This window comes from Mercenaria mercenaria, chromosome 15 (genome assembly GCF_021730395.1).
Source record: "Mercenaria mercenaria strain notata chromosome 15, MADL_Memer_1, whole genome shotgun sequence".
Classification (NCBI taxonomy): domain Eukaryota; kingdom Metazoa; phylum Mollusca; class Bivalvia; order Venerida; family Veneridae; genus Mercenaria; species Mercenaria mercenaria.
Window position 1 is genome coordinate 39,973,618 of NC_069375.1, and position 144,179 is coordinate 40,117,796.

Consider the following 144,179-nt stretch of genomic DNA (forward strand, 5'->3'; position numbering starts at 1 on the left):
ATGCCCCTTTTTAGCTCACCTGTCACAGAGTGACAAGGTGAGCTTTTGTGATCATGCGGTGTCCGTCGTCCGTCCGTCCGTGCGTGCGTCTTTAAACTTTTGCTTGTGACCACTCTAGAGGTCACATTTTTCATTGGATCTTTATGAAAGTTGGTCAGAATGTTCATCTTGATGATATCTAGGTCAAGTTCGAAACTGGGTCACGTGCCTTCAAAAACTAGGTCAGTAGGTCTAAAAATAGAAAAACCTTGTGACCTCTCTAGAGGATATATATTGCACAAGATCTTCATGAAAATTGGTCAGAATGTTCACCTTGATGATATTTAGGTCAAGTTCGAAACTGGGTCACTTGCCGTCAAAAACTAGGTCAGTAGGTCTAAAAATAGAAAAACCTTGTGACCTCTCTAGAGGCCATATATTTCACAAGATCTTGATGAAAATTGGTCAGAACGTTCATCTTGATGATATCTAGGTCAAGTTCGAAACTGGGTCACGTGCCGACAAAAACTAGGTCAGTAGGTCAAATAATAGAAAAACCTTGTGACCTCTCTGAAGGCCATATTTTTCATGGGATCTGTATGAAAGTTGGTCTGAATGTTCATCTTGATGTTATCTAGGTCAAGTTCGAAACTGGGTCACGTGCGGTCAAAAACTAGGTCAGTAGGTCTAAAAATAGAAAAACCTTGTGACCTCTCTAGAGGCCATATATTTCATGAGATCTTCATAAAAATTGGTCAGAATGTTCACCTTGATGATATCTAGGTCAAGTTTGAAAGTGGGTCACGTGCCTTCAAAAACTAGGTCAGTAGGTCAAATAATAGAAAAACCTTGTGACCTCTCTAAAGGCCATATTTTTCATGGGATCTGTATGAAAATTGGTCTGAATGTTCATCTTGTTGATATCTAGGTCAAGTTCGAAATAAGGTCATGTGCGGGCAAAAACTAGGTCAGCAGGTCTAAAAATAGAAAAACCTTGTGACCTCTCTAGAGGCCATACTTGTGAATGGATTTCCTTTAAAATTGGTCAGAATGTTCACCTTGATGGTATCTAGGTCGATTTTGAAACTGGGTCACATGCCTTAAAAAACTAGGTCAGTAGGTCAAATAATAAAAAAACCTTGTGACCTCTCTAGAGGCCATACTTTTCATGGGATCTGTATGAAAGTTGGTCTGAATGTTCATCTTGATGATATCTAGGTCAAGTTTGAAACTGGGTCAGCTGCGGTCAAAAACTAGGTCAGTAGGTCTAAAATTATTTAAATCTTTTGACCACTCTAGAGGCCATATTTTTCAATGGATCTTCATGAAAATTGATCTAAATGTTCACCTTGATGATATCTAGGTCAGTTTCGAAACTGGGTCACGTGCGGTCAAAAACTAGACCAGTAGGTATAAAAATAGAAAAACCTTGTGACCTCTCTAGAGGCCATATTTTTCATGAGATCTTCATGAAAATTAGTGAGAATGTTCACCTTGATGATATCTAGGTAAAGTTCAAAACAGGGTCACCTACCTTCGAAAACTAGGTCAATAGGTCAAATAATAGAAAAACCTTGTGACCTTTGTAGAGACCATATTTTTCAATGGATCTTCATGAAAATTGGTCAGAATTTTTATCTTGATAATATCTAGGTCAAGTTCAAAACTGGGTCACATGAGCTCAAAAACTAGGTCACTATGTCAAATAATGACGTCATACTCAAAACTGGGTCATGTGGGAATAGGTGAGCGATTCAGGACCATCATGGTCCTCTTGTTAGCTCGACTATTCGAAGAATAGTCTAGCTATTCTACTCACCCTGGCGTCGGCGTCGGCGTCACACCTTGGTTAAGTTTTTGCATGCAAGTACATACAGCCATCAATTAAAGGCATATAGCTTTGAAACTTATTTTTTCTTTTTCTAGGTCAATAACCAACCTCTCTGGGTCAAGTCCCATAACTCTGACATGTATTTTGAGCAAATTATGCCCCCTTTTGGACTTAGAAAATTTTGGTTAAAGTTTTACATGCAAGTTACTATCTCCAAAACTAATGCAGATATTGATTTGAAACTTCACATGTGTCTTCGGGGTTATAAAACTAGTTGATAGCAGCAAGTCCCATAACTCTGACTTTCATTTTGGCCAAATTATGCCCCCTTTTGGACTTAGAAAATTCTGGTTAAAGTTTTGCGTGCAAGTACATACAGCTATTTCTAAAAGGCATATAGATTTGAAACTTATTTTTTCTTTTTCTAGATCAATTACCAACCTCATTGGGTCAAGACCCATAACTCTGACATGTAATTTGAGCAAATTATGCCCCCTTTTAGACTTAGAAAATTTTGGTTAAAGTTTTACATGCAAGTTACTATCTCCAAAACTAATGCAGATATTGATTTGAAACTTCACATGTGTCTTCGGGGTTATAAATCTAGTTGATAGCAGCAAGTCCCATAACTGATATGCATTTTGGTCAAATTATTCCCCCTTTTGAACTTAAAACTCTTTTGATATTTAACCTTTTTGGGTAATATTTTCCTGCTTCTGGGACAATATTTCGAATAGTCGAGCTTGGCTGTCTTACGGACAGCTCTTGTTTTACTTTAATATTCATTCAGTTGACAAGGCTGTTGAATAGTTGAGTGTTGCTGTCCTCTGACAGCTCTTGTGTTTACATATTTTGAAATTCTGAACCAAGGGTGTACAAGAGTTATCTGATCCATGGATATAATAGTACTAATTAGAGCTGGTTTTTTTTTACCTCAGTATTGTATATTAAGCTTAACACTGTATAAGGCATTCACTTACAATATTTGTTTATTAACGTTAATATTGATAATTTCAGAGAAAGCCAAGTAGAACTACGCCAGCAGATTGACTGTCTAGCAGAAGGTAATTATGAGCAGACACTTTGGATCAAAGTTCCAAAATATTTCCACTTTTAAAAAAAAATCAGTACAATATGAACACAGCACTTTAATATGCAACACCTTTAGATGTTATAAAACAATTCCTGAATTTTTCCCATATTATTGACTTTCATTCTAACTTAAATGTATATAAAAAAAAAGAAATATTCCAATATTTGTTTGGCCTTGATACAAAAATATCTCAACTGACTAATGTAACCTGATTAGTAACATGATAACGGTTAGATGGAGAAGTATACATGTAACTAAAACAATATCAGCCAATTTGAACAATATCTCCTGAATAATGGCCATTGAATTGACCAGAATTGCCAAAATTGAGTGTCTGCATGATAACTGGAGTAGTCAGTCATACTTGTATAGAAAAATGAATTGCAGTGGAGTTAAGATCAAGTTCATTAACCAGCCAGTATGGATCAGTGTCTTTAGAGTTATGTCCCTTGAATCAGTCAACAAGTATCTGCTTGATATTATGATAAACTCTAAACTTTTGGCCCGTGAGTAAATTAAAACTTGGAAATAATTGATGTCTGCCCAATAACTGCAATGTATTGTGACTGTCTCAAAACTTAACTTATACAAATTGTGTATCTGTATAAAATCAAGGCAAGGTTTGGGAACAAGCTAGACCAGATTAGAAGCTTCAAAGTAATGTCCCTTGAATTGATCAGAATTTTAAAAATTGACTTCTTTATACTATGATTCTTTGATGTCAGCCATACTTACACAGATATATTACGAGTACCTAAAAATCTAGTGAAGGCTTGCAAATAGACAGTTTGGAATATTAATTCCAGAATTATGGCCCTTGAATTCATTAGAATTAAGAAAACTGATATTGTTCACTCAATAAGTAGAGTATTTTATAATTGAAATGGATTTACTGTAATGGACATACATTATGACAAGTTGGCACTCTTGTTCATTATTTGTGGTAGATCATGTTATATTTCTTAGCTGTGTGTTATGAATGGCCTACACAATTTTGAAAATTTTCAGGTTTGTGAGAAATGAAGAATTATGGATTATATGTACCAGAATGTTTAATTTCTATACTGGATTTATGTTGTTTTTTTTTTTGTTTTGTCTTTTCAAAACAAAGTTGTTAGTTTATTATGCCCACCTTCAAAGAAGGAGGTGTATATTGTTTTGCAGAATGATGTCGGTCTGTATATTGGTTGGTTTGTAGACCAATCCGTTCCCAGATGATAACTCAAGAACACTTGGGCCTAGGATCATGATAGTTGATAGAGAGGTTGGTCATAACAGTTAACTAGCAGATGACCCCTATTGATTTTGAGATCAGAAGGTCAAAGGTTAAGGTCACAGTGACCCAGAACAGTTAAACGATTTCAGGACAATAACTTGAGAACACTTGGGCCTAGGATCATGAGACTTGATAGGGAAGTTGTTCATGACCAGCAGATGACCCCTATTGACATTGAGGCCTGTAGGTCAAAGGTCAAGGTCACAGTGACCCGGAACAGTTAAATGGTTCCCAGATGATAACTGAGAGTATTTGGGCTTAGGCTCATGAAGGTTGATAGGGAGGTTAACCATGACCAGCAGATGACCCCTTATAATTTTGAGCTCAGTAGGTCAAAGTTCAAGGTCACAATGGCCTGGAACAGTTAAACCATTTCTGGACAATAACTTGAGCCAAACACTTGGGCCAAAGATCATGAGACTTGATAGGGAAGTTGGTCATTATCAGCAGATGACCCCTATTGATTTTGAGGTCAGTAGGTCAGAGGTCAAGATCACAGTGACCCGGAACAATTGAACAGTTTCCAGATGATAACTCAAAAACGCTTTGGCCTAGGATCATGTAGTATCATGAAAGTTGATAGAGAGGTTAAACATGACCAGCAGATGATCCCTATTGAATTTGAAGTCTGTAGGCCAAAGGTCAAGGTCACAATGACCCAGAACAGTTAAATGGTTTCCAGACGATAACTTGAGAGTGCTTTGGCCTCAGATCACAAAACTTAATAGGGAGGTTGATCATGACCAGCAGATGACCCCTATTGATTTTAAGTTCAGTAGGTCAAACGTCAAGGTCACATTGACGCAGAACAGTAAGACTTTCATGTACAGTGACCAACTAATTTCTGTTCTTTGTGCAATTACTGAATGCATCAAGGGGTGCATTTCGTGTTGTAAGAGCTCTTGTTCATAATGTGTGACAAGTAAGGAATATTGCTTAAATCTCAGATTTATGAAACGATAAGCATTTTAGCCATATTAAGATCAAATGGGGGAGATTTTGGTTGTGAGTACATTGAAGGGTTGCAAAAATATTTTGACCATAGGTCCAGCACTTCACAGAATATATGGTCATTTTAAGGTTGTGGTCAATGGCTGTGCCAAAACTGAAAATTTCAGATTTGTACTATAGAAAATTTGTTAAATACTGCAAGTTTTCAGTAATCATAATGTTAGGAGTGTCTTTTTTTTTTTTTGGTTGCTGTCAGTAATTGTACAAAATATATATTTCATTGAAGACATTTACTATTAATTTTACTATGAATGTCTATTATAAAATTTCAGATCTTCAGGTGATATCTGGTAGCCAGACTGTAGCCGTTGACTTGGAATCATATGTTAAAAAACTTAACAATTCCAGAAGACGTGTAATGCTAGTCAACAATATTTTACAAAATGTTCAGGTATGTTTGTAATGACAGTTTTCCAGGAAATTTCCTAATAAATTTAAAGGGATAGCCTCCAGATTTATATCTGTGTAAAGAATTCAAGACAGCGCTTGCAGGACAAAGCAGTTATAAACTTTTGAATGAAGTGATTACGTGCAGTCTGTACAATATATACGAGTAAGAACTGTCAAAGAAGATGAGGTATATTGTTAGCTCAACTTTACGAAGAATAAGTAGAGCTATTGCACTCACCCCGGCATCACCGTTGGTTAAAGGTTTTTATAAAGTCAAATATCTCTGTTACTATCAAAGCTATTGACTTGAAACTTAAATAGTTATCAAAGTCTATGCCAGGAGAAACAATCCCCATAACTCTGATAAAATTTTGGCAAGGTATGCCCCCTTTTTAACTTAGAATTTTTTGGTTAAAGTTTTTAGCTCACCTGAGCCAAATGCTCATGGTGAGCTTTTATTTTCCACTCGTCTTAAGTTTTACATAGACTCGATATATAAGAAAAAGACTTTAAAAATCTTCTCGCCTGAAACTGCAAGGCATAAGCTTTCGATATTAGGTATGTTTCCTTACCTAGTGTTCCTCTACCAAAATTGTTCAAATTATGCCCCTGGGGTGAAAAGAGGCCCTGCCCTTTGGGTCTGAGATTTAACAGACATATCTATAGGGGGAAAAAAATCTTCTTGTCTGAAAGTTCAAGGCCTAGGCCTTTGATATTTGGTATGTAGCATTGCCTAGTGGACCTCTAACAAGATTGCCCAAATTATGCCACTGGGGTGAAAAGAGGCCCTGCCCTAGGGGGTCACTTGTTATATGAGTTATATAGGAATAAATACCTAAAAAATTATCAGATCATATTTCCTAGACTGCTTGATAATAATTACCAGATGATCCCAAGTGATTAGGGGTCACTTGACTGTGACCTTGACCTACTGACCTACTTTCTTGTTGTTTCAAGGTGAGCTATTGTGACCGGTCATTGTCCGTCGACGTCCGTCGTGCGTCGTCCGTCAACTTTTGCCTTGTGAACACTCTAGAGACCACATTTTTGACCCAGTCTTTATGAAACTTGGTCAGAATGTTTGTCTTGATGATCTCTAGGTCAGATTCGAAACTGGGTCATGTGGGATCAGAAACTAGGTCAGTAGGCCAAATCATAGGAAAAGCTTGTGAACACACTAGAGACCACATTTTTGACCCAATCTTTATGAAACTTGGTCAGAAAGTTTGTCTTGATGATCTCTAGGTCAAGTTTGAAACTGGGTCATGTGGGTTCAAAAACTAGGTCACTAGGTCAAATCATAGGAAAAGTTTGTGAACACTCTAGAGACCACATTTCTGACCCAATCTTTATGAAACTTGGTCAGAAAATTTGTCTTGATGATCTCTAGGTCAAGTTTGAAACTGGGTAATGTGGGGTCATAAACTAGGTCACTAGGTCAGATCAAAGAAAAAGCTTGTGAACACTTTAGAGACCACATTTTTAACCCAATCTTTATGAAACATGGTCAGAACACTCTAGAGGCCAGAGTTGTAACCAAATCTTTACGAAATTTAGTCAGATTGTTTGTCTTGATGATCTTTAGGTCAAGTTTAACTCTTGGTCATGCGGGGTCAAAAACTAGGTCATTAGGCCAGATCAACTCTGGTGATCGATGTATAGGGCCATCATGGCCCTCTTGTTTTTAAAGATACAGCCTTGAAATTTGGATGACATGTACGGTTTTGCACACCAATCTTAAAACTGACTTTCAGTGACCATGAATGTGACCTACTGACGTACTTTCTAATATTTTAGCATCAGTTTGCCATTTTAAACATGTGGCTCATATTACTCAGGTGAGCGGTTCAGGGTCATCATGACCCTCTTGTTTATCTCTTATTTTGGACTTGAGAAATTTCACAATCACAAAATATTTCTGTTTTACAGGAGAGATTAACAAAATTGTACAACAATGTATCAAGGGAGACAGCCAGACGCAAGGCGTTATTGGACCCACCTGGGGCAGGGCGACCTAAATAGGACATGTATTGACAAGGTGTTGTTTAAAATTGTGATATCACTTAGTTACTGTATTCTATAACATGAATGATTTGCTGTATATGTGATTTATTGATGGTGTGTTTGAGATTACTGATCATTGTTTCCAGATATAAAGAGTATCTAAAAATATTCTACTCATTTGCGTGTTGTACCTCTACTTTATTAATTTTATTCTCATTTGTGGAAAAGGCAGATGGATTTAAACTGTGCACTGCTGTTTGGTATGATTGTTGAAAGAGATTGAAATTTATTTGAACACCTACAGGAGATTTACATGTACAGAATAATAATGATGAAATTAAAGTCTAGTGTATTTCATGCTTTGTGAATTGGTTAGAGTTTTAAATTATGTTAATTAATGGTTTTTATACTGAAAATGAAATTTTTAGCTTACCTGAGCACAAAGTGCTTAAGGTGAACTATGTGATTGCCCTGTGTCAGTTGTCCCTTGCCATCAAGTTGACTATTAACACACTAGAGGTCTATATTTTTCCCAAACTAAATGGAACTTGGTTAGAATATTAATCTCAATAAAATCTCAGAAGAGTTTATTACTGGGTCATCTAGGGTCAGAAAGTAGGTTACCAGGTCAATTAATGTAATAGGAAAGTTTTTCTTAACACTTGAGTTGCCACATTTTTCCACCTCATCTTCATAAAACTTTGTCAGAATGTTTGTCTCTACGACGTCTACATCATATTTGAAACTGGTGTAGTTGAGGTCTAAAACTAGGTCACTAGATCAAATCACAGAAAAACCTTGTAACACCAATATCTTACTTGATCTTCATAAAACTTTGTCAGAATGTTTGTCATAATGAAATGTGGGTCATTTTTTAAACTGGGTTTCCTGAGGTCTTAAGCATGGTCACTATGTCAGATCATAGATAAAACCTTGTAAATAGTCCAGAGGCCACATTTTCTACCCATCTTCACAAGGGTTGGTATGAATGTCTCTGTGAAATCTGTCAAATTCAGTTATTCAGCACTGCCTTATTTGAGGTTTTAAACTCGGTCATCAGCTCAGATTATAGAATGGTCTTGTAAACACCCTAGAGGCTGAATCTTCTGCTTCATAATTATAAATCTTTTTTACAAATCTTTGTGAGATTGTTTCTGTCTAAGAAATCTTGGCCAAGTCAATTCAAAAACTAGGTCACTAGGTTAAGTCATAGAAAATCCTTGTGTACACTCAAGGGGCTACATTTTTAGTTGGCTATACCAAGCATAAGGAGTCTCCGAGAGCTATCCTTCTCGCCCCGGCGTCAGCGTCTTTCCGCGTCCCCACCTTGGTTAAAACTTTGGTGCACTTTCTCTTTTTTCAACTTATCTCTGTAATTACTTGATGGATTTGATTCAAACTTGAAATACTTATTCCTCATCATCATCCACATCATCTGACATAAGGGCTATAACTCTGGCACCAATATTTCATGAATAATCCCCCCTTTTCACTTAGATTTTCAGGTTAAAGTTTTGATGCACTTTCACTCTGTCTCTGTTATTACTGAATGGATTTGATTCAAACTTAAAATAGTTCTTCAGCATCATCACCCACATCATATGACACAAGGTGCATAACTCTGGCACCATTTTTTCATGAATTATTCCCCCTTTTTACTTAAAATTTCAGGTTAAAGTTTTGGTGCACTTTCACTCTACCTCTGTTATTACTGAATGGATTTGATTCAAACTTAAAATAGTTGTTCAGCATCATCACCCACATCATATGACACAAGATGCATAACTCTGGCATAATTTTTCATGAATTATTCCCCTTTTTACTTAGAATTTCAGGTTAAGGTTTTATGCACTTTCACTCTATCTCTGTTATTACTGAATGGATCTGATTCAAACTTAAACAATTGTTCAACATCATTACCCTTATCATATGACACAAGGTGCATAACTCTGGGACCAATTTTTCATGAATTATTTCCCTTTTTTACTTAGAATTTTATGTTAAAGTTTTGATGCACTTTCACTCTGTCTCTGTTATTACTGAATGGATTTGATTCAAACTTAAAATAGTTGTTCAACATCATCACCCACACCATATGATGCAAGGTGCATAACTCTGGCACCAATTTTTCATTAATTATTCCCCCTTTTTACTTAGAATTTAGGTTAAAGTTTTGATGCACTTTCACTCTGTCTGTGTTTTTACTGAATGGATTTGATTCAGACTTAAAATAGTTGTTCAACATCATCACCCACACTATATGACACAAGCTGCATAACTCTGGCACCAATATTTAATGAATTATGCCTCTTTTTGCTTAGGATATACTTATATAGTGTTTTGATACATTTTATCTTTACCTCTCTTATTACGTTAAGTTGATATTTTTGACATAGACTCGGGCTATTGTGCAATATCTTCATCCACAATTGGAGTCATTAAACACTCCAGTGACAGCTCTAGTTTCCTCAGATGTGCCCAGTTGCACTATCCAGCATCGAAATAGTCGAGCGTGCTGTCTCCTGTGACAGCTCTTGTTCCACTTGATCTTGATAAAACTTTGTCAAAAACTAGGCCACTAGGTCAGATCAGAGAAATACCTTATTATCAATCAAAATGCTATATTTTCTGCCTGATCTTCAAGAGACTAGGTTAAAAATGTAGAATAAATTTGTAACTGGGTCACTAGGGTTAAAAAAAATAGGTCATTAAGTAAAGTCATAGAAAATCTTTGTTAATGATCTACCTGATTTACATAAAAAATGATCAGATTGCTTCTATGAAATGTAGTTTAAATACAGTTGAAACTTGGTACATGTATATCGGATTCCAAGGTATTGAGCGTTTTACTTAGTGATAACTGAAATACTACTTAAAATGATTTTTTTTTTCATGTGTTTTCGGGATAGGACTTGAAAATGTGAGATAAGTGAGTTCCATATATCGGGTTTCAACTGTCATTTTATAGAAGTTTTAAGGGGTGACCCTATGCAAAGGTTGTTCAAATTATTCCACTTAATTAAAAACTTGGCACCTGAGGGGTGTTCACATTTTCATATTAGTGTACACTATTTTCTATATGCATTTAGTGTAAACTTTAAAAACCTTCTTGTTAGAAAATGCTGGCCCAAAGTAATTTCACAGATATTACCATGAATGACCCATTATGAAACTTGTTTCGCAGATGTTTTCATGTCACCAAAATTTAGAAGGTAATCATTGAAACACAGATGTGCAGTCTTTGGCTATTTTGCCCTCTTGTTTATATATTTATTTGGCGAAAAATCCTTGTGCCTCCCATATTATTTTGAGGAGTAGGTTACTTCAATTTGCCTTTGTCTGTATACCGTCAGTATGTCCGTTTGAATTTGTGTTGTGAATATCTCGAGAAGTATTTAACCTAGAGTCATCAAACATGGTATTCAGCTTTTAAAATTATGTAACTGGGGTTTTCTTATGGAGTTCACTCAGAAAGACAAGAGTTATGGCCTTGAATTTAGTCAAAAATAAGCATAAAGGACCTAAAAGTTTGTGTAGCAGGTATCACAAAAGTATTTGTCCTACAGCCAAGAAGCATTATAGGATTGTTCTTCAGCATGTGAAGTTGTGCATCTGGCATTTGGATTTCACTTGGTAAAACAAGAGTTATGGCTCTTGGCATGGTCAAAATTATGCGTAAGGGGTGGCATTTATCCCAAAATTGTTTAAGCAATATTCATAAAACCATAGAAAAAATATTTCTCATGTGAATCTACGCACCTGTGGTCTTGTTTGGAATTTTTTCCTCAGAGTTATGGCCATTGATTTAGTCAAAAATATCTATTTTCAGCATGTGAAGTTTAGATTTGGGCTTTTATTTTAGGATTTACTCCCTCCTATCGCCCCCCACCCCCCCCCCCACCCCCACACCCCCAACACCCCCAAAAAACTTTTACTTTTGCTGTTGATGTGTCCAAAGCCATCCCACAACCCCACCTCGGAATGATATGAAAGTTCACTTAGTCCTGTATTGTTAAGAAGTAACATAAGACCATATATGGGGAGGTAAGTAGTGGCAGCAGTGTCCTATTGACAGATATAGGTGCCATACTTGCTTCAATATTAAATAAAAAATATTGATGCTTTTGATGTAATGTAAATGTATGCTGAATCAATTAAACAAAAATATATGTTAGGATGAGTGTTACTTTCTGATTTACTAGTCCATCACAGTGGCTGGGAATAAGCTTAACAGTTAGGTACGTTAAAATTTCACAATATTCAGTCCTTCAATTTTTCAGAAATTGCCAGTGTGATTAAATAAATTGTAAAAAAAGAGTATTTCAAGCAGTGAAAAGAAGATTTTTATGATGAATGTCAGGTCCAAGTCACACCACAATGTGTTAACCTACAACACAACCCTTTAACATCATGGAGTACAGTATAAAGATTCATGTTGATAAGCCTTTACGTCAATTTTTAAATGGTTCTATCCACATAGATGGTCTGTGCATTGAAAGGCTTTATACAGAGTAAATACTCTTGCATTGATATACTTTACATTGAATAACTGTCCTTGCATTTATAATGTAATGTAATGTACATGGGGTAATGGCTCTTGGATTGATGTACATTTCATGGAATAATGGCCCTTGAATTCATAAGCTTTACATGGATTAATTGCCTTTGCAATGATTGACTGTACACAATAAATGCTGTTGCATAGAAAGACTTTACCTTTTCATTGTAGGTATTGGTAGGTTTTACAGGGAGTAATAAAGACTGTATAGAGAGACTGCACGGAGTAATGATTATTGTATAAACAGAATGCATAGCGTATTTGCCCTTGCATTGATAGACTTTACAAGGTCAGTAATCTATTGTACTGTACTGAGACTTTACATAGAATACAAGCCCTTGCAGTCATAGACTTTGCATGGATATACGGACCTTGCATTGATAGACTTTACATCGAATATTAAGGCCCTTGCATTGATAGTCGTTACATGGAATAATGGCCCTTGCATTGATAGTTCTTACATGGAATAACTGCCCTTGCATTGATAGACTTAACATGGAGTAACGGCTCTTGCATTGATAGACTTAACATGGAGTAACAGCCCTTGCATTGATAGACTTAACATGGAGTAATGGCCCTTGCATTGATAGTCATTACATGGAATAACGGCCCTTGCATTGACTAGTCTTTACATGGATAAACGGCCCTTGCATTGATAGTCATTACATGGAATAACGGCCCTTGCATTGATAGACGTAACATGGAGTAACGGCCCTTGCATTGATAGACGTAACATGGAGTAACGGCCCTTGCATTAATAGTCATTACATGGAATAACGGCCCTTGCATAGATAGACTTAACATGGAGTAATGGCCCTTGCATTGAAAGTCATTACAACGAATAACGGCCCTTGCATTGATAGACGTAACATGGAGTAACGGCCCTTGCATTAATAGTCATTACATGGAATAACGGCCCTTGCATAGATAGCCTTAACATGGAGTAATGGCCCTTGCTTTGATAGACTTAACATGGAGTAACGGCCCTTGCATTGATAGTCATTACATGGAGTAATGGCCCTTGCATTGATAGTCATTACATGGAATAACGGCTCTTGAATTGATAGACTTTATATGGATTAACGGCCCTTGCATTGATATTTTTTACATGGATTAACGGCCCTTGCATTGATAATCATTACATGGAGTAACGGCCCTTGCATTGATTGACTTATCATGGATTCAGGACCCTTGCATTGATAGACTTACATGGAGTAAGGGACCTTTCATTGATAGTCTTTACATGAAGTAATAGCCCTTGCATTTGTAGACTTAATAAAGAGTAACGGCTCTTACATTGATAGTGTTTACATGGAGTAATGGACATTGTATACATTTTTAACAATCTTTGTATAGAGCAATAGTTATTGTACATTGTACTAACAGAATGCATGACATATTTACCCTTGTATTGACAGTCTTTACTTGAAGAGAGGTAGTATTTGCAAGGAAGAATTGCCATTGTATCGAGAAAAATTGTATCGATAGACTGCATGCAGTAATGACCCTTGAAATGAAGGACTTTTCTCAGAGTAAGGGCTCTTGCATTGAGTCAGTACCTGGTGTAAAGACACTTGCTTTGTCAGTATTTGCACTGAGTCATGGGCCTTACATAATGCCAGATGAGTACACTCTTTGTACCATGATAGACTTACGCTTTAGCTGGTGTAAGGGGGCGTGAGGGGTATCGGCATTTCATTATCTTTTATGAACATACTCCATCAAACCTAGTCTGCTATGCTTCCAAGATTTTATTTACGTGGATAAATTGGCCCTGCATTGACAGATTTTACATGGAGTATTGGTTCTTGCACTCAGTCTGAGTCTTTACGTGGAGTAATTGGTCTTTCATTGGCAGATTTTACATGGAGTGATAGTCTTTTAGTCATAAACTTTACTCAGAGAAGTTACTCTTCCATCAATAATATTCACATTTAGTAATTGGTTTCTCACCAATAGATTTTACAAAGTGATTGGCCTTTCATTGATACTCTACACGAGTAATGGCTCTTGCATTCATACTTAAGGTATTAGATCACTAATAGAAAACCTCCTTTTTGAAGAGTATTCAATTCCTACTATAAACCTACTTTTACTACAATTCTTAGGGGGGCGTAGGTTCAAGCCCTACTGGGACCAAATTTTTTTCCCCTTATTTTCCTTTTTTTCTAGTAAGTTTTTACTTCTTTCAAGACTTATTATTGATTTCTTGTACAAAAACGGAAAAAAGATGAATCTTATAAGCGATTTCTTGGTGTTCAAAGTGAATTTACTACTTAAACAGAAGGGGTAGGGTTACACATCTTTAAAAATATTAAGTTACTCGCGGTGAAAGTTCTCTATTTTGCTTTCACTCTTAGATTATATATTGTGGAAGAAATTCAGGTTTTACGTCTGCCCTAATGTTATTTTTAAATGGAGTAAGCAAAATTCAAAACAGAAACACAGCATTCTACCTAATTTTTTCAATGTTGAAGTATGAATTCTGTCTCATAAAATCCGTTTACTTGAGGCACCATAGAAAAAAAATGATATTGACATTTTTAGCCCACCATCATCAGATGGTGGGCTATTCAAATCACTCTGCGTCCGTGGTCCGTCGTCCTTCCGTCCGTCCGTCCGTCCGTCATTCCGTCCGTCCTTCCGTTAACAATTTCTCGTTATCGCATCTCCTCAGAAACTACCAGGGGGATTTTGACCAAACTTTGTCAGAATGATGTATTGGTACCCTAGTTGTGTCCCCCTGAAAATCAGACTGGTTCAACAAATTTTTAGTAAGTTATGGCCCTTTGTTTATTTCTATAATTTACATAGATTTATATAGGAAAAACTTTGAAAATCTTCTTGCCCCAAACCACAGAGCCTAGGGCTTTGATATTTGGTATGAAGCATCATCTAGTGGTCTTCTACCAATATGATTCAAATTATTTCCCTGGGTTGTAATATGGCCCCGCCCCGGGGGTCACATGGTTTATATAGACTTATATAGGGAAAAACCTCTTGTCAAAAACCACAGGGCCTAAGGCTTTGATATTTTGTATGTGACATCATCTAGTGGTCTTCAACTAAGATTGCTCAAATTATCCCCCTAGGGTCAAATATGGCCCCGCCCCGGGGGTCACATGGTTTACATAGACTTATATAGGGAAAAACTTTGAAAATCTTCTTGTCCAAACCACAAAGCCTAGGGCTTTGATATTTGTAATGTAGCATCGTCTAGTGGGTCTCTACCAAGTTTGTTAAAATTATCCCCCTAGGGTCAAATATGGCCCCGCCCTGGGGGTCACATGGTTCATATAGACTTATATAGGGAAAAGTTTATAAAAACTTCTTGTCAATAACCTACAACATTCACATTTGGACCACATGTATGGTTTTGAGTGGCAAGATGAACCTTGACATGAGTTGACCTTGATTTTGACCTAGTGACCTACTTTCACATTTCTGTAGCTACAACCTTCAAATTTGGACCACATGCATAGTTTTGTGCACTGAAATAAACTTTGACCTTGACATTGACCTAGTGACCTACTTTCACATTTTTGAAGGTACATGCTTCAAATTTTGGACCACATGCATAATGCCGTGTTCCGAAATGAAATTTGACCTTGATTTTGACCCAGTGACCTACTTTCACATTTCTCAAGCTACAGCCTTCAAATTTGGACCACCTGCATGGTAATTCTACCGAAACAAACTTTGACCTTTACATCGACCTTGTGACCTACTTTCACATTTTTGAAGGTACAGGCTTCAAATTTGGACCACATGCATAGTTCTGTATTCCGAAATAAAATTTGACCTTGATTTTGACCTAGTGACCTACTTTCACATTTCTCAAGCTACAGCCTTCAAATTTGGACCACATGCATGGTTTTGTGTACCGAAACAAACTTTGACCTTTACATTGACCTAGTGACCTACTTCACATTTTTGAAGGTACAGGCTTCAAATTTGGACCACATGCATAGTTTTGTATTCCGAAATAAAATTTGACCTTGATTTTGACCTAGTGACCTGCTTTCACATTTCTCAAGCTACAGCCTTCAAATTTGGACCACTTGCATAGTTTCGTGTACCGAAATGAACTTTGACCTTAAGATTGACCTAGTGACCTACTTTCAGATTTCTGTAGCTATAGGCTTTAGATTTAGACCACATGAATAGGATTGTGTACCGAAACAAACTTTGACCTTGATATTGACCAAGTGACCTACGTTCACATTTTTGAAGGAACAGGCTTCAAATTTGGACCACATGCATAGATTTGTGTTGTGAAGTGAAATTTGACCTTGATTTTGACCTAGTGACCTACTTTCTCATTTCTCAAGCTACAGCCTTCAAATTTGGACCACTTGCATAGTTTTGTGTACCGAAATAAACTTTGACCTTAAGATTGACCTAGTGACCTACTTTCAAATTTCTCAAACTACAGTCTTCAAAATTGATGCACATGCATAGTTTTGTGTACAAAGAACTTTGTCCTTGAAATTGATCTAGTGACCTACTTTCACATTTCTCAAGTTACAGCTTTCGAATTTAGACCACATGCACAGTGTTGTGTACGGAAATGAAATTTGACCTTGAGCTAGTCAGTAAGTCTTGAAATTTGGAACACACAAAAATGACACATTGGTGGGCGCCAAGATCACTCTGTGATCTCTTGTTATTTTTTGTTTTATAATTGTTTACCAATAGTTTGATGTTTCTTTTATTAAAATTAATGGTAAAATGAGTTCTCTGCAAACGTTTTGGATAGTGGCTATCACTTTGAAATTTGTCTCTACTTGAGCTTGAGGAGATACCATAAGTTATATAAAATTTATAAAAAACGGCACGGTAAAAGTTCTTTAAAAATTGCAAAATAGTGCAAAACACGGTTACTTTTCAGAATATACCAAGCAAAGGCCATTTTGTAAACATAACTATTAGTCCTCTAATACCTTAAACCTTATATTTGAACCATTTCTACTATGCAAGTTTTACTAAACTTTGTAAAACTGAATGTCTATACTGATAATTGTAAAATTTCCTTTTTTGTAAGAGCTTTTTAGCAAACAAATAATGCGCGGTGGTTCAATATATTTTCACTAATCTTCAGAAACGAAGCTCGTTATATAAAATATTATGAATAGCCTGCTTCCTACCAATCACCAAAGAATGCTAACTATGCCATTGACATAATTACATTACTGTCAAATATGCTTTAATAACAGAAAACTCATTATCATCAAGAATGTTGACCCCTGAGAATAAAATAACTCATTCTATATATTCAGTATAGATTTATGAACAAAATTGCTGGAAAGGATAATAATCAAAGCCTTGGGAAGACTGATGGAGCGGTTTTTTGACATACTTCTTTCTGGCATATGCCAACTACGCTCCTTCATTTTTCTCGCTTAACAGTTGGGATAAAGCAGAGACGACTGTATTAACAGTCTGTCTGTTTACAATACCACTTTTACAAACTACAATTTTATAAAACCTTTCAGAATACATATTATATCTCAAGAAAAGGCAGATTATAATTATAAAGACAGGTCTCAATAATTATTGTGCAATCAATAAGAAACAATATTCAAATATTACAAGGAACCATCAGCAAGACTACTAATATTTACTAATCATTTCAGGTAAACTGTCATTTGATAAGATCAATATAAACGCAATTATTTGGTCTTAGAGAAAGAACTCGCTGGTATGTTAACATCTATGTTTTATGTAAAATAGTAAATTCAATGTAGAACTATCCTGCCTGGTTAATCCATATTGAAAAAAACCCTGTTTGTATCGGTCAGCTTAACTGAAAAGATACCCTGAACGATTAATACTTCAGATTAAAGTTGAAGTTTATGCGAGCTCCATGAAGCAGGTTCAATATTCATCATCCTTTGAAGTCTGAAACCTAGACATAAAAATGCTAAATTCTTATATTCCCCTGTCACTGCATGGAAAATTTGCTGAAAGTTCCATTTTGCAGCTAATAATGGCTAAAAGCCCTCCCCCACCCCCACCCCACGCTGAATTCGCACTCTAGATTCGATCCTGGTGTGTGCTGAAACTGAACCCGTCACGGAATCAGATCAACAATCAGTTTTCCATATAACTGGGTCGAGCGCAGACTATTTCCTTGTTGTCATTAACACTATTCATATCATTAAATATTGTTACTGACACAATTATTTTTCTGTGGCAGACTGGTTGGAATGAGGAAACAATTATCGTGTAAGGGCCTGCACTTTTTGGTAATATTCGTAATTTCTTTTGCAAAGGTCGAATATATAAATGGTGAGGGTTTGGAGATGTACTGAAAATCTCCTTATTATGTAGAAAATTCCGTTTAGGAAAAGGATATTTAATATTAAACAAGCTTAAAATTATAGCGGTTACTGAGCAAAATGCTTAAAATACGTTTGCTTCAGTATCAAATAATATTTGGCAATAAACTTTAGACTTTAATGCTAAATAAAAAAAAAGAGACATTAAAGTAGAAACAAAATAGTGATGTTAAAAAACATGTATATTAAATTAATTTTTTGATGACGCAATGTCTGCAGAAAGAAATGTTGTATACAATTATAGACATACTTGAAGAACCAAGGGGACCTAACTGCGTCGTAAAATGAAAGCTTTATGATTAAGAGTGATTCAGGTGTTCCAGGAAATACACAGAATTAATAGTTTAATCAAGAAGTATAAAAAAGAAACAGAAGTTACCAGAGCTTGTTTAATGAAGAGTTGAAATAAAGTGCGTCAGAAAATGAACAGGATATTAACTAAAGTCATTTAGATTGTGTCAAAGAAAGAACATGCACTTTATCAAAAGCCAGCCTCAGTGAATATAAACAGCCAGTTAATATAATGTTGTTTAATCAAGAGTTAAAACATTAAGTTTCAGAAAATGAACAGACAAAGTATCAGAATCCGCTTATCAATACATTGTAGTTAAAATACAAAGTGTCAGAAAGTGAACAGACAAATTATAAAAAAAGTGTCAGAAAGTGAACAGACAAATCATAAGTAAAAGTGTCAGAAAGTGAACAGACAAATCATAAGAATTCGCTTGATCAATAGTTAAAATATGAAGTGTCAGAAAGTGAAAAGACAAATCATAAGAATTCGCTTGATCAATAGTTAAAATATGAAGTGTCAGAAAGTGAAAAGACAAATCATAAGAATTCGCTTGATCAATAGTTAAAATATGAAGTGTCAGAAAGTGAACAGACAAATCATAAGAATTCGCTTGATCAATAGTTAAAATATGAAGTGTCAGAAAGTGAAAAGACAAATCATAAGAATTCGCTTGATCAATAGTTAAAATACGAAGTTTCAGAAAGTGAACAGACAAATCTTAAGAATTCACTTGTTCTATAGTTAAAATACGAAGTGTAAGAAATTGAACAGACAAATCATAAGAATTTTCTTGATCAATAGTTAAAATACGAGGTGTCAGAAAGTGAACAGACAAATCATAAGAATTTGCTTAATTAATAGTTAAAATACGATGTTTCAGAAAGTGAACAGACAAATCGAATTCGCTTGATTAATAGTTAAAATACGAAGTGTCAGAAAGTGAATTGTAGCTGAATCAAAATCTTATCAAAGACTGTGTCAAAAATGAATAAGCAAATAAGTGGCTTGATCCGGAAAGAAATACGCAATTTAACATTGTGCTGAAAATGAACAGACAAATACAGAGGCTTAATTAAGAGTTTTAACAGACACGGACAAGAAACGAACAAGCAAATAAAGTGGCTTAATGAAAAGTTATGATGTATAGAAATCTATCAGAACTTTTTGAAATCCATCAGACTTTTGATACTTAATCTAGAGTTAAAATAGGACCAGTGAATAAATAGACATATACCAAGACATTAGATAAACATGTGACTACCAAGTTATCCGTAACTGAAAGACGTGAAATTAAATTGATTTAGTCACTGAAAAAAATCGTATATTGAACACCTTATTGAAGAGTGTGAATGCACTATACAATTAAATTGTTGGAACAAAGTTCGATTGAAAGGTGGCATATTAAGTCTTGCACTAAACTAAACATAAAATGTACAAAACGTGTACGCGGTGTGTGCAACAAGACTGAACTGAGATGTAAACTAATGAAGCATTGAACGTGTCTAAAATACGAAAACTTATAATTCAAAGTTTTTGCTAGTCATAAACATATATGCTACAATATTTCTTTTTGGAAATTCATTATCTACAAAAACAACATTTAATTTTCGGTTGCTTATGACGATTTCAAGAACTTCTGCTGATGTGAACTTCCATTTAATTCGATTTTTGTTGTTCTAAAAACTTAAACAGTGTTAATACTTAACATACAACGGTGTTCAAACTAAAAGCTGATTGGTTGACCCTTTGACATATTGTTTCACTTATTTTTAGACACTCTAGGCGTTTGATTTCTTGTGGGTTTTTTTATTATTATTATTATTGTGGTGCCTCGTACTGTTTCAGTAAGATTTTCTTATAACCATTAATTTACTGTCTGACTAAGTCCAGGATTTTCACGTTTTTTAAAAGAAATTTTTGATTGGTAAAAAATGTTATGATTCTTTTATGATGAATATGTTTTCTGTCTTGTATAATTCTTGAGACATTATCAAACAAAATATTTTGACGCTCTCCATTTTAATTGTAAACAGCAAAATCTCTTCCGAAATCAGGGTAGGTGAAGTAATTAGCAGCTGAAGTAATTAGCGTTAGAATCTGAAATAAGAGTTACTAGAAAAATGGATTTTACCTCCACAACAGAGTATTTCAATTTAACGTCCACGACAGAGAATTATGTAGACCCACGTGAACTGCATGAAACCCTTATAGAAAATTTAGGAGTAATTTCCTTTTACATAATAATCACTCAGTGCGTAGTTGGACTGACAGGAAATTCAGCGTCCCTGGTTGTATGGGTTGCGGGCACGAAAAGTAGTACATTGGCATGTTCCACGTATTTCAAATTTCTTTCAGCAAGCGATGTGTTTGCTTTAGTATATAGGCTGATGGATGCATTAGGGCGGCCTCCCGTAGAAGCAAGTTTCATGTATTCCGACGCAATGTGCCCAATAGATGCATTCCTTTTCTATTTTGCTCCCCAACTCTCTACGTGGATCGTTGTTTGCCTCTCTGTCGAACGGATGTTAAGTCTGTGTTTTCCGTTGAAATTTCACACCAAAGGTTCTGGCAAGAGAGCAAAGATTGCATTTTTGGCCATTGTTATTGTTCTCAGCGCAGTAAATATAATAAAACCTTTGCGGTGTGTAACGGATTCAGAAGTTATATTGGCACTCTATCCTGACGTTATGTCAGTGTCGGGGATATATTTCCTGTGTGTTATCCCTTTCGTAATCATAACAGCCTGTAACATCATTGCTGTAGTCAGATTGTGTCTGCAGAGGAAGATTGGCGCGAGCGATAACAGACGACAGCGTATAGTTACCAAACTGACGAAACTGAGCATTGGGGCTGGGGTGCTTCAATGTATTTCTATTTTCCCAGCAATGATATACAATATCGCAGCTTATCACAGCATCCCTTTTATACGTCTCGATTATGAAAGGCTGTTGACTTTTCAGTATATTTGTGACATGGTCTTATACTTAAACAACACTTTTGATTTCCTATTGTATTCGTTCTCATCACGAGATTTCAGGGCTGATTTCAAAGAGTTGTTTTGCTGCAGACGATAAAAATGATACAATATTATTAGGTTATTTAACATTGTTCTGTACAATACGGAGATATATTGGGACGAGTACCCAGCTAAAAAAAACCATACTGGACGAGCCACTAGGCGAGTCCAATATAGTTTTCCCAGCTGGGTACGAGTCCAAATACATCTTGCATTGTTCAGTTCAATGTTAAATAACCTTTTTATTCTATATCTATTTTATTTTAGTTTAAATTAAAAATGATTCACTGAATATTGTATTTCTGCCTTTCAAGACGCGCTTACTTCACCTGATTTACATTCGAAACATTTTCACGCGTTTCGAACTTTATCGTATGTTTAACATGGGACTTTTTGAACAGTCCGAATACGGAGAAAATACAGTTTCTTTTGTACGCACGTGCGTCCAGTAAGGTAATATAGTGTACGTTCACGTGTTGCAAATGAACGTTCATGATTGGATAGATAAAATAGATATAGAATAATCAGTTGTACCTCACAAGACTTACTTTATTCGCTGATCTTTTTTTTTTCATGGAAGACCGACGTTCTGATTTTGGTACTTTGTATTCTGGAAGGTTGTCGCCACCACAATGCCAACAGTAAACCAGTCGAGTGCCAAGTTCAGCAGACGATAACACTGCTCGTTTTATTTGACCAAAATAACAGTTAACATTCCGTAATGAAAAAAAGAGAATAAATTATTTTGAAGAATAGCATTCCGTAAGGACATAGTATTGACTAGACCAGCCTAGTTTGGTCAGGATCCATGCTGTTCATTAACAGTGTCTCTAATTGCAATAGACTTTGAAAGCGAACAATATGGATCCTGACCAGACTGCGCGGATGCGCAGGCTGGTCTGGATCCATGCTAGTCGCAAAGCCACTATGTTGGTTTTCCCATGGCGCGGCTCATTTCAATTACGTAATGGTAGTCGATTAACATAACCAGTCAATCAGCTTCCGTAGATGAAATCGAGGCCGCACTGACATATTGTCTTCAAGGCTTCGTGGAGAATCTTTACTTTCACCAAGGATTGAACTCACGGACCCTTAATCGGCAATTTTGTGTTTCACTTATTGAGCCAACTGCGTCAGTTTTTTTATCTTTATTATGTATTAAGCCAATTTTGGTCCATGTACATGTGTATATATGGATTCTTTGTATATAACTGCCTAAATGGCATTCTTTATTTACTTATGAATAAATTTCAGTACCTTATACAACAATGTTAATGTTGTTGTTGTTTTTCTTCGCACAAATGTTGTTTTTCTGGTTATCCACTTGACTTTCCATTCACTGGTGACTACAAAGATTCTTATTTCAATATTTATGCTGTATATAGATTTGAGCTACAGATATAAGTTAAAAAACTACACCATTAAAGGGAGCTAATAGAAGACGGAAGGGTGTCTTTGTTAAAACAGTTCTTTTTTCACATAATTTAGAGCTATTTTATAACTTTTCTGTTTGGTAAACAGAGGTGGGTGCCGTTTTAGGAGAGCGAGTGTTTACACTCGGAAACGTGGTAAAATTTCTGTATACTGACACTATAATATGGTAGTACTTGTATATTCAGGCAATATGAAAAATAAAAAGGGGGCAAATAGAAGGGATGTGCGCATTTATTAGGGCATGATGGAGCCTAAATATTCAGGTTTGCAATACACAGACAAATATAGTCTGGCAATATCATACCGGTGTATAAGTTAATACATGCATATCCAAAAAATGTATTTTGCAATTAGGAAGGGAGAGGTTCATTTATTTGGGGAATGGGGAACATTTATACTGTGGTAAACAGTAAAACATGTATAGCCCAGAAACATATACCATACCGGGTGATAAGGCACTAAGGCATATATTGACAATTAGAAAAAGGAAACACCATTTTGCAAAGGTGTGGGGGCATCTATCAGGGGTATATGTGATTGTAGATGTATATTTTTTTATACTATGGTAAGTGGCAGTACAGGTACGCAAGTACCATGAGAACAATAGCTGTTTGTAGATCACGTATGCTTCCCTGCTCCATGATGGCTTAATGAACTGAAACTGTTTTTAGAGCCAGGGTCATTGTGATCTTTACCTTTGAACTACTGACCATCAAAACAATACAGTTTGTCTACTGACCACAGGCAATCATCCTATGAAGTTAGAAGGCAGTAGGCCAAAGAGTTTTTACTTTACTAAAGCAGAAACCATTTTCATTCTCGGGATCTTTGCGACCCTGACCTCTGGCCCCAAAACAATATGGGTCATTTAAAGAGAATTCCTCTAGTTTTTTTCCTTTTACAGATTTTTTTTTAATTCACATATATGATAGGAAAATTTGTGCTGAAAACAATGAACAAATAAAAACAATGGGTCACCAGGCTTGTTTTTGTGCAAAATTATTTTGAACACGCCCACTTGCTGAAACTGCCAGCGATTTTTCAACGTGCTCATAATTTTCTGCTTTTTTATAAATACCAACCAAAATATACATCAAAACAGCACAATAAGTTTTTTTTTCTTTTTACAGATTTTATTATATATTTATTTGATTTCATAGTCATATTTGTAATACTCTATCCTTACAATAATGGGTACAAATGAATAAGAAATACTGTTTCACATTCACTTTTGTGAACTTTTTTCAATGAAAAATACCCATAGTGAAGAATATTTTTTAAAATTTTGAAAAAAAACTCTTTCATAGAAATTTTTCCTGTTTTTCTTGTGTATAGATAATTGTATTGTGAGCATAAAAATGGCTAAAAATGTATGGGTCACCAGGTTAAATTTTATGTTAAGACCGCTAGAATACAACACCTGTTCGGACGGAAAATGGCGCGAACCTGGCCAAATTGATTACATGTATGTCTGCTAGAAGTTAAAAAAAAAGTTTTAAACATTCTTAATTCTTTCTATAATTGAATACTAAATAATCTGAAAGGTGATATTGTTTTATCAGGACTAAGTCAATTATCTTACATTATATGAACAACACTGTCTTTGTACTAAAATGCGATGTGAAAACACAACCACAAAAATAGCAAGATACCTGTCAGGCATGATACTTGTCAATACAACATAAACCAGTATCAACATTTTATTATTGATAAAACTTACCAAAAATGTTATTTCATTCAAGATTCCTCATATTTAAGATTGTCTGTCACATGTTTCAACAAATATTGACTTCAGTTCAGTTTTCCATAGAGTGTCGGCTGCGCAGAAAGATGCGCATAAAAAACTATAGGAATTCCCTTTAAAGACCATGGTATTGAGCTGAAACCGTTTTCAGTCACTGTGACCTTGACCTTTGACTTATTGATCCCTAAAACAAACAGAAATGCATGTACAGCCCAAAGATGCATCACATTATACTCTTATGTGCTTGACATAGTTTATAATTATATACAAAGTCATATATACAACACAATCTAGTCAAATAAAACTTTGTAAAAAGATATTTTTCAATTTTTTCCTGGAAGTATTTTCATTAGCAATAATTTTAAGGACTTTTGTAAGAGCATTCCACTATATTTGTTCAACCAATAGTAATTGATCTGTAGGCAATTTTCATTCCAGCAACATTATCTGATCTGTCAGTAATTTTAGTTCTTTTATTTTAGGAACAATGAAATTTGTCTCACCAGATTATCTTAATTCAAATTTGCCCTAAACAGAACTGAAAAATATTTTCAAATCAGACAGGGACACAAGAACATATAACTTAGTTCTAGCCCTTACTGGTGACCATAGAAGAGGCTAAATTAACCTTAAGCCTTCTGGTGGTAAGTCATTTTTCCTTTGCGACCATTGCACACAAAGATCAGCCTGCATATTGTAAGCACTGTTAGCTATTCAGACAATAAATTTTCAGTGAACAACCCTTTTAATAAAAAGTGCTACTGCTCAAATTGAATGATGGACCAGTCCATTTTAGAAATTTAAAACCTTCCCGCGCAGTTTTAAACTTTTTTAAGTCTGTCAGTCTGGTATGTGTGGATATTACTGAAAAGCCAGTTTCAATAGTCTGTCCATGCACAAGAATCTTGGCTGACTTCTATGAAAGATGTTTGTGAGTTCTTTTCAGATTTCTAACATTCCTTGAGTTTCAAGTTTAAAATACTTTACATATAATCTAACAGTCTTTATGAGTTTCAAAGTTTAAAGTACTTTACATATAATCTAACATTCCTTTTAAGTATCAAAGTTTAAAGTACTTTACATATAATCTAACATTCCTTTTAAGTATCAAAGTTTAAAGTACTTTACATATAATCTAACATTCCTTTTAAGTATCAAAGTTTAAAGTACTTTACATATAATCTAACATTCTTTATGAGTTTCAAAGTTTAAAGTACTTTACATATAATCTAACATTCCTTTTAAGTATCAAAGTTTAAAGTACTTTACATATAATCTAACATTCCTTATGAGTATCTAAAGTTTAAAGTACTTTTCATAATAATATTTATATGTTCCTCTTGATCTCTCACATGATCAACATACTTAACTTCATATCCACCAACATTTACAGGAGATGTTTGTTTGGACTAACTGTTGTTTAGTTCCATACATGATAATTTCAGTTTTAGAGTGGAAAGTGATATTACCTGTGCAACCAGTGCAGACCGAGATCAGCATGTACATTTGTGCAGGGTGATCATAGTCTGCGCTGTTTGCTATTCAGTCAGTAAATTTTCAGTGAACATATTCAGATACAAGGGAATCCAGGTACCAGACCCAGCTCTTTTTTAATAGACCTCTTGGTTCTTTAACATGCTTTGTGTATAGCACCGATACATACAATTGCCTGACTTTCCGATATCAATAAAGTTCAGTTTGGTATTTGTGTACAATTCTGTTTAAGGTACCAGTATACAGCAGGCACCTGGGTAGAACCAACCTTCCATAAGCCAGAAAAAGCACTTTTCCTAAAATATATTAATTCCAGTTATGCAGAATTTACCCCTAGTGACATTTTTAGATTTATATGTGATAATGAAAAAGTATAAACAAGAGCTGTCAGAGGACAGCGACGTTAGACTATTGAATGAAAACAAAAGGGGCATAATTTTGCAAAAATGCGAAACAGGGTTATGGAATCTGCACAGTGCTTATCAGCTCATGACAGCGGGCAAGTGTGTGAAGTTTCAATCCATTCCCAATAGGGAGTACTGAGATATCAACTTACATATAAGAATTTAACCAAAAACTGCTAAGTTGAAAAAGGGGCATAATTTTGTAAAAATACACAGTGGAGCTATTGAACCTGTGCACTGCATGTCAGATCATGACACTGAACAAGTGTGTGAAGTTTCAATCCATTCCCATAAGTGGTTACTCAGATACCAGCTTACATACAAAAACTTAACCAACAACTGCCAAGTGGAAAATGGGGCATAATTTTGACAAAATGCAAAGTAGAGTTATGGGACCTGCCTAGTGCATGTCAAATCATAAAGTGAATAAGTGTGTGAAGTTTTAATCCATTCCCATTAGTGGGTACTGAGATAACAGCTTACATACAAAACCTTACCAAAACTTTTTAAGTCGAAAAAGGGGCATAATTTTGTAAAAAAGCAAAATAGAGTTATGAAACCTGTGCAATGTAAGTCAATTTATTACTGTGATTAAGTGTGTGAAGTTTCAATCCATTCCCACAAGCGGTTCCTGAGATACCAGCTTACATACAAAAACTTAACCAAACTGGGACACGGACGCCGACACACAGGTGAGTCCAATAGCTCTTCTATTCTTTGAATAGTTGAGCTAAAAAATGGAGTAAATCAAAATGAAAAACAGTCTAGAATCACTATCAAGAAGTTGTGTGTATTTCTTTTTGATTTACAATCAAAGTTTTCAAGTCCAGGAATCTGTCTTCTGCCAATGCCTCTCTTATGGTCTTGAAATATTGGAAGTAGTGATGGAAATTGTGTCTGAAATTTAGAAAAAAACACAACATATAATCAGTTTTCAATAAAAACAACAGTGATACAAGAGCCGTTTGTAAAACATATGTGAATGAATGACCCAGTGTTTTTCTCAATGGGTTGGACCTATACAAGCGGGAAAAATATGTCTAAAAACACATATTTTGGGAACTGTTACAATACAGTTTTTTTTTTATTAAAATTTTAAATCTAAGAAGAAACTGATTCAATACTGACTTAAGAAAGCACACTGCCATGTGTTTAAAATGTCAAAGTTTTCATACAGACAGTATGGGCTTAAAATATTTATAATGGAATTTTAGCTTTTTTACGGGAAAAAAAATTGCTTTGCAACCAAGACATATCTTTAGCCCGAAATCTGCAGGAAAAAAATTATGGCCTGACTGTGCAGTCTTCTGCACCTGTAAGGGTGTCATACGATCAAATCAGAGGTTGTGGGTTCAAGCCTTACTAACCTCAAATGACATCAGATTTTTTAATTAAGTTTATAGAATTTATCTCAAGCTAAAATAATCTAGAGCTATTACTAAAGGTGATTAATACCCCCAGAGGCTGCTTTGATACAGGAAAGCAAAATACCATTTATAACCTCCAAGTGTGACTTTGATCTTGAACCTTTGTTGGTTGTTGGGGTTGTGCACTCAGCAGTTTGTCTTGATGAGATTAATATTTGATGCTACTTTTATGAAGACCTCCCAAGTGGTGAAGACGATATTGGGTGGACACAATTTTTCAAGCTATTTGACCTTAGACCTCTAATTGTGACCCTGACCTTGGACATAGTGACATGGGTTGTATTTGTTACGTGTTTTATGAAAATCTTCCAAGCAGATAAGGTGATTTGGAGTGAAAATGAATTACAAATAGAAGAACCAATGACAGGCATGACTCCAATGTAGACCTCAAATTTTAATGCTGAGCATCAAGCAAGGGAGCTACTGGTACCATTTCTAACGTCTTTGGTATAACGTGGCCTTGGATCGAACCCACAACCGCCACACTTGAAGCGGACGCTCTACCACTAGGCTATCGAGGCAGTAAAATCACTATGATACTTACATCATTAATAATGTTGAAGCCAGCAATTCTGATGTGTTTAATAAATGATTGATGTAAGCTTTTGTGAAATTTTGACAGGCATAACATTTGCAGTCATCCAGCAAGGGAGAGAAGTCATCTGCATATCTGGAAAATAATCACTGTGTTTTAATTTCATCTCAATATGTAAAGTAATACAGCAATCACACCTAACTAAATTAAATGTGAAATAGTTCAATCTTGTTTGCGTAAAATTTTCTCTATTCAGCAGAAAAGGCTAAATCAAGCAGACAAACAGTAAATTCATGGCTAAATCCAGTGGACAAACAGTAAATTCATAACTAAATCCGGTGGACAAACAGTAAATTCATGGCAAAATCCAGGGGACAAATAGTAACTTCATGGCTAAATCCAGGGGACAAACAGTAACTTCATGGCTAAATCTTGGGGACAAACAATAAATTCATGGCTAAATCCAGGGGACAAACAGTAAATTTATGGCTATATCCTGGGGATTAACAGCAAGTGCTACTGAACAGTGATGTTTGGCTGATCACTGCTCCACTGAAAAATACCTTCAAATACAAGAACTAGTGCTAGAATAGAGACATATTTAGGCTCAAAAGTATCATAAACATGTAGTGAGCCTGGAGTAAAAAATTGAAGCTGAAATTGCTTCCAGATTTTGAGTTATTGCAGAAAATAGTTTGCAGACAATGAACTTTCCTTTGTTTGAACCTGAATAATGGACAATTTTGGATAACGTTGAGAAGTGCCCTTGATTGGACTCTGGTTGGATTTAGTGGTACACTGAAGGATTTAATGGGATATAATTGACTCAAAGTGCAGACACAATAGAACATCTGGACTATCCACCTATTCACCTAGAGATAATTGGCTTTATAGGATTATATCTAGAGTACATTTAAACAGTGACAATGAGTAACAGTAAAAATAGCAGTACCAGTAAAATTAAAGATCAACCTAAACTCTCATTTGCTGGAGGTCAGAAGCCATCAGTCAAACCAGCGTCCAAGCGGTTTCAACCAGACACCAGCAATAACAGCAATACCAGCAATACAAGTATGGATGAACTTGCCCTCAATAGTTTGCATACACAGCTTGAGGCAATGACTGATAGCCTGGACAGTTTGAGGGGTGATCTCAAGAACATGCTGAAGAAAGATGAGACAGAGGACTTAATAAAAACTACACTCACCAACATTATGGCCAGCTTGGAATTGAAGATGAAGGATTATGTAAATGTGGAAGTAGACAAAAAGACAAAAACACTGGAAGAGAAAATTGAAGGACTGGAGTTTGAAAACTCACAACTGAAAGATAAACTGACCAAATTTGAAACAAGTACAACACAGAAGATCAACAGCTTAGAGGAGGAAGTGCTTAAAAACCAGAATATGAGTAGAGAAGCCAATAGAAGATCCAACTACAATGAGCAATATTCAAGAAAGAATAATGTGAAGATCATGGACATCCCAGAAGTTAAGGATGAAAATGAACTGAAACTAACAGAAACTGTTAAAGACAAACTGAAAGTACACGGAGTAACCCTTGACACTCAAGACATTGTAGCCATACACAGAATCCCATCAAAGAGAGGAAGAATCCGGCCAGTGCTCATAAAACTGAAAAACAATAACATTAAAGCCTCAATTATGAGAAAACGCAGAGACATGAGAAATTCCGGACACAGATTAGTAGACGATGTGACCAGACTAAACCAGGAGTTAATCAACAGACTTACAATGCATCGCAATATCGAAAGTGCCTGGTATTTCAATGGGTCCATCTATGGACTCACTGACCATGACAAGCGCATCAGATTTGACTTGTATGACAATATTGATACAGTGATCCGTGACTTCCGTGAGAGGCGCCGTGAATAGCCAATGGGAGTCTGAGCAACCACAGACAGGACTGCAGCCAGGACTGGATACAAGTCTTCTCTACCATCTGTTTGTTAAAGCCCCTAAGTTGAGCTCCTACCCACAACTACCATATTCCAGTTTTACGGAGCGCTGTAGGGCCATTGTTTGGATTTATTTGAAATTGCTTCCTTTTTTTGACAAAATGATGACAAAGCCATTTAGGGATTCACCCATCTCCGGTTCCAATATTTTAGTTGTTTCGCATTTAGGGAGCACTATCCAAGTTTTTTTTTTGTCTCTTTTGCATGTCATGTTTTTGAAATTCTTTTACAGTGTCTTTTGTTGGCCAGATTATTACCTCTCTAATAGGTACATAAAAAGGCATATCTGAATAAACTAATCATGCATGTATATAATTGTTTGAACATGAAGTTTTGGCTTTGACAGCATTATATGTTGTTGGTTTTTTTTCCCTTTTATTTGCTGTAGTTCCTTATAAGTGCCTATATGCACCTTTTATCTCTTGTTCGGTTAGATACATAGTCTAGTTAAATTGATGATGTAAGTACTTTGCCATGGGTTCTTCATATGTTTAAGTAATTCAGTAAATATAGTCAGTGTTGTAGTAAGGATACATCATACATGTATTGCATGGTAAATCTTGAAAAAGTCTAGGCTTGTCTCCTAATAATGGCTAATATATTGAAAAATTAAATAAATAAGTCTATATTACTGAAAAAGCTGGTTGGCTTGAACAGTTGCAAGTGGCTGTCTGTTTACAAACACTGACTATATATAGCAATCAGTTGTCAGTATTGGTTTTTACCTGCCTCTATTTATAGTTGCATGTATAAATGGTTATTTTTAACTGTCTATTAATAGGTACAGTGTAGAGATAATTGACCATTATATAGGTGATGTGTGTACATACCATGCAGGTATTGGGTTTTTACTGATCCAATAATAGAATAAGTAGATTAATCCTTTAGGCTTTATGTATATACTCAGGTGTGCATTACATGTATTTGTTTAGCTTTATTTACGGGTTTAAGCCTTAGTGAAATTAGTCCTTGAGAATTCTATATAATGATGTAGTCTTTTAAAATATTGTATTTGAAGGTATTATTACTTGATAGTACATACTTAGAACTGTAAGTCACTGGCCTCGCCTCAGTTTCCAGTGCCTTATCATTGCTTTTCTTTTTGCTGTTGTTTTTCTTTTCTTTTTTAATTTATATTTTGTTGCAACATTCAAGGGAGTCATGTTAAGTTACTTGTACACATACTTACTGGTATGCAGTAAAGTTGATGTGTCACTCATTCATTCTGGTGTTTATAATTTGATACACAATGATCATTTTTGCAGATTTGATAAATGTATGACCATATTTGACAATGGCTGATATTAAATTCATCTCATATAATTGTCGAGGTTACATGACACTAAAAAAAGGGCGGATGTTTTTAGATTTTTGAAGGATCGGGATGCTAGTATTTATTGTTTACAAGATGTCCATCTAGTTTCTAGTATGCAAAAGCACTTGTACTCACAGTGGAATGCAGAATGTTATTTTAGTTTTTCCAGATCCAATGCTAGGGGAGTAGCTATACTTTTTAAAAGAAATATAGATATGAAGGTTCACCAGGAACACATTGATAAAGATGGAAACTATATTATTTTAGATATTACAGTTAATTCAAAGAGATTCACACTTGTTAATATTTATGGACCAAACCTTGATCAGCCAGTATTTTAAGAAAATATTTTCAGGATAATAGATACAGTTGGAAATGACTCATTAATCTGGTGTGGTGACTTCCATTTAGTATTAAATACAGATCTAGATTACTATAATTATAAGTCAATGGATAATAATAAAAATTCCAGGAATGTTCTTATTGATTTTATATCAAGTAAACATCTTTGTGATCCTTATAGAGAGCTTAATGGCGAAATTAGAAAATTTACATGGAGAAGAACAAACCCTGTTCAACAGGCTAGACTAGATTTCTTTTTAGTTTCACAGGATCTGTTGCCACATATTAGATGTTGTGATATTAGTTTAAGTTATAGGTCAGATCATTCTATTGTTTTGTTAAATGTTGATTTTAGCAATGTGACCCATGGCAAAGGTCTCTGGAAATTTAATAATTCTCTGTTGTTTGATAGTGAATATTTAAAATGTATCAATGAAAAAATTGAAGAAGTGAAATCACAATATTGTCTGCCAGTTTATAACCCAGAGAATTTAGAAAATCTTAATAACCAAGAGATCCAATTTGTTATTGATGACCAACTTTTTCTAGAAACATTGTTGATGGAAATAAGGGGAAAAACTGTATCATATTCCAGTTATAAAAATAAGTGTAGAAAGTCACAAGAAGATATTTTGATTTCACAGATTAGAGACTTAGAGAATAATTTAGTAGAAGAGAACAAAGATAAGTTGTTAAAACTACAGGAAGAATTAGAGAGTTTTAGAAAAGAAAAAATGAGAGGTCATATAATAAGGTCAAGAGCGGAATGGATAGACAATGGTGAAAAACCAACAAATTATTTTTGTAACCTTGAAAAATACCATTATACTAATAAAGTGATACCCTTTTTGGAAAGAGATGATGGTACAATGATATATGACCAAAAGGAAATTTTAAATGAAACACAATTATTTTATAAACGTTTATATACTAAAGTTGATATAGCTGATGACTATAACATTGATAACTTTTTAGATAATGATGCCAATATTCCAAAATTGAGCAAGGAGCAGTCTGATTCTCTTGAAGGCCTGATTTCTTATGAAGAGGTTGCTGATACATTAAAAAACATGAAAAACGATAAAAGCCCAGGATCTGATGGTTTTTCATCAAATTTTTTTAAAGTCTTTTGGAAACAAATTGGAAATTTTATTGTTCGAGCTATAAATTGTGCTTTCCATAAGGGCGAATTTTCAGTTACACAAAAACAAGGCATTATTACATGTATACCTAAAGACAATAAACCTAAGCAATATTTAAAGAACTGGCGCCCAATTACACTTTTGAATACGGTTTTTAAACTTGCATCTGGCTCCATCGCAAAAAGACTTAAGAAGGAACTTGATTTTTTAATAGATGGAGATCAAACAGGATTTGTACAAGGAAGATTTATAGGAGAAAATACACGTCTTTTATATGATATAATGCAATATACTGATAAACATAAAATACCTGGATTGTTAATGATGATAGATTTTGAAAAGACGTTCGACACCATTTCTTTTGATTTTATCAACAAAACATTAGCCTTTTTTAATTTTGGTCCCATGATAAAAAAATGGATTTCGCTGTTTTACAATGGTACGGAGACATCCGTCCAGTTGAATGGTTTCCTTTCAAAGTTCTTTAATACAAGTCGCGGTTGCCGTCAAGGCGATCCGATTAGCCCTTACATTTTTATCCTTTGTGCAGAGATTTTAGCTATAAAAATAAGAAATAACAAAAATATTAAAGGTATTGAGATTAATGGTACAGAATATAAGATAGCACAATTTGCAGATGACACTTCCTTATTGTTAGACGGATCAGATAATTCACTAAATTGCACTCCAGATGTTTTGCATGAATTTTCAATATACTCAGGTTTGAAAGTTAACTTTGAAAAAACTCATGTCATATGGATAGGTAATTTGAAGTATAGTACAAGAGCAATTAAAACAAAGTGGAAACTAAATTGGGGTTGTACATCATTTAAAGTTCTTGGACTTAAATTCCATGTTGACTTAGATAAAATGCTAAGTCTAAATTTTGATGAAAAGATAGAGAAATTGAAAAGATGTATTCAGTATTGGAAAAGAAGGGAATTAACCCCTATAGGACGTATAACCGTTGTTAAGTCCTTGTTATTGCCAATGTTAACTCACCTTTATACATCATTGCCAAATCCAGACAAAATTGTATTAGATGCCATAAACAAAATGTTTAATGAGTTTGTATGGAATGGTACTCCTAGAATTAAAAACACTGTTTTCATAAAAGATTATAAAGAAGGTGGTTTGAAAATGCCTGATATTGTTTCTTATGTGAAGAGCTTAAAATTGTCATGGTTTAAACGTGCTGTTAGTGGAAAAAACTTGAAATGTTATATACTACTGGATGATATTCTGAATATTGAAAAGTTGTTTAATTGTGGTAAAACATATATAGAAACTGTACATAGAATATTGACAAATGCATTTTGGAAAGATGTTTTGCAAGCTTATGTTGACTTTGTGCATGTATTACCAATTGACTGTATTGAAAGATTTCATGAAATGCCTTTGTTTTATAACCACAACTTTCTTATTGGCAATAAGCCGGTGTTTTTTAAAGCTTGGTATGACAAGGGGGTTAGATATGTAAAAGATTTGCTGGATACAAATGGAAGGCTTTTAAGTAGACAGCAATTTGAACAAAATACAGGATTGAAAATCAATTTCCTACAGTATGAAGGAATGCTTAAAGCTGTTAAAACATTTTATAAAAAAGTACCAAGGGACAATAATATGAAAACAGAGTCTACCCCCCTGTTCCCTATAATTCCTTGTTATGTAAAACCTTTGATAACTTGTAATAAGGGAACTTCAGTGATGTATGATATATTTATAGACAATACAGATACTCCAACTTGCCAAGACAGGTGGAACGATATTTTTAAAATTGAACCAATAGAATGGAAATACTTACATAGCTGGGTGTTTATTCTTACAAAAGATACATATCTACAGTGGTTCCAAACCAGATTGATACACAGAATATTAGCTACAAATATATTATTACACAAGATGAACATTACACCAGATTCTAATTGTTCTTTTTGTAAGACCGATACTGAAACTTTAATCCACCTATTTTGGGAATGTCCAATAATAGAAACGTTTATATTAGAAACCAAGAATTATGTTATAACTTTTGATCGAGACTTTCAGATTGATTGCAAAACCTTCATTTTAGGAAATTCTAAAAAGAACTTTGAACATTATAACATTTTTTGCCTGGAAGTAAAAAGATATATTTATATGTGCAAAAGAAAAGGTTGTATTCCATCCCTAAATGGATTGAAGGGAAGTCTAAAGTTAGCCTTGTCAATTGTTAAAGAAACAAAAATATCAGAAGATAAAAAGGAAAATTGGTCTTTGTTAAAAAGAATATGTGAATGAGTTTGTATTTATTTTGTATTTATTATAAGAAGTGTTAGTAAGCTGTACAGAACTTTACTTCTTCTATACCAGTGTACCAGTGTCTTAAGGTCTTAAGTTATACTTGTCTTGCTAGAATGTAATATGACTTTTCATTTGAATGTTTATCTCCTAACATATAAGGTACAATACATCAACATTATATTGCTTGTTTGATACAGATTAAAAAAAAAAAAAAAAAAAAAAAAAAAAAAAAAAAAAACAGCAAGTGCAAGGATTTCTGTTTTTCAAGATATCATAAATACAGTTAAACACTCACCACTCGCAAGAAGTGGATAGAAAAATGCTCAAGTTATACAAGGCTAGGAAAACAGCAGGGAGCACATAAACTGCTCATGGTAATAGTAGTTTTCAAACAAGCAGCATTTCACTGCAGGCATGTTACTTACTTCCTGTGAATGGAAACAACACGGAAATCCACAAATTTTGTGCCCCATGAAAAAAAGGTTGATTTCACAATGAACAGGTCTGCCTGTAAGTGAGGTCTTATTGGTGTGTGGTCTTCAGAAACAGATTTGATAGCGAGGTCTTCACAAACAGGTTTGACAGTACTTACATCTTATCCATCACATTGATGGTGAAACCAGCTGACTTCAGGGAGTCCTGCTCCTTGTCCTGTTCTGGGTTGTGTCTGTATTCATAGCTGAAAACCAAAGCATGCCCTCTTCCTGTCACTATATATGGATATCTTTAAAAGGTCAAGGCAAGTTTTATGTGAACAGTAAAGACTAGAGATGCTTTTGAGAAAAGCGCATGTCTCCCACAACTGCCCCTATGAAAAATGTCTAGTTTCTCTAGATGGTTTAGACGAGTTGATCCAATTAGATGGTCTGGATGAGTGGATCCAATCAGTAATTCAAGGGCCATAAATCAAAAGTGCCTGGGCGGATTTGGCTAGTTATCGAACTTGGCTTAGGTCTTATGGCCAAACACATTTTGTTCAAGTTTGGTGAAGATCGGATGAGAAATGTTCGATTTAGAGAGCGGACAATTGTATAAAGGCGGATTTTTCGGTAATTCAAGGGCCGTAACTCCAAAATGCCTAGACTGATTTGGTTAGTTATCATACCTGGCCGAGGTCTCATGGTCAAACACATTTTGTTCAAGTTTGGTGAAGATCGGATGAGAAATGTTTGAAATAGAGTGCGGACAAGAGTAAAAAGGCCGATTTTTGGTAATTCAAGGGCCATAACTCCAAGACGCCTGGACTGATTTGCTAGTTATTGAACTTGGCCGAGGTCTTATGGTCAAACACATTTTGTTTAAGTTTGGTGAAAATCGGATGAGAAATGTTTGACTTAGAGTGCGGACAAGCTTTGTGACAGACACACACACACACAGACTGGAGTAAATCAATATGTCTCCCACACCACTGTGTGGTGGGAGACATAACTAGAGCTATCACTGAAGATATTTAATAACCTCAGCTGCTGTTCTCACACAGAAAAGGTAAGTCCTCTACATGAGTTCTTAAGCAGGAAAACAACAGGTACTAGATAGCTTTTATCTTTAAAATTCTTCCAGCCATGGAGAAGATGGTGTCATCACAAAAACAAGCTGAACTTTGAACTCCTAAGAGCGAGCATGACCATGGAATTAAGATACAATACTATGGATAAATGCATTTATGAAATCCATGGAAATCAATCCTAACAAATACTAATGATGAGACAGTATTTTCAATAAAGGATATGATGAATCAAATATATCAATGCCAAGGTCTATAGCTGTAAGAAGAGTGTCTGGTCTCCATACACTCTGCATCAATCGGGGCTTCTCCTCTGGTAATAACTTCTGCAAAATAAATGTATAATACACAATTTTATGATGTTAATATGAATAATATATCCACTTTGATAAAAAAAAAGAGTCTGAAAATGGTGAAAACCAGGTTGAAAAAGAAATTAACAAACAAGAAACGCGGCAATGCCACGAAACCAGGTTTTCAACACTTTTCATAAGAATAAAAAAGTATACTGAATCACAGTGCACCACTTTAAAGCACAACCCTAACCCTAACCCTATTTTTAGTAAAAATGACCTTGAACACTTTTCATAAGAATAAAAAAGTATACTGAATCACAGTCCACCACTTTAAAGCACAACCCTAACCCTAACCCTAACCCTAGCCTAACCCTAACCCTAACCCTATTTTTAGTAACAATGACCTTGACCTCGATCCCAGAAACCCCAAAATCAATTCCAAGCTACAACTTTATATCTGTGTTGAAATTTTACTCTTTATTTCGAATTTTCGGACACTTGTCCTTTTTCAAGAATATGGAAATATTTTTCTGACTAAGTAATATCCATGTAACATTTATATCACAGGAAATGAATAATGTTGACGTCCTGTCACTAAGACAACGTCACGTCATATCCTGTGTAAGACGTGACGTCGTTTCCCGCAAAAAGGGCAAGGTGTCAACATCATACATAACCAGAGAGCAAAACACAATACTATATGCAGCAAGATATACAAAATAATAATAATAATAAATAAATAAATAATAATAATAAAAATATATATATATATATATATATATAATAAATAAAAACAGCAAGATAACTGTCCAATTCATTTTAAACCCCTAAAAGTTAAAATATACAGGATGTCTATACGCAGTCAGTTTGAAAACTCTAGAAATGCATGCATTGTCATTTAAGTGAAAGGACCCTCCATAGTTTTTAGAATTACACAAGTTAAGTTAAAGAATCCAAGGGTCACTACTGATGACTATTAACGACTTTACTGAATGCATTTTAAATATTAAGTTTTACGTTACATCCCTGGGGTGTCTTCGTGCCTAGCCTCTTTATCCATTCCTCTTCTACCATCTGTCTGTAAATGCGTCCTTCGTTAAACACCTTTTGAAGTACTGCAACCTTTACATCTTCTGCTGTATGACCCTCGAAATGCCTCATAATTGGTTTATCTGCTTGTTGACGGACATCTCTAAGATGTTCTTCTGTGCGTTCTTTCAGGGATCTTTCTGTCTCTCCTACATAAACTGTCATGTCACACCGTGAGCAGACCAGAGCATATATTAAGTTTCTGTCAGTACATTTTGGAACTGAGGCTGTATTGTAGCTGCTGTTTTTGTCAGTGGACCAGACTTCTCCCATGTGGAGAGACAAACATATTCTACATTTACATAGGTTAACTGACTGCTTTAAAGCCTTGTTTGTTTTCCCGTGCACTAGGATGTCACATATATTTTTGTCTCTTCTGTAGGCAATAATGGGTGGAGATTGGAACACTTCCATCATCTTCTCAGATCTATATAAAATGTTCATATGTTTCCTAACAATTGAGTGGATATTAGGGAGCTGCTTGGTATATGTTAATACTAGTGGTACACGTTTGTTTTTCCTTTTTTAGTCTGCTTTTGTAATAGGTCTTCTCTGTCTAAAGTATCTACTTTTGTCAGTTGCCGTTCTACTTCTTTACCACTATATCCTCTTCTGCGAAGTTGTTGTTTAAGTTCAGTTCTGTGTTTCTGGTAATCTTGCTCTTTTTCACAGATTCTCTTAAGCCTAAGACCTAAGCCATACGCCAACCCTGATTTTGTATTTGGTGGGTGATTGGAGCTTTTGTGCAAATATAATTGTTTATCAGTGGGCTTCTTATACAGGCTGGTGTAAACTTTTCCATTCTCAAGTATTACCCATGTATCTAGAAATTCTATTTTAACTGTATAAGAAGCCCACTGATAAACAATTATATTTGCACAAAAGCTCCAATCACCCACCAAATACAAAATCAGGGTTGGCGTATGGCTTAGGTCTTAGGCTTAAGAGAATCTGTGAAAAAGAGCAAGATTACCAGAAACACAGAACTGAACTTAAACAACAACTTCGCAGAAGAGGATATAGTGGTAAAGAAGTAGAACGGCAACTGACAAAAGTAGATACTTTAGACAGAGAAGACCTATTACAAAAGCAGACTAAAAAAGGAAAAGACAAACGTGTACCACTAGTATTAACATATACCAAGCAGCTCCCTAATATCCACTCAATTGTTAGGAAACATATGAACATTTTATATAGATCTGAGAAGATGATGGAAGTGTTCCAATCTCCACCCATTATTGCCTACAGAAGAGACAAAAATATATGTGACATCCTAGTGCACGGGAAAACAAACAAGGCTTTAAAGCAGTCAGTTAACCTATGTAAATGTAGAATATGTTTGTCTCTCCACATGGGAGAAGTCTGGTCCACTGACAAAAACAGCAGCTACAATACAGCCTCAGTTCCAAAATGTACTGACAGAAACTTAATATATGCTCTGGTCTGCTCACGGTGTGACAGGACAGTTTATGTAGGAGAGACAGAAAGATCCCTGAAAGAACGCACAGAAGAACATCTTAGAGATGTCCGTCAACAAGCAGATAAACCAATTATGAGGCATTTCGAGGGTCATACAGCAGAAGATGTAAAGGTTGCAGTACTTCAAAAGGTGTTTAACGAAGGACGCATTTACAGACAGATGGTAGAAGAGGAATGGATAAAGAGGCTAGGCACGAAGACACCCCAGGGATGTAACGTAAAACTTAATATTTAAAATGCATTCAGTAAAGTCGTTAATAGTCATCAGTAGTGACCCTTGGATTCTTTAACTTAACTTGTGTAATTCTAAAAACTATGGAGGGTCCTTTCACTTAAATGACAATGCATGCATTTCTAGAGTTTTCAAACTGACTGCGTATAGACATCCTGTATATTTTAACTTTTAGGGGTTTAAAATGAATTGGACAGTTATCTTGCTGTTTTTATTTATTATATATATATATATATATATATTTTTATTATTATTATTTATTTATTTATTATTATTATTATTTTGTATATCTTGCTGCATATAGTATTGTGTTTTGCTCTCTGGTTATGTATGATGTTGACACCTTGCCCTTTTTGCGGGAAACGACGTCACGTCTTACACAGGATATGACGTGACGTTGTCTTAGTGACAGGACGTCAACATTATTCATTTCCTGTGATATAAATGTTACATGGATATTACTTAGTCAGAAAAATATTTCCATATTCTTGAAAAAGGACAAGTGTCCGAAAATTCGAAATAAAGAGTAAAATTTCAACACAGATTTGTACTATACTTCCCTTCGGAAGATTTACAGACATATTGTACAACTTTATATAAGTTTTCTATACACCAAGTTTCATCATGATAGCTCATTCCTAAGTCAAGTTATTGACCGGAAACCCTTTTTCTATTTTAAGTAACAGTGACCTTGACCTTGACCCCAGAAACCCCAAAATCAATCCCAGCCTTTGTCTTGATATAAGCTACATACATACCAAGTTTTATTCAAATATCTTTACCGAAACAAAAGTTATTGACCGAGAACACCAGTTTGACGCCGCCATCCGCCCGCCCGACCAACGACATACCCCAATCTAATAACTCTTGTTGAAAACCTGGTTAAAAAAGTATATCAGAAACTCTTGCTGAATGGTTGAGGACAATAACTGAAAGGTTAATGTCCTTAAACTTTAACACATAATTTAAACTGGATGCAATGGAAAGCCTCAAAAACAGAACAGCCTCGTGACCAACAGACATTATCATTTTAAGGTGCTCATGCTAAAAGGGGTTATCTTAAACTTTGATAGAAGAAACTAACTTTAGAGCCAAGACACATGTTCATTTTTGAGGGGTTCACAGCATTTCACAGCGTTTCATTAAATGTACAATTTTAACTTGTGAAACATACTTCAACTAAACAAATTTGTATGACTCATTGCGACAAACTTACTATAACTGCAGATATGATGTCAGCTGCTCCTGCCAAGTCAAAATCCTCCGCACCTGGTCCCATAGCATGAAAACCTTCCAGAGCAAATCCTACACAAAAATTGCTACATTTGAAACAAATATTACAAAGTTATCAAAACTAAAATATCATTTAATCATAGGTCTGTCACTGATTGAAGATTATAGGGTTATTATAACAGTAGCTTGATCTTAGATGCTGTATTCGGCTCGAGTGGATTTTTCCCAGATCAGATCTCATGAGGTGCATAAGTGCTGTGTGTGATCCGACCTTGCAAAATCCATGAGACCCGTATACAAAATCCCAGATCTAGCTACTGTGATAATGACCCCTTTATTACATACCTCCACCTTTTTATTTGATGGGAAGTATTATGTGTGAAATTTCAATATAATACATGCAACTGTTACTGAGATATAAACTTGCACACAAAATATGAAGCTGATGACGATGCTCGGGTGAGAAGAATAGCCCTCATTTTTCTTCAAAAAGTCAAACTAAAATGGGACCCAGTCATGTCTCCTGTGATTCCTCTAGATATCTTGCTCTTTTCTTTTCTTTTTTTGTAAGCTGAACGTCATATTAACAAGATTAAAGGTCATATGGTGACTTTCCAGCTTTTGATGGTGGAATAAGACTATTTCCAGCATTATTTCTGGCATAGGTGGGCATCTTTGTAGAACTACTGATCTTCCATAAGCCAGCTAAATGGCTTCACAACATGAAAAGAATTCTTCATCCTTAAGCTTCATACCTACTCTAGTCAGGGATAAGTGTGAACTTGAAAGCAACAACCTTAGCTACAGTGAAATCATTTAAATTCACTGGCATGAAATTTCGCACACTAATAATTTAATCAGATTTTTAATCCATTTTAGTAAAAACAAATAACTTCCTATCAAAGACAACCTTTAATTAACTGCCGATAAATGTGATGTAGAACAAGAGCTGTCGTAAGACAGCGCGCTCTACTTTTCTTTTCTCAGTGCTTGACTCTGAATTAGAGCTTTGCCAGTAAAAAAAATTCTAAGTTTAAAAGGGACATAACTCTGTCAAAATTCAAATCAGAGTTATGGGAATTGTGTCTCCTGGTGTAGACTTTGATAGTAAACAAGGCAGTCTGAAAGACAGCTAAATCCCCCGCCACTGCTATGGATAGTGAAAGGGTAAACCTTTGACCTTTAGCTGTGACCTTGACCTTGAACTGACAAGGCTGACTCATGAATTCTGCACAACGTCTTGAGGAGGTGATCATTTGACCCAAGTTTGATGAAAATCCTTCAAGGGGTTTAGGAGATACAGAGCTCAAACCTTTGACCTTCAGTTGTGACCTTGACCTTGAGTTGACATGGCTGACTCATGAGTTCTTGATGAGGTGATCATTTGACCCAAGTTTGATGAAAATTCTTCAAGGGGTTTAGGAGATACAGAGTGGACACAAAATGGATGGCTCAAACCTTTGACCTTCAGTTGTGACCTTGACCTTGAGCTGGCATGGCTTACTCATAAGTTCTGCACATCGCTTTGATGAGGTGATCGTTTGACCCAAGTTTGATGAAAATCCTTCAAGGGGTTTAGGAGATATAGAGCGGACACAAAATGGAAGGCTCAAACCGCTGACCCTAAGTTGTGACCTTGACCTTGAGCCGGCATGGCTGACTCATGGGTTCTGCACATCGTCTTGATAAGGTGATCATTTGACCCAAGTTTCATGAAAATCCTTCAAGGGGTTTAGGAGATATAGAGCGGACACAAAATGGAAGGCTCAAACCTTTGACCTTGAGTAATGAGCTTGACCTTGAGCCGACAAGGCTGACTCATGGGTTCTGCACATCGTCTTGATGAGGTGACCCAAGTTTCATGAAAATCCTTCAAGGGGTTTAGGAGATATGGAGCGGACACGAAAGTGTTACGGACAGACGGATGGAAGGATGGACGGAAAGACAGATGGAGACCATTCCTTTAACCCCCCACCACTTTTGGCAAGGGATTAATAACTATTTTGAGTTTCAAGTCAAAAGCTTTAACAGTAACAGAGATATTTGACTTTTAACAAAAAATTCTAAGTTAAAAAGGGGCATAATTCTATCAAAATTCAAATCAAAGTTATGGGGATTGTTTCTTCTGGTGTAGACTTTGATGGTAAATAAGTATTTTAAGTTTCAAGTCAATAGCTTTGACAGTAACAGAGATATTTGACTTTATCAAAAACTTTAACCAAAAATTCTAAGTTAAAAAGGGGCATAATTCTGTCAAAATTCAAACCAGAGTTATGGGGATTGTTTCTCCTGGTGTAGACTTTGATAGTAAATAACTATTTTAAGTTTCAAGTCAATAGCTTTGACAGTAACAGAGATATTTGACTTTATCAAAAACTTTAACCAACGGCGACGCCGACGCCAGGGCAAGTGCAATAGCTCTCTATGTTATGGGACTCGTGTATTTCAATTTTTAGCTCGACTTTTCAAAGAAAAAGTAGAGCTAAAAATTGAAATACATGAGTCCCATAACATACATGTATTTCAGACAGGAAAAAAATTCGAATAACTATATACTAAATGGTTAAATAATAGCGCAGTCTTATATTGTTCGCAAAAATTCATCCTGCGCGATCAAAAATGATTTCACAGCACTTGGCCCTCTAGGCTCCACAGACATTTTGCTCAATATACTTACATTATAATGGACTGTTATTATAGATATCCTGCAGATATGGGTGTAAAATTTGGGTGCAGTAAGGGCCTGGGGTGGAGGGGGGCTGGGGCATGAAAAGTTTATAGGGAGTGAAATTTATAAATGGATACAGTGTACGAGGGCCATAGAGAAAAAAATATTATATATTGGTAAGGTGGGGAGGGAAGTTTTATTAGAAATGGAATATACAGTGCAACTTCCGAAAACCGGACCTTCTGAAAACCGGAAACCTTTGAAAACCGCACGAAACTCAAGGTCCCGTTTTTTTCTGTTCTTATTTCTATATATTTTTAACCTCTGAAAACCGGAACTTCCGAATTCTGAAAACCGGACAATTTTTGAACGACCGTTTATATTTTAACACTAAAATTGACTTCCGAAAACCGAACAGCAAAATATTTGCCAGATTAAAAGTGTCACCTGTTAATCCCAAAATGCCCGTGGCAAGTTGTCAACATGTTCTTTTGTTTATCTATTAGCAGCGGTCGTTTATTTTGACATGCTTTATAATCACAATGATCATTTGATGCAAAAGTAAGAAGGTAATCGGCGATTACTTTCATTTGTATTCAATTTATGAAAACGTGATGAATTAAATATCTTGTGTGTGAAAAACTTTCTTTATGTTTGAATGAAAGAAAGACCGGTATTTTAATTGATTTAGTTACATTGATTAAACAATTATATGCATTATCAACATTAATTAAATACTGACAAACTCGGGACTCCAAAGATGGTAAAATTAAGTGGAAAATGTTTGCGTAAATGTTATTATTATAGATATGTTGTTTTATATATATTTTTATTTATGTATTCATTATCCTTAATGTTTGTAATTAATTAATCAATCAATCAATTAATTACTTTATATAAACTTGTAAAATTATAAAGGATAATAATCTCCTTTATCCTACATATAAGAAAACATAACTGTTGTGCACGACGTCCACTTTGCCTACAAATTTTCAAACTTCTGAATTCCGGAAACTTCCAAATACTGAACATTTAGGCTGGTCCGGAGGTCGTTCGGTTTTTGGAAGTTACACTGTATATGTTGGTAGAATGAGAGGAAAGTCTTTATGGACTGAAATTTGTATGTGGGTTAAGGAGTAAGGAAATTTTATATGGAATGAAATTCTTATGTAGGCAGGGTGGGATATTATAAAGAATAACATTTATATGTGGGTAGGGTGAGTGATAAGTCTGAAATGGATTTAAATTTATATGTGAGCAGGGTAAGGGGATTTATATAGAATGGAATTTGTGGATAAGGTGAAAAGATGAGAGCATTTAACATGAAATGAAATCTATTTGTGTGTAGAATGAGGGGTGAGAGTCTATCTGGAATGAAATTTTTATGTGGATGGGCTGAAAGTGATGCTTTTGTAGGGAATGGAATCTATATGTGGGTACGATCAGGGTGAAGTTTTATAGGGAGTGAAATTTTCTTTAAATGCCTATTACCTTCTACATTTCTGGCTAATGTTTCTCTTGTACATCTCTGCCTCTCTCTCAAATCATACCCACCGACTAAACTTCCAAACATGACTGACTTCTGAAGTCTCTGTAAACATACAGAATTTACGTTAACTACATTAAAATATACCTCTTCATGTACTAAAAAATTACATCTTTAGTCAAAACAAGAGCTGCTGGAGGACAGTAGCACACTACTTTTCAAAAACTTAGTCACTAAAAAAGTTTAATGGACAATACTTCAAAGTTCATCAAGGGGAATAATTTTGTGAAACAAAAACAAGAGGGCCATGATGGCCCTATATCGCTCACCTGTTATCATTGCACTTGAGGACAAGAAGGTCCTCAGAAATAATATCTAAGTCCAAAGGACAGGAACAACAAAGAGAAGAAATTTAACCAAAAAGAAAAAAATAATTCTTACAAGGTATAGAAATGTCAAAAAACACCTAAAAATTGGAGGTACCATCCATGTTGTACCACAGAAGTGGTCTCGGATTTTCCCTACGGCCAATAATAAAAAAGTTACTAAAAATAAGCTATTTATAGTAACGTAAAAGGGAAGTAATTAAAACAAAAAGATATTGTAAGTGAACAAAAGAAGGATCTGCCAAATAAATCTGTTGACATAAATGAAATTTCAGAACAGTATCTTCATTAGTTACGGAGATATACCAATTTTAATCTGAAATAAAGGGAGGTATTTTGACAAAAAATCAGTCCATAGTTATCTACCCTGATTGTCTCAGTCCAACTAATAACAATAATGAAATTTCAAATAAATCCTATAAGTACTTACTGATATAAATCCATTTTGATTACAATCAGGGGAGGTAATCAGATATAAAATAACTCTGGAACCTACAATTGGATCTGATTTGTCATTGAATCCAAGACTTATTGTTGCTGAAGATATTTTGGAAGTTTGTATCAAATAAAACCATAAATGAAGTCTCGATATAGCTGCAAAAGCCAAAATAGCCAATTTTGGACCTTTAAGGGGCCATAACTCTGGAACCCATGAGGGAATCTGGCCTGTTGAAGAAAGGAAGCAAGATCTTGTGGTGATACAAGTTGTGTGCAAGTTTGGTTAAAATTAAATCATAAATGAAGCTGCTATTGTGCAGACAAGGTCAAAATAGCTAATTTTGGTCCTTTCAGGGGCCATAACTCTGGAACCCATACTGGATTCTGGCCAGTTCAAGAAAGGAACCAAGATCTTATGGTGATACAAGTTGTGTGCAAGTTTGTTTAAAATAAAATCATAAATGAAGCTGCTATTGTGCAGACAAGGTCAAAATAGTTAATTCTGGCCCTTTCAGGGGCCGTAACTCTGGAACCCATAATGGAATCTGGCCAGTTGAAGAAAGGAACCAAGATCTTATGGTGATACAAGTTGTGTGCCAGTTTGGTAAAAATCAAGTCGTAAATAAAGCTGCTATTGTGCAGACAAGGTCAAAATAGCTAATTTTGGCCCTTTCAGGGGCCATAACCTCTGGACTGACGACGGACGAAGGGTGATCACAAAAGCTCACCTTGTCACTATGTGACAGGTGAGCTAAAAAACAGAACAGAGTCATGGGACCTACACAATGCAAGTCAGATCATCAATGTAAGTTAGGTGTAAAGTTTCAGTCTTTTCCCACTAGTGGTTACTGAGATTCCAGCTTACATACAAAAACTTAGCCAAAAATTGTGAAGTCAAACAAGAAGCTGCATTCAATAAACGCTTGATGCCCCCGGTGGCATCCTTGTCGATACAAAGCAACCTAAGTCCAAAACAAGGTCAAGGTCAAACTGAGGTCAGGTGATGTTTGAAGATGAGGAATGGTCACAGGTTACATCTGTATTAGTATCAATTCATTCTTGTAAGCGGTATTAATGCTAGACGAAACGGTCCCATTTGGTTAACCAAGAGATGGCCCATATAAAGCAACCTAAGTCCAAAATGAGGTCAAGGTCAAACTGAGGTCAGGTGATAGATGAGGAATGGTCACAGGATACATCTGTATTAGTATCAATTCATTCTTGTAAGCGGTATTGATGATAGACGAAACGGTCCCATTTGGTTAACCAAGAGATGGCCCATATAAATCAACTTAAGTCCAAAATGATGTCAAGGTCAAAATGAGGTCAGGTGATGTTTGAAGATGACGAATGGTCACAGGTTACATCTGTATTAGTATCAATTCATTCTTGTAAGCGGTATTGATACTAGACGAAACGGTCCCATTTGGTTAACCAAGAGATGGCTAATATAAAGCAACCTGGTCAAGTGATGTCTGAAGATGAGGAATGGCCACAGGTTACATCTGCATTAGTATCAAGTCATTCTAGTAAGGGGTATTGATGCTAGACGAAACGGTCCCATTTGGTTAACCTTGTATGGACGGACGAACAGACGGACACACGAACGGACGGATAGAACGATCACTATATGCCTCCCGCATCAGTAGATGCCGGGGGCATAAAAAAGGAACATAATTTAAAGAATGTTCAAGAGATGTGAAAACTCCCAAAAGACCAGGCTTTTCAAACATTTTCTACTTTTAGTTACAGTAACCTTGACCTAACAGTGATGTTGACTCTAGTGGCCAGAAAAACAACCCCAACCTTTTTCTCTTACTAAGCTACCTACATAAGACGTTAAGCTAGTTCTTCATGTAAGCTTGCTACACACCAATCTTGGTGACAATAAGCCAATCCTAACTAAAGTTATAGAATGACAATGCTCTTTTTGATGATCCTAGAGGGAAATAATCTATTTCTAGTTACTTTGACCTTGACCTTATTGCATCTAAATGGCTTTTTTCTAAACCAGAAAAAGTTAAGCCAGGACCAGGATTAAAACCTCTACCCCTTCACTGCTCTCCAAAATTTCTGCATTCAAACATACAATAAACCATCACCTTAGACCGGTGTGCCAATTGGCAGATTAAGTTATGCTGACCTTGAATCTCAGCAAACTGATCCTACAATCCCAAACTTGGCTACCTACATGCCAAATTTAAATGCAATATATATCAATCAAAACTATGGAGTGGAAACTATTCTTCTATTTTTAGTAACAGTGACCTTGACCTTGAATCCACTGATCCCAAATGCAAACCTATCCTTAGTCTTATCAGAAGCTACCTATAGGTAGGGCTGTCATTGATTGGGTCTTAGGCATATCGGCAATACCGATATATCAGAAGACAAATATCGACGATACATCGATTATTAAGTTAGATTAACAATCTATGTTTGTATGCATACTGTATACCTTCCTGTAAATGCTATTTTTAGTTTTACTGCCTACTTTTCATATTACTGTTTGATTGTGTTGTATTTGTATTTATGAAATAAAAGAAATAAATAAAAATTAATAAAATCTTTTATTTTTATTTTGCCTTCACTTCTCTTTTGCATTTATCCAAATTTACAACTTTGTGAACTTAATAGTTTTTGAGGGTCTGAGTGTTTATCTGGATAGCTTTTTCTCTCTGTAAAATATCGATTTTTGAAAATGGGAATCGATAATCGATCGACAAAAAAATATCGTTGATATATCACTATCGTTTCTATCGATGACAGCCCTACCTATAGGCAAATTTTCATTTCAATATCTCAACCAAAACTATTAAATTTTATTTAATGGAAATGCAAGACTTGATGCTGCAAAATAGAGGTTTCTGAGATACCAGCTTACAAACAAAAACTACCCGAAATTGAAGTCAAGCAAAGGGGCATAACTTTGTACACAGTGTTCTTGAAACTGTGCAGTAAACAAGTGTGTGAAGTTTCAATCCATTCAAACTAATGGTTACTGACGTACCAGTTTATATATAACAAGAGCTGTCCATAAGTAAGCCAATGCATGACTGTCTGAATTGTTGTCCCAGAAGCAGGAATATTAACCTAAATGTTAAAATATCCAGAGTTTCAATCCAGTACCTGCATTAGTTTTGGAGACAGTAACTTGCATGAAAAACTTTAACTTCAAAAGGGGACATAATTTTGCAAAATACACACAAGAGTTATAGGACTTGATGCTATGACACAGTTTTATAAACCTTAAGAAATGTGTGAAGTTACAATTCAATATTTGAATTAGTTTCTGAGATTTTGGTTTCTTTGAAAACTACCTGTACTCTTTCCTAACTAAATTATTGATCAAAAACCATTTTTTATACTAAGCAACAATGATCTTGACAAAAGCTCGCTTTCTTAAATCCAAGTTCGATTGCAATACCCTATTCCTTATTGAAGTTATTGAGCAGAAATATTTTTGTTTTTAGTAACAGCGACCTTGCCCTTGACTCTGACCCCAGGTGGCCATTAAGGCTGGTTCAAATGTACTTTATTTTTTCTTAAATAGGTACACAACAAACCTGAGATTTTTTCACTTTTTCAAGGATATCATCGAGGAAGTTCAGTGTTCTATCTACAGACTTTCTAGCCCTTTTACTTGTGCATGTTTTATCAGTGTCGCCATCAGACATACACTGAAACAAATCTGGTAACACAGCCTCCTGAAGCTTGACAAATCCATCCCTATCAAGCTGAAAATTAAAACAGCAACAATATTAGGACATCTACTACGTTATCATTTAATTTCGCAGGCATGAAATTTCAAGGATTGGCCAAAATTGCTATTTTGTGGGAATATCAATGCATGTATTACGAATTAAAATGGAATATTAAATGAATGGAGATTTTACTTGTTTGTCAAACTTTATTTTTGTGGATTGACGAATTAACAAACTTTAGCTTCCCACAAATATGTATCTCAATTATTTTGCTGAAATCATTTAATAAATACATTACAATTTACTTCTATTTTCAAATGTAATCATTGCACTGCAGTAACTTTAGTGATATAATTACAAGTAAGAAGCAAAATATTTGCAGTCTGACTTAAGATATACCTTTATCTTTCCTCCTTTTCCCCACAGTCCTATCCCAGACTTATCATTGTAGCCAGTAGGAACCTCAACTGCTGGATCAGTGTTTGATGTGTAAACAATTTTATCACCAAGAGCAGAAAATTTCGCCATACCATCTTTATAACCTTCTATAGTTTCTTGATACTGTGCACTACAATTTTTTTTAAAAAAGGATGTGTTTTAATTTTTTTTAAATATTTACTAATAACTCATAATAGAATTAGCAAAATGCCTAAAAGATACCCAAGGTTTGAAGCAAACATAGAAAATACAAAACAACAAGGGACCACACAAATTGCTTGAGTCAGCCTTGGTGCTCGAGCTACCACTAAATAAACTCGTAAATAAATTCTGGCAAATAAGAACTTACAACTAATTCTGGCATAAGAATTCAATGATTGCAACTAAGAACTTACAACTGATTCTAGCAAGTAAGAACTTACAACTGATTCTAGCAACTAGGAACTTACAACTGATTCTAGCAAGTAAGAACTTACAACTGATTCTAGCAAGTAAGAACTTACAACTGATTCTAGCAACTAAGAACTTACAACTGATTCTAGCAAGTAAGAACTTACAACTGATTCTAGCAACTAAGAACTTACAACTGATTCTAGCAACTAAGAACTTACAACTGATTCTAGCAACTAAGAACTTACAACTGATTCTAGCAACTAAGAACTTACAACTGATTCTAGCAACTAAGAACTAACAACTGATTCTAGCAACTAAGAACTTGCAACTGATTCTAGCAACTAAGAACTTACAGCTGATTCTAGCAACTAAGAACTTACAGCTGATTCTAGCAACTAAGAACTTACAACTGATTTTAGCAACTAAGAACTTACAACTGATTCTAGCAACTAAGGACTTACAACTGATTAAGGGGCATATGAGCAACTGTGGGAACATCCTGAATTTTCTTTAACACATCCAGTGACAAGTGTGGGGCACTGCCTGAAATATGTAAAAATATCATTGTTGACAAATGGTTGATTTAAAATCAAACAACAACTGATTATTATAATACTTATTACTTAATGTTTATAAAAATATGAAATTATGTTACTTATTCTGATTTCTTTATGTCCATCACTGCTCTATTAGTTTCTTTAAAGAAGAAGCAATTCTCTCTGGTAAGCATAAAACATGTCAGTATTTTTAACTACATTTAAACCATAATTTCAAGATGAAACAGTACCTATTGTATATTTATCTAAGTTCCTAATTCATTTTTTTAAATATACATTGTAGACAGTCTAACATAAAGTCTTGCTTAATGACAATAAATACTTTAAATTTATAATGTCAGAATACTAAACAAAAGTGGAAAACTTTAAAACGCAGACTAGTTGTCAATTTTCTCAATTTCAAATGATTAACCTTTAGCCTGCTGGCGGCAAGTGATTCTGCCTCTGCGACCAGTGCTGACCAAGATCAACCTTCACCTCTGTGCAGGCTGAGCATGGTCTGCACTGTTCGCTATTCAGTCAGTAAATTTTCACTGAACACCCCTTCAAATGATAAATGGTACTGCCCAAATTGAATGATAGACCTGTCCATTTTAGAAATTTAGCGGTGTAAAGGTTAAAGGGTCATAACTCCAGAGCAACAAAGACTATCCATCTGGTTATAAAACTTGGCCAAGATACAATATGACCATATACATTTTGACTAAATTTGGTGAACACTGGATAAGAATTGCTTAAATTATTAAGCGGACACTGCTAATTTTTGCAATTTTTAGTAATTCAAAGACCATAACTCAAAAGCAACTAGGATTACCTGAATAGTTATCAAATTTGTCTGAAATATTATTCCCATAAAACATTCTGACTCAAGTTTGGTGAACATTGTATACAAACTGCTTAAGTTATAAGTGGACACAGTGAATTTTCACAATTTTAAATTTTAAGTAATTCAAAGACCATAACTCAACAGTGACTGGGATTATCTGGATGTTTATCAAACTAATGTCCGAGATATTACGCCCATAAACAATGTGATTAAGAATGGTGAAAATTGGATAACTACTTTGGAACTTTTCGGCTTGTTATCAAAGTGGACCAGAGATATTATACCCATAAACATTTTGACTAAGTCAGGTGAACATTTTATAAGAAATGCTCAAGTTAGAGAGCTGACAGCGTAGATTAATTCCGGGGCCATAACGTCAAAAAGACTTCGGGTCTGGTTATACAGAACTTGTTTATCGACACAGGTCGAGATATCACACCCATAAACATTATGACCATGTTTGGTGAACCATGGATAAGAACTGTTCAAGTTAGAGAGCAGAAACTGTCGATTTCCAGTTTTTAGAAACTCAAGGGCCATAACTCCAGAGACTGTACCAATCTAGAAGGTTATCAAACCTGGCTGAAACTTTATGCCCAAAAACCATTGTGATCAAGGTAAACACTGGATAAGAACTGTTCAAGTTTAGACAGCAGACAATTTTAGTGGACGTTGCATACCGTCCCACCCACCCTATGCAAGTCACGATTACAAAATATGTCTCATAAATTTCAACAGGATATAAAAATTGAACTTAAAACTATATTTCTCTGTCTGAATTTTAGCAATTGGTATGCTATGTCATAGTTCTAAGATTTGCAGTGTAGAAAATGTATATATTTTAATGTATGCATTTCTTATTGTAATAATTTTGAGAAAGATGTCCACCTGAATGTACAAATACTATAATTACCTCCTCTTGTGTACAACATGCACATGGGTGTGTCAAGCACAATATCTTTATTCTGACCAACCTCCGTCAATCTACCAAGCCTGGCTCCTTGACTCCGCACACACTGAATGGTGAACTTCATTGTCTGTAAAAGACGAAAAAGGTTTCTAAAATAAATAATCAATTTTTTAAGTGATTTCAGTACATGTACAGTCATAAAACTCATAATTCCGTTAAATAGTATACATTTATGCAAGAGGAAATAGGTAAATTACTATAAATCATTTAATTTTAGTGGGCATGAAATTTTGTGATGCTATTTTAGGGGGTTATGAATTTATGGATTTTAAATTGTGAAAATAAAATGAATGTGAATTTCGCTTGTTTGTTGGGATTAAATTTTGTGGACTACCTAAAACATGAAATCCACAAAAATTAGTTCCTCATGAAAACTAATGATCTTACAGTATGCTGAAAGTTAAAAAAAGTCTGATATGTGGGATAGTAAAAATAAAAACGATTATAAATCAAGCTTGTCTATGGTTACTGGTTGTTGACAATCACGCCAATAGAGGCTTTGAAGGCATCAATGGATGGCTTTGGAAGAGAGTTCCAAATGCATCTGATAGAATAATGCTTTGTTACAGGCTGACAGCAGTATACGGAACAAGGAAGCAGTTGGCATAGCCTTTTGTTGAACCTCTGACTTGGATGGGCATATCAACCAATTTGGTAGATGATCTTGTTGTATATAGCATTATGATTTAAATTTACACTGTTGCCTCAATGCATGGAGTTCCTCCCAGCTTAAGTCTTGGAACATTGTATAGAGTCAGTGCCAGTCAGGCTGAAAGCATTGCAATAGAACCTAGTAGTTCATCTCTGGACTGTGAGATTTTACTTGTACATGTTGGTTGTTTTTCCTACCTGGCTGGAAAAGTATATAAACTGTCTGATCACCTGCCAGTGACAGATATTCCTGTATTCCTTGTCTAAAACAGTGTGCACTTTAGTGACGTAACAGAGCACCACTATAATAGCATGATGTCACATGTAAAACCATAACACCAGAAAATACCAAAATCTATTTGTCATTAATTGTGACCTATTTTGAACACGATAGCAGCAGCAAGGCAATTAAGAGAATGGATCTTAGCCCTGCAATTGTCTGCCTGTGAATGACAGCTGTTTTCCCAACCCATGAGACAGCATGGACAAAAAAGCTTGCTATATAACGCGCACATTTTCATTCAACATTGTCCCTCAGGTTGGGAAAAGTCTGTCTTGCAGAACCATGCAAGCATGTAAGATGATTCTTTAATAATAATCTAGCACTGTTGTGTTTCTGTTTTGCTGTGAATGTAGCATTTAGTACTGCGTGGTGAGTGTGCGCTCTTGTTGGTGCATGATGGGGGATGTGCTCACATTTCAATGGCTGGAATGTTATCCGCCAGTTTCTCTTCCATTCCTGGAGGCTGTCTAGGTCCTGAATGTGTTGTTTTTCATTCTTAGTCTATAATACAGCAGTATCGAAGTGACACATAGGAGCAGGGCATTGGTGCAGACCAGGAATCGATGAACACCCAAAACTGCATGAGCCCTATGTGTTTTTCTGACATGACAGGGATTCTGATGGAGGTGTAGTCCAAGTAATATAAAGGATCAATGTTTCAGGAAAGTGTGATACTTACATTTAACTGTTGCATATTTTTGTTATTTTATGACTTCTACTTTTGAATATCTTTAATTTCCTAACAGTAAAATGCAGATACTGGTAGGACTAATATAGACTGGTAAGCCAACTTTAAAATAACAGATCATAAAATAAGACATCTCGAAAATAATCAAGGCTAATCGAGGAGGTGTAGCATTACTCAAAGAACAACTTAGTGACTATATACCTATAATTTACAGTAAACTCATCCTCTAGTCAATTCATCCCCTAGTCAACTCGTCCCCATCCCCTTTTATTATTTAAAAGGGGAAATACCTATATACCTATGTCACGGTACGGACTTGGTCATGTAAGGGTAGAATATGTGTCAGGCCTAAAAAAAAATAATATGTTTGTTTCCTGTAACATGCTGAAAAAAATGGGGGTCGGTAGGTAGGAATTTTTTTTTTTTTTTTTTTTTTTTTTTTTTAGTAGGTGTCAGAACATTTCAGTGTTTAGTAACCTTATTATCGCCAATTAACTGCCTAATCAGGTCTCGACCTTAACTTTTTTCAGCAGTTGCCAGCAGGTTCACCAACTGCTAAAATCTAGTAGACCTGCTCAGACTTTAGTGGACCTCCAATTCTATCTCATAAATTGTGATGCTGTAGACGTCATAACTTCATATGACTCGAAGAAACAGGACTTATTACTAAAATAATTAAAAATGGAAGACTGTAGCAATCTGTTATCCCGAAAAATAATTATTTTGAAAAGTGTCCCAAAATATGGACACAATCATCATCCTCCCGACCAGTGTTGAAAGTGAAAAAAAAAATCAACAATTATCGGTAATCATTCTGATGATAAACTAAGTAATTGGCCTCGTTTTCATCATCAATTAAATACAAATACAAATAAAAAAACATGGCATTTATATAGCGCAAAAATTATAAAATATTCTATTGCGCTTTACAATTACATAACACACATTTAACATATACATACAAAATATGAACAGGATTCTAGAACTTAGATTTAAAAATTTTGACATATATAAATACTATTTTACACCACTTCTGAATATTTTGTATTTTAACAAGACTACACTCATTGTTCATAAAACTGCCTAAATAAATGTGTTTTCAGTTTTGATCTAAAGCTGGCTTCAGATTTTTCAGATAGCTAGGCAGATCGTTCCACCATTTGGGACCAACGACTGCCATAGATCTGTCTGCTAATTTTGTTCGCAGTCTAGGGATGTTAAAGTTAGTGTCACTTTGTGAGCGAAGTCTGTATCGTTGTCGAGTAGGTACAAACATTTCCCTCAGATATACTGGAGCTGTACCATTGATGACACGGAAGACTATTACTAAAACTTTGAACATGACTCTACCCTTAACTGGAAGCCTGTGTAATTCTTTCAGAAGTTCGGTACTTGGTTTTTCATAGGAAGCATTCTTGACTACTCTAGCATCATGATTTTGGACTCGCTGTAGTTTATTGATTTGGTAGGCTGGAATTTCTGTAAATAAACTGTTGCAGAAGTCAATGTGAGAATGAACCAATCCATGCACTAATGATTTGACTTCTGTGTGAGATGTTTCCGTATAGCCCTAAGGTTTCGTAACTGTACATGAGGTATCTGACACTTTTTCTGAATGTGATGGTCAAAGTTGAGTGTATTGGTCATAGTTACACCTAGGTCTCTGACGTGATCGACGCATTTTACGTCACACCCACCAACGTTTACACTTGTGATGTCCAATTTCGCTAACTGTTGTCTTGTTCCATACATAATAATTTCAGTTTTAGACCGATTCATTTTCAGTTTGAAGGTTGTCATCCATTTTATGATTTCATTTAGACAACTGTCGAGTTGTTGAAGAACAGTTGTCTCATTTTGAGAATTTCCCGCTTGAATTTTTAACACAATCTTGTGGTCGTCCGTGTATCCATACAGATCAGCTGGATATTTCTGCACCACTCGATATATACAGGGTAAAGTTTACAGGTCCGGCACAAGAACCCTGCGGGACACCAAACCTTAGTTAATTAACACCCCCTCAAAGAGCTAAAAGAAGTGTGTCAGTTATTGTGGCATCTGCAGTGGAGATCAAAGCGGTATAGTTTCCCCGAGATTGTCATTGCATTACGTCATGTTTTCGCGCCATGTGACACATCACTTTCTCGATTCCTTTAATTGTTGAGAAGAAATCAGTTTTTTCTTTAATTTTTTAAAAGCGAATGTGCAATATCCAAAATAAACTGACATGTAAATGTGTCAGACCGTGAACGATGATGACCTATTTGCTCTCAAGAAATTTACATTACTGTTTGAAAAGAATATCTAACAAAGTGTTGTGTCAAAAAATATATGTACGAAGAATCATTTAAAACTTATTAAAAATCGCAACGACATCATACTGCTTCATTTTAAAACCACATTCTATTTACGTTCATGAGGTCACGTAACCTATTCTGCCGTGCTAATGCACCTGTCAATATTTTGCCCGCCCAGGGGGGCGGCGGGCCGACCCAGGGGAAATTGACATTTCAAAAATTTTGTTGTCTAAATCCCCACCCTAGGGACAACCTTTTTTGTCTAAATCCCACCCTAGAGCCTGGTTGGTACATCAAATGTTTGTCAAATTCCCGCCTGTCGGGAATGGTCTTCTGTCTAAAGTCCCGTGTATGCCCGCCGCTCCCCCGGGCGGGCAAAATATTGACAGGTGCATAACAGAAATCTGTTTGCCAAAAAATCGTTTTACTCCATGTATTTAAATTGCTTCCGCTTTTTCATTATTTCAGATTTTTTAATTGTGTTTTTTGTACTTTCTGGTCAAAAGTCTGAATTTTATTACCATAATATGTACCGTTTATTTACTTTAAAAAGGAAATAAATAATCAAGATCACGCTGTTTGAAATTTTACAAAACATTATATGAAAATTTGATCGTTTTTAAAGAATTTTGCCTACATTCCTGTCGATATCTTGTTAAAATTGTTATAGAATTCAAACTGTATTAGTTCTCAAGCGGTGTTGAAAATCTGAAGCGATTATATTAAAAAATGAATGCACTAAGCGCGTTTTTTGTGTCAAAAGTAACTGCGATGTAAATTAAGTATTACGATAGGGCGCACGTGCTTGTGGAATGGAAAATTACCAGCTTGACGCTTTGATATTTTTACGATTCGTGGGTAAATTCCAGTCAATCCAGGTAATTTTGCCTGATGTAATTACTTAATTTGGTAAAAACCACACGCCCGATCGGTGGAGTAGTCCATTCGTGCTATCCTGACTTTAACTCGCCAATGCTTATAACTGTAGAATGCTACTAAGGCAAAATCAACTTTCGTTTTGTGAATTCGCCGATATGGGTACGATTCCCCCCACCCCGCTATTTTTCACTTTTAAGGGTTTTATTTTATTTGCAGACTGTGACTGAAAATTGGTTGACCGTCGGTCTACCCAACTTTTGATAGTGGACCTGCTGATATTTTGGTTGCGTCGGTCCAACGGTCCACCGCTAAGGTAGAGGCCTGCTAATCAAATAAAATTGTTGAAAATTTGCTACCACCTTTCAATAACAGATGTTGTTCATACAAGTTTTTTTCTACACTGATTCCTTTTGTTCAGTAAACATTGTGTAACAGGCAAAGTTCATAGTTTTGCAGACCAAAGAGCTATAAAAATAAATGTATTTTATACTTCTTTGTGCAGACAGACATAGCTTCGGGCCGTTTTTGCCAATTAAGAGATTTTCGGGGCCGCAATTAATCTTTTGTCGCAAATGGCTCAAGTGCAACCGACAGCGTGACCCCTGAACATGTGGTACAAACATGATAATAGGCTGCTCTTCTACGAATTGTTTATCAATTAACGTTTACACATTGATCAATAAACACCTTTCATAACGAAGGACATTATTGTACTAAATACAAACCGCAAAATGACCACGTGTCAGTCGGCGTGTGGCGTGATTGACATCTGTCAGTAGCTAATTAGTATATGACGCTCCGCCTACTGCCATACTTCCGCTTGTGGTGGCGAACAGTATTGAAATTCACCGAGATTTTGATTGACAAGGGGCAGAACTTTTGAACTCCATATGCATCAAAGAAAACTTCTCGACTTTCGCGGGTGAAAACCCGGAACCTCGAGTCTACCGACAAACAGGCTTTTCGCCATGTTGTTTCATGTCGACGGAACCAGGAATGTTCGTTACTATGCGCGACGAGGTCGGGTACAACTAAATTATCCCTATAATCAATAAAGATATGATCAGAATGTCAAATTTCGGCCCATAAAAAAATTGCGGTCGGCGGTAAAAACTTACGGTCGGTCGGGTTACAGGAAAGACATATTTTTTTTTAGGCCTCAGGCAGCCGGTTAGCTCAGTCAGTAGAGCACTCGCCCTGTAAGCGAGGGGTCCGGGGTTTGAGCCCCGGACTGACTGCACATTTTTCTCACCCTGCGACATTAGGCGCCCAACATGGGGCCGTGGCATGCTTGCTTGGTCAGTCTTACGGAGCATGCAATTTTATGTACCTTCGGAATTCGAGGATGAATTTCCAATTTGTGAGGGTGTATGTCACGGTATGGACTTCCATGATCACGTTTGTGATGTATTGTCTTATAAGTTGGTATATACATACAAACATACAATTATATTATGAGTAGATGTATATACCAACTTATAAGAATAGTGCTTATTACTTAATCAGCTTTTATGTAATTGCATTTATGTAAAAATGTTGAATGAATGTTAACTTTCTAAGCTGGTCAAATCTACAAAATGTACAAACAGAGAATTTACAATTTTTTCTTAATTATTCATATCTAAAGGAACAGATTCCAGAGAAACTATACTTAATTATTTCATACTTAAATTATCATTGATATCATTCCATGTTCATTGTTTCTCAAGATTAACTTTATTACAGAACTATCTTATCTGACTGAACACAGTGAAAATGAGTTTATAATTGCCTGGATTTATAGCACTGCCCACACACAAGACAGTTTATCGCTAGTTAATGGTTTACATTATCAGTGGAAGTTAGTGGATTAATACAGCTGTGAAGTTCATCTCAGGACATGAGAATTTTTTAGAATTTGCTCTACTGTAAAATCTTACTACTTTGGGTTAATTCAAAATTTAATTAAAATTTAATTTAATCCTATTATATAAAGAAAAGGGGATGTGATGTATTGTCTTATAAGTTGGTATATACATCTACTCATAATATAAGACAATACATCACAACGTTAGGGGAGAAGATGTAATTGTCAGGCAGCCGGTTAGCTCAGTCAGTTGAGCACTTGCCCTGTAAGCGAGGGGTCCCGGATTCGAGCCCCGGACTGACTGCACATTTTTCTCAACCTGTGGCACCTATAATTTAAAGAAAACTCGTCCCCTAGTCAATTCATCCCCTAGTCAACTCGTCCCCGTCCCCCTTGATTATTTCAAATTGGTCTCGTCCCCCATTTTTTTCGGGCCCCTTCCTTTTTTAGTCCAAATAATTGTACTCGGAGAGTTGAATATCGTTATATTTTTTTGACTTGTCGATATCTGCCTCTAGGCAAAGAGCTATAAAAATAAATAGATTGGCAACTTGAAAGGCATATAGAGCAAATCTCGCCAACCTCCCGTGACGAAAAAACGAGATCTCGTTTACCGAAAGTGGTGCTTTCTCCACGCGCCATTTTGTATGCGAAAGCAATTATTCATCGGTAAAATAATTATCACCGTATGACCACGCTTCTTTCGATGGCAAAAAAAAAACGTGTACTTCGTGTCTTAAGAACATTTCAAATTAAACTTATTTTGTTTTAGAAGCTAACATGTATTTTAAATGTAGTTTTAAAGGTACAAATTGTAACTCCATGCTCGCCGATGTTTGTTTTAAGTAAGATAACGCCGAATCACGCTCTGACACGAGCTCACGCGAGATTACAGCCAGTTGCCATTCTGTGTATTTTATACTTCTTTGCTCTCAAGGGCGTAGGAGCTGGGGCGGCAGGGGCGGCGCCCGCTGCCCCAATATTTCCAGGGGCGGCGAAATGCTGAACTCGTAAATTTTTGAAAAGGCTAGAAAATATAATTGAAATAAATACAGCAGTCTTCCATTTATCATGCAGTGCATTGGCGACTGATATGTACACAGAATCTTGTCATATCGCTGACACCTTGCTAGATCACCTTGGTGACAGGGTATTGTACAAAATCGATAATCCGCAACGACCAAGGTCGCTATATTTTCACGCCCCGCAGACTCTGATAATAGGCAATACATTAATTTAATCAATTAAAGTTAATCGTTTTTAACTGCTTACTGCCAAAATTGCAATTAATGTTGTGTCTCAAATTCTGCCGACAAAGGAAAGTATCTTGAGTAAAACAAAAATCGGGATATTTACATAAAATATATTAAATTAAATATTTTTGACACTTAAACATATTGTTTGAAAATCAAAGGCACCAATCATAATGATTAAATTCAACGCATAAAATGTAGAAAAATCCTTATAGATTTTACAGATGTAGTTAAATTAACAAGTATTACAACTCAGGGCTTTTTTTCCCTATGAATCTACCTCCTGTAAAAGGAGGTAATCCCAATGCCAAAAAGTATGTTTTTTCCCCAAAGTTGAATTTAAAATTCCCAAATGATTATACCTTTTAGGGTTTTTGCTGTTTTAAGATAGTTTTGCTAATATATATGTATATTTAGGTAAATTATAATACTGTTGAGCAATTACTGAAATGCAGTTCATTAATATTTCACACAAAAACACATTTATGTAGATTTTGGTAATTTGCAAATTGTCCCAATTAAGATAATTTCCGAGAGTATTTTCCCAATTCCAACGGTGTCGGTGGCATTCCCAAATTGATGAAAAAAAGGCCTGCAGCTCCTACATAAAAATATAAAAGGCCAATCAGCCTCGCAATTTTGCATTTCCAAATCGATCATTTGGTAAAAAGAACCCTGAACTCTGTTCATTCAACCCTCAATAGTTCAAAGAAAACAGTGAACTGCGTTTAACCTTTATAATGCCATTTAATGACTAAATTGCTATAAGGATTGGATTACCCCTTTAAGTCAGGGTCTTGTGCTCGATCCCCTACTTAGATATTACTGGTTTTACCCTGGCAAGACATTGTCCGTATCTAACATCGTACCGCCATTACAGTGTTAAAACATAGTAAACTGAGGTGAAAACTAAAAAAACAAGAGATCACAGAGTGATCTTGGCGCCCACCAATGTGCCATTTTTGAGTGTTCCAAATTTCAAGACTTACTGACTACCTCAAGGTCAAATTTCATTTCCGTACACAACACTGTGCATGTGGTCCTAATTCGAAAGCTGTAGCTTGAGAAATGTGAAAGTAGGTCAATAGGTCAATGTCAAGGTCAAAGTTTTTTACGGTACACAATCTATGCATGTGGTCTAAATTTGAGCCTGTAGCTACAGAAATGTGAAAGTAGGTCACTAGTCAATCTTAAGGTCAAAGTTCATTTCGGTACACAAAACTATGCGTGTGGTCCAAATTTGAAGGCTGTAGCTTGAGAAATGTAAAAGTAGGTCACTAGGTCAAAATCAAGGTCAAATTCTATTTCGGAATACAAAACTATGCATGTGGTCCAAATTTGAAGCCTGTACCTTCAAAAATGTGAAAGTAGGTCACTAGGTCAATGTAAAGGTCAAAGTTCATTTCGGTACACAAAACTATGCATGTGGTCCAAATTTGAAGGCTGTAGCTTGAGAAATGTAAAAGTAGGTCACTAGGTCAAAATCAAGATCAAATTTTATTTCGGAATACAAAACTATGCATGTGGTCCAAATTTGAAGCCTGTACCTTAAAAATGTGAAAGTAGGTCACTAGGTCAATGTAAAGGTCAAAGTTTATTTCGGTACAAAAAACTATGCATGTGGTCCAAATTTGAAGGCTGCAGCTTGAGAAATGTGAAAGTAGGTCACTAGGTCAAAATCAGTTCAAATTTCATTTTGAAACACGGAACTATGCATATGGTCCAAATTTGACGCCTGTACCTTCAAAAATGTGAAAGTAGGTCACTAGGTCAAAATCAATGTCAAAGTTTTTTCCAGTGCACAAAACTATGCATGTGGTCCAAATTGAAGGCTGTAGCTACAGAATGTGAAAGTAGGTCACTAGGTCAAAATCAAGGTCAACTCATGTCAAGGTTCATCTTGCCATTCAAAAATATACATGTGGTCCAAATTTGAAGGCTGTAGCTACAGAAATGTGAAAGTAGGTCACTAGGTCAAAATCAAGGTCAACTCATGTCAAGGTTCATCTTGCCACTCAAAAATATACATGTGGTCCAAATTTGAATGTTGTAGTTATTGACAAGAACATTTTAAAAGCTTTTCCCTATATAAGTCTATATAAACCATGTGACCCCGGGGCGGGGCCATTTTTGATCCTAGGGCGAGAATTTGAACAAACTTGGTAGAGAACCACTAGATGATGCTACGTTACAAGTATCAAAGCCTTAGGCTTTGTGGTTTGGACAAGAAGATTTTCAAAGTTTTTCCTTATGTAAGTCTATGTAAACCATATGACCCCCAGGGCGGGGCCATATTTGACCCTAGGGGTATAATATGAACAATCTTAGTTGAAGACCACTAGATGATGTCACATACAAAATATCAAAGCCCTAGGCCCTGTGGTTTTGGACAAGGGGTTATTCAAAGATTTTCCCTATATAAGTCATTATAAACTATGTGACCCCCAGGGCGGGGCCATATTTGACCCCAGAGAAATAATTTGAATCATCTTGGTAGAGGATCACTAGATGATGCTTCAAACCAAATATCAAAGCCCTAGGCTCTGTGGTTTTGGATAAGAAGGTTTTCAAAGTTTTTCCCTATATCAATCTATGTAAAATATATAAATAAACAAAGGGCCATAACTTACTCATAAATTGTTGAACCAGTCTGATTTTCAGCGGGACACAACTAGGGTACCAATACATCATTCTGACAAAGTTTGGTCAAAATACCCCCAGTAGTTTCTGAGGAGATGCGATAACGAGAAATTGTTAACGGACGGACGGACGGAATGACGGACGGACGGACCACGGACGCAGAGTGATTTTAATAGCCCACCATCTGATGATGGTGGGCTAAAAACGGGTATGTTCAACAGATACTGAGCAGTTCAAGAAGTCGCCAGATTGCACCATTTACTCTAGCTATATGCCAAAATTTCCCGGGGCCACCCCGGACCACGTTCATAAGAGAGGGACACCCCCTCCCAAACCCACCCCCTCTGCCGCCCCAATGCTCAAATCGTCCCTACGCCCCTGGCTCTAGGTAGACAACATAAAATATCAAAATGTAAAATCGGTCTACCCGAGGTCTCATTATTTAGACTACCTCCTTTTTATGGCAATATCCGGAAATCTTCCCCTCTGTGTACGGAATGAACAAAAATAATAAAGGGAGGTAAAAAATACGTTGATTTAGAAACCTTTCTGTATGTCATAATTCAATATCTATAAGTTTAAGACACTCTTAGGGGTGGTGGTCGGGGATTGAGGTGGATATAATATACTTCATTCCGTAGAGGGGAAGATAACCGGATATTGCCCTTTTTATACTTATTTTTGTGAAAGTTTCCAAAATTACAACGAGTTGACCAAATATTTTAAGAGAATTGATAAAGTTTGAGGGACGAAATGTCCAAGACGGTGACGAGTTGATGTGGTATCATACCTATTGGCTAAACATGTTTATACAAACTTTTAAGATACCATTTATTTATTTTTCCGGTGACATTTTATAACAATCTAAGGAAACAAAATTACAGGGAATGACAAACCTCATAAGTTGAGAGAAATCGTAAAAATCACAAAATTCTGTTTGTCGCGGAAACAGGTGACATTCGAATGCCGGAAGTTAATTTTGGACAGGGACCGGTCTGTAGACATGCCAATTTTATATTATCTTTTTATTTTTCGTTAAAGAACTACTCGTTTGTAATGAACTGATAAAAAAATTATTGTCAAAATTTCTTTAGATGAATTTTAGGACTTTATGGCTTGAAGTATAAATTTCTTCTTCATAATACGCCTGCTGAATCATCGACTTGTCCCTACACAGAGATAATAAAGAATTGCCAATTAAAATGGTCTACATAAATTTACCGCCCAATTTGACAGAAGAGGAAGAGATTCTTCGTCAGAAATATGCAAGGCTTCGTAAAAAGGTGAAACTAGTCAGTGTTTCAGAAATTATAAGTGAAACATTCTTCCATCCATGATTAGGGGGGTTCAGGTGAATTTTTATTTCCATTCCTTAAGGTACTTCCGCCATCTTGAATTTAGAGTGACCTTCATTTGAAGTGTGAAAATATAGTGAACAAAAGCTTTCAAATGCAGCTGTTCCAGAATACAAAAACAGCTCAGTTTTCAAGACCTGAACTAAAAGTAGCTGTATAAAAAGTAAAACTAAAATTTGGAAATAAATAAAGAAGATATTTTACCTGTATTTTTCCAAATTTTTGGTTAGATTTATAAATCCTTTCAAAATACTTTATTAAAAATTCATGAATGGCAAAAGTTAGTTCAAAGTTTCAATTAGTGCATAGGAGAATTGTCTTACTGAATAGAACTAAACTTATTACAAAATCTGTTTTCAAACCTGACCACCTCATGTATTAAAACTAAAATAAATCTGTACATATTGCTATTTTCAGCATACATAAAAGTAGTGCAATGTGCGGACAATGATTTTTTATACGTATGGTGTACCAAACTGCCTAAAATTGTAAGACAAGTCTCAGACTTAATGTGAACAAGATTTGGCAACGATCCGAAATTCTTTTCAAGGATTGTCAAGTATAAGAAAGGTTTAATTTATTACAGTGGAATTTATGTACTTACGCGCTGCTTATCTCACGGAAAATTTGGTGGAAATGGAATTTTCGGCACTTCCTGCGGTAACTACCGAAATTACTTAACGTAACTTTCTCACTCATACGTGATTGTATATTTATAAATTATAAAAACAATCGAAATATTTGCTTTATCACGATATATGCAAATATTTTTAGACAATCTTGAAACATTAGGCCACAATATGTCCGCATACTGGTCCGGGACAAGTTCGATGTGTATAGTGATTCCTTATTAGATGTTTCATGCGTCGTAAACTAACCAATTTTGATCTATCGACTTTTTAAACAATATGAGAATAATGCAGCATGTTTTTGAAAACACAGTGAGAATAAATCGCAGAAAAAATGTACAGCCAAATATGTTAGGAGGTAATACAATTTGTATACAGTTGTAGATAACTACGAAACATTTTACAAAATGCAATCAGTTGAACTTCTCACACGAAAACCTAATGATTAAAATCAGCAATATCTCAAAAGTAACTTTTCTGCATCTTGGTTCTTCGTTAAACAATGATATTTTTTCACATTTTCATAGATTTAAACTGATAATAAATGTGCATTGAAATTCCGGCATAGAAATGGACATTGACTTTACATTACTGCGGTGTTGACAGCAGAAACAGCGGTCCAGTACTAAGACTGTCTACGAAACCAAGGATAACGAGTTCTTTATCTGAAAATTACGAACATTGGGATCAGTGTTCAGTATACACTTGAAAATGATAGACTTGCTATTTGCCGAGTGCACACTTGTTTTCTATCGTCGTTAATATAAAGTAGACTAGTACATATTCGTACACATGCATAATCTCATAAACTCTTCTTTAATGTATGTTCTCTGAAATAACAAATAACTGGCTCAACTGAGACACCATAATTTAAAGTAAATTCAGTTTATTCACCACGAGGTTCAAAATGCACGGGAGTCTCGTGATAGTACATGCCTTTAATTTCACATGGTTGAAGTGTAAACAAATAGTTAAATTTGCTTCGTTTTATTTCTCACGGAAAAGATCGGACGGTTTTTTATATTGGAATAATTGTAGAACATCTATGCATTTAAAGTTGAAAGTTGATTGTTTTCTACAGGACGTAAAACTGAAACAATTAAGCACTTTTACTTTTTCAGCAATGTTCCTCAGGTGAACTTTGACACTGTTTACGAAGAGAAATCAGTTTTGTGTCATCTTGAAATGCGTTGTTCGGCTGAAACGTATAGTTCCCGGAAAATATCTAAAATGGTTTATTTTGGGGATTTTTGTTTTATTTATAAATTCAACACAATGTGTAATATTTCCAGTTTTTGAAAATGATTGAAATTCAACTTTATTTTAGAAAAAGTTTCGATCTTTCAGTAATATTTTGTCAGCGGATGCTTACAAATTTTAAGTGAAACGGCTTTCTTGTCCAAGGGAGGTGTGTAAAGCGAAAAACTATCATTACACATTGCGTTTATTCTTTAAATGTGAAGGATCGGTAACAAATTAAGGAGATCGGACAGTGAAAAACTATACTAAATGGATATCTCTAACCATGAATAAGGAGACATACATATTTCAGTAAGGAATCTCAGGTAAAAGAACAATCATATATTTTATTCCTTGAAATAAACATGGCGGCGAAATATTTTAGAAAAACTGTGCACGTGTTTTGCACATTAGAATGTTTAACGACATTTTCTTGAAAAAGTAACGCTCGTATGCACTATTTTGGCATTTCTTTGATTTGAAAATAAATGTTTTATAACAATTTAGGTTGCATACGATACCGAAATTTTGCACCAAAAATGTTCACTCATTTTCTTCCAAAGCACTGTGGAGATAGGGTTCAGCGTAGCTTTCATGCTCGCAAGTTTACCTACAGATATATCTTTTCAATTTTTATCATATATTTTTTGTGTCCTTGCATTTCGAAAGCTGTTTCGAGGGTTCTGATTTTTCACATGGATTTCTAATTTCAATTTGCGGAAATACCTTAAACAGGTCCCAGAAAAGTCACAAATTAGCTAGTATAGCTTAATCTAGCTATATATAGCTAGAAGTAGCTATAAAACCAGTACCAATAAGGCAAAATATGTCAAAATAAGATGCAAAATGGTCATAATCAGGTCCAAAAGGTTTGTAAGATGAAAGACAATAGGGATCCGGACATTTGCCCCCCAGGACATTTGCCCCTCAATGAAAAAGTGGACTGCTGGATATTTGCCCCCCAGTTGAAATGATAGATAGGACATTTGCCCCCCAGTGCTTATTTTTGAACCGGACATTTGCCCCCCAATATTTTTGTCCCCCAGTGACTTTTTAGGAACTTCGTACAAGACATTCATCATATTCTAGTTTTGTTTTGTTTTATTCATTTTTATTTGTTTACGCATCATATTCTAGTTTGTTTTGTTTTATTCATTCTTATTTGTTTACGCTGCGCTGCGTAGTTATGACTGTTTCCAGTCTAACTAATCAATCGTAGGCCCAGCGAGATTTGAATTTTGAGACCCGTTGCCAGATACAGGTCGGCGCCTGGATCGATTCCAAAGAATTAGATTCATATGATATAGTTAAAAAGGGACCTTAATTCAAGGCCCGGGTGTTATTTTTGAACATGTCTGGGTCTTGGCTGGAGTATTTATTGTTATTATATTGTTTTTAAATGTTATACTCCCCTAAACTGTGTCATAATTTCCGAAATAATAAATAGGTTATAAAAGTATTTAAATTTATTAAATTTTGTCATCCAGGGTAAGAGCCGCGACTACCTTACTAACACTCCTGAAGCGCCTGAGAAAAACTGCCACTGACCATGAACTACATCTATACTCTTAAGCTTTATTTTATTAATATCAAAACTTTAAAAACATTAAAACTTTAAAAATACGTTTAAAACATAGCCTCTATATACGTCCGATTGTTGACAGTACACAGGTTATTTATAGATTACACGCCACGCCTACTGCATAAATGTGTCATATCGATAAATATGCTTATTTTATATTCTCGTAAACATTCAATGTGCTTCACCGATACCGTTTTACTATATTTTTAAAATGCTGTCATTTTGTCATTTTTTAATGTTTTTCAGTTCTGTTTTTTGCACTTTATAGTCCAAAGTCTGATTTTAATGATTATATCGGTATTAGTTACTTTACATATTATATGTAAAAGATATTTACGATCGCGCTGTATGAAATTTTGCGGTTGTTTTTATCAAAATTCGACCGTTTCTACGTGATTTTGGTCATTTTAATGAACTTATCTTCCTAAAAATGTTCTAGCAATATAGCTATATGTGTTCTTTAGCGATTCTGCAAATTTAAAGATAAAATATATATTAATAAATGTTTTACACGCGAATCCTGTGTACCCGTCGCCTAAATTACGCGTAAGAATTTTTACTTAAAATTTACCTGTTTACCTGTTGTTTGTTTACCGTTGTGTGTCGACGTCTGTATGTTTCCGGATCATCATCACTACTGGATTTTCCTATGGTGGCGTCTTTCTCGGACTGGGTCATGCTTATGCATGCCACCATAGGTCCCTATCACATATATACAGTGCTGACCAATACTTTATATTATTTTATAGCTTTATTTGATATTGGTTGCTTATGGTTTTATGATTTTATTACTGTTATTATAGAATTTGTATAAAAAAGTTAAAATTGAATAAAAGTTGGTTAAAAAGCTAGCTAAAATTTGATAAAATTTGATAAAATCAGAGTCGACCTTTGTCGAAAAACGAAAACACAAAGACTCTTATTTCTGATTTTTATTTTGCCTAAAGTTTTTAATAAAATTAAGTTATAAAAATATATTTAAAACTAATTTAGTAAAAACAGGTGACCATCCTTGCCGAAATGTAAAGTGTTTGCAAGGATGTGTCTCCTAGTTTTAAAATCATTGTCTAAAATTAGCCTAGTCATGGCTTAAAATTACGTATATGTTTAAAATTATAACAATTTAAAAGATACTGGTTGCTAAAAGAGTATTTGGCCTTTTGATTATTATATAAAACAATAAAAATAACATATGTATATATACATTTTAACAACTAAAAGTAAAATACTATAATATAAATTATAATATTAAAACCTCTTTCGGGCTTATTTTGGTATGCTTCATATACAGTCGGCTCCTGTTACTATGTTATTCTTGGATTTATTTCTAGCTGTTCATAGTTGAGGCCCGACCCTAGCAACTTTAATAGATAGCGCCTTTCACCCTGAGGACATATCGCCTGTATTGACCGCACCAGTGCCGTTAAGCCTTACATGGTACCCCCAGACGGGGTGCATATACAAGCTCAGCCCCCCTGGTTATTGACGCCATCTTTTTTGAACGAAGTTTAGGATTTTAACATGTTTATACACGTTTCCCCTGAGATTATATTATCTCTATTGACCGCACCAGTGCCGTTAAGCCTTACATGGTACCCCAGACGGGTGCATATAGAGATTCAAACCCCCTGGTACTTTGTGATATTAAATTAAGGCCAAAGTTATAAAATTCATTGTTAGGTCGGGCCCCTCCTATGTAATGTTTATGTTTTGTTTATATTCTGTTCAAGTAGCCTATTTTGGTGATGAAATGTATTAGGAGGCTGTAGACCTGCTGCTCGACTTCCTTCGGAGGGAAGAGGAGTGTTTTTCTGTCTATACAGACCAACCCGAGTTTCAGGAGTCCACATTCAAGTTCCAATCTGTGTTCTGCTTTCGTGTACACTCTTTGTGTATGTCAAAGAATACGTGGTTGAATGTTTCGTATTCTGTACATGTGGGCATAGATGTTTATCTGAGTAGTTCTCCCAGCCCAGACCGTTCCGCCCCAGCCTTAATCTGGTAATGATCTTATCATGGCCGGTGTTTGTGCTATAAATTTGCATTTTACTGGGGATATGTTCTGAGAGGGCGCAGCGCATTGTGTCTTGTTGTAGCCATCTCTGTCTAAAAAACTCCTTTGATTTGGCCTTTATTATGCTATTAACCTCAGATACTGCTAATTTGACCTGTTTTGGGGCTCCATTTTCGGACCCTTGATTTGCTAGTTGATCGACCCTTTCGTTTCCCATAATGCCAACATGACTCGGGACCCATATTAGGGAAACATGTATACCTATTTTACTGAGATGGCTGATTTTATGAATAATGTCAACTATTATATCAGATCTTGATTGTGACCTGCCTGTATTTATTGATTGTAATACAGACAAACTATCTGTAAATATAGCTACGTTTCTGGGCATGTTTTCGGGTATCCATTTCAGTGCATGTTGGATGGCTGTTGCCTCACACGTGAATATGGAGACCCTAGGGTCTAATTTGAAAGCCGACGAGCAAATTTCTTTGCTATAGGGATCAAAGACAACAAAGGCCGCGCCCGCTTTATTTTCGCTGGGATTTTTGCTACCGTCTGTATATATATGGTAATGTGACCTATAACGCTTCATTATATGCATTTCTGTTATATGTTTGGCCTGGGTGGTATCTTCTGTTTTATTAATGAAGCATTTAAGGCTTAAGTCGGGGGTTGTGACCATGATCCCAGCATTATATGAAAACACCGGCTCTTGTATATTTACTTCACTTAATTGGTATTTATCTAGTAACCTATTAACCTCTCGAGTGTACGGCTGGGTTCTAAGCTCTTTCCTACCAGTGTGACCGTTTCTAACCCTTTCGATGGTACTGGGGCATTCTTTCAGTGCTTTGATTGTATTATTTATGGGCAGATTTTCACCTAGGCGGCTGGATCTGGCCCAATATTTGAGCATATTGACCTCTCTTGTTATATCTAATGGTAGCTGGGCCGTTTCTACTAATACTGCCATTTTATTAGTTGTTTTATATGCTCCAGTGACTACTCTTAGGGCCTTACTTTGTATTACATCTAGCCTTTTTAACTGTGATTTGCAGGCTGACGCATATGCTGTGCTACCATAATTAATTTTGCTCATAATTAAGGAGTTATATAACATGAGTTTAGTTTTCTTATTAGCTCCCCAGTTTGTTCCAGATATTAGTCTCAAGAGGTTAATATCTTTTTCACACCTATTAACTAGATTATTTATATGATGGTGCCACGTTAAATATTGATCAAAATACATTCCTAAGAATTTGGCGGTCGGTGCTATTTCAAGGGCTTTACCACATAATTTAAGTTCCGGCGTTACTTTATTCGATTTTGCTAGGACTTTAAGATATGGTTGCCGGCACACCATTAGCACTTGTGTTTTATTAGGGTTAATGGTGAATCCCCATTCATTACTCCATTTTTCTATTACCTCAAGGACCTTTTGGCCTTTTAGTAATGCACTATGTGGGTTTGGTGATGTTACCCATGTGGCTCCATCATCTACAAATTGGGCAAGTTCGGTCCGGTCACCGGGAGGGGACTGTTTGTTGTGTGCATCTATAGCCGTGTTTAGAGTGTTCATAATGAGATTAAAGATCAGTGGACTAATCACACTTCCCTGGGGTGTGCCATTGTCAGGTTCTACTGTATCTGACAAATGGCCATTGACCTTTACCTTAATTTTTCTGCCTTCCAGGAAATTAGCGATCCATGTAAGCATTCTCCCCTTAATGCCTAGAGATATTAAATTCAAGAGAGACCCTTTATTCCAATGCCTATCAAATGCATTACTTAGATCTAAAAATATGCCTAGTAGGTAATAACCTTTCCGATGGGCCTCTTTACAGTCTGATTCGAAGCGAAGGAGGTGATCTTCGCACGAATGGGCTTTCCTACATCCTGACTGATATGGGGAGAACAGATTATTATTTTCAATATAAGTTTCAAGTCTTGGTTTTATCATTCTTTGCATGACCTTGGTGAGGGTTGACGTTAGGGAGATGGGGCGGTATGAAGCAGGGTTTGTTTTTTCCTTATTGGGCTTAAGTATTGGTACTATAATGGCCTCGCCCCAGCTTTCTGGGGTAGAGCCTTCTTTCCAAGACTGATTATATAGCTTTAAGAGTTTTTCTTTGGCATGTATTGGTAAATTTGCATCATATTCTAGGGTACAATATCTTTGTTTTATACAATTTTGTAGTAGATAATAGCCAAATTAACAAGTTTGAGTGTTAAAAACATTGCACTAATTAAGAAATTATAACGCTGTTATGAGCACTTTTATTACTCAATAATATGCTATTATTTACCTTAACACCTAAAAGTAATTAACATATTTATCAAATTATTATTAATAAAACAGTTTTTAGCTCGACTATTCGAAGAATAGTCTAGCTATTCTACTCACCCTGGCGTCGGCGTCGGCGTCGGCGTCGGCGTCGGCGTCACACCTTGGTTAAGTTTTTGCATGCAAGTACATACAGCTATCATTTAAAGGCATATAGCTTTGAAACTTATTTATTCTTTTTCTAGGTCAATTACCAACCTCACTGGGTCAAGTTCCATAACTCTAACATGTATTTTGAGCAAATTATGCCCCCTTTTGGACTTAGAAAATTCTGGTTAAAGTTTTACATGCAAGTTACTATCTCCAAAACTAATGCAGATATTGAATTGAAACTTCACATGTGTCTTTGGGGTTATAAAACTAGTTGATAGCACCAAGTCCCATAACTCTGACCTTCATTTTGGCCAAATTATGCCCCCTTTTGTACTTAGAAAATTTTGGTTAAAGTTTTGCGTGCAAGTACATACAGCTATTACTAAAAGGCATATAGATTTGAAATTTATTTTTTCTTTTTCTAGATCAATTACCTACCTCACTGGGTCAAGTCCCATAACTCTGACATGTATTTTGGCCAAATTATGCCCCCTTTTGGACTTAGAAAATTCTGGTTAAAGTTTTGCGTGCAAGTACATACAGCTATTACTAAAAGGCATATTGATTTGAAACTTATTTTTTCTTTTTCTAGATCAATTACCTACCTCACTGGGCCAAGTCCCTGACATGTATTTTGAGCAAATTATGCCCCCTTTTGGACTTAGAAAATCCTGGTTAAAGTTTTACATGCAAGTTACTATCTCCAAAACTAATGCAGATATTAAATTGAAACTTCACATGTGTCTTCGGGGTTATAAAACTAGTTGATAGAATCAAGTCCCATAACTCTGACATGTATTTTGGGCAAATTATGCCCCCTTTTGGACTTAGAAAATCCTGGTTAAAGTTTTGCGTACAAGTACATACAGCTATTACCAAAAGGCATATAGCTTTGAAACTTATTTATTCTTTTTCTAGGTCAGTTACCAACCTCACTGGGTCAAGTTCCATAACTCTTAACATGTATTTTGAGCAAATTATGCCCCCTTTTGGACTTAGAAAATTCTGGTTAAAGTTTTACATGCAAGTTACTATCTCCAAAACTAATGCAGATATGGAATTGAAACTTCACATGTTTCTTCGGGGTTATTAAACTAGTTGATAGCATCAAGTCCCATAACTGATATGCATTTTGGTCAAATTATGTCCCGTTTCGAACTTAAAACTCTTTTGATATTTAACATTTTGGGTAATAATTTCCTGCTTCTGTGACAATATTTCGAATAGTCGAGCTTGGCTGTCTTACGGACAGCTCTTGTTTTTACTGAAAATTGCCTTTTTGAGTAATTTTGATAATAAAACAACAAAAAATTCAGTTATATATACTGGCATATTGGACAAAAATATTGGGGGGCAAATGTCCATTCCAAAAATAAGCCTTGGGGGGCAAATGTCCTATCTGCCATTTCAACTGGGGGGCAAATGTCCAGCAGTTCATTTTTAGCTCATCTGATTTTTTGAAAAAAAATGATGAGTTATTGTCATCACTTGAGCGGTTGTCGGCGTCGGCGTCGGCGTCGGCGTTGCCTGGTTAAGTTTTATGTTTAGGTCAGCTTTTCTCCTAAACTATCAAAGCTATTGCTTTGAAATTTGGAATACTTGTTCACCATCATAAGCTGACCCTGTATAGCAAGACACATAACTCCATCTTGCTTTTTGCAAGATTTATGGCCCCTTTTGTACTTAGAAAATATCAGATTTCTTGGTTAAGTTTTATGTTTAGGTCAACTTTTCTCCTAAACTATCAAAGCTATTGCTTTGAAACTTGGAATACTTGTTCACCATCATAAGCAGACCACGTACATCAAGAAACATAACTCCATCTTGCTTTTTGCCAGATTTATTGCCCCTTTTGGACTTAGAAAATCAGTTTTCTTGGTTAAGTTTTATGTTTAGGTCAGCTTTTATCCTAAACTATCAAAGCTATTGCTTTAAAACTTGCAACACTTGTTCACCATCATAAGTTGACCCTGTACAGAAAGAAACATAACTCCGTCCTGCTTTTTGCAAGATTTATGGCCCCTTTTGGACTTAGAAAATATCAGATTTCTTGGTTAAGTTTTATGTTTAGGTCAACTTTTTCTCTTAAACTATCAAAGCTATTGCTTTGAAACTTGCAACACTTGTTCACCATCATAAGCTGACCCTGTGAAGCAAGCAACATAACTCCATCCTGCTTTTTGCAATAATTATTGCCCCTTTTGGACTTAGATAATCATTTTCTTGGTTGAGTTTTATGTTTAAGTCAACTTTTCTCATAAACTATCAAAGCTATTGCTTTAAAACTTGCAACAGTTTTTCACCATCATAAGTGGACACTGTACATCAAGAAACATAACTCTATCCTGCTTTTTGCAAGAATGATGGCCCTTTTTAGACTTAGAAAATCATGGGTAGGACAATATTTCTATTACACAAAAAAAATCAGATGAGCGTCAGCACCCGCAAGGCGGTGCTCTTGTTTCATTGGGGGGCAAATGTCCTGGGGGGCAAATGTCCTACAATCGAAGGACACAAAACCAAGATCTTTATAGTCACATTTTCAATAACTGCGTCAGTATTTTGCGATAAATCATCACTGAATTTTTCATCTGTAATAATCATCTTGAATATGACAAATTTATAAAATTTTATGACTAATCGCAGAAATTCGCAACAAGTGTTGAAACTGAAACTGCATAGATCTATGATACATTCTTTGTGATTGTCTTTTGTCTCATAAACCATTTGAATCAGATAATAACTATTTTATATTTGATATTCAAATATTTTGAACAATTGTTATTGGTTTAATAGTGATTTCTAGCTAAATATAGCTAGATTTAGCTATATAGCTAATTTGTGACTTTTCTGGGACCTGTTAAATTTCTCTTGAATTTAAATTAGGTTAATTTAAGCCCACTTCTTTAGCAACTAAATGGTGTAAAGATCATTCATATAACTTTTATATTTTTTGAGATATGTCATTTTGAATGTCTATAATATATATGTGCTAGCTAGCTGTAAAATAATTTGTGAAATTTTGTAATAATTTTGCTTAATATTAGAAAATATCCGATACATTACTGAAAAGGCACCAAACTTAGTAAAATCATCCAAAAGTACAACCCTTTGGATTATATCGAACATTGCATTTCTTGTCAGGCTTAAATGTTATAGGTATGTGTATGTGTCATTGTTAATTTAGAGCTATAATTTCATAAAAGAATTCGCAAAGATTAAAAATATGTCAAAGATGTGCTTGTAATCTTGTTATTATATGAAGGTGGGTGGGGTACGAATTAAATATGTTTTTTTTTTGATATAGAAAACAGTAATTATTCTTGCTGTTTACATTTATACATCATATTTTTTGCTATTTCGAGAAGAAACCTATCTGAGGTGCTAGAAAATGAATGCTGCATTTAAAACATTTTGTTTTAATAAACTTAAGTATATATTGAGCAGTATTACCAAAAATTTGCGATTTTTACAAAATTATTCTCGAAAAATATCAAAATCTTTTAACGCAGCATCTGATTTAGTGTAGTCGTATGACTATTTCATCATTTCAAACAGTCAGAAACACTGCAGATTGTCACAGTTCACTAATAAATGCACTTTTCTCTCCTTACCCTCAAAATTTAAAGCTAAATTTCACTTCAAGAGCTTTGGAAGCACACTTTCAGGGGTGTTGGTAAAATTATGATAGCAATTTCAATGTTTGATAGAATCGCATGATTTTTTTGATACATGATGTTCAATGTCCATTCTTCAAATGAAATGTAAAAAAAGTACATGTTTAATAACAACAGCACATGTTTTGCAGATTCAGAATTGGCTTATTTTACATTAAATTACACAAACCAGTGCTACAACTGAACTCTCTACCATGATTTATGCATGTCACATAAAATTGCTGTATAAGAAATCAACTTACTGATGCTCTAAAGGCATAACCTCCTTATTTGTATTCATTTTTTGACACAAAAACAATTTCCGAAAAGTCTCCCTTAATAAAAAAAAATTCCAAAAAAAAACATTTCCGACCTACCTACCCTAATTTTTTTAGCATGTTACCGGTAACAAAGAATTTTTTTTAGGCCTAGTCCAAATACTAGCACGTTTCGGGACAGCATGATAACTTTTGACTGTCGCTAAAATAAGATAATCTTTATTTAACGTTGGTTTTAACAAACAGTTTAACAGTAGCTATATGTAATACAAGCTATTTTCTGACGAAACAAGGCTATCCTTTAACATACAAACAAACAATCTATATAGGGTAAGAAAGCAAAATTATATTAAGCATATGATTCTAGTTAAAAGCATTAGCACATTCACAAAAAATCATAAATTGGAAATAACTGCATATTTACAGAACATAAATTATTAAGAGATGAGAGGACAGTGCTAATGATTGTCGCTGTCTCTGTCACGGCTTAGAGGGATAACAGCTATAAAGTATCAGATCAAAAAATAAGTCATCCCGATAAGCCAAATGAGTAAGGCTACATTTATTGAAATTGCGACTGTATAGACATTTGTTTTGTGTAATTGCCTTTCATCATATGATATAACCATTAACATTAAGGATGTGGTTAGATAACCATTTTTGCATTTTATTTAAGAAATGAAATGATTTTTTTCGGTGTTCATGTGAAATGAATGACAGAATAGGATTGGCAAATCCATGAATCCCACTAGCGATTCATGTTTAATTTGCTGATCCTATTCTGTCATTCATTTCGCATGAACATGCACCTAAAAAAATCATTTCATTTCTTATGTTTACATTTAATTTATATTTCCTTTCAATTTGTAAACAAGATAATATTATTAATTGCACATATTGTGTGGGCTGGCATTTAACATGAAAATCAGCTTCCCGGCCATTCTATGCACCGGACGGAACAAGTGACGTCACGCATCTAAGGAACGTTCTCCCTGACTATACATGGACATCGTCAAAACAGCGGCCGGTTATCACTAAGCAGCGATGACGTAACTTTGCGCCTTTCCTTTTGCTGTTCATACGAAATGAAGGTCATAATTTTCAATAGAAAAAAAATAGGGTGAATGTAAATATTTTGATATTTTAATTTTGCATTATTCTAGCATAAAACATTCTTGAGAGTTTTCAGTTGTAAATTGTTTTTTTGGATTTTAACAGGAGTGTAAATGTGTTTGTAACAGGAGATTCTCATGTTCATGTATTTTTAGCTCGACTATTCGAAGAATAGGAGAGCTATCCTACTCGCCTTAGCGTGAGCGTTAGAATTAGCGTGAGCGTCACACAAATGTTAAAGTTTGCGTGCCACTCTAAATATTTTCAAAGTCCATTGAGATATTGCTTTGATATTTTGCATACTTGTTTACCATCATGACCCCAGTCTGTAAAAAGGAGGAGGCAACTCTATCAAGCATTTTGACTGAATTATGGCCCCGTTTCGACTTAGAATAAAAACGTTAAAGTTTGCGTACCACCCCAAATATTTTCAAAGTCCATTGAGATATTGCTTTGATATTTTGCATATTTGTTTACCATCATGACCCCAGTCTGTAAAAAGGAGGAGGCAACTCTATCAAGCATTTTGACTGAATTATGGCCCCTTTTCGACTTAAAATAAATGTTAAAGTTTGCATACCACTCTAAATATTTTCAAAGTCCATTGAGATATTGCTTTGATATTTTGCATACTTGTTTACCATCATGACCCCAGTCTGTAAAAAGGAGGAGGCAACTCTATCAAGCATTTTGACTGAGTTTTGCCCCTTTTCGACTTAGAATAAATGTTAAAGTTTGCGTACCACTCCAAATATTTTCCAAGTCCATTGAGATATTGCTTTGATATTTTGCATTCTTGTTTACCATCATGACCCCAGTCTGTAAAAAGGAGGAGGCAACTCTATCAAGCATTTTGACTGAATTATGGCCCCTTTTCGACTTAGAATATGCTTATTGTAATGTTAAAGTTTTTCTCATAGCTTATATTATACTATCAAGCACTGAGAATAGTCGAGCGCGCTGTCAACTGACAGCTCTTGTTTATACATGCACTTTCCATGGCTAAGCACAAGTGTATTATGGCCCCAAAAGGTTTCTCAAAAATTGCTCGGGAAAATTGGCCAAAATTTTAATGCTTCCATGTTTTGCATGTTTAATAGCATACTTGACCAAATGGTTTCAAATTTTCCACACATTTTTATATGCCCAAAGGGACGTATTATGTTTTAACCCCGATGTCTGTCTGCCTGTCTTAGCAATTTCGTGTACGCTCTGTACGTAACACTTCAACCCCTTGAACGATTTCCATGAACTTGACACACATGTTCTGAATCACCACATCAAGCAGAGCGCATCTTCTGGATGGCTTGCTTCAAGGTCAAGGTCACACTTAGGGGACAAAGGTCATATGAGTTTGTTTCGTGTCCTTTTTTGTTCACTTACAATAATTTTTTTTATTGAATTACTTCCCTTTTATGTTACTATAAATAGCTTATTTTGTAACTTTTTAGCCCACCATCATCAGATGGTGGGCTATTAAAATCACTGCGTCCGTGGTCCGTCCGTCCGTCATTCCGTCCGTCCGTCCATCCGTCCGTTAACAATTTCTCGTTATCGCATCTCCTCAGAAACTACTGGGGGGATTTTGACCAAACTTTGTCAGAATGATGTATTGGTACCCTAGTTGTGTCCCCCTGAAAATCAGACTGGTTCAACAATTTATGAGTGAGTTATGGCCCTTTGTTTATTTTTATAATTTATATAGATTTATATAGGGAAGAACTTTGAAAACCTTCTTGTCCAAAACCACAGAGCCTAGGGCTTTGATATTTGGTATGAAGCATCATCTAGTGGTCCTCTACCAAGATGATTCAAATTATTTCTCTGGGGTCAAATGTGGCCCCGCCCTGGGGGTCACATGGTTTATATAGACTTATATAGGGAAAAACTTTGAATAACCTCTTGTCCAAAACCACAGGGCCTAGGGCTTTGATATTTTGTATGTGACATCATCTAGTGGTCTTCAACTAAGATTATTCAAATTATACCCCTAGGGTCAAATATGGCCCCGCCCTGGGGGTCATATGGTTTACATAGACTTATATAGGGAAAAACTTTGAAAATCTTCTTGTCCAAACCACAAAGCCTAGGGCTTTGATACTTGTAATGTAGCATCATCTAGTGGTTCTCTACCAAGTTTGTTAAAATTATCCTCCTAGGGTTAAATATGGCCCCGCCCCGGGGGTCACATGGTTCATATAGACTTATATAGGGAAAAGCTTTTAAAATGTTCTTGTCAGTAACTACAACATTCAAACTTGGACCACATGTATATTTTTGAGTGGCAAGATGAACCTTGACATGAGTTGACCTTGATTTTGACCTAGTGACCTACTTTCACATTTCTGTAGCTACAGCCTTCAAATTTGGACCACATGCATAATTTGTGCACTGGAAAAAACTTTGACCTTTATTTTGACCTAGTGACCTACTTTCACATTTTTGAAGGTACAGGCTTCAAATTTGGACCACATGCATAGTTCATGTTTCAAAATGAAATTTGACATTGATTTTGACCTAGTGACCTACTTTCACATTTCTCAAGCTACAGCCTTCAAATTTGGACTACATGCATAGTTTTGTGTACCGAAAAAAACTTTGACCTTGACATTGACCTAGTGACCTACTTTCACATTTTTGAAGGTACAGGCTTCAAATTTGGACCACATGCATAGTTTTGTATTCTGAAATAAAATTTGACCTTGATTTTGACCTAGTGACCTACTTTTACATTTCTCAAGCTACAGCCTTCAAATTTGGACCACTTGCATAGTTTTGTGTACCGAAATGAACTTTGACCTTAAGATTGACCTAGTGACCTACTTTCACATTTCTGAAGCTACAGGCTTCAAATTTAGGACCACATGCATAGTTTTGTGTACCGAAACAAACTTTGGCCATGACATTGACCTAGTGACCTACTTTCACATTTTTGAAGGTACAGGCTTCAAATTTGGACCACATGCATAGATTAGTGTTGTGTACGGAAATGAAATTTGGAACACTCAAAAATGGCACATTGGTGGGCACCAAGATCACTCTGTGATCTCTTGTTTATTATTGGCCGTTGGGAAAAACCGAGACCACTTTTCGGTGGTACAACATGGATGGTTACTCCAATTTTTAGGTTTATTTTGACATATTTTTACTTGGTAAGGATTTTTTTGTTGACTTAGAATTTTTTTTCTTTGGGTTTAAAACCTTTTTTCCTCAGTTTGAATATTCCTTTGTTGTTCCTGTCCTTTGGGCTTCACTGTCAAGTACAGTTTGGCAAAATGATGCCCCTTTCTCAACTTAAAAAAAATTGATTATTGTTATTATACAGTTGTTGTTTATTAAAATGTTACATTGAAGAAAATTGGTCAGTTAGGACATTGCATTATGTTTTGAAAGTGAAAACTTTCACTCTGCACTGTTACAATACATTATTGTAAATTTAAACCCACCCACTTTAGTCTAATTATGTTTTCCCGCCATATCTTGTAGATTATATGTATGTAGAAAATACCACGCTCACTGCTAGAGGTTCAGTTATTTCCAGCTTCCATACTGTTAACATCTTTATCATGTGGTATTAAAGGATTGAACAGATTCTGATTGTTGCTGAACCAACTTACATGCATAATATAACTTGGTGTCAGAAATAACTGATTAATTTCATTCCATTCAGGACTATAAGTTGGAATTAATTTTAAAAAAAATGGATTTAACAGGGGTTCCAACACCCAGAATGGACTGGGACAGTACTAATCTGTTGGAGAGTTACAAAAACATTTAGGCAACATGATATTCTTGTTGGACCACACAAAATTCCAATTAAATGAAGTTGGATACAGGGTCACAGGTAAACATTTTACCTTTTTCTGAATTTCAAAATCTTGGTATCAGTACATCACTCAAGCAGCCAAAAATGCTGTTATCTGCATACAATGGTAATCCCCTGAAATCTATGGGTACAATTGCATCCATACAAATGGACATGCATTCAGATCACGTAGAATTCCATGTTGTAGATACGAAATTGAAGCCCATGTTCAGCCTCCAGACCTCCGATTCTGTGGTAGTCTATCTAATCCGACGTATACAGTTTGTTTTATATTGTGACAGTCAAACTGTAGCGGTGGCTGCAAAAGTCAGAAATTAAAAAGCAGCCACTCAGCGACAGTAAGCTTGTCTAATTCTGTGGAATTCCAATAAGGTCATATAACTTGTTAAATATGCTTATCAGACAGTGTTAAGCCTGTTGTATCATAGCTCGGTGTTTTTAGCTCGACTATTCGAAGAATAGTCTAGCTATTCTACTCACCCTGGCGTCGGCGTCGGCGTCACACCTTGGTTAAGTTTTTGCATGCAAGTACATACAGCCATCAATTAAAGGCATATAGCTATGAAACTTATTTTTTCTTTTTCTAGGTCAGTTACCAACCTCTCTGGGTCAAGTCCCATAACTCTGACATGTATTTTGAGCAAATTATGCCCCCTTTTGGACTTAGAAAATTTTGGTTGAAGTTTTACATGCAAGTTACTATCTCCAAAACTAATGCAGATATTGATTTGAAACTTCACATGTGTCTTCGGGGTTACAAAACTAGTTGATAGCAGCAAGTCCCATAACTCTGACTTTCATTTTGGCCAAATTATGCCCCCTTTTGGACTTAGAAAATTCTGGTTAAAGTTTTGCGTGCAAGTACATACAGCTATTTCTAAAAGGCATATAGATTTGAAACTTACTTTTTCTTTTTCTAGATCAATTACCAACCTCACTGGGTCAAGATCCATAACTCTGACATGTTTTTTGAGCAAATTATGCCCCCTTTTAGACTAAGAAAATTTTGGTTAAAGTTTTACATGCAAGTTATTATTTCCAAAACTAATGCAGATATTGATTTGAAACTTCACATGTGTCTTCGGGGTTATAAAACTAGTTGATAGCAGCAAGTCCCATAACTCTGACCTTCATTTTGGCCAAATTATGCCCCCTTTTGGACTTAGCAAATTCTGGTTAAAGTTTTGCGTGCAAGTACATACAGCTATTTCTAAAAGGCATATAGATTTGAAACTTATTTTTTCTTTTTCTAGATCAATAACTAACCTCAGTGGATCAAGTCCCATAACTCTGGCATGTATTTTGGGCAAATTATGCCCCCATTTGGACTTTGAAAACTCTGGTTAAAGTTTTACATGCAAGTTTCTATCTCCAAAACTAATGCAGATATTGAATTGAAACTTCACATGTGCCTTCGGGGTTATAAAACTAGTTGATAGCAGCAAGTCCCATAACTGATATGCATTTTGGTCAAATTATTCCCCCTTTTGAACTTAAAACTGTTTTGATATTTAACCTTTTTGGGTAATATTTTCCTGCTTCTGGGACAATATTTCGAATAGTCGAGCTTGGCTGTCTTACGGACAGCTCTTGTTTCTTAACAAATTTGGTGCAGGTAAATCGTATACACTGAGCGCAGGGTGCGGTAACTAAAAGTGTGCAGGTATTAAATACCCGCACGCTAGTTACCGCACTGTTGGATAGGAAAGGATGCCATCGTGTATGGGCGTGTCTCTAACAGCAGACAGCGACGTGCATTTTATTGATTTTCTGCGCTCGCATTGGTTTATTTTCCCTGAGCTTTACACATTTGTAAAGCAAGGATTTTAAGAACTCACTGAACTGCTGTATATGGCAATGTGGAACGCCTACTGAACTACCATATATGGATGGCTATGATACAAAACAGAAAGAACATTAAAACTCTTGGGTAAACGATTTATACTCGGGGGCTATGCCCCCTTGTACAAATCGTTTACCCTCTAGTTTCAATGCTCTTTCTATTACTTGTACACCCTCCTAGGAAAGTTCCAGTAGCTCTTAGAGATAGATGCAGGGAAGAAACAGAATGGAGAAGATAGGTGTCATTACTAAGGTCAATAAATCTACGTCATGGGTAAATTCAATTGTTGTTTGCTAATGCCCAGATTGTTCTTTTCAAAATTGGACCTAAGACAAGGTTACTGGGCTCTGAAACTTCACAAAGACTCATCGTACTTGACAATGTTCAATACGAGCTGGGGCCGGTATCAATACTTTTAAAGGTTACCGTACGATCTCGAGTCAAACGTTGACTGACAAATTCATGCACGCTGTAGATGAATGTTTTCACGGTGTACAAACCATTGTTGATGATTTAGTTGTATATGGTCACACACGCAAAGAGCACGATGCAAACTTGCATGCTGTTTTGCAATGGTGCAAAGAAAAGGGTATTGCTTTCAGTGAACACAAAATGCACATTGGGGTCACCGAAATCAATTATTTTGGTCATTTGCTAACCACTGATGGTTTAAAACCCAATCCGGCTAAAGTTGCTGCGATCAAGAACATGCAACAGCCGAGAAACAAGGCAGAGTTACAGACTTTCCTTGGATTGGTAAATTATCTTTCAAGGTTTGCGCCTAATCTGGCAGAGGTAACTTGTCCTTTGAGATTGTTGCTACAAAAGAACATAGAATTCTCATGGCAAAAACCCAAGAGTGATGCATTTCAAAAAGTGAAGTAAATCATCACATCTCCTGATCAAGTATTAGCTTAAGTACTATGATCCAAAGAAACCTCTTGTACTTCAGACAGGCAGTAGTCGTAGCGGTCTTGGTGCTTCAGTGTTTCCACTGGCATTTAAAGTTGGGGGTGAAAACTGAGTTTTTCTTGCACTTTTGCACCCCCTCACTAAGAGATATATAAACAGGTCTAGGAAAGTGGAATATTTACAGATTATCTGTAAATTTACAGATAATCTATAAATTTACAGAATTTTCAATCTGTAAATTTACAGATTGTGTGTATGAAAACTGGTGAAATTACATTTATCCTCAAAACCGCAGCTTGGAATTAATTGGTTTATTTACAGCATGCATAAATTAAGGTCATTTGTCAGTTTCAGCCATTTTTAGCTCATCTGATTTTTTGAAAAAAAATGATGAGTTATTGTCATCACTTGAGCGGTTGTCGGCGTCGGCGTCGGCGTCTGCGTCGGCGTTGCCTGGTTAAGTTTTATGTTTAGGTCAGCTTTTCTCCTAAACTATCAAAGCTATTGCTTTGAAACTTGGAATACTTGTTCACCATCATAAGCAGACCCTGTACATCAAGAAACATAACTCCATCTTGCTTTTTGCAAGATTTATGGCCCCTTTTGTACTTAGAAAATATCAGATTTCTTGGTTAAGTTTTATGTTTAGGTCAACTTTTCTCCTAAACTATCAAAGCTATTGCTTTGAAACTTGGAATACTTGTTCACCATCATAAGCAGACCCTGTACATCAAGAAACATAACTCCATCTTGCTTTTTGCAAGATTTATTGCCCCTTTTGGACTTAGAAAATCAGTTTTCTTGGTTAAGTTTTATGTTTAGGTCAGCTTTTATCCTAAACTATCAAAGCTATTGCTTTAAAACTTGCAACACTTGTTCACCATCATAAGTTGACCCTGTACAGCAAGAAACATAACTCCATCCTGCTTTTTGCAAGATTTATGGCCCCTTTTGGACTTAGAAAATATCAGATTTCTTGGTTAAGTTTTATGTTTAGGTCAACTTTTTCTCTTAAACTATCAAAGCTATTGCTTTGAAACTTGCAACACTTGTTGACCATCATAAGCTAACCCTGTACAGCAAGCAACATAACTCCATCCGGCTTTTTGCAATAATTATTGCCCCTTTTGGACTTAGAAAATCATTTTCTTGGTTGAGTATTATGTTTAAGTCAACTTTTCTCATAAACTATCAAAGCTATTGGTTTAAAACTTGCAACAGTTTTTCACCATCATAAGTGGACACTGAACATCAAGAAACATAACTCTATCCTGCTTTTTGCAAGAATGATGGCCCTTTTTAGACTTAGAAAATCATGGGTAGGACAATATTTCTATTATACAAAAAAAATCAGATGAGCGTCAGCACCCGCAAGGCGGTGCTCTTGTTGTTGACTTTGAGTTTTTGGCATTTTAAGAAAAATCAAAGTCAACAGAAATGACTGAAAGTTACAATTGACCTTTATTTATACATACCATAAGTAAATCAACTAATTTCAAGCTGCGATTTTGTGTCTAAATATAATTTTAGCAGTTTTCAAACACTTGATCTGTAAATTTACAGATTGAAAAATCTGTAAATTTATAGATTATCTGTAAATTTACAGATAATCTGTAAATACTCCACTTTCCTAGACCTGATAAAAGCTGTCTCCAAAACTGGGGATGCAAAGTACCATTCTGGGGGTGAAAAACCCCCATTTGGGGATTTCTGGGAACACTGCATTATTGCAAGACAGAAGACCCGTGGCATACGCTTCTTTTTTAGTCCCTGACAGCAAGTCAAAAGAATTACAGCAATTGAGTGATAGAATTAGAATGCCTTGGAATTCTTATAATTTGGACTGAAACGTTCATGATTGGGTATATGACCACCTTTCATTGATACCGATCTTTAAGGAGAATCTCTATTGATCACCTGCATGTGTATTACGATTACGTTTACGGATGCAATGCTATGACATTGATGTGATGTATCATCAGGGTAAAAATATTCCTGTACCTGAGACGTATCCTATGCTGACAGCAGAGTCTGACCTACAGGTACATAATAGTAATGACCATTGACCAGTATTATACCTGTAACTGACAGAAAAATGCAAAAAAACAGACATCTAACAGATAGAAGTTAACCAGTTGTCAGTTTTAAAGCAGGTTATTTTAGATGGTTGGCCAAAGACAGAAAAGACTGCCCAACAGAAATGATAGACTTTTGGAACTACAGGGACTGTCAGTGACAGATGGTATCATTATGAAAGATCAAAGGATAGTCATTCCTAACCAACTCAGACCAGACATGCTCCAAATTTTGCACGCTGGTCAGATGGTTATATAGAAAAGTGTTTGTACAGAGCAAAAGACAAAATGTACTGGCCACGCATTTCTGCCACTGTAAAACAGTTTATTTGAAACTCTGGTATCTGTTTGACAAATCGAAGGTCAAATCAGAAAGAGACACTCCAGTCTTGTGGCATTCCTGACTATCCGTGGCCTATTTACATGGAACATCAGGGGTAGACTATTACTCCCATTATTTTGAGGTCAAAGAATTAAACAGTGTGAAGGGGGGCACAGTGGTCAAAACCTATGAAAGGAATATTCTTTCAAATGGGAATTCATGAAAGGGTCATAACTGACAAATTAGTCCGTGTAATGCATCCATGGGATTCGAATATTCTCTAAAGAATAGGACTTAATGCATAATACATCAAGTCCGCACCACCTCTCAGGAAAAGCAAAGCAGAGCAGGACAGACCCTTTATTGGCAAAAAAACCCAGAAAACTCCACTAAGTTCAGATTACAGTCCCTCAGAACTCCTAATGTCAAGACAATTAAGATTTTAAGTCTTACCAGCAGCACAGTAACATCTTTTGCCACACCCTGTATCCTCAAGTAGGGTTAAAGAAGATCCAATTACCAAGATTACAATCTCTCAAAAACAGATACAAATAACAAAAACAATTACCATCATTGAATGTAGTGCTAGTAGGTGATTCTGTGAGAACACAGCATTCAGATAAGAGTTGGCATCCAGGATAGATTAAAATACAGGTCGCTTATTGTTACTACACCTGAAAGAGTCTTTTACAGACAGAATACTGGCTGCATCTTCTCAAAACAAATGAGTGCATGCCACCAATACAAGACTTTGATAGTCAGACTATGAAAATATTAACATAACCCCTGTACAGCCTGACAAAAATTGAGAAAATGAAAAAAACATCCACACCCATGGACAAGGCAGACTGATAATGAGAAACAGTATTATATTACAAGATAAACCCAGGGTAATTACATATAATTATGTTATTAGACATAACATAAACAAGATAACTGATTAAGATTAACAAATTGAAACAAGAACCAGTGACATTTATCTAACATTTTATTACAGTAAACTCAATGCACTTGAAATGATTCATAAACTGTGAAAGAAATGCAAAAAGTATAGGTTAGGCGGAAAAAAAAAAAATTTTTTCCGGCATCCTGACCTACCCTAAATTTTTGGCCTGACCCTAAATGTTTTATGGCCTTAGAGAATTATTTTTTTCAACATTTTAACAAAAAATTGCAAAACTGCACTTTTTATGCTTTAAACACTCAGTGATGTTAAAAATCAACTTACTGATGCTTTAACTTTTAGGCATAACCCCCTTGTTTGTATTCATTTTTTGACACAAAAATATTTTCTGAAAAGTCTCCCTTAATAAAAAAAAATCCAAAGAAAAAAAATTCCGACCTACCTACCCTAATTTGTTTTTAGCATGTTACCGGAAACAAAGAATTTTTTTAGGCCTTAAAGAGACATGCTTGATTTTAGTTATGATTTTGAAAGAAAAACATTCTATATTAAAATCATTACTGATTAGATCTTAACTAATTGAGGGTGATGTTACATTATTTGTAAACTTTGTAAACCCATCCACTTTAGAAGATATGAGGGGAAAAACACAATTAGATGAAAGTATATGTATGTAGAAATACCAGCCTCACTGCTAGAGGTTCATTTATTCCCAGCTTCCATATTGTTAACATCTTTGTATTATCATGTTGTATTAAAGCATTGAACACCTAAAAAGTCGTTCTCAGATTGTAGCTGAACCATTTTTCACACCTTTGTTATGACGCAACCGGGGATCGAACCCACTGCCTCCTACACTTGAAACAGACACTTAACCTGTGACTGTGTTTTTGATGTATTTGTCATTTGGATTGGGGCAGCCAAACATTTAAAACCAACAACTCTGATAATTCCAAAAAGCATACCACTAGGCTATCGATGTGGTATGGTTATGTGTTTGTCATTTGGATTGGGGCAGCTAAAACAAAAACCAACAACTCAGATTGCTAAAAATTATTCAGCTAAATAGTGTTTTGTTGCCTTAATTTACAGAAAAAGCAGTTGCAAGCACTAAAGGCAGTGAAGCCAGAGAGAGAACCAGTCAAAGAAAAGCCTGTCAAAAGACGTATGTATTATTTGACAGTTCACATAACCTTTCAGAACTTCTGTTTTTACCCTTTCCCGCTAAATTTCTATGATGAACTGGTCCATCTTACAATTTAAACAGCAACAGAGGTGCAGGCTGATCATGATCTGCATGGGTAACAAAGGCAGAATCAGTCGTCATGACCAGCATGCTAACAGTTAATGTGAGCTAAGAATTTGATATATTATGCCAATAAATTCTGTTGTTCAAAAAGTGCACAGAGTTAGACTTGTCGTTTGAGTCTGCATGACCACTAATGAATAAGCGGTGGGGGGGGCCTCTATTGGGAATGGTTATGGTCACCGACTTTGAATCACTTGCTTCTCACTTTGCTTTGCTTCTGATGTACTGACTCTTTGTATGAGAAAACCATCCAGAATGTTTACAGGTGGTTCCCCAGCTGTCTGCTTCTTTATAAAGTAGTGCTTGGAGAGGCACCTTGAATCTTTCTCATACATCAGAAACTGGAAAGTTGCCTCAAGACATATAATTGTATCTGTGTGATATATAATAATCCAGTGTGAAAGAATAACAAACAAAAACAAAACAGATGTAATAGATCAGCTGTTCTTAAACATATGACATGGTTGTAGAAGATCGTCTTATTTAACCTTTAGCCCATTGCCAGCAAGTGGTTCTGCCTAATCAGCCTGCACAGATGGTCTGCACTGTTCGCTATTCAGTCAGTAAATTTTCTTTGAACATCCCTTCAAGTAATAAGTGGTACACCCCAAATTGAATCATGGACCAGTCCATTTCAGAAATATAGCAGGGTAAGGGTTAAACATCTTGCCCACACAAGACCACAAACAATGAAGCCATATATTAAGCTCAAGTACTAACTATTAATGATGTTACTCACAGTAAGACTGACTTGAAATTTACTTATTGCAGTGTCTTTGTATGTCAAACATTGGAGATGTGTATTTATATAAAATACTTAAAACTTCGAGTTTGATGTAATGTCAATGATTTTGTTCTCTTTTACAGCCTCGGAGTCTGCTGAAGATGCAAAAGAACAGGCTAAAAAACTTGTCAAGTCAGGGGTAAGACCTCTTTGTTTGCCTGATAGGTTTAATGCTTTTTTTTTCCCCAACAGTATTTTAATTATGCAATTGCAACAAGTTAACATTTCAACCAATTTTCCTGATTTTTTTACCAGTACTGACTTACCCTCTGAAAGATCCTAGCAACTCCACATGATTGGATCAAAGATGAAAGGTGAATGTCATTATTAGACCTGATGTTTTGTGTCAGATCACAGGAACCTGAAATTCTACCAATAATCAAGCCAACACAAGTATGAATAAACAGACCCACTCTATATAATAATAAAAAAACATACATAGATGGGGTCGTTTTTATTTTTATTCAGACTTGTGTTGGCTTGATTATTGGTAGAATTTCAGGTTCCTGTGGTCAAATTTGCCACCAGTTGCAGTTCATAATGTAGATTCTATCTACTGAGCTAAATTGGTAGGAGAGGCATGTTTTCACCAGGACTCAAAAAGTTTTGTCTTAGTAGTTCATATGATGTATTTTAGGTTGTTCTGATACCTATAAATGCAACTTTTCTAATGTCGTAGTATTACAATTTAACATGTTTAACCTTTATTCTGCTGGCGGCAAGTGATTCTGCCTATGCGATCAGTGTAGACCAAGTGTACAGGCTGATCATGGTCTGCATTGGTCGCTATTCAGTCAGTCAAATTTCCATGAACACCCCTTTGTATAACAAATGGTACTGCCCAGATTGAATGACGGACCAGTCAGTTTTAGAAATTTATAGAAATTAAGGGTTATGTATGTACCCTTTCCATGCAGGCTATAAAACTGAGTGATAAGAAAGAGAAACAGGGCTTTAAGAGATCACGTAACTTGGAGAAGAAACTGCAAGACCCAGAGAAAACGCCGGCAACACCTGCTACTGTGGGTTTCCAGCCATTTGCTGCATCACATCCAGATGATGAAGAGAGAAGTGAAAGAGAAGATAGGGTAATGATTTACTGTAGATCATAACACTGTAAAATCATTGAATTTCATGGGCAGGAAATTTCATGCTTTTGGCCAGAATGAGTATTACTGTTTTGTTGGCATATTTTTCTTTTTTGCCTAGATTTGTCATTTTGGTCGTCATGGCCTTTTTAGCTCACCAGAGCCAAAGGCTCAGGGTGAGCTGTTCTGATCACTCGGCGTCCGGTGTCCATAAACTTTTACTTTAAATGACATCTCCTCATAAACCACTAGGTCAATTTCATCCAAACTTCACAGGAATGTTCCTTGGGGGAAGCTCTACAAAAATTGTTCAAAGAATTGAATTCCATGCAGAACTCTGGCTGCCATGGCAACCGAAAGGAAAAACTTTAAAAATCTTCTTCTCAAAAACCAGAAGCCCTAGAGCTTAGATATTTGGTGTGAAGCATTGCCTAGTGGACCTCTACCAAGTTTGTTCAAATCATGACCCCGGGGTCAAAATTGACCTCCCCCCAGGGGTCACTTGATTTTACATAGGAAAATCTTAAAAAATCTTCTTCTCAAAAACCAGAAGCCCTAGAGCTTAGATATTTTACATGTAGCATTGCCTAACGGACCTCTACTAAAGTTGTTCAGATCATGATCCCCGGGTCAAAATTGACCCGCCCAAGGGGTCACTTGATTTTACATAGATTTCTATAGGAAAATCTTCAAAAAAATTTGAAAAATAAACCTCTACAAAATTTGTTCAAATCATGACCCCCGGGGTCAAAATTGACCCTGCCCCAGGGGTCACTTGATTTTACATAGGAAAATCTTCAAAAATTTTCTAAAAATAAACCAGAAGGCCTAGAGCTTAGATATTTTACATGTAGCATTGCCTGGTGGACCTCTACAAAATTTGTTCAAATCATGACCCCCGTGGTCAAATTGCCCCCGCCCCATGGGCTCATTTGATTGTACATAGAAAAATCTTCAAAATTTTCTAAAAATAAACCAGAAGGCCTAGAGCTTAGATATTTGACATGTAGCATTGCCTAGTGGACCTCTACAAAATTTGTTCAAATCGTGACCCCCGGGCTCAAAATTGACCCTGCCTCAGGGGTCACTTGATTATACATAGGAAAATCTTCAAATAATTTCTAAAAATAAACCAGAAGGCCTAGATCTTAGATATTTGACCTTTAGCATTGCCTAGTAGACTTCTACAAAATTTATTCAAATCATGACCCCCGGGTTCAAATTGACCCCGCCCCATGGGGTTGCTTGATTGTACATAGAAAAATCTTCAAAATTTTCTAAAAATAAACCAGAAGGCCTAGAGCTTAGATATTTGACATGTAGCATTGCCTAGTGGACCTCTACAAAAAAATTCAAATCTTAACCCCCCAGGGTCAATTTGACCCAGCCCCAGGTGTTACTTTATTGTACATAGGGAAATCTTCATAAATTTGCTAAAAATAAACCAGAAGGCCTAGATCTTAGATATTTGAAATGTAACATTGCCTAGTAGACTTCTACAAACTTTGTTCAAATCATGACCTCCGGAGTAAAATTGACCCCACCCCAGCGGTAACTTAATTGTACATCGGAAAATCTTTAAAAAAATTCTAAAAATAAACCAGAAGTCTTAGAGCTTACATATTTGACATGTAGCATTGCCTAGAGGACCTCTACAAAATTTATTTAAATCATGAGCCCCGGCTTCAAATTGGCCCCACCCCAGGGGTTACTTGATTGTACATAGGAAAATCTTCCAAAAAATGTCTAGAAATAAACAAGAAGGCCTAGAGCTTAGATATTTGGTGTGTAGCATTGCCTAGTGGATCTCTACCAAGTTTGTTCAAATCATGACCCCGGGGGGGTCAAGCTTAAATGCAAATCTTCATAGCAACCATTTAACCAGGTGAGCGATATAGGGCTATCATGGCCCTCTTGTTTATCAAACCTGGGACATGAATATAAAATGAAAACATACAGAGTGTACAGATTGTTTTATTTTGTCCCTTTACCTGTCTGTTTGCCCATCTGTCTGTTGATCTGTCAGTCAAAAAAGCTAGATCCTTTGTAAACTTTCAAAGTGGCAGAAATTTCATCAGGAACCTTTCATACAGATGGAAGGTTCTTTGGAAAATATGCAGGTTTTTCAGTCAAATTGTGTATCCTACATGTATGTGACATATGGACACACATTTTGTTTTCGCAGTATGACTATGAAATCCTTGCATTGCAATTACAGCTGTATGAATATAATATCATATTATTATATGCAATTGCCTTGATATTAAAACTATGTGAAATTTCTTTGATTTCTTGCAGAGACCAAGGCAGCCAAGAATAAGAGGATTGTATGACAACTTCGTGCGCAGTGAAAGACCTGAACGTGCAGACAGCAGAAGTTAGTTAAGTTTATTAAAAATAAAAAGAACATTATAGCTTTTATTGTTGAGCCCGCTTGCGGAAGCGAAGATATAGTTGTCCAAATGGCTATTCGGTGTATGTGCGTGCATGCGTGCTTCCGTCCAGATTTGTTTGTCCGGACCATAACTTTGACTTGTATGGAGCAATCTCGTTTATATTTGGCCTGAATGTTAACCTCAGTGAGACGGAGTGTCGTGCACAAACCGCAGGTTCCTATCTCAAAGGTCAAGGTCACACTTGGAGGTCAAAGGTTAAATTCAATACTGACTGTCCGGAGCATTTCTTCTTCATGCATGGAGGGATTTTGATGTAACTTGGCACAAATGTTCACAACCATGTGATGGAGTGTCACGCACAAGAACCAGGACCCTAGGTCTAAGGTCAAGGTCACACTTAAGAGGTCAAATGTCAGATACAAGAATGACTTTATCCGGAGCATTTCTTTTTCATGCATGGAGAGATTTTGATGTAACTTGGCACAATTGTTCACCATCATGAGAGGGAGTGTCATGTGCAAGAACCTAATATTACTTCCCTTTGTTACTATAAATGACTTATATTGTAACTTTTTTATTACTGGTCATAGCGAAAAATCAAGACCACTTTTCTGTAGTACAATATGCATGTTACATCCAATTTTGAGGTGTATTTTGACCTATCTCTACTGGTAAGGATTATTGTGTGGACTTAGAATTTTAGCACGACTATTCAAAGGATAGTAGAGCTATTGGGCTCACCCATGCGTCGGTGTCTGCATCGGCTTCCGCGTCGGCGTCCCGATTTGGTTTAGGTTTTGTATGTAAGCTGATATCTCAGTAACCACTTGTGGGAATGGATTGAAACTTCACACACTTATTCACTGTGATAAACTGACATACATTGCACAGGTTCCATAACTCTATTTTGCTTTTTAGCTCATCTGATTTTTTGAAAAAAAATGATGAGTTATTGTCATCACTTGAGCGGTTGTCGGCGTCGGCGTCGGCGTCGGCGTCTGCGTCGGCGTTGCCTGGTTAAGTTTTATGTTTAGGTCAGCTTTTCTCCTAAACTATCAAAGCTATTGCTTTGAAACTTGGAATACTTGTTCACCATCATAAGCTGACCCTGTATAGCAAGAAACATAACTCCATCTTGATTTTTGCAAGATTTATGGCCCCTTTTGTACTTAGAAAATATCAGATTTCTTGGTTAAGTTTTATGTTTAGGTCAACTTTTCTCCTAAACTATCAAAGCTATTGCTTTGAAACTTGGAATACTTGTTCACCATCATAAGCAGACCCTGTACATCAAGAAACATAAAATCCATCTTGCTTTTTTTCAAGAATTATTGCCCCTTTTGGACTTAGAAATCAGTTTTCTTGGTTAAGTTTATGTTTAGGTCAGCTTTTCTCCTAAACTGTCAAAGCTATTGCTTTAAAACTTGCAAAAACTTGTTCACCATCATAAGTTGACCCTGTACAGCAGAGACATAACTCCCATCCTGCTTTTTGCAAGATTTATGGCCCTTTTTGGACTTAGAAAATATCGATTTCTTGGTTAAGTTTTATGTTTAGGTCAACTTTTTCTCTTAAACTATCAAAGCTATTGCTTTGAAACTTGCAACACTTGTTTCACCATCATAAGCTGACCCTGTACAGCAAGCAACATAACTCCATCCTGCTTTTGCAATAATTATTGCCCCTTTTTGGGTTAGAAAATCATTTTCTTGGTTGAGTATTATGTTTAAGTCAACTTTTCTCATAAACTATCAAAGCTATTGCTTTAAAACTTGCAACAGTTTTTCACCATCATAAGTGGACACTGAACATCAAGAAACATAACTCTGTCCTGCTTTTTGCAAGAATGATGGCCCTTTTTAGACTTAGAAAATCATGGGTAGGACAATATTTCTATTACACAAAAAAAAATCAGATGAGCGTCAGCACCCGCAAGGCGGTGCTCTTGTTAGCTCATCTGATTTTTTGAAAAAAAATGATGAGTTATTGTCATCACTTGAGCGGTTGTCGGCGTCGGCGTCTGCGTCGGCGTTGCCTGGTTAAGTTTTATGTTTAGGTCAGCTTTTCTCCTAAACTATCAAAGCTATTGCTTTGAAACTTGGAATACTTGTTCACCATCATAAGCTGACCCTGTATAGCAAGAAACATAACTCCATCTTGCTTTTTGCAAGATTTATGGCCCTTTTGTACTTAGAAAATATCAGATTTCTTGGTTAAGTTTTATGTTTAGGTCAACTTTTCTCCTAAACTATCAAAGCTATTGCTTTGAAACTTGGAATACTTGTTCACCATCATAAGCTGACCCAGTACATCAAGAAACATAACTCCATCTTGCTTTTTGCAGGATTTATTCCCCCTTTTGGACTTAGAAAATCAGTTTTCTTGGTTAAGTTTTATGTTTAGGTCAGCTTTTATCCTAAACTATCAAAGCTATTGCTTTAAAACTTGCAACACTTGTTCACCATCATAAGTTGACCCTGTACAGCAAGAAACATAACTCCATCCTGCTTTTTGCAAGATTTATGGCCCCTTTTGGACTTAGAAAATATCAGATTTCTTGGTTAAGTTTTATGTTTAGGTCAACTTTTTCTCTTAAACTATCAAAGCTATTGCTTTGAAACTTGCAACACTTGTTCACCATCATAAGCTGACCCTGTACAGCAAGCAACATAACTCCATCTTGCTTTTTGCAATAATTATTGCCCCTTTTGGACTTAGAAAATCATTTTCTTGGTTGAGTATTATGTTTAAGTCAACTTTTCTCATAAACTATCAAAGCTATTGCTTTAAAACTTGCAACAGTTTTTCACCATCATAAGTGGACACTGTACATCAAGAAACATAACTCTATCCTGCTTTTTGCAAGAATGATGGCCCTTTTTAGACTTAGAAAATCATGGGTAGGACAATATTTCTATTACACAAAAAAAAATCAGATGAGCGTCAGCACCCGCAAGGCGGTGCTCTTGTTTACAAAATTATGCCCCTTTTCGACTTGGAAATTGTTGGTTAAGGTTTTGTATGTAAGCTGGTATCTCAGTAACCACTTGTGGGAATGGATTGAAACTTCACACACTTATTCACTGTGATAAACTGACCTACATTGCACAGGTTCCATAACTCTATTTTGCTTTTTTACAAAATTATGCCCCTTTTTCGACTTAGAAATTCTTGGTTAAGGTTTTGTATGTAAGCTGGTATCTCAGTACCCACTAATATGAATGGATTGAAACTTCACACACTTGTTCACTGTCATGATCTGACATGCACTCTGTAGGTCCCATAACTCTACTTTGCATTTTTTAGCTCACCTGAGCCAAAGGCTCATGGTGAGCTATTGTGACCACTCAATGTGCGTCTTGCGTCGTCTGTCCGTCAACATTTCCTAAAAAATCTTCTTCTTGAAAACCACTGGGCAGAAATACACCAAACTTCACAGGAATGATCCTTGGGGGCCCCCTTTCAAAATTGTTCAAAGAATTGAATTCTATGCAGAACTCTCGTTGCCATGGCAACCGAAAGGAAAAACTTTAAAAATCTTCTTGGCCAAAACCACAGGGCTTAGAGCTTTGATATCTGGTGTGTAGCATCATCTAGTGGTCCTCTACTAAAATTGTTCAAATTTTCCCCCTAGGGTCAAATATGGCCCCGCCCCGGGGGTCACATGGTTTATATAGACTTATATAGGGAAAACTTTGAAAATCTTCTTGTACAAAATCACATGGCCTAGGGCTTTGATATTTGGTATGTATCATCATCTAGTGGTCCTCAACCAAGATTGTTCAAATTATTCCCCTAGGGTCAAATATGGCCCCGCCCCGGGGGTCACATGGTTTATATAGAGTTATATTGGGAAAACTTTGAAAATCTTTTGTACAAAACCACATGGCCTAGGGCTTTGATATTTGGTATGTAGCATTATCTAGTGGTCCTCTACCAAGATTGTTCAAATTATCCCCCTAGGGTCAAATATGGCCCCGCCCCGGGGGTCACATGGTTTATATAGTGTTATATAGGGAAAACTTTGAAAATCTTCTTGTACAAAACCACATGGCCTAGGGCTTTGATATTTGGTATGTAGCATCATCTAGTGGTCCTCTACCAAGATTGTTCAAATTATCCCCCTAGGGTAATATATGGCCCCGCCCCGGGGGTCACACGGTTTATATAGAGTTATATAGGCAAAACTTTGAAAATCTTCCTGTACAAAACCACATGGCCTAGGGCTTTGATATTTGGTATGTAGCATCATCTAGTGGTCCTCTACCAAGATTGTTCAAATTATCCCCCTAGGATCAAATATGGCCCTGCCCCGGGGGTCGCAAATTTTACATAGACTTATATAGGGAAAAAGAGTTTAAAAATCTTATCTGAAACCACATTACTTAGACCTTTAATATTTGGTTTATAGCATTGTCTTATGGTCCTCAACCAAAATTGTTCAAATTGTACCCCTTGGGTGAAAAGAGGTCCTGCCCCGGGGGTCCCAAGTTTTATATAGACTTATTTAGGAAAAAGCTTTAAAAATCTTCTTGTCAGAAACCATACGACCTAGGCTTTTGATATTTGGTATGATGCATTGTCTAGTAGTCCTCAACCAAAATTGTTCAAATTATGCCCCAGGGGACCGGGTTTAAAGAGGCCCCGCCCTGGGGTCACTTAGTTATTATGTAATTATATAGGAAAAATACTTAAAAAGTCATCTGATTCTATTTCCAAGACTAAAGATGTTTTTCACAATTATTTCTAGCGGACAGAATTTTTTGTAACTTTGCATATTTATAGATTGATGTATGACAAGTTGAAATAAAAAATAAAACTAATAGGTACCCGTGCTTCTTTTTTCAGTATTCAAAGTTGATTAAGAACACCAAATCGGTATTTTTGTCTGAAGAAACAGTACATACATGTCATAATAAAACTACTGCAAACAATTATTTATTCGAAGTTTCACTCTTTCACTATTTATGCATCCGAATTAATAACACCACTATAACTATGCATAAAATGTCAACATATAGATAAATTAACTCAGAAAAATTACCCTTGACAGATGTCGAAAGTATCTGAAACTGAGAAAAACACAAAGTATTTCTTAATGATATGAAAAATCTAGCGGACAGATTTTTTCCAAATTTTATATTATTTAAGCTAGAACTAAGACAAAAAAATCTAAACCAAAAAAATAATATCAACCCGTGCTTGTTTTCAAGAAAAATTAAAAAATATTCACTCCACCCACAAAAGTATTTTTTCATTACCCCACCCACCTAAAAATTATGAACATTTTTTTTCATACAAAACAAATTGCACAATGTTATTATCAGTTCCTTAACCAATATTCTTACTCACATGCGGAATAATGCTCCTTTAAGGTTGCAAGCCTCTAGATCATATACTTTTTGAGATACGTGCTACACAAGCTTTCACATCCCATTTACGTATATATTTGACCACGTCAAGGGACATAAATATGTTATTATTGAGTGAAACCTCAAATAAAAGCACTTGTGCACAACTTTGCATTCTGAATTTAATTCTTGTGTGGTTTCATGACTCTTGGCGCATATGATTTTGAGGTACATGCGACACAAATGTTTAGACCCTTTATGTACAATTTGACTATCAGGGGCCATAACTCTGGTCTTACTACGTGAAATTCGGATGGGGCACAAAAAGTATAACAACATTTTTAGGAAGTCACGTTTGAACTTGAAGGAGATATATCTACGTTAAGATTTTCTGGAATTTTATTTGACTTGGAGTCGGCTGCATCATTACTGGATGAAATAGTTTACTTTCAAATTGGCTGTCCACAATGTATTCGATTCGAGCACTTCCTACAACTACTCCTCCAATAAAACACCATCACTTTTAAAGGTAAAATATGGATGCACGACCTATATTGTCAGTACATACGATATATTTTGCGCGAGTGCCCTCATATCCGACAATTATGCACTTTCGGCGGCGAATTCTGAACTTTACAGTGGATATCCCTTGCTGCGCGATTGAGCTGCGCACAAAATATTGTGATGAACTCCTTTAATTCTAATTACCTGATGACCCCAAGTAATATGGTGTCACTTGATTGTGACCTTGACCTACTGACCTACTTTCTTGTTTTTTTAAGATACAGCCTTGAAATATTGATGACTTACAAAGTTTTGCACACAAATCGTAAAACTGAATTTCATTGACCATGAATGTGACCTACTGACTTTCTTAATATTTTATCATCTGTTTGACATTTGAAACATGTAGCTCATATTACTCAGATGAGCGATTCAGGGTCATCATGATACTCTTGTTTCAAAATTATGCCCCTTTTTAGCTCATCTGATTTTTTGAAAAAAAATGATGAGTTATTGTCATCACTTGAGCGGTTGTCGGCGTCGGCGTCGGCGTTGCCTGGTTAAGTTTTATGTTTAGGTCAGCTTTTCTCCTAAACTATCAAAGCTATTGCTTTGAAACTTGGAATACTTGTTCACCATCATAAGCTGACCCTGTATAGCAAGAAACATAACTCCATCTTGCTTTTTGCAATATTTATGGCCCTTTTTGTACTTAGAAAATATCAGATTTCTTGGTTAAGTTTTATGTTTAGGTCAAATTTTCTCCTAAACTATCAAAGCTATTGCTTTGAAACTTGGGATACTTGTTCACCATCATAAGCAGACCCTGTACATCAAGAAACATAACTCCATCTTGCTTTTTGCAAGATTTATTGCCCCTTTTGGACTTAGAAAATCAGTTTTCTTGGTTAAGTTTTATGTTTAGGTCAGCTTTTATCCTAAACTATCAAAGCTATTGCTTTAAAACTTGCAACACTTGTTCACCATCATAAGTTGACCCTGTACAGCAAGAAACATAACTCCGTCCTGCTTTTTGCAAGATTTATGGCCCTTTTTGGACTTAGAAAATATCAGATTTCTTGGTTAAGTGTTATGTTTAGGTCAACTTTTTCTCTTAAACTATCAAAGCTATTGCTTTGAAACTTGCAACACTTGTTCACCATCATAAGCTGACCCTGTGCAGCAAGCAACATAACTCCATCCTGCTTTTTGCAATAATTATTGCCCCTTCTGGACTTAGAAAATCATTTTCTTGGTTGAGTATTATGTTTAAGTCAACTTTTCTCATTAACTGTCAAAGCTATTGCTTTAAAACTTGCAACAGTTTTTCACCATCATAAGTGGACACTGTACATCAAGAAACATAACTCTGTCCTTCTTTTTGCAAGAATGATGGCCCTTTTTAGACTTAGAAAATCATGGGTAGGACAATATTTCTATTACACAAAAAAAATCAGATGAGCGTCAGCACCCGCAAGGCGGTGCTCTTGTTTGACTTAGCAGTTTTTGGTTAAGTTTTTGTATGTAACCTGGTATTTCAGTATCCTCCTATGGGAAAGGATTGAAACTTCACGCACTTGTTAACTTTATGAGCTGATAAGCACTGTGAAGGTTCCATAACCCTTTTTCCCATTTTTACACAATTATGCCCCTTTTTCGACCTTCGTATTAATTCAATTGACAAGGCTGTTGAATAGTCGAGCGTTGCTGCCCTCCGACAGCTCTTGTTTTTTTAAAGATTTACTTCCCTTTGTTGTTACTATAAATAACTTATATTGTAACATTTTGCAATCATTTTTCATTCAATGACATAAATGTTTGCCTCAATGAGACAGGGTGTCATGTGCAACTCATTGTCCTTTAGACAGCTGGCAGGCTCGACATGTTGCCAGTGGGCATCTAGTCTTTTAATACTGTCAGATGGCTATACTACTCATTCTGGCATCAGTTTCACACATTGGCTACAGCTTTGTTTGCAAGATCATATCTTAGTTACTTCATTTGGGGGTGTAGAATTCTGCCATGTGAGGAAGCAATCTGGCAGACTTACAGAAAGTCTGTAGTTCTACCCAGGTGCACCCTAGTGCCTATGGTAATGCACAGAAGAGCACCTGGTGTCTTCGTCCGCCATCAAAAGCTGGAAAATTGCCAATTAATCAAAAATTGTGTTGGTGAAATATAAAACCCCTCAAAATAAATAAATAGATAATACTGGTAGTACTCAATCTGACTAAAGTACATCTCCTATATTACGCTACGCATTGGATCTGACAATGAGCTATTGATGGCCTCGTTCTGACAGCCCTCCCGCTAGCCAATCAAAAGCTAACTTACAACATTCTGCAAGCTTTAAAAAGCCTTGGTTTTTGATATCAACAATTTTTATGTCGAAAGATATCAGATAGGCGGTTAGCTCAGTCGGTAGAGCACTTGCTCTGTAAGCGAGAGGTCCCGGGTTCGAGCCCTGGATTAACTGCAAATTTTTCTTACTCTGACATTCGAACAAGTTGTCTGATTGGTTCAAACAAAAATAGATTTGCCAAAATAAAAATAGCAATATTGGAAATCCAAAATATACAGAAGACGAATGTGAATGGGTCGTTCTCCGATCTTTGTTTAGAAGATCAAGTACTTTAGTCAGATTGGGTAGTACTGGTCAAGCATGCTAACACACTTGTATACAGACAAATGTTAATTGACCACTTTTACATAACTGAAATTCTTCCTAAAATGTTGCTGAATAAAGGAACGTTGTTGTATTTAATTACACATTGATTTCCTTCTTGCTATCTTGTCAGGTGTTGAAAGAGAAGACAGGAGAGAAGAGAGAGATAGAAGAGAAAGACCTGACAGAGAACCTCTCCCTAAAAAAGGTAAAAAGCACTCACATAATTCTTTCCATATAGATGAGACCGTCACTGATGTTACTTTCTATTTCACTCTACATGGCTTGTTAAACTTTTGTAGGTTCAGTTCATTGTTTTAGAGTTGATCTATTCCCATATATTTGGGGAAAAAAAATTATAAATATTATCTGATCTACAGTACAACATACATTATTGGGTATGAAGAAACATATATGCATTTTAAACATTCTAGAGTCAAATAAAAATAATACATGAAAAATGCTTGATATAAAGTGCTCAGTATCATTATCTGACAGTGTGGTTTGTCCAAACTATTTTCAGGATTTATACATGTAGTTTCCTTGTCTCATCAATTAAGTTTGAAACTACTACTATAAAAGCAGAAATTTTGGAGAGGGTTTAATTTTCGCTGTATTTGCGAGTTCCCTCTCCTTCCGAATATTAATCCTCGCATAAATATTAACCTTTAGTATAATGCAAATCTTATCATTACACAAACCTTCCCCAACATATCAAATGTTTTATTAGCTACAAAATTTGGCTATGTTTAGTGTTTCCATAGTAACTATAGGATACTTATTAAAATAAGCAGTCAGCAGATTAACATTTTTTACAATTTCACGAATATAAAACCTCAAGAACATACTCAATATTTCAGATTTCGCAAAATTTTGATGCTGTGAAAATATGTGCTTTTACAGTATGTGTGCATATTTATATCTAAGTTTGCAACAACATATTCTGCTTATTCACTGTCCCTGTAGGTAATACTGTGTATGTTCATGGTCATGGTGTAAATGAGGAACTGTTGAGGAAGGCCTTCCATAACTTTGGTAACATTGTGAATATATCAATGGAGAAGGAGAGAAAGTGAGTTTATTTCTTTGTTTTTATGTTCCTTTTATGTATTAATGCTTTTTGTTATGACTCATATTTTTATATTCCTGATAAGGCGGCTTAAATTACTAATTAAGAAAATGTATGGTTCATCTCTGGGGAAAGTATTTTTTGATGATAGGAGAAGAAACAAGCCATGCTCTGTGTTTCACATGGCTTCTGGGGCCTTCAGGGCTTAGGGACTTCAAATCACTTGCCCCTCAGCACTGTTAGTTTGAAACCAACTTTGTAGAATCTTTTCATGTGGGAAGTTATCCAATTAGTTTACTGATGACCAATGGCTCTACCTTTGTGCCCAGCAATGCCGGAAAAAATGTGGCACATTGTGTCTTACTCAAGAAATCAAAGCTGGAAGGCTGCCATATAACCTACAGGGCTTTTTTCCCCTATGAATCTACCTTCGGTAAAAGGAGGTGATCCCAAAGCAAAAAAGTATGGTTTTTTCCCCCCAACTCTTGAACTTAAATTTCCAAAATTTAGTGTTACCTTCTAGGGTTTTTGCTGCTTTAAAATAGTTTTGCTTATTTGTATGTATACTTTGGTTATTAAAACAACAGTTATACTGTTTTGAACTATTACTGGAATACAATCCATTAATATTTTACACAAAAAATATCTTTACATAGATTTTGGTAATTTGCAAATTTTCTCAGTTCAGACAATTTTCCCGAAAGTATTTTCCCAATTCCACTGGTGTTTGTGGCATTCCCAAATTGATGTAAGAAAAGGCCTGACCTATGTCATTGTCAAGAGGCCTGTACTGGCTTTTCGTGTGAAAGATGCATGTATTAGTGCTATAAACCAGACTGTTTATGAACCAGACTGTCTGTTCAGGGACAGCTAGGCTAAGTTAGCCGGACATGCCTGTATCTTAAGACTTCTATGTGTTCTTGGAGCTTTCTCTCGCTCTGTCCCAAAAATCCAGCAAAACATCAACAAATGAAACATGCAGTTTCAGAAATAAATTTTTAATTAGACATGATATAGATATACAGTAAAGTGTATTCCAAAACTTGTGTGCAATATCAGTTTTATTCAGCATTTCTATTTACTGTTATATACAGTATTGAACCGTATGCTATTTTTCAGTTGTGGGTTTGTGACTTTTGACAAAATGGACTCAGCAGACATGGCTATTCAAGAGGTATGTTCTAGCCATATGAAAGTGATGTTGCGAGCCTTAAACTAGCTAAGGAATGACTGACAGCACCATTTAAAAGGGCATTGCTTAATGGCTTCAGATGAAGATAAGACTTACAGAAATGTTAAGAACAGATAGCAATGTATCTTAAATTAGAATATCAAAAATCCATAGATCAGTCTTAATCATGATATGAACTTGCGCACCTCCAATTTTTCGTTTGGGTCCGCCCCCTATTTTCAGAGTTATGGCCCCTGAAATAGTCAAAAATGCACATTTTCACCTTGTGACATGCCTAGCTCAAAAAGTATTTGATATAGATTCATGAAACCTTGCATGAGTCTTAATCATATGAACTTGCGCACCTCCTATTTTTCATTTGGGTCCGCCCCCTATTTTTAGATTTGACCCCTGAAATAGTCAAAAATGTACATTTTCACCTTGTGACTCACCTAGCTCAAAAAGTATTTAATATAAATGGTTGAAAGCTTGCATAAGTCTTTATCATGATATGAACTTGCACACCTCTAATTTTTTGGCTGGTTCCACCCCCTATTTTTAAAGTTACGGCCCCTGAAATAGTAAAAAAATGCACTTTTTCACCTAATTATGTGCCTAGCTCAAAAAGTATTAGGGTACAGCCGGGAAAATACAATTTTGCAACCCAGCGTTGGACGTTTCATATCTTCCCACCGCGCATTAACTCGGGTACAAGAACATTAAATATATATTCGGATATCTTTATGTTTGGTATTACCGTTTGGTTATAGTGTTCCATGCACTCAAAATATAGTAAACAGCATGTTTTCAACCACAGTCAAAAACGGTATAACACGGACGCAGTAGTAAAAATATGGACACGGAATCGGAAAAATTCGGACATCCTGATTGTGATAGGGAAAATACGGACGATCAATTCTTTTTTAAAAAATACTGTTTAAAACATTCATATATTGTGGTGAAAAAAGGTTTGTAGTCTACTTACATTCAATTAATAAGGCTATATGAAATGGCCCAGCTACAAAGATTGTTTATTTAAAATCATGGATTCTTTCTTGAATTACAGTTGCAGTATTTAGATGCACTAAACATATATTCCCAAGTTACTTTTCATTTTTGATGTTTTCGGCTTGTTTGTTATAGATATTTTCTTTCAAGCTTTAAACTTTTCTGTTCACATATACTTGTCAGAAATGGTCGATCTGTATTATCTCTAGGTATTAGTATGTCATTTTTAAAGGAAGTCATATAACCTTTTTTCATTAAGCATTAACCGGGAACTGTTTAGGACCCCTTTGGTCATGGTTAAAATGGTCACGTAGTACCTGCACAAAAGTCTGGACAAAACTGAATCTTCTTCGATTTTATATTTCTACAAAATCATAGTTTGAAATCTTGATGTACATAGTTCTAGATTTATATTCAGATAATGTTACATGCAAAATTGCATACGTAAAATTATACGTATTTAAATGGACAAGACTAAAATTTACACTTTGTCAAATGTTTATCCCAGCACGCAAGCCTATAAGGGACCCATATGGGCTATATCTGGGCAAATGTATCATACGAGTACCATATGGGACCGATATTGTAATTATTTGCCCACATTGGACCCATATACAATGTTTCATCGATTTGATACACCATTGTATTCATTCTGAAGCCCATGTGGGACCCATGCCAATCCCGTTTGAAAATCCCCTCTGGTTTCCATATAGAAGAAATAAGGGGCCTTATGGGTCCCATAATATTTTATATTTTCCTAGCTGGGATAGGCCTAATTTCTTGCGCTATCTAATTCTGAGACATGTTTCTGGTTTCTAAAATTGCACATCCGTATTTTCACTGTAATGCAAATTTGATAGGAAAAATTCGGACAGTTTGTTTTTCTTTGTTTTTGGTGTTTTGGTACTTTATAAGCCTAAAAATACAATTGTTAAAGAAATTAAACACTGAAAAATGATTTCGAACAATTTTATATAATGCTTAGATCGATGGTAAACCTGAAATAGATCGTTAAACCTGGTCGGTGTAAATTGCTAGTGTGTCGATGTTTATACAAGAATGGAAAAAGAGCATTCGTAGTTGTCTTTGAGCATGTTCCCTGGTGTCATATTTATTATAACGTCATTGGTTTTTTGAATGGTGTGGACAGGGGGTGTCATTAATTGTTTTGCATATTTTCTTCATAACCTTATAAAGTAGAATACTTGGCGATATCAGTTTCCCCTGTTGGTGTCCGTATTTATACCTATGTCCGTATTTTCCCGGATGTACCCTAGATGTAAATTCAGGAAACCTTGCAGGAGTCTTTATCATGATGTGACCTTGCACACTTGGCATTCTTCTTGAGAATCTTACTCTTATTACAGAGTTATGGCCCTTGAAATAGCCAGAATAGTGCATTTTTTGTTTGTGATGCTCATAGCTCAAAAAGTATAGGGCCTAGAATAATGAACCCTTTTCATAAAATGTTTGTTGAGGCTATACCCCATTAAGACTGCAAACATTTGAATTATTGCCCCTTATTTGTGACTTATGTACCAGTGGGGGGCACACCCTGTGTCCTACAGACACATTCTAGTTGTGTATTTCATGGGTTTGTTTATCCCATCAGTAAAACAAATTCCAATTGATTTTACCTTACATGATTTCATGTATTCACAAACATTCATATTTTTCAGAAACCACAAAATTTTAAGCCTTCAAAAGTTAGCAAGATCAAAGTGTCTAAATAGATATTTTATAAGTGATAACATTCATCTAAATTTCCTTCTGTTTTTTTTTCCATCCATTTCTGCATAAAAAAACGTGACCTGCATTTAAGAGAGCTTTTCTGCAGATTTCATTTATTTAGATTTGTCCTATTGAATCTTAAGTTATGATGTTATTTTATGTATTAGCACTGACAGTCTTGTGTATTAATTAATGTAGGTAGATGGTGCTATGATAGACAGTGTGCAGTTAAGAGTGTCTATGGCAAGACGACAGCCGTCCTTTGATAGTTCCAGTCAGGATCCATCCAGCACGTCATGGGCATCTCTAGGTAGGTACCGTAGATACCCATGTATAATGCGCAGTTTTTTGACCCCCGGGACCACCCCCGAATCGTGGGTGCGCATAATACACAGGTATAGACAATTTTCCAACTTCAAAACAAGTTTGTTTACCGATGTTCGCCATTTTGGTAAAGGGAAACTACTCCCCGCGCTTACTGTCTCCGCTAAAATCTAAGATTGCCGCTACGTTCCGTAAAAGATCGAATTGTTTATTTTTCTTTCAAACAAAATTAATTTCATATAAATTTAAAAGTATTTTGACGAAAGAAATGTTTACAAATCACAAAAATTATGATACTAATTAAAGATCGAGAATTATCTTTAGTCGAGATCAAACTGTGAACAACATAATTGACACGAGGTGACACGTTAATTGCCGGTAATTACTGGCTTTATGATCGTGACAAAAAGACTATCACACCTTTTGTTATCAATTTGAATTGAGAAGCTCATGTCATTTTGAAAGATACCATTCCAAAATATTGAATCAGCTGCTATTTATTTATTCAAAATAGTTGATTAAAAAAGGTGAAACAACAAATATAACAATAATTTACTGGTTTTATTTTCGAGAAAACAAAAATCGATAGTACCGTGAGACCGATGCTGCTCTCCGCCGCAGAGATAAAATTTATTACCGGTGTCGATGTAAACTCTACTTTCGTTTTCCATCCACCTCAAAATTGACTAAAAATTTTTATTTTTTTTCCCCCAGGATTTTGGACTAAGATCGGGGGTGCGCATTATACACGGGTGTGCATTATACATGGGTATCTACGGTATTCAGTTAAGGGAATAAACTTGTCATTTGCTAGTGTTGAATTATTTTGAATGTAAAAGTCATCCAGCTAGCTTTCAGAAGCTCCGTATTTTTATGGGCAACTTTGATCTTCATTTGTCCTTTAGCTCAAACCTAGGCTGTACAAGCTAAACAAAGAAATCAAATGGTTCTCAGTCTGTCTTCAGTGTTTTGTTTAAACAATGGTTTGCCTTTGTGTTGAGTTCTTGTTCAAAGATGATTGCCTGAGTTCCGTGTGTTGCCATCAAACATACTGTGAATTATCCATCGGGCAGTTATGTTAAGGTCAAGACTAGTTAGACTAAGTTGAGGTTATCTTTATTGAGAATCTTTGAGCTATGAGTTATAGACCAGTAGGCAGTTTGAAAGCTTAAATACACCTGGAGCATCTTTTAAAAGGACTCGAGATGCATAGCCGGTGTTTCTAAGCTTTGAGATTGCTTTCATGTGTTAGTTTTACTTGTAAATATCAAAGTAATTCAGAGTGTTTAAGCAGTATTTACATAGAAACCACTCTTGTTGCCTGTAAAGTATATGGAATTGACTTCTTTTGCCCATCTTTCTGTAAATATGTAATGATAAGTAGGAATTTAGTTTTAATTTATGTTTGACTTATAAGTTAATTGTTCAGTGTTTTCTAATTATTCAGTAAGTTTCTAATTGTTCAGTATATCTTAATTATATCCTAATTATACCCCCACCAAACATGTTTGAGGGGGGTATATAGGAGTCAGTTTTGTCGCGTCCCATCGCGTCCTCCCGTCGCGTCCCGAAATCTATTATCTCAGTTATAACCAAATGGATTTGATTCAAACTTAAAATACATGTTCCACCTTATCACCCACATCATGTGACACAAGGTGCATAACTCTTGACACCAAGTTTTCATGAATTATGTCCCCTTTTACTTAGAATTTAAGGTTAATTTTGTTGTATTTTCACTATATCTCATTTATTACTAAATGGATTTGATTCAAACTTAAAATAGATGTTCCACCTCATCACCCACATCATGTGACACAAGGTGCATAACTCTGACACCATTTTTTTATGAACTATGCCCCTTTTTACTTAGAATTTAAGGTTGATTTTGAGGTATTTTCACTATATCTCAGTTACTACTGAATAGATTTGATTCAAACTTAAAATAGATGTTCCATCATATCACCCACATCATGTGACCACATCATGTGACACAAGGTGCATAACTCTGACACCAAGTTTACATGAATTATGTCCCCTTTTACTTAGAATTTAAGGTTAATTTTGTTGTATTTTCACTATATCTCAGTTATTACTGAATGGATTTGATTAAAACTTAAAATAGTTGTTCCACCTCATCACCCAGATGATGTGACATAAGGTGCTTAACTCTGACATAAATTTTTTATGAATTATGTCCCCTTTTACTTTAAATTTAAGGTTGATTTTGATGTATTTTCACTATATCTCAATTATTACAAAATGGATTTGATTCAAACTTAAAATAGATGTTCCACCTCATCACCCACATCATGTGACACAAGGTGCATAACTCTTGACACCAATTTTTCATGAATTATGCCCCTTTTTACTTAGAATTTAAGGTTCATTTTGATGTATTTTCACTATATCTCAGTTACTACTGAATGGATTTGATTCAGACTTAAAATAGATGTTCCACCTCATCACCCACATCATGTGACACAAGGTGCATAACTCTGACACTAATTTTTCTTGAATTGTGTCCCCTTTTACCTAGAATTTAAGGTTAATTTTGATGTATTTTCACTATATCTCATTCTGATTGGCTTAGAGCCAAAGGGAAGTAACCTTTTTTTAACTTTTGTACTGAGTTTCTTCCCCTTAAATTCCAGGAATAAGTCTATTTTTAGAAATCCTATTTTTAGATTTTCAATATTTTAGGTATTTTTCTAACTTTTTTATTATAAGTCCTATGTAAAAAGTAAAAACATTTGTCTGTGGTAACATGGGTCGGTAAGACATTTTTTTGTATTCACTTTTAGTGTATCTCTAATATTAGAGATTTAATATATTTACTAGTATTACTTTACTAGTATTACTATACTAGTATTATACTAGTATTACTTATATGTGGAAGCCCAGGATGAAGTACTCCAAAGTATTTTTAAGATTTCTTATGGTTGCCATTCTTCTGTGACAAGACCGTATGGTGGGGGTATGAGTCACTCCTGTGACAGTTCTAGTTGTTTTGAAAATCAAATGACTGAGTAAAGTTTATATACTAAACACACATTTCATACCTTTATTTCAGCCAGTAATAACTCTCAGAAGGGATCACACAAAGACAAAAGAGATGTTGTTGCATATGAAGATGATATGTTCTGAGGTACATAAACTGATCAATCATTTTTAAGCATATATGTCATGACACTGTCAAAAATATGTCAATCCATTGAAAGTAATGGACTCTAAGGTTTCATATAAATGGGAAAAGAGGATCCTAATGTGCAAAATGTTTGTTCATTTTGAGACAGTTGTATACACATATATGCTAGATGGTCACTTTCTTCCTCAATAAGTAAAAGCAGGAAAATCAACGTGTGACTTAGTTTGTGATGGTAGAACTCGGAAGCTAACAGAATTAATGGAGAAAAACAAATCATCTTCTTCGATGCAGCTGTGTTATAAATGAGGTTGGAGGATTGATAGGAGGTGGGCGAGTTTTAAGGAAGGGGACAGTAAGAAAAAAACTGTATTTCTTTTATGTTCAGCGAAGTTGTACTTCGTGCCTAATTGTATTGTTGAATTTTGTAGCTATTCTAACAGAAAAATGAATTTTCTTTTTCATCTTTTAGTTAAAAATATTATTTTTATGCACCTATAGCGCTTAGAGTTGCCCTTGTCTGTTCTTCCGAATTTTGTGTAATACATATCTCAATAAGTATTTGACCTAGTGTCATCAAACTTTACAGGAATGGTATTTAGCATGTGAAGTTGTAAACCTGGTGTTTTTTAAGTGGAATTCCAAAATTATAGTCTCTAATATCAGGGTTTTTTGAATTTTATTAAACCTGTCTGCATTTTTAGCTCACCAGAGCACGAAGTGATCAAGATGAGCTTTTGTAATCACCCTGTGTCCATCGTCCGTCGTCGTCAACACTTTGACTGTTAACACTCTAGAGGTCACAATTTAGCCCAATCTTAATGAAACTTGGTCAGAATGTTACCCTCAATAAAATCTTTGATATTGGGTCATCTTGGGTAAAAAAGTAGGTCACCACGTCAAACCAAAGGAAAAGCTTGTTAACACTCTAGAGGCCACATTTATCAAAATATCTCTATGAAACTTGATCAGAGTGTTAATCCTGATGATCTTTAGGTCAAGCTCAAATCTGGGTCAGGTGTTATCAGATATAAGGTCACCAGGTCAAATCAAAGAGAAAGCTTATTGACACTCCAGAGGCCACATTTATTACTGTATCTTCATGAAACTTGGTCGATGGTTAATCCTGATGATGTTTTGGTCAAGCTCAAATCTGGGTCAGGTGGTGTCAAATATTAGGTCACCAGGTCAACACTCCAGAGGCCACATTTATTACTGTATCTTCATGAAACTTGGTCAGAGAGTTAACCTTGATGATATTTAGGTCAAGTTCTAATCTCAGATTTTTCAATTGATCTTCATGGAATTTGGTCAGAATGATTTCCTTGATGAAATCTAGGTCGAGTTCGAATATGGGTCATCTGGGGTCAAAAACTAGTTCACTAGATCAAATCAAAGAAAAATATTGTGTATGCGATAGAGGCTGTATTTTTCAATTGATCTTCATAAAATATGGTCAGAATGATTGTTTTGAAGAAGTCTAGGTCGAGTTCAGATATGGATCATCTGGGGTCAAAAAGAATGTCACTAAGTCAGATCAAAGAAAAACCTTGTGTATGAGATAGAGGCTGTTTTTTTCAATTGATTTTCATGAAATTTGGCCAGAATGATTGCCTTGATGAAATCTAGGTCTAGTTTGATAATGGGTCATCTGGGGTTAAAAACTAGGTCACTAGGTCATATCAAAGAAAATACTTGTTTAAACTCAAGAGACCACATTTTTGGTCCTATCCTAATGAAAATTGGCCAGAATATTTGTTTCAATGAAATCACTAGGTCAAACATGTTTACACTGTTATTGTATGTTTCTCAGGTGAGCGACCTAGGACCATCTTGGCCCTCTTGTTATGCACTTTCAGTCTTTCTCAGTTATTCCTAAATGGATTTGATTCAAACTAAAAGTTGTTCCACATCATCTCCAACATCATCATACATGTATATGAAACAAGGTTGATAACTCTGGTACCAATATTTAATGAATTATTCCCTTTTTACTTAGAATTTCGAGTAGGTTTTGATGCACTTTCACTATATCTCAGTTATTACTGAATGGATTTGATACAGACTTGAAATAGTTGTTCAACATCATCACTTACATCATATGACACAAGGGCTATAATCTTGCAATCTGTATGTGAACACTATTTCAGGAATTTTTTTAGGAAATGCAGATTATTTGTACTGTATTATAAAAGATACATAACCCGAATAGTGATAAAATTTGGCAATAGATTTTAGTTTTGTGTGCTTTATTGGCAAATAAAACACAGGTCTGAATGATTAATTACGACGCATCTCAATGAAAAAGTGTTTTATTTGCCAACAAAGCACGCAAAACTAAAATCTATTCCCATTCTAACACGTTGAAATTACACCAGGAAGGGATACTAATATGCAATCCTGTTTGAAGCTTACATGAACGGAGAAAACCAGAATAGCCAAAAGTAGGCCATTTTGCGAAATGTGTTTCAATACACGGTAAAAACCTTTATTTATATAAAAGAAAATCGTATAAGTGTTAGAATGCAGACTAAGAATTTGAAGGATTTCTGTCCAGTTTCCCACAAGTATTTGACAACTTTCCACTTTTGATCAGAGGTGATGCATTGATTCCGAAGAATATTCACCATGTAAAAATATTCACCATGTTACACTAATATTTGAAGCACAGATCTCTACTTGCCAAGTTCCAAACATAACTAGGATTGAATGTAAACCAAGGTATAAATATACAAATCTATTTTAATCATACAGTATAAATATCAAAAACATACTCTAAACAGAGGAGTGTTCAAGCCAAAATGTTAAAATTTAACAAGTGTGGTTAAGAATTTAAGAAAATTACTTGTCACTGACTAAACAAGGCAAACAATCATAAGGTTAAATGTGGTAAATAATATTGTCGTTCGTAGTTATTTAACTTCTGGTCTGGTAAGAATTTGACTTTGCCACCAGCTACAGTTTACTGTTTGAGATATTAACACTTCTTTACAACACCTGGCATTTTAGAAATTTTGTCGTCAGTCATCTCCATACCATCATTTTAGTGTTTCTGGGTTTCAATGTCAGTTAAGGAAATGAAAATCCAGTGAATTGTTTCTGACCCTCTTCTAAATGAGGATAGACATCCCTGATACGCCGTACCACACAAGATGGAATGGCTCTTCTGTTGTGTCTACCTAATTTTCCATGTATCCATAGAGAAAATTATCTGTATGTGGTTAGGTGAAAGAATCTTGAAAAAAGAAAACAAAAAATCCAAGTGTAAACATAATGAAAGCATGATTCCATTAGATGTATTATTGCTTAAGTGAAGTTGTCACACTTCCATTTTTACCCTTTAAATATGATATATTGTACCAGTACTATCTATGTATTGATAGTGGAGAATGTAAATACAGGTCATGTAAGGCAAGGAAAATATAATTAATTATTAAATATACATTGTTCCTAAATGTTTTTGATAGTCCTGGAATTCCCAACAGGACAGGCCAGCTAACATTTATCTGACAGCTAAAATGTAGACTTATTTTTAGATCACATGCTCCGTTGAGTTATTGTGATCGCTCAATGTCTGTCATCTGTCTTTTAACATTTAGCTTGTGTATGCGATAGAGGCTGTTTATTTTAACTGATCTTCATGAAATCTTGTCAGAATGATTGCCTTGATGAAATCTAGGTCCAGGTTGAATATGGGTCATCTAGGTTAAAAAAAAAGTAGGTCACTAGATCAAATCAAAGAAAAATATTGTGTGTGCGATAGAAGCTGTATTTATCAATTGATCTTCATAAAATATGATCGGAATGATTGCCCTGATGAAATCTAGGTCGAGTTTATAAAATGGGTGATCTTGGAATATAAAGTAGGTCACTAGGTCAAATCAAAGAAAAACCTTGTGTATACGATAGAGGCTGTATTTTTCAGTTGATCTTCATGAAATTTGGTTAGAATGATTGCCTTGATGACATCTAGGTCAAGTTTGAATATGGGTCACCAGGGTTCGAAAACTAGGTCACTAGATCATATCAAAGAAAATACTTGTTTAAACTCAAGAGACCACATTTTTGGTCCAATCTTAATGAAAATTGGCCAGAATATTTGTTTCCATGATATCACTAGGTCAAACATGTTTACACTGTTATGATGTATTTCTCAGGTGTGCGACCTAGGTCCATCTTGGACGGCTTGTTGTATAGATCTGCTACTCAGGTGTCTACACATTTCTTTGATTTGACTGATTATTCAAGGACTTTGATTACACTGATTACTGGACCTCTAGTCTCTGGGTGACAAATTCCGATTACCAGACCTCTAGCCAGTTCTAAAAAAATGATGTTATATCCTGTGAATTTTTGACATACAAATTGTAAAGTAATCCATTGTTTTCCAGTAACACATAATAATAAAAATTACTTTTAAAATTATTACATTTTTATGCCCCCGAAGGGAGGCATATAGTTTTTGAACCGTCTGTCTGTCTGTCGGTCTGTCAGTCTGTCGGTCTGTCGGTCTGTCCGCAATTTTCGTGTCCGGTCCATATCTTTGTCATCGATGGATGGATTTTCAAATAACTTGGCATGAATGTGTACCACAGTAAGACGACGTGCAGTGCGCAAGACCCAGGTCCGTAGCTCAAAGGTCAAGGTCACACTTAGACGTTAAAGGATAGTGCATTGATGGGCGTGTCCGGTCAATATCTTTGTCATCGATGGATGGATTTTCAAATAACTTGGCATGAATGTATACCACAGTAAGACGACGTGCAGTGCGCAAGACCCAGGTCCGTAGCTCAAAGGTCAAGGTCACACTTAGACGTTAAAGGATAGTGCATTGATGGGCGTGTCCGGTCAATATCTTTGTCATCGATGGATGGATTTTCAAATAACTTGGCATGAATGTGTACCACAGTAAGACGACGTGCAGTGCGCAAGACCCAGGTCCGTAGCTTAAAGGTCAAGGTCACACTTAGACGTTAAAGGATAGTGCATTGATGGGCGTGTCCGGTCCATATCTTTGTCATCGATGGATGGATTTTCAAATAACTTGGCATGAATTTGTACCACAGTAAGACGACATGTCACACGCAAGACCCAGGTCCGTAGCTCAAAGGTCAAGGTCACACTTAGACGTTAAAGATCATTTTTCATGATAGTGCATTGATGGGCATGTCCGGTCCATATCTTTGTCATTCATGCATGGATTTTAAAATAACTATGCATGAATGTGTGACACAGTAAGACGATGTGTCGCGCGCAAGACCCAGCTCCGTAGGTCAAAGGTCCTAAACTCTAACATCGGCCATAACTATTCATTCAAAGTGCCATCGGGGGCATGTGTCATCCTACGGAGACAGCTCTTGTTAATGCCTAGAATTACGCTTTGAGAAACAAAAATCAAACAACACCAAAGAGTTGTAGAAAGAAAGAGTTGTTTAACATGAAAATTGAACAGCATGTAAAACATGCATATTGCTTTACGAAAGAAGGGTCATTATACTGATATAAACATTGAATTCCGGAAAAGCAGGGCCCACACTGGGCTGAAAAAAGTTGGAGCCACCTTTTTCTCGGGAATGGTGTGGAGGGTGTTGGAGGGGTTTCCCTACCCGTGACGCATTGAAAATTTGTTCACTTCCCTTAAGCAAATGGTGATATTCTAGCTATATAGGGGGACTTTTGAATATAAGTGTGTATACCTTTAAAGCAAGTTTTGTATTTTAAAATGTAGTCATGTGTTTGTAACTTTTGTAAAACCAATACAGGATTACATTTCAGATCCATTCCTAACTTTTAAAGACATTCAAAAAAATATATACCGCAAACATGACAAACACATTTGCTAATTACTTACAAAGATCTGACGGTGGCGACAATGCTCAAAAATTCATCAAACCGTTCATTATTTCACCGATTTGTTTATTAATTATTTGATCCATGGAAATTGAAAAGTATCAAACATTTAATCTGCCGTAATGACAACAAAACAAAAAGATTATTCTTCCCCAATAATTGGTTGCTAATTGATTGCAATTTGCATCTTCTCGTGTGTCAAGATGTTTATTACCCCATGCATGTCTGGCAAGAAATTTATCAACAAGTATCTTTGCAGCCTCACTGGAACCTCGTTTATTGAACATAAGAAGTCTTGCAAGTGTAATTTCTGCTAGAGCATTCCAGTATTTTCGACATTGATCCTCAATAAGCAATGTTTTCTCAACCATGTTAACCTCCAAGTAATTATGCAGAAAAGGACTGCCTAAAGGGGCCCAACTTCCGGACAGTCAAACGCCTTTAAAAGCTCACCATTTTCAAAGAACTGTTACACATGTTCATTTTGATGCATTTGCAATAGCGTGCAAGTGGTGAAATTTCGCATAACAAGGTGGAACACAGTTTTCAGCAATTGTTTATCTTTACATGTATTTCTTTACAAATGGCATTCATTTTCAAAGGGAGACAACTTTTTTTTGACGGATACTTAAAATATTCTAAAATTCTTTATATTCTTAAAATATTCCGTGCCTTTGACATATTTCTAGTACTATAGAAATGAAGCAAGGAGGTACTTGCTGCTTTTCTGAATGTTTCGCCTTTTCTGAGTGATGGCGATCTGGACCGTTGACATATTCTCAAACTTAGGAACCAGTTATGATAAAAGGTACAATCAAAGCTTTGGACTTGAAACTTAAAAAAAGTTATTTACTATCAAAATCTACAATAGGAGAAACAGTCCCCATAACTCTTGATTTTAATTTTGACAAAGTTATGCCCCTTTTTAAGATATTTTTCTTAAAAAACTGTTTAGCTCAACTTTTTGAAGAAAAAATAGAGCTATTGCACTTGTCCCGGCATTGCCATTGGTTAAAGTTTTTGATAAAGTCAGATACTCTGTTACTATCAAGTTTTTGACTTGAAACTTAACATAGACATAGTTATTTTCTATCAAAGTGTACACCAGGAAAAACAATCGCCATAACTTTGATATAAATTTTGACAGAGTTATGCCCCCTTTTTAGCTCACCTGTCACAGAGTGACAAGGTGAGCTTTTGTGATCGGGTGGCGTCTGTCGTCTGTGCGTGTCTGTCCGTAAACTTTTGCTTGTGACCACTTTAGAGGTCACATTTTTCATGGGATCTTTATGAAAGTTGGTCAGAATGTTTATCTTGATGATATCTAGGTCAAGTTCGAAACTGGGTCAAGTGCGGTTGAAAACTAGGTCAGTAGGTCTAAAAATAGAAAAACCTTGTGACCTCCCTAGAGGCCATACTTTTCAATGGATCTTCATGAAAATTGGTCAGAATGTTTACTGTGATGATATCTAGGTCAAGATCGAAACTGGGTCAAGTGCCTTGTAAAACTAGGTCAGTAGGTCAAATAATAGAAAAACATTGTGACCTCTCTAGAGGCCATATTTTTCATGGGATCTGTATGAAAGTTGGTTTGAAAGTTGATCTTAATGACATCTAGGTCAAGTTCGAAACTGGGTCAGCTGCGGTCAAAAACAAGGTCAGTAGGTCTAAAAATAGAAAAACCTTGTGACCTCTCTAGAGGCCGTACTTTTCAATGGATCTTCATGAAAATTGGTCAGAATGTTCACCTTGATAATATCTAGGTCAAGTTCGAAACTGGTTCACGTGCCTTCAAAAACTAGGTCAGTAGGTCAAATAATAGAAAAACCTTGTGACCTCTCTAGAGGAAATATTTTTCATGGGATCTGTATGAAAGTTTGTCTGAATATTCATCTTGATGATATCTAGGTCAAATTCGAAACTGGGTCAACTGCGATCAAAAACTAGGTCAGTAGGTCTAAAAATAGAAAAACCTTTTGACCACATTAGAGGCCATATTTTTAAATGGATCTTCATGAAAATTTGTCTGAATGTTCACCTTGATGATATCTAGGTAAAGTTTGAAACTGGGTTACGTGTGGTCAAAACTAGGTCAGTAGGTATAAAAATAGAAAAGCCTTGTGACCTCTCTAGAGGCCATACTCCTCATGAGATCTTCATGAAAATTGGTGAGAATGTTCACCTTGATAATATCTAGGTCAAGTTCAAAACTGGGTCATGTGCCTTCAAAAACTAGGTCATTAGGTCAAATAATAGAAAAACCTTGTGACCTCTCTAGAAGCCATATTTTTCAATGGATCTTCATGAAAATTGGGTCATGTGGAGACAGGTGAGCGATTCAGGACCATCATGGTCCTCTTGTTTTACTTAAAATGTTTTGTTTGAAGTTTTATATCGCCCAATATCTCTATTACTTTCAAAGCTATCGACTATAGTTATGTCCCTTTTACTGGCAAAGCTCTAGAGTCAAGCGCTGAGAAAAGTCGAGCATGCTGTCTCACAGACAGCTCTTGTTATAAAATGTAATATTATAATACTAGTACAGATATGCTTACACTTTACATATCAAATATATGAATATTTGGTAGAATTAGTGAGAAATATTATGTCTGAACGAACTCTATGTTTTCCTATCTTCATTACTGATGCATAATATGTTTTAAATTTGTTATTTAATTTCAAAATTGACTTTAAATCGATGTTTTCAAAATACATACTACTTCTCACATTCATCTGCTTTATGCAAAAATTTTACAACATCAACGCGCATTATAGGTTTACTCGCCAGCGGGCTCTACTAGACGTTTTTGTTTATAGTTTCACTGTGGCCCGTATGATTGTAAAACGTCTGCCTCTCGGATTCTTTTACATCTAGTCTATATATCTAGCATATAACGTAGCGAAATACTACCGCATTCCTGTTGCGTTGATGGAAAATATTTCAAACCTCTTCTCTTGGGATGTTATTGTGACTATAGCTATCACTGTATAGTGATTACCTTAAATTCTGGGAACTTCACTATTTATCTGAGATAAATTGCTGCTGTGCAATACATCTTTTTTGTTGGCTGAAGTAAACACCTCTTTCTTCCTGTTATTGTGTAACCATGTTCTTCCTAAAGAAAGGATAATACATGAAGCTACTTTATTTTAAAAGGCTGAGCAATTACAACAAATAGGTCAGTAAGACATCAACGTTCCAAACTATCATATTGTTTTTAACAAAGTCAGGTCAATGTGATCAAAGTACATATATTATTTAGAGCTCTTATGCTGAAAGATATTCAGATGTTTTACTTTGAAAATGAACCTGGTGCGTTTTGGTATGTTTCTTCTTTTCTGAGCGATGGCGATCCGGACCGTTGACGCATTTTCTAACTAGGGAACCAATTATGATAAAAGGTACACCATCAAATTCGAGAGGAAGAGTAAAACTGGACTCTCTTCGCCATAGACTCTCCCTTGCAAACTGTTGATTCTATTGCCGTGTTTTCTAGTAAAATGGATACTGCATCTTTTGTCTTGATACCGTCTTTTAATATTCCGTAAATGGGCATGTTGGAATCATCTTCATAAAAAGAAACCTCAAAGTCAGATGCACTGTCATCGGAAGTGCCACTGCCTGGTTTGAAATTCAAACACTTGACCTCTTGACGTGTGGTTAAGGTCTCTGACTTCAAATCACTTGCCCCTCATCGATGTGGGTTCGAGCCTCACTCGGGGCGTTGAATTCTTCATGTGAGGAAGCCATCCAGCTGGCTTACGGAAGGTCGGTGGTTCTACCCAGGTGCCCGCTCGTGATGAAATAATGCACGGAGGGGCACCTGGGGTCTTCCTCCACCATTTAAGCTGGAAAGTCGCCAGATGACCTATCATGTGTCGGTGCGACGTTAAATCCAACAAAATAAATAAATAAATCTTGACGCGTGGTGTTCAAATCCAAAGCAATACTTGGAAGGCTCTCTGAATCCTTTAAATCTGAGACTGATGATGTCTTACATCTTTCAATGCATACCCCAGTCTGAAAGTCTCCATTACTGTCGCTTGATATACTTATTACTTTTGGTATATCATTGATTCAGAAGTCTTCGCGTACTGAAAAGAAAGAAAACAGACAATAATTGGTTAGTATCTTCATGTACATGAATTTAACGTGGAAGTTGGAGAAAAATTGATACGGTAATAGCCTAGTCGTATTGTAGATACAATGTTTTAATAACATTTATGCCAAATGGATGATCCCAAAGTCTCAGCCAAGCTCAAGTGCAGATGAACATAGACTAGTTATATTATTAAACATTAACAACTTAACATAGGCAGCATCCTTGAAACAAGGGAATTTGTCAAAGATGGGCTTAACACTCCATGGGGGCAACTGATGGATCCGTTCTCTCCTGTGAGCAAATGTTGCTTTCAGCAAAGTCTTCATGTGTGTTACACTCGTCTCTATCTCTTGTGGCATTTCCTTTACATGGTGGATGTATGTTTCCTCGTCGCAACCTTCTGACATTTCAGAAGGGCCAACCCTAAACCGCTATGGGGAAGGTGTTTTTCTGATGTGTTGGTGACACTACTGTAGATTTAACACTTCGTCTTTTGTTGTCCCACCTAATGCGCCTAATCTTTTGTGATAAGCATTTAGTGCAGATAATCTGAAATGAGATAACCAATTTAAAACAAAATTCTTTAAACGTCATACTATAGTCACACTTGTCTGGCGAAAATTATATTTGCCACACACATATCTCATTTGCTGACTACTAAGGTTAGCCAGTGCCAGTGGTGAGGAATTCGTATGTCTTAAGATTTTAAACCTGCTTTAGTGATCACCTGTATTAAGCACGGTCACCTACCTAAGGTAAGCAACCCATTTCAAGACAACCACAGTTTCTACTAATTATATAAATTAACTTTATTAAATGACAGCATGTCTAACATGGCATAGTTTTTTAGCTCACCAGAGCACGAAGTGCTCAAGGTGAGCTATTGTGACCGGTCATTGTCCGGCGTCCGTCGTGCGTCAACATTTGCCTGTGAACACTCCAGAGGCCACATTTGTTTCCCAATCTTTATGAAACTTGGTCAGAATATTAGTCTTGATGATCTCTAGGTCAAGTTCGAAACTGGGTAATGCAGGGTCAAAACCTAGGGCAGTAGGCCAGATCAAAGGAAAAGCTTGTGAACACTCCAGAGGCCACATTTATGAAACTTCGTCAGAACTTTTGTCTTGACGATTTCTAGGTCAAGTTCGAAACTGGGTCATGTGGGGTCAAAAACTAGGTCAATAGGCCATTTTTAACCAAATCTTTATGAAAGATGGTCATAATGTTTGTCTTGATAATCTCTAGGTGAAGTTCGAAACTGGGTCATGTGGGGTCAAAAACTAGGTCAATACGCCAGATCAAAAGAAAAGCTTGTGAACACTAGAGGCCACATTTTTTACCCAATCTTCATGAAACTTGGTCAGAATGTTTGTCTTGATGATCTCTTGGTCAAGAAAGAAACCGGGTCATGTGGGGTCAAAAACTAGGTCAGTAGGCCAGATCAAAGGAAAAGGTTGTGAACACTCTAGAAGCCACATTTGTGACCGAATCATTATGAAACTTGGTGAGAATGTTTGTCTTGATGATCTGTATGTTAAGAAGAAAATTGGGTCATGTGGTGTCAAAAACTAGGTAAATAGGCCAGATCAAAGGAAAAGCTTGTGAACATTCTAGAGGCCACAGTTGTGACTCAATCTTTATGAAACTTGGTCAGAATGTTTGTCTTGATGATCTCTAGGTCCAGTTTTGATCTGGGCCATTTGGGGTCAAAAACTAGGTCACATGGTCAAATTAAAGGGAAAGATTGTGAACACTCTAAAGGCAACAGTTGTGACTAAATCTATATGAAACTTGGTCAGAATGTTTGTCTTGTTAAAGGTCAAATTCGAAACTGGGTCTTTTGGGGTCAAAAACTAGGTCAGTAGGCCAGATGGTGAGTGATATAGGGCCATCATGGCCCTCTTGTTTCAATCAAGAATTCTAGCAGGCCAGTTCATCGGTTACTTTCCATTTTCTCCTGTTCTTCACAATCAAATTCTATATGTCTATATCCATTTTAGCTCGCCTGTCACATAGTGACAGGATGAGCTTTTTGTGATCGCATTTTGTCCGTCGTCCGTTCACAATGTCTTGTGAACACAATAGAGACCACATTTTGCAATCAGTTTTAATCAAACATGGACACAAATTGTATTGGCGTAATATCTCTGTTCCTTTCGAAAACTGGCCAGATCCCGTCATGGGTTCCAGAGTTGTGGCCCCTTAAAGAGAATTCCTACAGTTTTTTTTTCTTTCATAGAAATTTTTTTAATTCACCTATATGATAGGAAAATTTGTGCTGAAAACAATGAACAAATAAAAACAATAGGTCACCAGGCTTGTTTTTGTGAAAAACACCCACTGTTGCTGAAACTGCTAGCGATTTTTCAACATTTTCATAATTTTCTGCTTTTTTATAAATACTTACCAAAATATACATCAAAAAAGCACAATAAGGTTTTTTTTTTCTTTTTACAGATTTTATTATATACTTATTTGATATCATAGTCATATTTGTAATACTCTATCCTTACAATAATGGGTACAAAAAAAATTGTTTCATATTTACTTTTGTGAACTTTTTTCAGTGAAAAATACCCAAAGTGAAGAATATGTTTTTAAATTTTGAAAAAATTCTTTCATAGATTTTTTTCCTGCTTTTCTTGTGTATAGATAATTGTATTGTGAGCATAAAAATGGCTAACAATGTATGGGTCACCAGGCTAAATTTTATGTTAAGACCGCTAGAATACAACACCTGTTCGGACGGAAAATGGCGCGAACCTTGCCAAATTGATTACATGTATGTCTGCTAGAAGTTAAAAAAAAGTTTTAAAAATTCTTAATTCTTTCTATAATTGAATACTAAATAATCTGAAAGGTGATATTGTCTTATCAGTACTAAGTCAATTATCTTACATTATATGAACAACACTGTCTTTGTACCAAAATGCGATGTGAAAACACAACCACAAAAATAGCAAGATACCTGTCAGGCATGATACGTGTCAATACAACATAAACCAGTATTAACATTTGATTACTGATAAAACTTATCAAAATTGTTATTTCATTCAAGATTCCTCATATTTAAGACTGTCTGTAACATGTTTCAACAAATGTTGACTTCAGTTCAGTTTTCAGTAGAAAGTGTCGGCTGCGCAGAAAGATGCGCATAAAAAACTATCGGAATTCCCTTTAAAGGGCCAAACTTTGCTATTTTTGGCTTGTGAACACGATAGAGACTACATTTTGCAGTCAACTTTAATCAAACTTGCACACAACTTGTATTGGCATAATATCTCGGTTTCTTTGGAAAACTGGCCAGATCCAGTCATGGGTTCAAGAGTTATGGTCCCTTAAAGAGCCAAAATTTGCTATTTTTGGTTTGTGAACACGATAGAGACCACATTTTGCTATTAACTTTAATCAAACTTATTCACAACTTGTATTGGCATAATATCTAGGTTCATTTCGAAAACTGGCTAGATCCCATCATGGGTTGCAGAGTTAAAGCCCCTTAAATGGCCAAACTTTGCTATTTTTTTGACCTGTGAGCACGATAGAGACCACATTTTGCAATCAACTTTTATCAGATTTGCACACAACTAGTATTGGCATAATATCACAGTTCCTTTCGAAAACTGGGCAGTTTCCATCATTGTTTCCAGAGTTATGGTCCCTTAAAGGGCCAAAATTTGCTATTTTGGCTTTTGCAGCCATATAGAGACTTCATTTATGGTTTGATTTGATACAAACTTGCAAAATATCTTGAACAACAATAAATCTTGGATTCCATGATGAATCCATCAGATCCAATGTTAGGTACCGGAGTTACGGCCCCTGATTGACCCCTGAAAGAGCCAACCTTGTGAACATGATAAAAGTGACATTTTATATTTGATTTTAACTACACTTACACACAACTTGAGTCATAATAAGATCTCAGTTCCTTTCAAAAAACTGGCTAGATATGGGTTCTGGAGTTACTGCCCCTGAAAGGGGCAAAATTTTCTAGTTGGCCCTCTCAGCCATATAGAGGTTTCATTTATGCTTTGATTTAACACAAACTTGCATAGAATGATTATCTTAATGAATTCTAGGCCTGGATCGAAACTGGGTCATGTCGGGTCAAAACCTAGGTCATCAGGTGAAATCAAAGGATTAGCTTGTTAACATCATAGAGGCCAGATTTATGACTCTGTCTTCATGAGACTTGGTCAGAATGTTTATCTTGATGATTCCTATGCTTAATTGGAAAGTGGGTCATATGGAGTCAAAAACTAGGTCAAAGGAATCAAAGGAAAAGCTTGTTAACATTTTGATGTGCATGAAACTTTGTCAGAATGTTTCTGTGCATGAAATATTGCATCAGTTTTTATCTGGGTCATGAAGGGTAAAAAACTAGGTCACCAGATCAGATCAAAGAATAAGCTTGTTTACACTCAAGAGGCCACGTTTTTTGGTCGAATCTTAATGAACATTGGTCAGAATATTGGTCTCCATGAAATTATTAGGTAAAACATGTTTACACTGATTTTATGTGTTACTCAGGTGAGCGACTGAGGGTCATCTTGGCACTCTTGTTTGTAGTGTACTGACAGTCATCAATGCAACAATTAACAGCGAAGTTGGTATCATACCACATGAACTGTAGATCTGCCATGAAGGTCACAACAGAAACTACACATTTTGCAGAACATGTTTTACCACAAATTATGGTTTTAGTTATCAAATACCCTAAAATCCAAAAATAAGACCCCGCTTATTTTAGATTTTCATAAAAATTTGGTAGCTTATTATCGAGACCGGCTTATTTTTCAGCCCGGCAAACTTTTGAATACATATATCCGGCAACGGTTTAAAAGCCGGTTTACCAAAATACTGCAGATACGGATCTCATATTGTTTGCTTTTTAGTAAAAACGTCGAGTTCGGTAACTATGCTTCTGACATACCTTTTTTATGTCCCGAAGGGAGGCATATTAGTTTTCAACTGTCCGTCCGTTAGTTCGTTCGTCACAACGTTAACTTTTTGCATGAAGGCACTTTACTCGCGAACCACTGCACCCAGGACCTTCAAACTATACATGTTGATAGTACTTACTGAGTACACGACCCCTACTGACATTGGGGTCACCAGGTCAAAGGTCAAGGTCAAAGGTCAAGGCGCTGCGGGGGCATTTGTCACCATTGGTGACAGCTCTTGTTGTTACAATTTCTTAATGAAAATAATCCTATGCTAACACAGTTACCTTTATTAATGTCAGATAATTACCTATTAAAAGTTAAACACACCCGTGATTTAATATCTGGATGGGTATGAAAAACTTACACAATAGGAGAGATCGCCGTGACGTCACGCATTAACACCTGTTTATCTGGTGGTGGGCTAAACAAATGTTTTTACGTCGTTTGTGTATGGGATCGGAATTTTTTAATTTTTAACTTTTTCGCTAATTTATTGATTTTAAAAATTCAAAAAGTTTTGAAATGCTTACGACTTTCATATTTTCTTAGTTAAATATGTTCTTAAAATGAAAAACCATTTTAAATGACATAGGATTTTAATAGCGGCCTAACGATGCTCCAAAGTTTTAGAAAAACACTGTAAGTTAAGCGTTCATAATTAATCCATTTTATTTCGAAATAATAATTAAAAGTAATCAATAAATTGCTTGTTTTATACCCTTTCCACTGATCAAAAAAGATATTGATATCATTCGTGTTTTAAGAAAATTTAAGCTGTTAGAAAAACATCATGGACGCTCGGCGTCTGCCCACCCGACCTTTGTCTTATCAGTTCTAAAAATAAAAGATACAACGGTCTTGTATACAAACACGATCTCTCCTATATGTGATAAACACCGCATTGTGTTATCAATTTAACCAGGTATGGTGAGCATTTTATGGCTTTTTAGTGACTTTTGCTATATTATATGGTGAGCTAACAACGTCAGTGATACTATTTCCGATACAAAAAACAGGGACGGCTTATTTTTGAGTGCGGCTAATTTATAAGCCCTTTATGCCTCTCATCAGATCCCCTAAGCCCACACGTGTAAGTCTTTAAAAAGTACCACAAAGGGCAATTAGAAAATGCTTAATTTTATAACAGGACAAGAGGGACTCGTATACCGTCTCCCAACAGTTTAAGCTTTGTATCTGTATCCTTCACTTTCCTGATAAAATCTGAGTGATCTGTACAGGTTAAAATAAAAGTATGTGTAAAAATGTTCAAACTGAACAGGAGTGACAATATGTATACATGTATGTCCACCAGCCCATTAACTTGCCGATCATGCTAAACTCGTTACTGGGGTCCTCAATATACAGGACTATAGAATACAAGTTTTTTTTACAGTTCTGGCTAAATCTGGGACCTTATTCATGAAAAATACTGACGAGACTTAGGTCAGTCCTGATGATTACAATACCAACTTTCATGGACCATAATAGTCTAACAATCGGTCAACTCCACGCCCCTGTAAGTATATTGCTCCCTAAATCTTATTGCGAAATACTTAGTTACTGGTCTGATTGAATCCGGTTTTGCTACCGGCAGTTCGTCGTCACTAATATTTATCGGATCCTTTGCACCGTTATTTCCATTTTCATTCGAAATGTGACCAGATCGTCGTGTCATTATGGTGCTCTAACTCCATTTTGATAATTTGTGGGAAATTGACTTTGAAAATTTGGTCTCTTATTTTCTGTGATAAAAATGGAAAAAATATCTAGATTTTTTGACTGGACATTGCTTTGGTAACAACTTCAGGTGCCCCATTTTCATGATATCTACAGGTATCTTGAATTTTTGGAAAATTAAACTTTGCATTTTGAGATAGAACTTTTTCCACATTCCAGCATTTCAAACGTTCATTATTACATTGCTTTTGAATATAGGACATCTTAAGAGAGCAAATGATAGCTATGGTTGTTCAGTATTATGATGCAACAGGACTTAGCACTATGTAAGAGAGAAAACTAAGTGGATAATGTTACAGTATGTTTCAAGAATATTACAAAAGATTGTCACGTGATCTCCACTGAAATGCAATATTTCTTATTATAACACTGCTCTATCTCCACTATAAATTAACATTTCTCAGAATTACATTGGTCTATGTCCATGTAATAATGGACATAAGACATTGTAATACTAAGTTCAACTTCAGTTTTAGAAAAAACAAAGAAGGAACTCCATGCTATTGTGTCAAGGAGAATTGTCAGATCAATGAATGGAATAGAGCTGGAGATAGGACTTGAAATCCCGAATCCAACGGTATATCTTACTCAGTTTTCATAAAAATTGAGTTGGAGTATCGTAATAATGACACGATGAGATATAGACTCAAGAGGTTCTCCTAAGTTTCTACATTCTATATTCGTCATATACATTTGTTGTCTTCGGTTTGGGTAACATCCGTGTGACCACTGGCGTTTTTGTTAATGTCAGTAATGTCAGAATAGTCTTATGATGCGTCGTTATTATACAGAAAAGCATCATTCTCCTCTCGATCACTTACGTGGTAGGCAACAGATTCTGTCTCACTCAGTTACATAATCTGTCTCTGGATCAACAGCAGGAAGCTGTTCTACTGCTATTTACTCTTCTTCGGCTATAAGGTCTAAGATAGACTCGTCCTCACTGACATCATCGTAGTATGATGCTGCGTCGAAATACCGCCTCTCTTAGCCTCCAGGGCCGCTCGGTAATTTATTTTTCCTTACCAATTAAAAAGTAAAATTAAATTAAATCTTTTAAATAGAGACATTAGCATTTGAAAGCATTCACTTATTGTAGATTCCCAGACATTTTCAGACTTCATAATATCTTCATAAATGATATGCTATATAGTTATGAAGGGGCCTCCGTGGCCGAGTAGTTAAGGTCGCTGACTTCAAATCACTTGCCCCTCATCGATGTGGGTTCGAGCCTCACTCGGGGCGTTGAATTCTTCATGTGAGGAAGCCATCAAGCTGGCTTACCGAAGGTCGGTGGTTCTACCCGGGTGCCCGCTCATGATGAAATAATGCACGGAGGGGCACCTGGGGTCTTCATCCACCATCAAAGCTGGAAAGTCGCCATATGACCTAAATTGTGTCGGTGCGACTTTAAACCCAACCGAAAATATATATATATAGTTATGAATTGCATACATTGTTAGTATGGTGCCTATTATTTAGAAGAGCTGTATTAGCATACAGTATGTTTTGTGAAAAATGTCCTTAGGCGGGGGACGTTGGTAACTCTGTTACAAATTATTGCTCTGTCCAGACTTGACCATCTTTAACTGTGATATTTTTCTACTGCCTTCCGAAAAATATCAAAGTTTTCGCTTGTATACATCGCAAATGACGACACACAGTTTATACCATTTCTCTCGCTTATGTCCTTAAACACTTTGTATAAATTGCCTAGACGGCGCAATTCAGATCATATATTTGATTTAATATCCACGTACTTGTCTGACTTTTTAGCTCACATGTCACAAAGTGACAAGGTGAGCTTTTGTGATCGCGCGGTGTCCGTCGTCTGTCCGTGCGTCTGTAAACTTTTGCTTGTGACCACTCTAGAGGTCACATTTTTTGTGGGATCTTTATGAAAGTTGGTCAGAATGTTCATCTTGATGATATCTAGGTCAGGTTCGAAACTGGGTCACGTGCCATCAAAAACTAGGTCAGTAGGTCTAAAAATAGAAAAACCTTGTGACCTCTCTAGAGGCCATATATTACACAAGATCATCATGAAAATTGGTCAGAATGTTCAACTTGATGATATCTAGGTCAAGTTTGAAACTGGGTCAGGTGCCTTCAAAAACTAGGTCAGTAGGTCAAATAATAAAAAAACCTTGTGACCTCTCTAAAGGCCGTATTTTTCATGAGATCTGTATGAAAGTTGGTCTGAATGTTCATCTTGATGATATCTAGGTCAAGTTCGAAAGTGGGTCACGTGCGGTCAAAAATTAGGTCAGTAGGTCTAAAAATAGAAAAACCTTTTGACCACATTAGAGGCCATATATTTCATGAGAACTTCATGAAAATTGGTCAGAATGTTCACCTTGATGATATCTAGGTCAAGTTCGAAAGTGGGTCACGTGCCTTCAAAAACTAGGTCAGTAGGTCAAATAATAGAAAAACCTTGTGACCTCTCTAGAGGCCATATTTTTCATGGGATCTGTATGAAAGTTGGTCTGAATGTTCATCTTGGTGATATCTAGATTTAGTTCGCAAGTGGGTTACGTGCCGTCAAAAACTAGGTCAGTAGGTCAAATAATAGAAAAACCTTGTGACCTCCCTAGAGGCCATATTTTTCATGGGATCTGTATGAAAGTTGGTCAGAATGTTCATCTTGATGATATCTAGATCAGATTCGAAAGTGGGTCACGTGCCTTCAAAAACTAGGTCAGTAGGTCAAATAAAAGAAAAACCTTGTGACCTCTCTAAAGGCCATATTTTTCATGGGATCTGTATGAAAGTTGGTCTGAATGTTCATCTTGATGATATCTAGGTCAAGTTCGAAACAGGGTCATGTGCGGTCAAAACCAAGGTCAGTAGGTCTAAAAATAGAAAAACCTTGTGACCTCTCTAGAGGCCATACTTGTGAATGGATCTCCATAAAAATTGGTCAGAATGTTCATCTTGATGATATCTAGGTCAAGTTCGAAAGTGGGTCACGTGCCATCAAAAAGTAGGTCAGTAGGTCAAATAATGAAAAAACGTTGTGACCTCTCTAGAGGCCATATTTTTCATGGGATCTGTATGAAAATGGGTCTGAATGTTCATCTTGATTATATCTAGGTCAAATTTGAAACTGGGTCAACTTCGTTCAAAAACTAGGTCAGTAGGTCTAAAATTAGAAAAATCTTTTGACCTCTCTAGAGGCCATATTTTTAGCCCACCATCATCAGATGGTGGGCTATTCAAATCACTCTGCGTCCGTGGTCCGGCGTCCTTCCGTCCGTCTGTCCGTCCGTCCGTCCTTCCGTTAACAATTTCTCGTTATCGCATCTCCTCAGAAACTACCAGGGGGATTTTGACCAAACTTTGTCAGAATGATATATTGGTACCCTAGTTGTGTCCCCCTGAAAATCAGACTGGTTCAACAAATTTTTAGTAAGTTATGGCCCTTTGTTTATTTCTATAATTTACATAGATTTATATAGGGGAAAAAATTTGAAAATCTTCTTGCCCAAAACCACAGAGCCTAGGGCTTTGATATTTGGTATGAAGCATCATCTAGTGGTTCTCTACCAAGATGATTGAAATTATTTCCCTGGGGTCTAATATGGCCCCGCCCTGGGGGTCACATGGTTTATATAGACTTATATAGGGAAAAACTTTGAAAAACCTCTTGTCCAAAACCACTGGGCCTAGGGCTTTTATATTTTGTATGTGACATCATCTAGTGGTCTTCTACTAAGATTGTTCAAATTATCCCCCTAGGGTCAAATATGGCCCCGCCCTGGGGGTCACATGGTTTACATAGACTTATATAGGGAAAAACTTTGAAAATCTTCTTGTCCAAACCACAAAGCCTAGGGCTTTGATATTGTAATGTAGCATCGCCTGGTGGTTCTCTACCAAGTTTGTTAAATTATCCCCCTAGGGTCAAATATGGCCCCGCCCTGGGGTCACATGGTTCATATAGACTTATATAGGGAAAAGCTTTTAAAAACTTCTTGTCAATAACCTAAACATTCAAATTTGGACCACATGTATGTTTTGAGTGGCTAGATGAACCTTGACATGAGTTGACCTTGATTTTGACCTAGTGACCTACTTTCACATTTCTGTAGCTACAACCTTCAAATTTGGACCACATGCATAGTTTTGTGCACTGAAATAAACTTTGACCTTGACATTGACCTAGTGACCTACTTTCACATTTTTGAAGGTACAGGCTTCAAATTTGGACCACATGCATAATTTCGTGTTCCGAAATGAAATTTGACCTTGATTTTGACCCAGTGACCTACTTTCACATTTCTCAAGCTACAGCCTTCAAATTTGGACCACATGCATGGTTTTATGTACCAAAACAAACTTTAACCTTTACATTGACCTGGTGACCTACTTTCACATTTTTGAATGTACAGGCTTCAAATTTGGACCATATGCCTAGTTCTGTATTCCAAAATAAAATTTGACCTTGATTTTGACCTAGTGACCTACTTTCACATTTCTCAAGATACAGCCTTCAAATTTGGACCACTTGCGTAGTTTTGTGTACCGAAATGAACTTTGACCTTAATTTTGACCTAGTGACCTACTTTCACATTTCTGTAGCTACAGGCTTCAAATTTAGACCACATGCATGGTTTTGTGTACCGAAACAAACTTTGACCTAGACATTGACCTAGTGACCTACTTTCACATTTCTCAAGCTACAGCCTTCAAATTTGGACCACTTGCGTAGTTTTGTGTACCGAAATGAACTTTGACCTTAAGATTGACCTAGTGACCTACTTCCACATTTCTGTAGCTACAGGCTTCAAATTTAGACCACATGAATAGGATTGTGTACCGAAACAAACTTTGACCTTGACATTGACCTAGTGACCTACTTTCACATTTTTGAAGGTACAGGCTTAAATTTTGGACTACATGCATAGATTTATTTCTGAAGTGAAATTTGACCTTGATTTTGACTTAGTGACCTACTTTCACATTTCTCAAGCTACAGCCTTCAAATTTGGACCACTTGCATAGTTTTGTGTACCGAATTAAACTTTGACCTTAAGATTGATCTAGTGACCTACTTTCACATTTCTCAAGCTACAGCTTTCAATTTTGGACCACATGCACAGTGTTGTGTACGGAAATGAAATTTGACCTTGAGCTAGTCAGTAAGTCTTGAAATTTGGAACACTCAAAAATGGCACATTGGTGGGCGCCAAGATCACTCTGTGATCTCTTGTTCAATGAATCTTCATGAAAATTGATCTGAATGTTCACCTTGATGATATCTAGATCAGTTTCGAAACTGGGTCACGTGCAGTCCAAAACTAGGCCAGTAGGTATAAAAATAGAAAAACCTTGTGACCTCTCTAGAGGCCATATTTTTCATGAGATCTTCATGAAAATTAGTGAGAAGGTTCACCTTGAGGATATCTAGGTAAAGTTCAAAACAGGGTCACGTACCTTCGAAAACTAGGTCAATAGGTTAAATAACAGAAAAACCTTGTGACCTCTCTAGAGACCATATTTTTCAATGGATCTTCATGAATTTTATCTTGATAATATCTAGGTCAAGTTCAAAACTGAGTCACATGAGCTCAAAAACTAGGTCACTATGTCAAATAATAGAAAAAAGGACGTCATACTCAAAACTGGGTCATGTGGGAAGAGGTGAGCGATTCAGGACCATAATGGTCCTCTTGTTTGTAAAAGTTTACAGAACTGTTTTCTTCCAAAGGCGACGATTATTGCATCTTTCTTCCATAAAAGTCCCACCTCATCATTGAACATAGGACCTAGTATTTCGGTGATAACATTTTCCTAGTCCTTTTCTTACTGAGTTGAATACATTCTGGCTCGGTGCCATGTGGCCGATAAACTGGACGTTCGTATAGATGGCATGTTCTATGGCGATGAAAGTATGAAAACCCCAAAACATTTTGAGAAATACGTTATTTTAGCTTTTTTTTTATCTGATCGGCATGCTCTTGATCAGAGCAGCAAATCTGTTTTTGTTTGTTTGGAATGTTGCTACGTGTTGTCTCATATATTTAACCATGATTCCCTTCCTCTTCAATAGCTGAAAGGACTATTTTGATCTTGACTGGGAAGTTTTGATGCATCTATTACCTCGTCTTCGTCTCGGTGCTTTTTATGCCCTCAAAGGGAGGCATATTAGTTTTCAACTGTCCGTCCGTTAGTTCGTTTGTTAGTTAGTTAGTTCGTTCGTTCGTTCGTCACAACGTTAACTTTTTGCATGAAGGCACTTTACTCGCGAACCACTGCACCCAGGACCTTCAAAGTACACTACACGTGCTGATGTAGTTAGTACTTACTGAGTACACGACCCCTACTGACATTGGGGTCACCAGGTCGAAGGTCAAAGTCGCCAGGTCAAATGTCAAGGCGGTGCGGGGGCATTTGTCACCATTAGTGACAGCTCTTGTTCTAAATGCTTTGAAAGTGCTGACCTGTAGCAAAAGCAGTATGGACATGGTTTGTGAGGTTTTGTTTTTGAGTGTGTTTTTGCTACCCTGCAGATATAAATCCTGTGTTTGTTGCCTCAGAAAGTCCGTCTAGAAAGCAATTTACCTTTTAAATTGTTGCTACGTGTTGTCTCATATATTTAACCATGATTCCCTTCCTCTTCAATAGCTGAAAGGACTATTTTGATCTTGACTGGGAAGTTTTGATGCATCTATTACCTCGTCTTCATCTCGGTGCTTTTTATGCCCTCGAAGGGAGGCATATTAGTTTTCAACTGTCTGTCCGTCCGTTAGTTCGTTCGTTAGTTAGTTACTTCGTTCGTTCGTTCGTCACAACGTTAACTTTTTGCATGAAGGCACTTTACTCGCGAACCACTGCACCCAGGACCTTCAAACATGTTGATGTAGTTAGTACTTACTGAGTACACGACCTCTACTGACATTGGGGTCACCAGGTCGAAGGTCAAAGTCGCCAGGTCAAAGGTCAAGGCGGTGCAGGGGCATTTGTCACCATTAGTGACAGCTCTTGTTCTTAATGCTTTGATAGTGCTGACCTGTAGCAAAAGCAGTATGGACATGGTTTGTGAGGTTTTGTTTTTGAGTGTGTTTTTGAACTCTGCTGCCCTGTAGAAATAGATCATGTGTTTGTTGCCTCAGAAAGTCCGTCTAGAAAGCAATTTACCTTTTAAATTGTTGCTACGTGTTGTCTCATATATTTAACCATGATTCCCTTCCTCTTCAATAGCTGAAAGGACTATTTTGATCTTGACTGGGAAGTTTTGATGCATCTATTACCTCGTCTTCGTCTCGGTGCTTTTTATGCCCTCGAAGGGAGGCATCTTAGTTTTCAACTGTCCGTCCGTTAGTTCGTTCGTTAGTTAGTTCGTTCGTTCATTCGTTCGTCACAACGTTAACTTTTTGCATGAAGGCACTTTACTCGCGAACCACTGCACCCAGGACCTTCAAACTACACATGCTGATGTAGTTAGTACTTACTGAGTACACGACCCCTACTGACATTGGGGTCACCAGGTCGAAGGTCAAAGTCGCAAGGTCAAATGTCAAGGCGGTGCGGGGGCATTTGTCACCATTAGTGACAGCTCTTGTTCTAAATGCTTTGATAGTGCTGACCTGTAGCAAAAGCAGTGTGGACATGGTTTGTGAGGTTTTGTTTTTGAGTGTGTTTTTGAACTCTGCTGCCCTGCAGATATAGATCCTGTGTTTGTTGCCTCAGAAAGTCCGTCTAGAAAGCAATTTACCTTTTAAATTGTTGCTACGTGTTGTCTCATATATTTAACCATGATTCCCTTTCTCTTTAATAGCTGAAAGGACTATTTTGATCTTGACTGGGAAGTTTTGATGCATCTATTACCTCGTCTTCGTCTCGGTGCTTTTCATGCCCTCGAAGGGAAGCATATTAGTTTTCAACTGTCTGTCCGTCCGTTAGTTTGTTCGTTAGTTAGTTAGTTCGTTCGTTCGTTCGTCACAACGTTAACTTTTTGCATGAAAGCACTTTACTCGCGAACCACTGCACCCAGGACCTTCAAACTACACATGCTGATGTAGTTAGTACTTACTGAGTACACGACCCCTACTGACATTGGGGTCACCAGGTCGAAGGTCAAAGTCACCAGGTCAAAGGTCAAGGCGGTGCGGGGGCATTTGTCACCATTAGTGACAGCTCTTGTTATCCCCCGCCGATGAAATCGGGAGGGGGGTATTGAAATGGCGTTGTCCGTCCGTCCGTCAGTCAGTCCGTCCGTCCGTCCGTCCGTCCGCAGCCATTTCTCAGTAACTGCTTGGTAGAATTTCATGAAACTTGAAATAAACATGAACCAACATACTGCGATGATGCCCGTCAAGTTTTTTTTTTTTGATTGGTCAATTTCCCTCAGAGTTATTGCCCTTGATTTAATAAAAAATGTCTTTCTGCAGCCATTTCTCAGTAACTAACAGGTAGAATTTCAACAAATTTGAAATAGACATGAACCAAGATACTGCGCTGATGCCCGTCAAGTTTTTTTTTTTTGATAGGTCAATTTCCCTCAGAGTTATTGCCCTTGATTTAATGAAAAATGTCCGTCTGCAGCCATTTCTCAGTAACTAGCAGGTAGAATTTCATCAAACTTGAAATAGACATGAACCAAGATACTGCGACGATGCCCTTCAAGTTTTTTCGATTGGTCAATTTTCCATTTAGTTATTGCCCTTTAATTGTTTAAAAATCCACAGATCTGAACATAACAAACAACCAATTGGAAGAATTTCTTTTAAACTTCTTCCATGCACCATTTATTATAAACATGTGATGTTGTTTTACCTACACCTGGTCACCACCTTACATGGTCACCCCCCTCCCCCTCACCCCACCCCCCCCCCCCCCCCCCCCCCCCCCCAACCATTTTTTTTTTTTTTTTTTTTTTTTTTTTTTTCATTTTTCGTTTTCTACCAATATTTATAATCAACATGTAAACTGTTGTATCCTCACCCTGACCCTTTCGGCGGGGGATTCCAATTCATCGAATTTGCTTGTTCTAAATGCTTTGATAGTGCTGACCTGTAGCAAAGGCAGTATGGACATGGTTTGTGAGGTTTTGTTTTTGAGTGTGTTTTTGAACTCTGCTGCCCTGCAGATATAGATCCTGTGTTTGTTGCCTCAGAAAGTCCGTCTAGAAAGCAATTTACCTTTTAAATTGTTGCTACGTGTTGTCTCATATATTTAACCATGATTCCCTTCCTCTTCAATAGCTGAAAGGACTATTTTGATCTTGACTGGGAAGTTTTGATGCATCTATTACCTCGTCTTCGTCTCGGTGCTTTTTATGCCCTCGAAGGGAGGCATATTAGTTTTCAACTGTCTGTCCGTCCGTTAGATCGTTCGTTAGTTAGTTCGTTCGTTCGTCACAACGTTAACTTTTTGCATGAAGGCACTTTACTCGCGAACCACTGCACCCAGGACCTTCAAACTACACATGCTGATGTAGTTAGTACTTACTGAGTACACGACCCCTACTGACATTGGGGTCACCAGGTCGAAGGTCAAAGTCGCCAGGTCAAAGGTCAAGGCGGTGCGGGGGCATTTGTCACCATTAGTGACAGCTCTTGTTCTAAATGCTTTGATAGTGCTGACCTGTAGCAAAAGCAGTATGGACATGGTTTGTGAGGTTTTGTTTTTGAATGTGTTTTTGAACTCTGCTGCCCTGCAGAAATAGATCCTGTGTTTGTTGCCTCAGAAAGTCCCTCTAGAAAGCAATTAACCTTTTAAATTGTTGCTACGTGTTGTCTCATATATTTAACCATGATTCCCTTCCTCTTCAATAGCTGAAAGGACTATTTTGATCTTGACTGGGAAGTTTTGATGCATCTATTACCTCGTCTTCGTCTCGGTGCTTTTTATGCCCTCGAAGTGAGGCATATTAGTTTTCAACTGTCCGTCCGTTAGTTCGTTCGTTAGTTAGTTAGTTCGTTCGTTCGTTCGTTCGTTCGTTCGTCACAACGTTAACTTTTTGCATGAAGGCACTTTACTCGCGAACCACTGCACCCAGGACCTTCAAACTACACGTAGTTAGTACTTACTGAGTACACGACCCCTACTGACATTGGGGTCACCAGGTCGAAGGTCAAAGTCGCCAGGTCAAATGTCAAGGCGGTGCGGGGGCATTTGTCACCATTAGTGACAGCTCTTGTTCTTAATGCTTTGATAGTGCTGTCCTGTAGCAAAAGCAGTATGGACATGGTTTGTGAGGTTTTGTTTTTGAGTGTTTTTGAACTCTGCTGCCCTGCAGATATAGATCCTGTCTTTGTTGCCTCAGAAAGTCCGTCTAGAAAGCAATTTACCTTTTAAACTGTTGCTACGTGTTGTCTCATATATGTAACCATGATTCCCTTCCTCTTCAATAGCTGAAAGGACTATTTTGATCTTGACTGGGAAGTTTTGATGCATCTATTACCTCGTCTTCGTCTCGGTGCTTTTTATGCCCTCGAAGGGAGGCATATTAGTTTTCAACTGTCTGTCCGTCCGTTAGTTCGTTCGTTCGTTAGTTAGTTTGTTCCTTCGTTCGTCACAAAGTTAACTTTTTGCATGAAAGCACTTTGCTCGCGAACCACTGCACCCAGGACCTTCAAACTACACATGCTGATGTAGTTAGTACTTACTGAGTACACGACCCCTACTGACATTGGGGTCACCAGGTCGAAGGTCAAAGTCGTCAGGTCAAAGGTCAAGGCGATGCGGGGGCATTTGTCACCATTAGTGACAGCTCTTGTTCTAAATGCTTTGATAGTGCTGACCTGTAGCAAAAGCAGTATGGACATGGTTTGTCAGGTTTTGTTTTTGGGTGTGTTTTTGAACTCTGCTGCCCTGCAGATATAGATCCTGTGTTTGTTGCCTCAGAAAGTCCGTCTAGAAAGCAATTTACCTTTTAAATTGTTGCTACGTGTTGTCTCATATATTTAACCATGATTCCCTTCCTCTTCAATAGCTGAAAGGACTATTTTGATCTTGACTGGGAAGTTTTGATGCATCTATTACCTCGTCTTCGTCTCGGTGCTTTTTATGCCCTCGAAGGGAGGCATATTAGTTTTCAACTGTCTGTCCGTCCGTTAGTTCGTTCGTTAGTTAGTTAGTTAGTTCGTTCCTTCGTTCGTCACAACGTTAACTTTTTGCATGAAGGCACTTTACTCGCGAACCACTGCACCCAGGACCTTCAAACTACACATGCTGATGTAGTTAGTACTTACTGAGTACACGACCCCTACTGACATTGGGGTCACCAGGTCGAAGGTCAAAGTCGCCAGGTCAAAGGTCAAGGCGGTGCGGGGGCATTTGTCACCATTAGTGACAGCTCTTGTTCTAAATGCTTTGATAGTGCTGACCTGTAGCAAAAGCAGTATGGACATGGTTTGTGAGGTTTTGTTTTTGAGTGTGTTTTTGAACTCTGCTGCCCTGCAGATATAGATCCTGTGTTTGTTGCCTCAGAAAGTCCGTCTAGAAAGCAATTTACCTTTTAAATTGTTGCTACGTGTTGTCTCATATATTTAACCATGATTCCCTTCCTCTTCAATAGCTGAAAGGACTATTTTGATCTTGACTGGGAAGTTTTGATGCATCTATTACCTCGTCTTCGTCTCGGTGCTTTTCATGCTTTCGAAGGGAGGCATATTAGTTTTCAACTGTCCGTCTGTTAGTTCGTTCGTTAGTTAGTTAGTTTGTTTGTTCGTTCGTCACAACGTTAGCTTTTTGCATGAAGGCACTTTACTCGCGAACCACTGCACCCAGGACCTTCAAACTACACATGATGTAGTTAGTACTTACTGAGTACACGACCCCTACTGACATTGGGGTCACCAGGTCGAAGGTCAAGGTCGCCAGGTCAAAGGTCAAGGCGGTGCAGGGGCATTTGTCACCATTAGTGACAGCTCTTGTTCTAAATGCTTTGATAGTGCTGACCTGTAGCAAAAGCAGTATGGACATGGTTTGTGAGGTTTTGTTTTTGAGTGTGTTTTTGAACTCTGCTGCCCTGCAGAAATAGATCATGTGTTTGTTGCCTCAGAAAGTCCGTCTAGAAAGCAGTTTACCTTTTAAATTGTTGCTACGTGTTGTCTCATATATTTAACCATGATTCCCTTCCTCTTCAATAGCTGAAAGGACTATTTTGATCTTGACTGGGAAGTTTTGATGCATCTATTACCTCGTCTTCGTCTCGGTGCTTTTTATGCCCTCGAAGTGAGGCATATTAGTTTTCAACTGTCCGTCCGTTAGTTCGTTCGTTAGTTAGTTAGTTCGTTCGTTCGTTCGTCACAACGTTAACTTTTTGCATGAAGGCACTTTACTCGCGAACCACTGCACCCTGGACCTTCAAACTACACATGCTGATGTAGTTAGTACTTACTGAGTACACGACCCCTACTGACATTGGGGTCACCAGGTCGAAGGTCAAAGTCGCCAGGTCAAAGGTCAAGGCGGTGCGGGGGCCTTTGTCACCATTAGTGACAGCTCTTGTTCTAAATGCTTTGATAGTGCTGACCTGTAGCAAAAGCAGTATGGACTTGGTTTCTGAGGTTTTGTTTTTGAGTGTGTTTTTGAACTCTGCTGCCCTGCAGATATAGATCCTGTGTTTGTTGCCTCAGAAAGTCCGCCTAGAAAGCAATTTACCTTTTAAACTGTTGCTACGTGTTGTCTCATATATTTAACCATGATTCCCTTCCTCTTCAATAGCTGAAATGACTATTTTGATCTTGACTGGGAAGTTTTGATGCATTTATTACCTCGTCTTCGTCTCGGTGCTTTTTATGCCTTGAAGGGAGGCATATTAGTTTTTCAACTGTCTGTCCGTCCGTTAGTTCGTTCGTTAGTTAGTTTCGTTCGTTCGTTGGTCACAACGTTAACTTTTTGCATGAAGGCACTTTACTCGCGATCCACTGCACCCAGGACCTTCAAACTACACATGTTGATGTAGTTAGTACTTACTGAGTACACGACCCCTACTTACATTGGGGTCACCAGGTCGAAGGTCAAAGTCGCCAGGTCAAAGGTCAAGGCGGTGCGGGGGCATTTGTCACCATTAGTGACAGCTCTTGTTCTAAATGCTTTGATAGTGCTGACCTGTAGCAAAAGCAGTATGGACATGGTTTGTGAGGTTTTGTTTTTGAGTGTGTTTTTGAACTCTGCTGCCCTGCAGATATAGATCCTGTGTTTGTTGCCTCAGAAAGTCCGTCTAGAAAGCAATTTACCTTTTAAATTGTTGCTACGTGTTGTCTCATATATTTAACCATGATTCCCTTCCTCTTCAATAGCTGAAAGGACTATTTTGATCTTGACTGGGAAGTTTTGATGCATCTATTAGCTCGTCTTCGTCTCGGTGCTTTTTATGCCCTCGAAGGGAGGCATAGTAGTTTTCAACTGTCCGTCCGTTAGTTCGTTCGTTAGTTAGTTAGTTCGTTCGTTCGTTCGTCAGAACGTTAACTTTTTGCATGAAGGCACTTTACTCGCAACCCACTGCACCCAGGACCTTCAAACTACAACTACACATGCTGATGTAGTTAGTACTTACTGAGTACACGATCCCTACTGACATTGGGGTCACCAGGTCGAAGGACAAAGTCGCCAGGTCAAAGGTCAAGGCGGTGCAGGGGCATTTGTCACCATTAGTGACAGCTCTTGTTCTAAATGCTTTGATAGTGCTGACCTGTAGCAAAAGCAGTATGGACATGGTTTGTGAGGTTTTGTTTTTGAGTGTGTTTTTGAACTCTGCTGCCCTGCAGAAACAGATCATGTGTTTGTTGCCTCAGAAAGTCCGTCTAGAAAGCAATTTACCTTTTAAATTGTTGCTACGTGTTGTCTCATATATTTAACCATGATTCCCTTCCTCTTCAATAGCTGAAAGGACTGTTTTGATCTTAACTGCGAAGTTTTGATGCATCTATTACCTCGTCTTCGTCTCGGTGCTTTTTATGCCCTCGAAGGGAGGCATATTAGTTTTCAACTGTCCGTCCGTTAGTTCGTTCGTTAGTTAGTTAGTTAGTTCGTTCATTCGTTCGTTCGTCACAACGTTAACTTTTTGCATGAAGGCACTTTACTCGCGAACCACTGCTACCAGGACCTTCAAACTACACATGCTGATGTAGTTAGTACTTACTGAGTACACGACCCCTACTGACATTGGGGTCACCAGGTCGAAGGTCAAAGTCGCCAGGTCAAAGGTCAAGGCGGTGCAGGGGCATTTGTCACCATTAGTGACAGCTCTTGTTCTAAATGCTTTGATAGTGCTGACCTGTAGCAAAAGCAGTATGGACATGGTTTGTGAGGTTTTGTTTTTGAGTGTGTTTTTGAACTCTGCTGCCCTGCAGATATAGATCCTGTGTTTGTTGCCTCAGAAAGTCCGTCTAGAAAGCAATTTACCTTTTAAACTGTTGCTACGTGTTGTCTCATATATTTAACCATGATTCCCTTCCTCTTCAATAGCTGAAAGGACTATTTTGATCTTGATTGAGAAGTTTTGATGCATCTATTACCTCGTCTTCGTCTCGGTGCTTTTTATGCCCTCGAAGGGAGGCATATTAGTTTTCAACTGTCTGTCCGTCCGTTAGTTCGTTCGTTAGTTAGTTCGTTCGTTCGTTCATCACAACGTTAACTTTTTGCATGAAGGCACTTTACTCGCGATCCACTGCACCCAGGACCTTCAAACTACACATGCTGATGTAGTTAGTACTTACTGAGTACACGACCCCTACTTACATTGGGGTCACCAGGTCGAAGGTCAAAGTCGCCAGGTCAAAGGTCAAGGCGGTGCGGGGGCATTTGTCACCATTAGTGACAGCTCTTGTTCTAAATGCTTTGATAGTGCTGACCTGTAGCAAAAGCAGTATGGACATGGTTTGTGAGGTTTTGTTTTTGAGTGTGTTTTTGAACTCTGCTGCCCTGCAGATATAGATCCTGTGTTTGTTGCCTCAGAAAGTCCGTCTAGAAAGCAATTTACCTTTTAAATTGTTTCTTTCAAATATAAAGAAACGTAAATCAAAATGCAAGTTAAAATAAGAATGTTTTTATCATTATTCAGCTATAAATTTGAACATTTTTACAGCAGTCGAAATATTTATGCTCCTTTCTGCATTTAGTATTTACAACTTTTCCTTGAAGTCCTGCACACCATTGTTAGACAGGATCGAAACTCTTTGCATCTCTTTGTGTTTGGTCAAAGATTTCACTACGGTCTGAGATATCGGCTTGTCTGCTTTGAATCACTTCCTGTATGTTTCTTTCAATTACTGCCTAACATCTGCTGGCCATCTTGACACCGCTAGATGCACAGCAGGACAATTCCTGACCTGTTTGTCATCCTGAAACAAATACATTGTATGTCTAAAATTAGTTATAAAAAAAGATAAAGTTTCTGGCTAGAATATATTTTAAGTTTTTCATTTTCTGTTGCTTGTCAGTCATTCATACTAAAAGTAATTCTCTAGTATTTATTTATGCAAATATAGCAGCAACTCCTATTCTGACAGATTTATTTATATCCAATAATTTTTAAAATACTGAAGATTTTACCTTAATAAAGTTTTAATAACAAACATCAACATTATATTCTTTTTTATAACTTAAGCATTTTAATTCTCCCATAATGGAAACAGAAGTTAATATATTCCATACTAATAGCTGTGTTTCATAGGTGTGTGTCATCTCTTTCATTTCTGACATTGCATTAATTTGTTCATTGATGCTAGTATTGTCAATTTTATTATGCTGTTGAACTAGTTCTTCATATCCATAAAATATTAATATATTTAGATACGTAATATTATGTTATAAAGAATATTAGCTTTGTATTAAGAAGTGTTCTACCGTTTTTTTTAGCAGAACAAAAATGCACTTCAGAATTTACGCAAAATTTACGTTGTAAACTTGTGCACATTTCTCTATACAAAGGTAATAACCTGCAATTATTTCTTGACTCGTAAATTGTGTTGACTGCATATAAACTTACTATGACTATGACTCACATCACTAGCAGTTAGATTTAATCTTACCTTCTTTTGGAACACAGGAGAAACTGCTTTTGTGTCCTGCCTCAGCTTGGCAATGACATCCATCTTGTCAGTAAAAGACATTGGCTTTGCCGTCTGGTTAGACTCATTGTGGTGAAGGCCAATCTTCAGCGCTTCCTCACCACTCAGTTCTTCAAACACCGTAGGCAGAACAAACGGATTTCTTAGCCGTTGTTAATATAATGATAATAAAGTTGCGTAATATTTCCGGTGCACATGTGTGCACATTTCTCAATACAAAGTTAATGACCTACAATTATTTCTTGACTTACAGCTTGTGTTGAGTGCATATGCACTCACTATGTCTCACATTATCACTAGCAGTTAGAGTTAATCTTACCTTCTTTTGGAACTTCTTTTGTGTCCTGCTTCAACTTGGCAATGGCATCCACCTTGTCAACGAAGGACATTAGCATTGCCTTCTGGTTAGACTTATTGTGGTGAAGGCCAATCTTAAGCGCTTCCTCGTCACTCAGCTCTTCATACACCGTAACCTGTACAAATGGATTTCTTAGCCCTTGTTGGTATAATGATAATAAGGCCGTCCTAGTACATAGTACGGTGCGCTTCCTCGTCACCCCCCATCTCCGCAATGACTTCAGTAGTGATACCTTTAACCTTCTCCGAATATACAAGGGAACCAGATACCATACAGTCTGTCAATAAAGAATTTCA

The 144,179-nt window shown here is 36.3% G+C and overlaps 3 protein-coding genes across 5 annotated transcripts in view; 2 read left to right on the forward strand and 1 right to left on the reverse strand.

Moving 5' to 3' along the window:
* The window catches only part of LOC123551862 (SNARE-associated protein Snapin-like), a 16,030-nt gene extending 4,271 nt beyond the window's left edge, over window positions 1–11,759 (forward strand). The window contains exons 2-4 of the mRNA XM_045341102.2: window positions 2,828–2,874; window positions 5,463–5,581; window positions 7,510–11,759. Of these exons, the coding sequence (XP_045197037.1) occupies window positions 2,828–2,874; window positions 5,463–5,581; window positions 7,510–7,602 (259 nt within the window). The 3' untranslated portion in view covers window positions 7,603–11,759. The remainder of the gene's footprint in view (window positions 1–2,827; window positions 2,875–5,462; window positions 5,582–7,509) is intronic.
* Window positions 11,760–27,635: 15,876 nt separating this feature from the next.
* On the reverse strand, window positions 27,636–65,165 carry LOC123551876 (queuine tRNA-ribosyltransferase accessory subunit 2-like). Of its 2 annotated transcripts, none has more exons than XM_053525069.1 (11): window positions 65,022–65,165; window positions 53,532–53,655; window positions 51,697–51,778; window positions 50,804–50,972; window positions 50,267–50,437; window positions 45,882–45,981; window positions 41,706–41,794; window positions 37,613–37,719; window positions 36,482–36,607; window positions 28,842–28,967; window positions 27,636–27,767 (listed from the first exon to the last, which is right to left on the reverse strand). In XM_053525069.1, exons 2-11 carry the CDS (start codon window positions 53,650–53,652, stop codon window positions 27,647–27,649), a joined length of 1,212 nt encoding a protein of 403 aa, XP_053381044.1. In that variant the 5' UTR covers window positions 53,653–53,655; window positions 65,022–65,165; the 3' UTR covers window positions 27,636–27,646. The 2 variants fall into 2 exon arrangements, with proteins under 2 accessions (XP_053381044.1, XP_053381043.1); XM_053525068.1 differs by lacking the exon at window positions 65,022–65,165 and adding an exon at window positions 64,954–64,972.
* Window positions 65,166–65,265: 100 nt separating this feature from the next.
* Window positions 65,266–111,525, forward strand: LOC123551878 (negative elongation factor E-like). Of its 2 annotated transcripts, none has more exons than XM_045341148.2 (10): window positions 65,266–65,408; window positions 89,406–89,478; window positions 90,490–90,545; window positions 91,324–91,494; window positions 93,793–93,871; window positions 102,544–102,618; window positions 103,377–103,482; window positions 104,599–104,653; window positions 107,588–107,699; window positions 110,787–111,525. In XM_045341148.2, exons 1-10 carry the CDS (start codon window positions 65,328–65,330, stop codon window positions 110,858–110,860), a joined length of 882 nt encoding a protein of 293 aa, XP_045197083.1. In that variant the 5' UTR covers window positions 65,266–65,327; the 3' UTR covers window positions 110,861–111,525. The 2 variants fall into 2 exon arrangements, with proteins under 2 accessions (XP_045197083.1, XP_045197091.1); XM_045341156.2 differs by lacking the exon at window positions 65,266–65,408 and adding an exon at window positions 82,002–82,275.
* Window positions 111,526–144,179: the final 32,654 nt, after the last annotated feature.

Coding starts and splice junctions, on each gene's coding strand:
- LOC123551876 (XM_053525068.1), bottom strand. Junction 50,438..50,803: donor GAAAAGGAGGAAAGATAAAG/GTATATCTTAAG, acceptor TTTAATTTTCAG/CTTGATAGGGATGGATTTGT. Junction 37,720..41,705: donor ACATCATATCTGCAGTTATA/GTAAGTTTGTCG, acceptor TTTATTTTGCAG/AAGTTATTACCAGAGGAGAA.
- LOC123551878 (XM_045341148.2), top strand. CDS start 65,328: ATGGTCTACATAAATTTACCGCCCAATTTGACAGAAGAGGAAGAGATT. Junction 90,546..91,323: donor AAAAACTTGTCAAGTCAGGG/GTAAGACCTCTT, acceptor CTTTCCATGCAG/GCTATAAAACTGAGTGATAA. Junction 91,495..93,792: donor GAAGTGAAAGAGAAGATAGG/GTAATGATTTAC, acceptor GATTTCTTGCAG/AGACCAAGGCAGCCAAGAAT.